The sequence below is a fragment of the Durio zibethinus genome, chromosome 17 (assembly GCF_047325235.1).
Source record: "Durio zibethinus cultivar Kanyao isolate XHJ-2024 chromosome 17, ASM4732523v1, whole genome shotgun sequence".
NCBI classification, from domain to species: domain Eukaryota; kingdom Viridiplantae; phylum Streptophyta; class Magnoliopsida; order Malvales; family Malvaceae; genus Durio; species Durio zibethinus.
The window spans coordinates 2,863,991-2,989,201 of NC_143178.1; the positions used below are offsets into that span (position 1 = coordinate 2,863,991).

A 125,211-nucleotide genomic window follows, 5' to 3' on the forward strand; every position below is an offset into this window, starting at 1 on the left:
ATGTTGGCAGTGGAAAATCCGTTTTCTACTAGATTATCTATGCAAATTTGACTTCCCAAAATCAGGTTAGCTTTGTGATAGAAAAAAAAAAATTGTTGAAAATTTGTATTCTAAAAGTCAATATTATATATAACACAGTGTGCTATATTGTTTATATGAACAACAACCATTATGTATAGAGTTTGAACCACTCCAACAAATGTAAAATAAATACAATTATTTGACTTTAGATTGTACTAAAATCCTCATCCAGTCATCATTGTTACGTGGAAAGGGTGAATAAATCAATATATACTTATCGTAAAATTAATTAAATTTAAATATCAATTTTAATGATATTCATTTAATATAAAATTTAATTAAATTTAAATATTAATTTTAATAAAATTCATTTAATATAATTTTTTGATCAAATTTTTTTTCAATTGTAATTATAATAATTTTTATAATAATTTTTAATTTTATTAAAATTAATCTTACCGTTAATTTATACGAAACCTTTAATCATCTTTGATTGATGAAGGTTGGAGTCAACCCTATTCGCCAATAATATAATACTCCATGCCATGCATAAAGAAAGAAGCTATGGGACAGAAAAAAAGGCAATGCCAACCTAAATATTCTGGCTATATGTTTCTGTGGCTGGGTGACTACATTTTAATCTAAACAAAGCCATTTCTTTGGCATGGACCGACAACAAAATCTTGCTTTCAGAATATATATATATATATATATTTATATTTATATTTATATTTATATGAAGATGCCTTGCTTTCCCAAGCAATCCCCTTGTCCTTCATGTTTGCAAAACAGGAGAATCGGGCGTGTTTTGCATGGGGATATGTTGCTTTAGACTTTCAGTTTGGAACAACAACCGGCAAACAAAAAAAAATTGAATAGTGAAAAGAACCCATTTGGCCATTTGGCTTGATAAAAAGAATCAAGAACTGTACTACCAAAACCATATTCTGAAACCACGTACAACCAGCTTTTATCATCCGTACACGTGGCATGATTTTGATAAAATATCTGTCTTGAGATGGAGGACCCCACGGCTAAAGGGTCCTGACAAATCTTAAGTCATTTTCATCCTGCAGTTGCGGTCGCCATCACTTCATCGATGAGTTGAACTTGAGTTCATAAAATTAATATTCTGTTTACCTGTTCAAGATTTGGAATTTGCGCATAAGATCGGTCCCTAAATACTTGTGGATTACAAAATCAGAATCAAATTTAATCATGTGCTCAATATGTATGGCCCACTCAAGCAGTCAACTGAGACAAGTGCCTTCAAGCTACTGGGCTAGACCACTTCTGCACCCAAATACCAGAACCATTTAAATGGCTCACAGCTATCCATCATTTTAGTTACTATCTTTTACAATTGGTTTGGGCCTAGACAGTGGACGGTAGACACATCCCACGCTTTACAATTAAAATATTTTTCTTTAGCCATCATGTTTAATGCTATTATTATTAGTAGTGATTAATTTGTTTTTTTTTTTTTTTTTGTTTAAATCTCATATTAAAAAAAAAACATTGAGGTGAGCGCAATGAAAGCAATCGGTCAGAGCAGAAAAAATATTATTGTTTCTCCTTCATCAAATCTAGCAACCATATCTCTTACATTTACATGTTATTATAATCACAAAATAAAATAACAGATTAGACCAGCCAAAATCTATTGATACCTTAGTTTACCCAATAAAAAAAAATCATGGGTTTAATATAAAATTCAATGAAACCGATGTTTACCTTGTTTATTTATATAATAAAATTAGATTAAACTATACCCCTCCAAAATGAAAAAAAAAAAAAAGAAAAAAAAAATGAGTAGAGTAAGCAAGCAAAGGTGTTCAATCAAACATGACCCATGTGACTTGATTAGTAGATATCCAATAACTAATAATTAAAAAAAAAAAGAGAACGATGCGTTACATGTTTGGTGTAATACAAGCAAGCAAAAACATAATTTTCTAACATAGGGAGACAAATTTAAAGTATTCAGCATCCAACCATGTTATTTGTAGCCTACATGATTGTTTCAAGAGAGTTTTGAGCAAAATATAGTTAATCTTAGGTGTCTGTGTTTATTGTCTTCCAAGGTTTCATTATAACAGGTCATCAGCTAATCAAAGGTTGTTTCTTGTTTAGGTGTCTTTTCTTACCAGGCTGTCCCAGCCTCCCAGGGAAAGATAGGGGAAGGAACCAAGAAGCCTCCATGGCGATGCTTGGGAAGCACTGACTTGATAAGGGTAAAACAGGCTATAAGGTTTAAACCTTTCCTAAAGCCTGAATGTTCACACCCTTCTCTAAATCAACTACCTCTTTAATCAAACTTTTAAGAATTGGAGAAATATCACTTTTCTACCAACTGATGATCAGGATAGATTTAAGCAAAGTGGGTAGCTCTGATAATATTGATTCTACAAATGATATATAAAGCACAGAATCTAGGGATGCCATTGTCTGATATTCTAAAGGACTAATTCCCCAATCTGAAGCACATCGACTTAAATAAACTAATTGAAAAGGGATTCAAAACAAGAGACATGCACTGTATTTTAGCAGTTTCATATGTGACTTATGGTAGGAAGGACTCAATTACTACACTGATAATGGAAACTAAATGCGAAACCGAAAGAACATCAGATACAACAATCGTGACTTACAGAATAAAGGACCGCCAATAGGGTCCCCTAAGGAAGATCTTTACTATTGAGTAATTCATCACAGGAGAGTGCATAAATCACATATAACTTGAAGGTAACCTGGCGATTTTAAACACGAAAAGAAAATGGGTTTCAGACCATAAGGATGGATAATATGACCTGTGACAAGCTAGGTAAAGTGAAGAAGCAAGCAGGAATGTGAATAATAAACTCTAGATAGATTTCAAGACATTGCCCAATCTTTAATCATTACCATAAATAACATTTCACTATTACCTTTTCTTGATAAGTGTGGGAATTTAGCGGATCGAACAGATATTTAACTGTTTTTTTGATACAGATATGATTAAGAACATCTACTTAAGCACCTAAAAGTTTAGAACAGGCAGCCTGTTGCTGGTGAAACACAGGAAAGATTTTCACATAAGTATTGCTTAATCAAGGAATCACTATGTCCCCACAAGAAATTTTCTTTTCATAAATATTTAAACACTAAGATGGTAAGGTATATTATCAGGGTAGTTAAACGCCAAGGCCAACCGACCTTGGACAGATTTTTTACTGATTCCTTGCTTGCTTTAGAACTTCTTACAGCTTATCAACTTTTCAACTAAATTTCAACCTTATCAACAGAAAACTCAACTGTAATTAGGCACAAGATGAACAAGTTCTAAACTGGGCACTCGTTCCAACCACACAAAGAAGCATACAAGTCTCATGTTAAAATATGCATTTTATCCACCATAATAGGAATGTTGGAATTAGGATTCCAATATCAATCTAACATACAGTTTGAGAACTTATCAACAGCACCCCTGAAACACAGAACTAAATTCTGGAAAGTTGTATTTGCAATTTTAGCTCTCATTTGTTGTCAAATATTCAACAAATCATCACCACCTTAAGCAGAACAAAATACAGCTTCTCACCAACAAAAATAGAAAAAAAAGACACCAGAATACCATAGCAGTGATTTCATTATGTCCATACAAAAAGCCCCTACTAGACTTTTCCAGTCATATGTTTTCTTGTACTGGAATAGTGTCTATACTAGATAAACAAACAGAGGATACCCACAAGCAGGACAATTCACAAGTATTAAGTCATAAAAGCAGCTAAGTTCAGTAATTATCGACTTAATTCATACTTCAGGATAGAGTTGATAGATTGTGAGTTACTGAAAAACCAACCTCCCCTGCCTGTCTGATGATGCTCTTCAGCACCTCCAAGCTGAAGTTGAGATAAGATCCCTACGCTGCCAGCAAAGCACAAGTGAAGCCAGGCGCTTCTCAACATGAAATCCCCTCACTTGAGCCCTCTTTACCACACATTCTGCCTGAGTTTCGGTGAAGTTACTGAACGTTACCGGGGAGAAACCAGTTGCGGAAAAAAGTGTCTTCCAAAGAGGCATTTTCTCAGGTGCATGCAGACGCCCGAACACAGTGCTTTCAATTCTTGGCACAAGAAGGAACCTCTCAATCTTGTTCACAGCATCAGAAGTCACATTAGCGGCATCAAGTGATTCTAATAGGTTTATATATGACTGAAAGGCATGGATTATATGTTGCGGGAATGGCAGATCATTTCTATCACACCCTCGGTCTAAAGATACCACAATTTTTGGCGAAAGCTGCTTTACAAAGCGCAGAAGATTGGGCAAAGCAGAGGGCTGATTCGAAGAAGACCAAACGGGGAAATTCACCGCAATTGCCTCATTTTCATTTGATCGAAACATAGGCAGAGAATAAGGGGTTTGATCTAAAGAATTAAAATTAAGCACCTCAAGCTCAAAACTTATACCAACCTCATTAGCAAATTGCATTAGATTTTCACGCATAAGCCCAAGCTCAATAGGATGATGCATTGAAGGTGAGGCAAATGCAGTAATTCTCAAAGAAGGAGCTCCTCTACTCCTCATGGGAAGCTCCTGCATAAAGGAAGCCCATTGAGCACCAAATCCAATATCAAAGTCCACAATGTGAATCCGATCAGCATCACCAAGAGCTTCAAGGAGGGCCTGGTTGCAGGTAAAATTTACGAATTGGATAAGCGGAGAGACTTCAGAGAAGACCTTGTAAGCCCCCATTTTGAAAATAACGTCAAAGGGGGTGGGGCTCCTCGGAGGTGGGGAAGAGACTGGGTTATTCATGAGGAGAATGAATTGCAAAGCCTCCTTGAAGTAGAAAGCAGCCCTTTGAAGGGGCTTACCTACTGGGGACAGCTGGTGATTGAGCCGCGCCAATATCCCTTGCGCGTGTGAAAAATTCCCAGTCCCAACCAACTCTGCAGCCTTGTAAAGCAGGTCGAACAATGTGGCTTCCTGTTGCTGGTGTAACTGGTACTGGTGTTGTTCCTGTTGTTGAAGCATCTCCTCTCCTGGACCCAACACTTTCTGTTTTGCCACCATCAGCGGCTTCTGTTGAGAAACAATCTGGACTCCCTGAGGAAACCCCATATCCTCTTGCTGCTGCTTTCTCATAAACAGCTCATGCCCGGCATCAGAAAATGGTAGTTTTGGGATCTGAGAAGAAAGTTCTAAGTTACCAGGATTAAGGCGCTTTGGTAAAGGCTGAAGAAGGTGCTGTTCTTGAGGTAATGGCAAGAAAAAGTTTGGACTTTGGGGATGCTGTTGCTGACCCATCAAAACTTGTTGGTTCAGAATCTGAGGTTTCTCTTCTTGGCTTCCAAGATATTGACCTTGCTGCTGCTGATAAAGCATAGGCAAAGAAACAGGAGGATCAATATTGTCAGTTGGAGAAGTGAACATTGGATTTTGAATGTTAGTATTCAACCCAACAGTAGCACCAAGAACCTTGTGATTGTTAACCACCCCAACTGAAGAACAACTGGGCATGACTGAGCCAATATTTCCATTCCCATTATTGTAGGCATTTGGCACAAACCCAGAACCAGGAAAACCACCCAAATTTGAAGCAGCACTCACATTACAAGAAACAGAACTAACAAGGCTACCAATTAGGTCAAACCCTGGACCTTGATCAACAATCCCCAACCCTGCATTGCCTTCAAAATCAAGACCCTGATTAGGACCAGTACTCCCACTCTGAAGCAACTGTTTGAGACCAAAAGACTGGTCATCGGCGTCACCAGCGATCCAGCGCAGAAGCGAGTGGTCTTGACTCGGTGACACCGCTGATTCAGACAGCATAGTGTCCCAATCTTCCAATCCGAGATTGCATCTTTGAGCACCTCCAGGCCCTGGAACAAGGTCTAGTTCACTCGGGATCGGTTGAAGGTCCGTGGCCCATTCTTCTTTGTTGTTGTTTGGAAGTGGAGTCTCTGGTGGTGCTATGGTGGCCGCCGTGGTGGTTGTGTTGTCGGTGGAATTGCCTCCACCGCCCGCACCGGCGGCTCCGCCGTTGAAAGAAGAAGAGATAGTGGATGCCGATGTGGGTGGGCTTTGGCTTCTTCTCATATGAAGAACAGAAGTCGGTTCTTGTTCGTTGTTGTAGTAGAAGCTGTTCGCAAAGCCAAAGCTATTAGCTTCCAGCTGCTTTATCCACTTGTCTTGTTGACAAATCGAAGCAAAACCCGCGAGTTCTACCGCCCCTTTAGCCTGTATCTGAAAGTGCATTTGTATTGTATAAAAACGAAAGGACAAACAAGCTGTTTTTTTGGAGGATCAGAGATACAGAAAGACAAGATTTTTCCCTACAAAGCAAGCGGATGATCCCATCTCTCTTCACATGACATGAAATCAATCTCCCAACTTCAATGAAAAAACACCCATTTCACCAAAATAGCTCCTTTTGCTGTCTTCATTCGGTTCTTTCTCTTTCTCTTAAGCTCCATCTTTCACTAATCTCCCTTAATCTTGCAACAACTCCATTTTTTCAGTTCCATCTCTCTCCTCCCACTCTGCAAAAACCAGTTGTTTTACAACTTTTTTACTATTATACCTCTTTCTGGCTTGAGCTTATGGCCTTATTGCTGATGTTGATGTTTCCAGTTGTTGTTTGCTCCTTACTTTGTAGTTTCACCTCTCTTTTTTTTTTCTCTTTTTGTCGCTCTTCTTCTTCTACCCCTGTGTCATAGCAGTACTCTGTACCCTTCTCTGTGGTGCCATGGATGCGTGCATCATAAAAAAGGTAATAAAGTGCTCTCCCTCTTCTCCATTTTTCTCGCTCTAGTCCCTCTCTTTCTCTCTCTATGCTTCTCCAATATATTTTTCTGCTTTTATCTATTTCAATGCACACATCTTTCCCTCTCTCCTCTCTCTACATTTCTGGGGTTACTATCACCCTCCATACAGTGGTAATTCTGTATTGTCTTTCCCTTATTTTAGAAGATAAATATTGTCCTTCAAGAAAAATACCACTACACCTACACTAAGAAACAAGGGTAACTGCTAATTGGCAAACTCCATCTGAGTGCTCCATTGTCATATGACCTTACGAACAACCACTGTAATTACACTACAGCCCCCTCCTTTTTTATTAATATGCTGGATTGAAATATTGGTACTTTTTTTGCTCTTTGGCAGACAGATGCATTTGCAGTAACTATTCCATTATTCTTTAGTTTATAGATCTTGTCACTGAACTGTTTTTGTAGTGGATCAAGAACATTTTATTTGATTAATGACTGACTTTTGTTTAAGTAAAATTAATACTGACTGCTAGTGAAATGAAAAGAAATGAAATCACCTGCCAGTGCCAGTGCCCGGCACAACTCTACAATGGACCTTTTCAGGATGCAACGTGGAGCTAAGGCCAGGGCGCCCAAATCAATGAAAGATTTACACTTACTTTTTTCACCAAGACAGACTGTGACCCCCGCTGTCATAAAAGCAAAAAAGAGCCAAAAAGTTAATGTTCTTACTGTCCTTGAATTGCCCACATGTTTTCTCTTTATTACTTACCAAATGTGTCATCTTGCCAAATTACTTCTCCCTCCATCTCAATTTTTTAGATATATTAAATTATATTTTTTTAATATTTAAAATCTTTATTTTATATAATTTAAATATTAAATTTTATAAAATTTTAATTTTATAAAAAATTAAATTTTAATATTAAAATTAATTTTTTTAATTTTATGAAATTTAATAACATTCAAATAATTTAAAATGGAGAAGATACTACTTTTTCTTGGTTTGCGTCAACATTGGCTACTCACTCTGCAAGCTGACGTTTTGCTGTGGTTAAAGGCTAATCATGCAACAAATTTGTCATTTAACATCGTAATAATTGGTATTGCAATCTTCAAAAGATTCCATTGATGAACAATTATTCTTGCTAAATTCGCCTTGGGAGGGAGGATTGAAAAAACCAAAGGGGTATCTTCTTTCAAGTTGGTAGAAACCACAAATGAATCCACTTGCTTATTATTATTATTTTTTTTTTTTGGCATTAATCTTCATATCATTCTACAATTAGTGTAGAAATAGCATGTAACAAACGAGTATGAATACTTTATGTTGTCTAGTTTACTTTTGAGAGGAAAATGATCTGTTTAATAATCAAAGAAATCAAAAAAAAAAAAAAAAATTTTAATTCTACGACATCGTTTTGTGAGAATTATAATAAATTTTATGTTTCGTATATTTATATAGTATAAAATATTATTAATTTATGTATTTATATTATATTTTATATAAAAATTATATTAATAATTTATATAAATATAAAAATATAAAATATATTTTTAGTTTCATTGAATTTATTTATATTTATTTATTAAAATTTTAAATTATATTATTTTTATAATTTTTATTTATATTATTTTTACATCTAATCGTTATATTATATTTTAAATCACCGGTATTATTAGATATTACTTGTCTTTGTAAGCAAAAAGAAAAGGTAAAAGCGAAAGTAGAAAATAATAAGCGGCCAAAAGAAACTTACAAAAATTATTAGGTACAAACAACGAGATAAAAATATGTGGTTCAGATCAAAAGTTAACTCTGAAAAGAAAGCTTGCGCCGCATGCTCAAAGCGATTTCACAACACGGTCCAATCATATTCATCTTTCAGGATTGTGGCCCAACTTTAATCTGGAGTTGCTCCACATGAGGCTAACAGCGCGTGGGCATACGCATTCATTGCTCGAGTCTTTATTTGTGTGAATGGCGGCGAGGTCACAGAGACTGAGGGGGCATTCTGGTTACTGTTGTTTGATTTTTTTTTTACTTTACTTTTTACCAGACTCCGGCAGGAAAGGCGGGTTAATAAAAAGCAGCGAGAGAGAGCTACTTTTTTTACTGTCCCTCATGGATCAATGGGACTTCCTTGTCATTTTGGGGTAAAAAGTTGGAGCTTTGTCTTTTTTTTTTTGCCCTTTTCCAAGGGTATTTTGGTCGGCAAAGTATTAAACTATGCTAAAGACAGGATCCGCTGTATTTAATTGAAATTGTTGTTAAAATATATTAGAGGTCCTTACATTTTACGAAAATTAAAAATTTAATATTTATATTATAATTCATAAAATTTTAATTTTTCAATTATTTTGATTTAATAATTTTATTTTAATAATTAATTTTAATAATTTTTTGTCATTAAAAATATTGATATAATCATTCACTTTATTAATGCGACATTGACTTATTAACATACCAATTGAAATTAATAAAATTAATTATTAAATTATATAAATAATCTTTATATTCATATAAAACTCAAAATTTAATCCTACACTTGTACAAATTTTGAAATTTAATCCATATACTCACTAAATTAAAAATTTAATCCATCTAATACAAAAAAATATTTTAAATATTTTATTTTTTAAAAATTTTAAATTTTAAAAATTATCACAATATTCTTTTATAGTATTTTATTACAATAATTTAAAAAACTATTACAATATTCTATCATAAAATTCATATATTATCACTAAATTTATCACGATTTTTTATCATTCATGCAAAATATTATTATTAATTATAGAGATAGCAACAAGTGAGATGCTCGTCCCGAATTCAATATAATTTTATACCTATAATATCCAAATTCAACTTGATTTTTTAAAAATATTTTATACAAAAATTCAACCCAACTCGATATTATATAAAATAGTACTTGACTTGATCTAAATTTAATAAAATATTTTTTAATATAAATATTATTTTAAATAAATATATAAATTTAAATTTAAATAATTAATTACAAATATTTTTTTATAAATATATATTAGGTTGGGGTAAGTTTGCCTAAAATACAACCTTAACTTGATCTAGGAATTTTTTTGTTGTTACACGATCCTATCCCGAAACTCGATTTAAAAAAAAATTCAATCTTAAGCAATCGGATTAGTTCGGGTCGAAACTTATCGGTCATGGGTGGATTTGCCATATTTAACTAATTTTGTCACTATTTCGTGTTACATTTTTTTGTAAAATATAAATTTATTACTAATTTTGTTACACGTTTCTCATAATTATAGTATATTGTGATCATATAAAAAATTATACCATCTATTAAAAATCTATCACAAATTTTTTAATATATAATACAAATTCGTCACTATTTGATTAAATATGATATTATTAATAAGTAATTATATATAATAAAAATTGATATATTTCAAAAAATATTTTTATATTAGACAAACTAAGATGTTTTTTTTAAATTTAATATTTTTAGAAACTAAAAAATTTAAAATATTTTTATATTATAATGAATAAATTTCAAATATTATATGAGTATAAAGATTAAATTTTATATTTTGTGTAAATATAAAAACTAAATTTTAAATTTCATATGAGTACATGAATCATTTATATATTTTAACAATTGATTTTATAAATTGAATTATCATATCAGTAAGTTAACATTATATCAACTAAGTTAACGGTCACATCAATATTTTTAATAATAATAAATTAATAAAATTTATGATTGGATTAAAATAATTAAAATAACTAAATTTTTATAAATTATAATACAATGACTAAATTTATAATTTTTGTAAGGTACAAGAACCTCTAACATATTTTAACCTAAAAATTAAAAAGAATTTTTATTCGTTATTATCCAATTAAAATTCCAAGTACTTATTATTTTTGGTAGAAATAGAATAGGGTAATTACGAATTTACAATAATTATATCAGTTTCTTGTATTTTACCCTTTTTCAAAATTATTATTCATTTGATTTGTATAATTTGAAATATTTTTAATTATAAATATAAAAAATTATAATCATAATCAAAGTATTTTATTTATATAAAAAGGTATTAAATCAAACAAATAAATTAATGAACTAATCAACATATAATTAAATAAATTTAATATAAAATTAGATTAACTCTCGCACCAATAAAACTTAAATTTTGATTTTAAAATTTCAAAACTTTTACTTTATTAATTAAACCAATATCTCATCGTCACTTTTTTTTAGGTGACAATTGGATATATTGTCATTGGATGATTTTGGATTGAAAAAAAAAAATAGATTAGTTTAATTTTGGATCATCTCACGTTTAACACTTAAATTATTAAAGTTTGAATAATTTTGAATTAAAATTATGACATTTAAAATCAAATAAATTTAAATTCAATTTGTTTTAAAATAAAATTTGAATTATTTAAATTTAAATTAAACAATTATTGACTTTTTTAATTAAAGGGAGTTTATGGATTTTTCATGTTCAAATAAACTTTGACGGTAAAATTTAAGGTTAAACATGACAAAGGAAACAAGGACGGAAGGTTCTGTTTTAAAATTTTGGATTATTTTTGCTAGTCCCTCCAAATACCTATCATGAGTATTGAAGTACCTTATTATAGCTCTCACGTGTAAATATTTACGAAAAGATCCCTATGATCAGGAGATAATATCAGAAGTTGCCACGAAAGCCGTACCAGCTTCAGCTTTTTATAGTAAGTACACAAAGTTTTTCAATGCGACAGAGTTTCGAGTTAAAGCAAAAACGATTATCATTTTGTCTGAACATTGTTTTTTTCCTCACCACTCATTTTTTCACCATATTTTTGTTCCATTCCAACTTTAGCCCTGGATATGAAAATGGGGTAATATCATATTTAGTCCCTGAAGTTTAGAAAATTTTATGTCGTACTTGTATTGAGAAAATATGTGATGTATTATAGACCAATCAAAACATGTCATTTGGTTAAAAATATTGCACATCATGTTTTAAATCGAATGTCTAAGTTATACACATGATAGACATGTCACACAATCTTATTCATTAAAAAAGATTTAAAAATTTAATTTTAAATGTTTTGAAAAAATCAAATAGAAACTTTTTTTTCTCAAATTTTGAAACTTTGTTATTTAAAACTAAAAGCTCAAAATTCTAAAAAAGTTTTTTTTTTTAAACAGTTTCACTACATTTGCCTTTAACAATACAGATGGAATTTAATGGGTTCCACTAATCCAATAATTGAAAATCTTGCTCAACTACTTAATTAGATAGATTATCACATTTTCTTCAGTGTTGCTATCACTTCTTTTCTTTTTTTATTACTTTAATTTGTTTCTCTCACTTGGTTGTCTTGGAATTGTGATTGGGGCAAATCCAAGAATCACAAACGCTTAATTTGCTATATAGTCATGTTTAAAGGTCTTTTTCGAGAGCTCATGTCTTGTAGTAGTTACAGTCTAAAAAAAGATTGAAACTTTAGCTTAAAATTTATAACACGCTAAAACAAATTACCCCAGTTTGACTGGTTTTGTCTTAAATGGATCATCTTTGTATCTTTTCCCTGTATCATTGTCTAGCTAGAGGCAGAAGAAGAAAACAATAACAGGAACTGCTCGATGGCAGTGTTAGAGGCATAGCCTAAAAGAGTACTTTTTCCCTTGTCTATTATACTCTTACTGTAGATATATATATATATATATGCATTAAACAAAATAAGATTTTAGGGCAATTTGTGTAGGGGAGGGGAGGAGAGGAGAAGGGACATGCTATCTTTAAATTGTTTGGGAAAAACATGATTTGGACATGTCAGGGTGAAGGAGTTTGTATTTATCTCCAGGCCCATGTGATGCCTTAACAGAACCTCTCCTTCCATTTTATGATCAAGTGGAAAGTGACCCAACTCTATGCCTATCTAGTTTTCTCTCTCTTTTCCTTTCCTCTCTCTCTTTTTTTTTTATTTTTTATTTATATTGGTTTTTTTCTCATTGTTTTCTTAGCAGCCCCTTTTATTTATTTATATTTTTCTCTCTTTGCTGGCTTTAGAAAAGCAATGAGCTGACAAGGAAAAATGATGAAAATGAAACAAACAGAAAGAGATCATGGAAATTGCATATAGCAAGATTGCATCTTCTGCTTGGCTGGTGCCTGGTGGGGTTGCCATATTTTGAAAGGAATTTTTTGGAAGCAGATTGGAAGATTTTGAATTGCATTAAACATGATTATAATGAGGACAAATTTTGTTCCCAGACATCCAATAAAATTTAAAAAAAAAAAAAAAAAAAACAGAGAGATTTCAATTCAAAACCTAACATGATTTATACGTGGCCACATGCAAAAAAAAAAAAAATGACAAAGATTCATACGATTCATGCAGCCGAAACATACACATTTTAGGACAAGATACATGCATGGGCCGACAACGATAATGTTGCTGTTGATATTGACCTTCAAAGTTCAAATGTAACAGACAATTTGTTTTATAGGCTAGAATTTAATTTGTTTGCTGCTCTAAACCATTTCTTGATGTTAATGGTCAAAAAAAAAAAAAAAAACCCAAGAAGTTGCCATCCAAGAGGCTTCCACAAATAATAACACTATTTGTCTTGGTTTGATTTCCACAGGGTGTTTGGGAACATGACAGTAAACATTATTATTGCCGAAAGGGATTCGATTGACTCAATAAAAACTTTCACAGCCAGACACAAAAATATATGTTGTCTTAAATGTAACATATCATGACACCCATTTTTGTTTTAATCGCTTTAATTTACACCATGAATGAAAATTTATCTTAAATAATAGATATAAACAAAGGCTTTTGGTTCGATATATTGTACAAGATTCTCCTCTCCTACATCCAATGAAATTCTTGTTGAAGTTATGAATTTACCGAGGATAAAAAATGAATCTAGTTTATAAAAATAATTAACTCGGCTAGGTTCTCTGGATAAAATTTATATAAAATTATTTCGATAAATTTTATAAAGTTCTTTTTAAAATAATTTAATAAAAAATTTAAATGAAAAAATAAATAGAATTTGATGTAGAGATTAACAATATATAAAAAAATTAAAAATTTTATTTATAATTCAAATTTAATCAATACATATTTAATAATAAAATTATATCAATATTTTTACTAAAAATATTTATCAAAATTTATTAAAAATTTTAAAATTTTGTATATTTAATTTATATAATAAAAATTTTTAATCGATCAATTTAATTTTTTTAAATTTTTATATAATTACTTTTAATAAAAAATTTCATAAATTTCATCTTAAAAATTACATAAAATTTTTCCGTTATTCTCCTTGTAAACTGTCAATGTGGGTCTCGGAGTTCAACAAATAGACAACATGGATCTCTAAGATTTTTTGTTTTTTTAAAAGAACTAATTTCAAGATCTTTTCAATATAATATAGTATGACGTATTTTGGATTTTTTCATTGGAATGCCTAGATCATTGTTACTGATCTTCTGTGGCCTTTCAAACTGTAAAGCTGTGGACTTTTTGTTTACAGTAATATTAATTCATGCAACTTTTGTCAGCTTTTAACCATTATGATAATGATATAATATCAGACCGACTTTAACCTAAATAATCATACCTTCCTCAACCTTTTCTTCACCCCAGACAAATCCCAATGTAGTTCCTTCAATCTTTCAAGGGGTGCACATGAAAAATGGTACATGGGTTCCACTTGGATGGGTCCAATGAGATTAAGGTTACATTTGGATCCATTGGACATGAGTTCCCATGAGATTAGTCTCAAATTTTGTTTAATTGAAACCTCAAAAGGCATTTGGATGCCTTACCACAATGTGATTGATACAAAATATTTGCATTGTGGGTAGAAAATCTCACTGGAAGGAAAGGGGTTCAGTGGGAATTTTTATTTTCACCGCAATCCTTTTTCTTCAAAAAGTTTTTTTTTTTTTTTTTCATTGAAACAATAAAGTATAAATCTATCGCTTTTTTTTTTTAATTATTTTTAATAAAATAATTATTATCTATCAATATAAATTTATTAATTTTTAATATAATATTTTTAATGATAATTTTTGTTTTCATTATATTTTATTTAATGTTATCGTTACGTTTATATCTAAACACATTTTATTATTAATTTTAATTTTGTTACTATCTCATCGAAACTAAGTTTAACGTTTATTCGAGTTGATTCAAAATTTTATTTTGGGAACCAATGTAATGTGATGCATAATGATAATGTACAAATTAAGCCTTAATTTCAAAAGGACAAAAGAATGCAATATATACCTAATTTCTAAATTTTTTTATTCTATATAAGTAAATTTTATTATATTTTCTTATATATCTAAAGTCATAATGATTTGCATTTCGATCATTGTCCAAAATTAAGGTACAATATTCTACTATCAGATTATCTCATTATTAATAAATTTTATTAGATTTAATGAATTCGTTGAGAGTATAATACTTCTTCATCAACTTGATTGGCGAACAATTTGGGTCGTACTTAGTACATAAGTAATATAACATATAATCAATCATTTTTCAATGAAAAACGAATCCTTATCATAGCTTAAATTACAGTTGTATATGTACATGTGTATATATATATATATAAAGCTAAGAATGACTACATTTGGGCCATCATAAGGAAAAACCTGATCTATTAACCAATTATTGCATATGAGTAAAAAGTGTTTGATTGACTTTAATAGATAATAGGGCATGATGAGTTGGGTGTCTGTTGGGGAGGGAAGGGGTGGCCCCAAGAAAAGGCATGAAAAATACAAGTCATTAGATCACCATCATCAGGTTAATAAACTCTTAAATAAAAGTGGCAACCAAAGGAGGAGACATGCTTTTTGGTAGCTTGTTGGTTTCGATCTAAATTTGGCTTTGCCCATTTTCTTTCTTCATATTTCTTCCGCATGCTAAATGATGGATGCATGCTATTTGTTCTCGGACGAAACTTTCATGAAGATTTTTAAGTGAAGTTTATAAAAATTATTTTTGAAAATAATTTAATAAAATTTTAATAAAAAATTTAAATTGATAAATTGATAAAGTTTAATATAGAGATCAATAATATATAAAAAAATATTATTTATAATTTAAATTTATTTGATAATTATTTAATAATAAAAATTATGTTAATATTTTCATCAAAAATATCTATCTAAAAATATATATAAAAAATTATTAAAATTTTTTCAAAATTTATATATTTAATTTATATAATGAGATTTTTTAATTTAATTTTTTTAATAAAAAATTTCACAAAATTTACTTAAAAATTTTTTTTTAGGTCTTTCCCTTCTCTTCCTTCCAAAATCATGAAAACTAACGTCAACAGGTTCTAGTTTGGGCACAAGTAGCCTGTATTGGGTAGGTTGGGCCGGGTATTTTGAGGGCAACTTGGCCCAGGCTGATTTTCTTAATTGAAATTAGAAAAGCCTAAAAAAGAAAGAACTTGGGCCTAAGTTGTGCTCATTGTTCTACATGCCTACTTGGGCTAAACCCACAGCAATCTGGTGGCGTCGAAATAATTTATTTTTTTAAGGAATAATTATGATTAAGATGAAGGTGACCATGACGAACACTGCTTAAGAATGATTCGCAATCCCTGTTTTACCCTTCCTCGGAAACCAAATGACAGTTCAATATAAAAAAGTCTAAGTGGGGTCAAAACAGTCAAAACAGACTGTTGTAGGGTCCAATTATAAAGCTGATTCACCGATAGACCCGGGCATATTCATATTATCCACTGTGATCTGCCCTAAAACCACCTGATTGTCCACTTCCCATGATTATCATACTCCTAGCCGTCGGATGCACATACTTTTCCACCGTTATCTGAAAACAGCGACAGATCAAAATGATCTGTCGTCTTACCGTAAGCAACCGGGATTAGTTAGATTGAACTCAATCCACGTGTACTCATACATATGAATTACAACATCTTAAGCTTTCGAAAAGAATGTAAATCTTTTCAGCAATCATTAATTGAAAAAAAAAAATTGAACTTGGGTGAGTAGAAAGCTTGAAGGCACAAGCCGCCTTACGTTATTTACTTTGTCTTTGGAAGCAAGCCACGAGCTTCAATCCTTGAAGAGTTCTGTTGATCAAGACAAAAGCTTCCTTTTTGGGTTCATCTTCACAAGGTTTTGCCTTCTGGGGTTTCCTTTATATTTGATCAGTTTCATGTTTATTTCTTTTCTTTTTCCGGATTCTGCTTTTTTTTTTTTTGTGTGGGTAATTAAAAAAGGATACTTTGAATTGAAATTTGGTGCTTTTTGTTATTTTTTTCTTCAAAAATTTGTGCAAAGAAACAACTTTTTGATCGGCGATAAGACTTGGGTGGTTTTGGATTTTATTTTGTATCTGTATCTTTGGTTAGAATTGTTTGTGCATGAATTGATGGTCATAATATATATTTTTTCGCACAATCATAGCTTTTTAAGACTTTGGAAATTCGTCAAGAATTAAAGAAGGAATTTTTCTTGAAAAAGCAAGTGTTTTGACTTAATTTTGATTGGTAATTTCAGGAGAAATGGCAAAGAGTTACTTCAAGCAAGAACATGATCTTGGTATGTACTGTGCTGGCATCCATTATTTTGTTGTGAATTTGGTTTAAAGAACCTTTTTTTTTTTTTTTTTAATTCTTTAAAGTCTGTTTTATTTATGGTAAATCAATGTGAATCATGGTATGTATGGGGAAATCAATTATTTATCGTTTTGAAGTTCATGATTTTATTGTTTGGTTCTGGCTTTAGAGAAGAGGAGGGCAGAGGCTGCTAGGATTAGGGATAAATACCCTGATAGAATCCCGGTAAGGATTGAACTTTACCTTCAATCGTGATAAATCTGTTCTTGCTTTGATCTCATATGTGCACTTTTATAGGCCCATATATTTATTGGTGATTATAAATGTTATAATATAGACATTGCTTGCATTTCCAAGCTTGACGATTTATTGTCCTGCTTTGCTTTATGTTTAAGGTGATTGTGGAGAAGGTGGAGAGAAGTGATATACCAAACATAGACAAGAAAAAGTAAGCATCACCATTATCTTATTTATGGCTCTAGATTTTATTCATTGATTGGCTTATTCTGTTAAAACAACTTCTGTTTTTTCGTTTATTTGAATTCTCTCTCTCTCTCTCTCTGTCTTGTTGCATCTCCATCTGCCACAATAGCTTTGACCATAGACATCCCTAGCTAGAAAGAAATATTATAAATGGTAAGGTGTAATTATTGATGATGTTAATAATGCTGATGATTCTACTATTTTTTTTTTTGTACCTTCATTTCCATGTTAATGTAGAAGCTATTCCCTATTTTTTTTATAGCAATTGGCTGCCTTGTACTTATGGAATCATTCAATTGCTTATTTATTTCCATTTCTTGATCTTTTCCACCTGCAATCATCATTTCATTCTTTAATGCTTTATCCTAGACTAAATAATGGCTGGATCATAGTAATTGGTTATATAGTCTTCGATAGAGAGCATGCCAATGTAATATGATTCTGAAATTTCAGGTACCTTGTCCCAGCTGACTTGACTGTTGGACAATTTGTTTATGTCATCCGTAAGAGGATCAAACTGAGTGCAGAAAAAGCAATATTCATATTTGTGGACAATGTCCTCCCACCGACTGGTAGTGCCATGCAAATTATATCCTTCGATGCTTGATGCTTTACCCTTTGCTAGCTGATTCAAAAACGGCCAATTCTTTTCTTGGTTTTTTAGGTGCCATTATGTGTGCCATATATGAGGAGAAGAAGGATGAAGATGGATTTCTTTATGTTACTTACAGTGGGGAGAACACATTTGGGCATCCGAGTTCTCAGTAGCCTTTGATAGATTCATTGGGACGTTTGCTTTTATCCTTTCCTCGTTCCACCATTCCATATATTATCTCTATAATCACCATTTCCATTGCCTTGTGCTGGTAATTGGGTTATTGCTAATATTTAAAGACCTGCTAATGATATAGTGTACAGTTGCATATTGTATATAACTTTCAAGATTTCCGCACAATGTTAAAAGTTCCTTTTAATCTTTTATCACTTTAAATCCTTTCTTTGTTGCGCGATGGTAGCATTCAATTTGTGAAGCAATTTTTATTTTGAGTCACCATACCGGGAGCTTTGGGCGATCTGTTTCTCTTTTGTCTTGGATCTTTCCCATTATATTCTCCGGTGTTTACGGAACATGGTGGGCTAGCGATCTGTTATCTAATATCTCAGTCACGTCCTCGCATCCTCAGGAAAAGTGAGGAAAATGAGAATGTTATAAGAAACCCATATTGTTCACATGTAAAATTCTGAACATTTTACTAAGATTAACACAGACGTCCTGTTTTTCAAGAAGACACATTGAACCGAAAACCTGGAAGAACATGTGATTCACATTGTGACTGGGAGATGAAACATTTGTATGTAATATTATCCTTTACTATCTGTCTCAACTATTGAGCAAACAGGTGCGTCACTTGTCTGAATCATATCTATCTTCGAATTAGTCTAATGTTTTACGTCTTAATCGCTTGAGAGATTGAAATCTAACCTTTGAAGGATATGGCATTGCCTAAATATTAGGATAAAATCAAATGAGATAACATGAATACGGACCATGTTTATTAGTTTTGTAATCATGGTCTAATTTGTTTATTTTGATGATAAAATTTTTAATCTCTAGTTTCTATGTTAAAATCTCGCCCCTCATAGCTAGCGAGTACCACACGAGTTTTAGCTTGGGGTTCCAACGGGAGACCGATTGCATGCAAAAGCCTATTGTATGCATCTACATCGCTGTGAGTTGGTCCGGACCATGTTTCTAGCCCCGTACACTGAGACAAGATGCCCAATTCACGCCCAATGGAGACTACGAGACAAAAACTTGAACCAAGAGACCATGGACAGGGACGCTTGCTGAGCTAGGGTCCACCCAATGGACGACCCAGTGACTGAAGTGGCGGCATAGGATATGTGATAGCACATGGAGTGAAAGCCACGTGGCATGCATACCCTGTACCGGCTGTAGGGGGGGAAACTTGACCCTCCATGTCCCTCAAGAGGAGATGCAAGTGGCGGTTTGGCCATGCAGCTTTGTTTTGAAACCACAGGCCCCTACCTCCCTCCATTCCCCTGTCGGACCCATGCAGTACTTTGCACCCCTCCCCCTCACTTTAATGATAAATGCTAGACGTTCCACATGATTTCTACATGCATGTTAATAATAAGCCTCATTTACAGGACTCCCTCACCTTATTAACGTACAATTAATATCACGACCATGACATAAAAATGTCAGCACGCTCCACCCCGGCCTTTGCCAAAGCATCTGGCAATCCATTTGCTTCATGAAAAATATTTGTCAATCTCACAACACCAATCTCTTAACAAGGAATCAATTCTGGAGAAGACATTCCATAGTCGCCATGGTCGGACTTGGACCTTTTTATACCAATTAGCAGCAATCTTGGAATCAAATTCAACTATTAATCCCACTTTATTCTTCCAATCAGTTTGCAAAACGACCTCCAAAGCAACTTTAATGGCTAATAGTTCAGCAACATTGGAATCTTGAACTCCTACCACACCAGACAATAGACCAGGATATTACTGTCAGTATTCCCCAGCACCCCGCCACAGCCAGCTGGCCCTGCTTTACCCTTAGTTAATCTATCTACATTAAACTTAAGTGAAACATATAACTCCTTTCCTCTTGGATGTCATAGAGTTTAATGAAAGCCTTTTTTGATGTTTTCAGCATACAAGAATTTTGGAAAAAAGCCTTTTTTTTTTTTTGGTTTCAAATAAAATGAAGCGAAACATGAGGCAGCTAGGAGCTAGGTAACTCAAGGTTGCTCAATAAGAGGAATGGTCCTAATCATCCTAATTAAACACAGCCAAGGAACCCAACCAAACCCAGACAAAGCTGTTTCTTGTTCATAGGTAAACCAAGACATAACAGATGCCATTATGGTGCTCTCATCTGAAAATCACTCCTTCAATTTTGTAGTTAGTTTTCTTTATTTCTTGAGGTTCAAATGAAAATATTCTTTTTTAATTTCTCTTCATTTCTGATGAACTGAATCCACAACTTCGAAGATGGAAATTATATGTGAAAATGATATGGTCAAAGAAAAACAAATAATCAAAGGCCATGCAGTAATAATTCTACCATAAAAATTAGGAGGCAAGGAGTGGACTTCTTCAGCACAAACACATGGGTGTAGGACATTGATTTACTATTGCTGCTTATAATTTTACTTCTTCACCCTGATTCCAAATCCTATGAATATCTGTCAATTATATTCTTTTTTCAATTATTCCTCTTAATTCTTTTAATTTGATCATATTTAATTCTCCTTTTTGCATGTTTTCATAATACTTAACATCACAAAACGTCATCACCTATCCTCAGACAGAAAAGGAATTTTTTCCTTTCAATTTTCCCTCATCAATTATGTTTGGAATTCCAACATAAATCTGATTGGCTTGAATTTATGTCTCAATTTACCATTGAAGTAACTTATTTAAGAAAAAAAAAAAAAAAACACCATTAATAATTTGTAAATTATACAATATATCATCTCCCTTGTTAATATCTTTGAGACCTTGCCCATTTCCCCTACATAATTGTTTCTTATAATTTCTTTGGGGATTGGGACCGCAAAGTTGATTAAAAAGTGAAGGGACAAATGTAGGCCCCTAATATCTTCAATTTCGTTTTCAAGATTCATCATCCGAACACCTGCATGTTCTCTTAAAGAATGATTTCCATTTCAATACAAAACTTGCATTTAATGCCCTTTGATGCTTCTATCAGTACAAATACTTGGAAAACCTACCACTGAACTAACACCCCAGACCACACATAGTTTTTCTTTTTTTTCGTTCTGTGTTTCTCAAAGCTGATAAACCTCTCATCAGAACTAAGCTCTTTCATTATCATGTCTTCCCATGCTATCTTCTTTCTCGTTTGTCTTTGTATGCATGCATGCAATGGTCGTCGTCTAGGTTTAGCTGCTGAAGAGACTGGCAATCATGTCCATTTTCTTGCCAGTAAGGTTAGTACAAAAATATATGTGATTTATTGTTTATATATTAAAATTTTGGTCTTAATTATATAATTCCTAAGCTATAAATAAATTTGATGCAGAATGTTAATAAGACAAAACCCCATGATCAGTTACAGATGAGGCCTTCAATCTCAATGAAACTACAAACACAGGAATTACAAGAAGTTGGGGTTCATGGAAGAAGAATAGAAGAGAACTTGGTTGGTGCAAATACTATGAAGCAAACACTTTTGAGCTATTTTCTTAAGGGAAAAGAAGCTGTTGCAAAAGCAATTTCAGGTTATATTCAAACTAATGAGTCTTTTTGTTTTTCGGATTCAACATGGAATTTGAAGGAAAATCCTTTTGACTTACAGTACTGATCACACGAAAGAAATTGAAACTGTTAGAAACCACTCCACCGTTTATTGTTATTTCAACTTATTAAAACTTGAACTGTTGATCAGGCTTTACTATAAGTTTTGTGCTGTTGTATAATGAATATGTACTAACGAATATCACAAAAAACATTATCTGTTTTAGTCGTAGATAGCACATATAAAATTTGTTGTGTATACATATATATGTGTGTGTGTGTGTGTGTGTGTGTGTATGTACAAATCCAGCTTTAGTCTTAGACCTTGTTTCATATTATTGATGCTGCTGGCAATTTTGCTGATATGTGCATGCAGGGTATGAACTTATCATTTCTTCTAGGGTTGATTTGCAAGGCAGGGAAAAAGTAGAGGTAAGTAAATATCTACAGAATCTAGATTTTGTATGTGTTTCAGGTTGTTAGAGTACTGGTTGTGGTAAAGACCAAGACTACTGATGGCCCATCTTCTTCAACATGTCAGAACGGAAGGCAGATGGTCTTCACGTGCATGCATGAATGTGTTTGCATGCACTTGGACTAAAATTTACTATTTACTTAAAAAAAAATTTAGAGGAAATTTGGTATTTTGGGCATCTTGACATGAAAATGCATGTAATGTAAGAAAAAAATGACAGATCATGGATCATATTTACATAACCAACCTTTTTACAATTAAAACAAATTCATAAACTTCAACTCCTGGTCAAAACTCCTTGTTTTCCAACGAATTCAATTTCAAAAATTCAATTGTGATTTGACTAACGAATTATCTAGGTTAAAGTTTTCAAGATCAACTACATCCTAAGATTGTTGTTGTTGCTTATATATATAGGGATTGAAGAGAGTAACAAGGTCCATGCTGGGAAATTCAGCTGGTGACACAGAGGAAGCAGTTGGTTCCAAAGAAAAGGAAAACGTGGTGGACATTGACGTAATGGATTATGCACAACCCCATCGGAAGCCACCTATTCATAATGAAAAAAACTAGACGCCTCCTTCAAATTAATCTTATCCAACATGTTATCCTCACCTTCTAGTTTCATTTAAAAGAGAAAAAAAATTATGGTTTCTCCTCAAAAACTATTATCTTTAGATTAAGCGGTAAAAGATTCGTATCCTTTACCCAGCATATCCTCTTTCCAAATCAATCTTTAAGGACGTTTTGTGTACGTTATTTGAGTACGTAATAATAGCAGTTTCAACTTCCTTTGAAATTAACCATGTTTTTCAACTATGTTACCGTGAAGACGGCTTGTAAGAACGTGGTGAATTGATGGATAATGGCCTGTTTGTATTGATGTCTATAAAGTAATATTACTTATTAATGAGGCTGTGAATAAAGAGGAGACACATAGGGAGTGATGATTTGCCATTTGCCAAATATTTTGTTGGTTGTTGTTCTTCATTAATGAAAAAGGGCACAGTTGCATGCACCCTTTCAGTTGAAATCATCAACTGCATACTCCTGCATGGAAACATCAAATCCAAACATTATGCAAACAGTCTTTTAACGATGTTGGTGTCGAGAAATCGAGGGTTTCTCAACTCTTGAAACAGCTGCTGCCTCCGTTTTCAGCCTAATAAACCTATCCAATATTAAAAGATTTCTATGGCTGAAATCAATGTGGGAGGATTTTAAACCCATAAAATGGAACCCACTCTGAATTGGCCGAAAGGACTGTCGCAGGGTAATTGAATTCCTGCAATGGCGTTCTGACCCTTCCTTGTATAGAATTCAATAGCCAAGATTTATGCAAAACGTGGCTATCTGTGTGCCGCCATTGCCAAGTAAATAGAATTCATAGAAAACAATTGAAAATGAGTCAAATGTACCATATTACTATGAAAGAACTAAACCTGAACTTTCGGGCTCTCTCCAAGAGATCAAAATTTCATTCCAATCAACAAATTTATCCAGCTAAATTATAAAGTGCATGGCTACCTATGTGGACTAAATTTTCCATTTGCCTTATTGACTTTCAATTTTTCGTATCTCGAAGAAACCAATAAAAAAAAATGCCAAAATTGTTAGCTTATTTATGAAGTTCGGTGGATATTTATTAAAGAAGAGATGTTTATCTATCCTTACCTGCTTTGGCTGATCGTCTGATTGGGTAACAGGTTGAATGTTTAGCTGATCTAACAGTAGCAAATATTTACTTTTTATTCTTTTATTCATCTTGAATATTTGTTAGATTTATAATTTTTCCATCTTTTGAATTAAAAAAATTTGGTGAAATTGTTCTTAGTTTGTTCCATTGTTTCTATTCTTCTTGTTGTAATAATAAAAATGGGTCATTTAGATCTTCCATTATAATTTTTCTAAAAGTTCGACTACCTAAAATTTCAGCTCTAAATTATTTCTATAATAAATTTTTTCATAAAAATTTTTTTATCAATTTTTATAATAGTAATATATGAAACTTGTGAATTTAATGAAATTTTATTTAACAATTCTTTTACTTTTTTCATTAAAGTAAGTCTAGCTGAAAATCATATACACTTATTCTATTAAATTGTAAAAGAGCAAATTTATATAATTTTCAAGCTGAATTTACTATGATAAAAAAAGTAAAAGAATTATTAAATAAAATTTTATCAAATTCACATGTTTCATTTATCATTACTAAAATAAATGATAAATGAATTTTTATGAAAAAATTTTATTATGAAAACAATCCAGAACCCAAATCTCATACGGTCGAACTTCTAAAATGATACACATGAATTACCTACTTTCTTTATTACTTTAAGAAGGATGAAAACAATGGAACAAATCAAGAATAATTTCATCAGTTTATTTTAATTTAAAAGATGAAAAAACTGTAAGTCTGACAAAAATTCAAGAAGGATAAGATGATAAAAAGTCAACATTTGTTGTTGATAGATCAGCTAGGCTACCAAACAATCATCCTGTCACCCGACTAGACAATCAGCCAAAAACAGATAAGGGTAGATAAATATCTATCTAATTTCATAAAAATTGTAGAATATTTACTAAGCTCATAAATATAATAGGACAAAATTGTTAGCTTATATATTGTATACTATGGATTTCCAAGGGAGTGGCATTTCTTGAATCAAAATGTCTTTGTTATTTAGTTTATGGATTCATCTGGCATAATCAGGTACCGCTGCAGCTGACAATGAAAGGTTTAACAAAGCTGATAAACTCACAGGTTCTGATTCCGAGCTTCAAATCAACATCTCCTCCACCCAACCATAAGAAATCAGGATCAAGCTTTACAATAGCTTCATCCAAAATTACCTGAAATCAGTTTCAACTTTATCCAGTTATTAGAAGCATAATGACCAACATGAACTCTTCTCTCTCTCTCTCTCGCGCTGCCTTTCAGTGTATATATATGCATGAGCATGTGTGACAGTCACTCATTTAGCCTATCATGATTGATCATACCTTCAAAGAGAAGCATTTAAATTGCTTTTCTGTTTCTTTCTGAAATTTTTTGCAATATAGTATCTCAAATTCTGATCGCTAATCACCCCTTGAATGTGCAGGGTCACTTTTGTATTATTAGAACTTTGCCAGTTTCAGGTAAGTTACATTGCTATGGCATATGCGAGAAGATAGAAATTTCATTCGAGCCACTATATTTAAAAAGCATCTTCAGCTTCAATCTTTACCGATTCACCTAAGATATCATATTATGTGTAAGGAATATGCAGACATACAGGCAAGAAAACAGAAAAGCACTAATAACAGCATTTGTCAATATGGCAGACTGGCAGAACATCATTAGAGCTGACATTAGGAACAGTGGACCAACACAAAAGCTGGCACATAGATTGAATTATTGAAATTCATGAACGAGGATTCCATCTGTTGCTATACTCAAATACATGTATCAGACGTAAAAACAACATGATCATATGCCTTTTCAACATCAAAATATCTGTGTGCATATAAAGCAGCCAAATTGATTCTAAGCATGATAAGGATGGATATCTACCCATGTGCTCTTCCTACGAAGGACAGACATTGAAAGGGGCACTGTCTAAAAGACAAGTATCAAGAACACGTTTACTCAATAAAAACCTCATCAAACCAATTAGAAGTCCAAAAGCAAATGAACCAACATTTTTGTTTGAAAGTTCTGTCCTTGTTTCCTTTCTATTGTTCATTATATTATATTACAACCTTAGATCAATTCTGTATTGAATAATTCTCAATGCATTTATACAACAATGATCGACCAAGCAGAAAAAAGAAGAAATACAAAATGTAAAAGTTATCATCATACGAACAAAATAAACAAAAATCAATGCATGTGAAAGGAGAAGAGGAAGAAAAAAGAAATGGAGAAACTATGAGGTGTCATGCAAAACTAGAATATAAAGGTTTGAATAAGAGCACTTACTGGAGTGTCAGTTTGCATACCAATGCAAGTAACAGAATTGTGCTCATAGCCAGTCAACTTTATTGACGTCTCCTCAGGAGCAAGCCTTAATGCATTATCTAAAACAAGTTAAAAATGGTTAACTAAATAAACTATTTGGAGATCTCAACCTTAACTAAAATCTACCAACCAAAAAGAGAAAGACAGAAGTCAAAATTGCTGGTTTCTTCAGCACATAAATAAAGAACCAAAAATGGATGAAAAAAAAATGGTAGTATTAAGAATAAAACATTGATCATCAACTTGACCATACAACGGAATAATCAAACACAGTACAAGCTGGGTTAAGGACACGTATCATATGTTCATAGCAGATTTAACAAAATACAAACAAATAGATATTACCATTTAATCAGAAAATATTTTCTGTGTGGGAATGTAAACATCTTCAGACTCACAATTCTTTATGATTGTATCTAGACTGACACAAAGTGCAGCCCAAATATAAGCAAACAAAATTCTTGTGAGGCAAAGGAAATAAGAATGCATTATAACCAATCAAAATTCATTAGCTTGTCAAAACTAAAATTAATGAAAAGGAAAGAGAAGATGGCAACAAAGACAAAAAGGAGGGTCTCTAATACTCTGACTAAGTCAATTTATAATATGATATATCGAGAGCAAATTATAAAATGACAAGATTTGCCAGAAAAGAAAGCAAAAATCAGGAATCCCTTGCTCTTTTTCACATAAAAAGCTTAATCAAGGCTTGAGCATGAACTCTTTAATGCATGAATGGATTGTGTATTGGCACCTACCTGCCAGCATATGATATTGAAACCAATTATAATCAGATATGCCTGGATCTTTACACTAGACCAAGTGTTAGCAATTGACTGTCACATATATGTGCTTTGGTTCATTACAGTCACATGTGTTGTGTTGGGTCTTTAGGCATAAATAAAACATTTCAGAATGGCTAGAGTAATCTAATAAAAAATTCAATGAAATACCTCTGAACTTTAAAGGTTTTTTCACTTTTTATTTTTTTATATTATCACAAAGACACTGCAAACAAATAAACTTACAGTTAAATTTCTTTGATAACTTGCCATCATTGAGTATAGAGAAAAATTTTGACAGTTTCCGCATTGAATCTAGCAGTTTATTGCAATATGAAAATGTTCAAATGTAAGATCATTTTTCTAGGGGCAGGCCAAATGGCATCTTGTTGATACACAAGGAATAGGAAGTTACCTGAACTACAACAACATAATACTTCGAATTGTTTTGATCACTACAATCAATTAAATTGAACTGCGCTTGAGTACTAATCTGAGCAAGCAAAGCAGATTTACACGCAGAGTTTGGCAGATTAAAAATGAGCAAACCATACTTACGGTCTTTTGCAGTAGAAAATGAAAGGTCACCACAAAATTGGAAGGAGTGAAGATAGGAAGGGGTAAAACTATGTTGAATAACAAGAACACTAGGTGATTGGTACATCAGCTTTCCAGTTTGAACAACGTATTTTTGAAGGTATGGCTGCCTATATCTATATTAGCCTCTCTGTCTCCACTCTCCTTTCATTCATGAATATGTCCTGGATGCTTTGGAGTTTAGTGTTTTAAAACTCCACTAACGTCCAATCCACCCATTAGATCATCTTCAACACTTCTTGAACCCCTCAACTACAGATAATTTCTATCTCAAACTTGGACCACCTAAGCAGAAGCTTTGGCCACTATAGACTACAAAGTCCAAACCTTGCCACCAAGCAAAAACCAAGAGAGGCGCTGACATATTCTTTATACTTCATGTGAATATGAAACTGCATAATATGAGGAATAATAAAATGTGCAAATTAAAAAAACTAGGACATAAAATGGCTATATTTCACTGCTCCAAATCAGAACTTTAAATATTTGATCATCCTAATAGCATATTTTTCTCAGAAACCATTAGATTTCTATGCATAAAAGGTATACGACAGCAAGTCAACTAAAAAATGCCCATCACAAGTTGGTGATGCAAACTCTACTTCACATTATGGCCATATCAAGACATATGACATGTCAAGACATGAGCTCCGTGGCTCCACAGTATCAAGCTACATCAGTATCAACCATTCTTACAAGGAAACAAATAGGCAATTTTCTTTCTCCTCCTTAAACTAACTTTTTGCACCTTCATTTATTTCTTGCATCGACATATTCTGATGCAACCACCCACAACATTCTCATATCAGCTACTGAATTACTTCAAATAATGTTTCTTCAGTTTTGTAGTTAGGCATTGTTATGCAATCTATTTCAATATTGTATTTAAAAAATGAAACGTCTTGCAACTTTAGATGAATTTAAAAAAATTTTAATTCTCCATGCACTCCTTGATAGCTTCTCCAATCTCAAATTTCTCGCTAACAAATTGAATCTAATGACAAAATTAAAACTAATGACGAGCGAATTCCGAGCAAGTAAACAAATTCATTTAATCAACTTTCTCATACTCGTAATCGAATTAGAAACCATACCTAATTAGAAGAAAAAGTACTGAAATTAGATTAAATTGATCAATTATCAATTTGAAGTAATATAGTAAAAATATATAGCAAAACGATGCTTTTGCAGAGATGATTAACAGAGGCGGCGCCAAGGACGTCGCGTTGGGACTCGAGAGGCCAAACGTAGTAATCGGATGGAACTCACTTGAAAGAGAAGTCGTTGACGCCGTTGGACCGGGGAATATTAGAGAGGCGAGCTTCGACGCCGACATTGGCATCGCCGTTAGTGAGAGGAGATGAGGAAGGGAGGATTTCAGCGTTTTGAGGCAGGTGAGAGAATTGTAGCTTCGATATTCGTTCGAGGATTTGAGTCTGGACTCGCTCGAGCTAATGCTAACACGGCCAACATTTTTGTCCTCCCTCCCCTCTGTTTGGCCTCCCGCCAGTAATAGGGATTGCCTGCGGTTTGTAGATGCAACAGGGAGGGGCCTCATGATCTAAAAATATGCCATCTGGCGTTTATTGGGTTATTTTTGTTAACAAGATTTCTTTAGGACCAGATGGCACGATGTGATTGGCTGTTTTACCGAAATTCCGTAGTCTTGGATTTACCGGTTTGTTTGCCCTAACTATTTTGACTAGATTTGGCAAAAAACAAAAAAAATTACCTAATCTAGTCAGAAATAAATCAATTTAACAAATATAGTATTCTTACCAATGAAAAGTTTTGTGGCCCGCGAACCCGATCCATTTGGTTTATACCATGCATTTGTCGGTCCAAAAAAATGGGCCATGGCCCATAGGCATGGGTGGTATCAAGACTCGATCGCTAAACACTACTAATGCATCAAATAGAAAACCACTGTTTGGTTATAGAGACAGTGAAGGAAAAAAAAAATGAAAAAGAAAAAATGGCAGGAAGATTGAGCAACGTAGCGTCAAGAATCATGGGCGGAAACGGCATCGTATCACGCTCTGTCGCCTCCTCTCTTCGCCTCCGTTCTGGCATGGGCCTCCCTGTGGGCAAACACATTGTTCCCGACAAGCCCGTAGGCTTAATCGCTTTATAATTTTTCAGATTTATTCCTCGATAATCTTTCAAATAATTAACCCAAACCCTAAAAAAAGTTAACAAGTTTACTTGTTTTTGATGCTTCAGCTTCCTTTAAATGATGAGCTAATTTGGGACAATGGAACTGCATTTCCACAACCTTGTATAGATCGAATCGCTGATACTGTCGGAAAGGTAAGAAATTTGTCGAACTTTGAAGTTCATTTTGTGATTATTGTGGAATTTTGTTTTGTTTAAAGAAATTGAGTTTCTTTTTTTCCCGTTATTTATTCTTATGTTTCCTTCTCTTTTTTTTTTTTATTTCTTATTTTGGTTTTTTAGAAATAGTATGAGGCATTGGCTTGGATGTGTGGAGGTTGACCTTCTTTGCATCGTTGGGATTATTAGCTTGGTGGAATGATAAAGCCTCTAAGATTCCATTTGTAAGTTCCTAAACTCTGACTTGATTATTTGATTTTGCCTTAATTCAGTTTAGTTTTCTTTGTAGTTCTTGAATTTCTTCATGTGATGGTAATTTGTAGCTTTGGTGGTGTTTTTGGATATGTTGGTAATTGGCAAAAAGTAGGATACTTATCAAATCCATAGTGTCACTCTGGTTGTCTGTTTAGAAAAATTGATCATGTTCAAGTGAGTGGTAATCCTAGAATAGGGGATCCATTATCTGAATCATACTAACTACCCATTTCCGAATGGAAGATAATTCTTTCTAGAGGACCTTAGCTTCTTTCTACAATATTTTACAGTTAAGAGCAAGAATTTCACAGAGTCTCATGAGTAATGATAGGAGGCTCATGTCTTTTGTTTTTCTTTGCTTCCTTCTCTATTGAACTTGGTAATGTAATCAGAAATGTCTTTTTCCATTTTAACATGTTGAATTATTGATACGAGCCCTTGCCTTGGAGGCAAGTTTGGCTGGCTGCCTCATTGTTCTGCCTGTTGCAGTTAGGGAAGGCAAAAAAATCCGGACCCGACGGGTTCCGGTCCGACCCGATTTTTTAGGGTCGGTTTTTTCTTTTGAAAATCGGGGGTCGGGTCGGGGTCGGGTCGGGTAGGATGAAGACAAAGTCGGGGTCGGGTCGGGGTCGGGTTTTAGGCAAACCCGACCCTACCCGACCCGATATATATATAAATAATTTTTTTAATTAATTTTTTAATTTTTTAATTATATATATTTATATAATGATATTTTTAAATATTTTATATTTAAAAATTAATATTTTATATTTAAAAAAATAATATTTTATTAATTTCGGTTCGGGTCGGGTACGGGTACGGGTTATATAAGGTCGGGTCGGGTCGGGTTCGGGTATGAAAAAACAAAAAAAATTTTCGGGTAGGGTCGGGTTCGGGTTTTTTAAGCATTATGTCGGGTCGGGTTCGGGGCAAGCAAAACCCGCCCCGAACCCGACCCGATGCCAACCCTAGTTGCAGTTTTATATTCATCTCATGTTCAGCAAAGTAGACAATGTATTTTGGGGTTTGCAAGAAGCCATTGTGGAATAGCTTCCATTCATCCCTGTGCTAAAGGGATGATAAAGCACTACAACATTACCTGCATAGATGCCTCAAATGTATTGTTTGATAATTTCTACATGTAGTAGTTGTGCTAAGGGTTTAAGGACAATGGGGATAAAACATTCAAATATGAGCTCTCTAGAGAGAAGTATATTTGATATGCATTTCATGAATTTGGCATAAAATTATTGTTGCTTGCAACAATTTAGTTTGTTTCACTCATAAAGTTATGTTACTTGCTTGTAGAATTGTTTGATTCTTCTCATGCTGATTGATATCATTTCATTATTGTTAACCAGACACCAAAAGTGTATCCATATGACAACCTGCAGGTGGAGCTTGGTGGAGAACTATGTAAAGATCTTTATGTGAGCAATTATAGAGTTATTGTTGTTTCACTTGTTTTCTCTTGTGTTTATCTGTTTACTTTTGGAACTCAAAAACAGTGAAATAATGGATTATGTGGGTTTGTTGCTGAAACAAACATTTTGAACAAATAGCCCAATGTGTTCTGATTCGGAACTCATTGAAAATCTTATTATAAGATTCATTGCCTCTTCTTTTTCAGTTTGGTGCCAAATTTTGGCAGAATCAGAATATGATGTGTGATTATAGTGTTACAGAATACAGATTATGATATTCATGAAGAACATCCTGATATCTGTATTTGCTTAAACAGGACATGAATTAGGACAGTTTGCCCATTTTATATTAAAGAATGAATGGCAAACAATTACTTAAGGCTGAACTTGCAATTTGTTTATGAGAAGAGCTTTAGGTAGTTGATTTAAATTCTAACCTTGATAATTTCTTATTTCAATAACTATCTATTCCAAAGCTGTTTCTAAATAGGTAAACATAAGCATTTGATGTGCTCTGTTTCAGAGATTTACTTCATGTGATTTTGGGGCTGGGGTCACCTTCTGATTGGTTAAGAGGATGTAGCATCGGTAACAAGGTAACTTCCTGACTGATAGATGCCATTGCTCTGAGACAATGTTCTATTATGGTGTAAATATATGTCACATTTGATAGAGATGGGCGCACATTCACAGCCCAAGTTTATCAACATTGGGCTCATCCCCAAATGTTCATGATTCATGTTTGTCAATGGTAACAACTTGTTTACTATCCGTTGGTATTGGACTGAAAATTTAAATCTGGAAGTTCACAACAGGGCCTTTGTCAATTAGAGCCGCATTAGATGATTAGATGGCTGAATGTCATTTCAGTTATGGGTTTTTTCACATGAATCACATCCCCCAGTTTTGCATTCAATTAGCAGGTGTAAACAAACAAAATTTTCACAGAATTGTTCGAAAATATATTCGATTTTTATTCGTTTATTAAGTTTAATAAATGATCTTAAATGACATTTTATGTTCGTTTATTAAACGAATTGGATACAAATAGAGGTTTGTTTAGTTCATTTATATCGTTGAACAAACTTATTTAAAGTTTATTTAAAATTCATTCGTTTATTATTTATTTGTTATTCGTTTATTGTTCATTTATAATAATATTAACAAAATTACATTTTTATCTTTTATCTTAATCTTATTTTAATATTCGTTTAGGTTCGTTTATGTTTATTTAAATATATTTAGTTATGATTTGTTTATTGTTCATGAATATGTTCGTTTATATATATTAATAAACATATTCATTTAATGTTTACAAACGAGCTCGTTTAACTTAATTAAACTGAACATGAATCGAATACAAATATTCTATCATTTAACCGAATTTAGTTTGAACAAACAAAGTAATTTTCTTATCGAATATGAATAAGTCCGAATATTTTTAAAAATAAACGAATAAATTATAAATATGCATTTGTTCATTCATATTTGATTTATTTATAACCTTATTTTTAATTAATTAAGGTATACCTAAAAATTGATCATTGCGAAATTGATTTAACATCCATCAAATCATCATTCCCTCTTCGTTTCACGAAGAAGGTTAAAGAGTATTGGAAATACAATTGTACTAGTAAGATTAGTGAACTTCTACCTTCTTTCCTAGAAAACAAAAATAAAATCCAAACCTTCTGTTTTAGGATTAAATTATTGGATTATCCTTTTGAAGAAATTCAATTTTCTTCAGATTGTAAATGAAAATAAGCTATATATTTGTGATTCGGATCTATACATATAAGCTAGTATATCTTTGTGACCAAGTTTGTAACAGTTCTTTCAATAAATTCATGTAGAAGTTGAAGATTGTTTGTGGTTGTGGGCTGCATCAAAGCAGTCAATGTGAATGGGTTCTGCTCTTGACAAACCAGATTTGGCAGGAATAGGTGGTGTAATGCTAATGGTCTAATCAAAGGTTTTGCTTTTTGGTGTCAGAGTCAACCTTTCCGGTGTTGCAAATCCTTTTCAAAGCAATCAAATTCTACGCTTGATCGAGCTGGTCTGCCGGAGGGTGGTCATAGAAAAAGATTTAGATTCCCCTGCTATATTTTCTTGGGTAAACGACAAATTTGCCTATAGGCTCCAAGGGAAAATATCTTTAAGATATGCTTCCTCGCTGGGAAAATGCAAAATCTTGTAAAGAAAAAAAAATGATGAAGATATGATGATTTGTTTATCGAATGAGCTCGGAAATTATGGGATTCACTGCCACCTGAAGGAATATTGGAATGGATCGAGAATGGAGTATGCTATATTTCTTAAATTATCATATTCATGCTAGAGGCTAGTGGGAGGAGTAAAGCGTTCAAGCTTCCTTGTTTTCTGGCACTTGACAGCAAATATGAGATTCTTCCATGGATATCACTTAGTGCATGTATTTCAAAATCTTCAATGTGAATTGGTTCTATGTTTTAGCACGAAATCTTGTTTGCTTGTTTCGACTGATCTCTTTTAGAATTCTCAGTTGAGTCTAGTGTTTGATCTGATTGTTGTGTTTTACCATTTATGGGTTGGTTTTTTTGTTCAAACTTGCTTGTCCATACCTTTTGTAGTTTTGTCACAACAGGCATTTTGCTTTTATATATGTTTCTTGGGGATCATTGTTATCGCTAGCAATGCGACGATTACGATGCATTGAGTCATCTTCTTACTTGTCAATTTTTGTTTTTTATGCTCAGTGTAATTTTTCCCTTTTGATGAAATTCATTGCTTGTTCAAACACGATCAAAGTAAAAGATGAGAAAAAATGAACATGGTGAAATGAGTAGGGCAAAGTCTTAGGTAGTGTTTGGTTTAGAAAATAGAATCATTTTTTGTTTTCATTTTTTAAGAAAATGAAAAATATAAGTGAAAACGTGTTTGATAATTAAAAATAAAAATAAGTTTTTGAAAAATAAAAATAAAAATGAGTTGAAATATAAAAACAAAAAAAATATTTGCAATTATGAAAATAAGGGATGGACATTCCTTTTTTAGATATATTTTATAAGTTATCATATTTGAACATTTCTTAATGTCATTAATTAATAAATATATAAAATATTTATTATTAAATGACATCAATAATAATATCATTGAATATTTTATTTATTTTTACATTTTTAGAAAATAATTTTTATTTTCACTTACCAAATATATTTTTTAGAAAATGATTTTTTATTTTTATTTTCTAAAAAATATATTTGATAAATGAAAATAAAAATTGTTTTTTAAAAAGCAAAAATCAGGAAATAAATAAAATATTCAATAATATTACTATTAATATCATTTATTTATAAATATAATATATATTTATTAACTAATGACATTAAAAAATATTTGAACATAGCAACTTGCAAAACGTAAAAAAAAAAGGAATGTATATATATTTTTTATTCTTACATTTTAATCCATTTTCATTTTTGTTTTTTAAAATTTTATTTTCATTTTCAATTATCAAAATCGTTTTCATTTATATTTTTTATTTTTTTAAAAAATAAAAACAAACAATAATTCTATTTTTTAAAATCAAATACTACCTTAGATTTTTATTTTCTCCATTCTCTTTGTCTGCAAACCGAGGTAAATCATTAATAAACCAAACCAAATCCCCGAAGAAAAAAACAGGACAAAAGGATTGTATTTTTATACATTTTTTAAGTTTTTATCCTGGTGGAAGTTTCATTGCATAAGAGTTTCCGTTGAAGTTTTCCAAGAAAAAACCACAAATCATAAGAAAAATAAAGGAAATTAATCCAAAAAACCCTAATAGTGCTTTCAACCTTCAAGAACAGTCGCTATAGACCTAACAATCAAAGTTAGTTCGCCCCATGTGCTTCCCATAGGATAATTACAACATCAAGTGCCAAGCTTTTCTTTTCCCACTTCTGCAAATTCTACCGGTCCAGTTTCCAGTTCACTTGAAAGCCAAGAGACAGTACAAACCTCATCAGCATTCACATGTGTAGCCATTTGGACCTGTCTATTCATTCTTGGTTCCACAATTATTTGTCGTATAATTTTGTAATTGAACTTTAATGGTAATTATATACAACAACAAGCTATGTAAATTAATATTAATTATAAACATTATAGTTGAAATATTGGTGTATAATCAGAAATCTTAGTCACGAGATCTTCCTCTTTGGTTCAACAGCCGCCAATTATTTTATGGAAAGCACACGTGATTTCTTGTAATAAATATGTGCTCATAGTAACTTCAGGCTTGTCAACTTATAACGTTATGCTTATTAAATGATATGTGCTTTTCAATTATAATCTGCAAATCTCACTTCTTCATTTTTTATGTAATGAAAAAATTATGAATTAATGAAATCTATAAAATTATACCGATATGATGAATTATTGATAAAATGTTAAACTCTTGATTTTAATTATCATATTTTAATATCCGATAAATTCAAATGCAAAAATAAATAAAATAAAAGTGTTGATAAATTATGATAAATCAATCAGATTATTTGCATGCATTCCGGCATTAATTCACCCTCAAGAAACAAAGTAAAAAAAAAAAATGCATCCTTCAGCTCGATCTCAAATCTATTCCTATTTTTATTATTGTTCATACCTATAATGCACGTATTATGCTCCAACAACTATATGAAAATTAACAAGAATATTTTGGATTTATAGCAGTGAGATATCATTCCATCTTTATCATTGTTACTAGTTTTTTTTTTTTTAAATTTGTGAAGGAGAATAATTGACAACTTAAATTGAATACAAATCCATATTGCAACAGGATTTGAAGCTTATCCCTGCATGTTGTAATCTGATAGGTTGTATCTCCTACCATCCAACCCAACGTGCCCACATGGGTTTCATTCCTGATGTTTAAACGAAAATCAGTTGGAATTCCCCTTCCCTGCCTAGTGCTTACCAGCTTCTTCGCCTATAAAAGCCTTTGCCTGCGTTACCTTTTTCATCACTTACATTTTCTGTAAAACTAAGCGTATAGTACAGTGCTATCTGTTCCCAATGATACAAATGGCTTCCAAGAATTTAGTATCAACTGCTCTTCTTCTTTCTCTCAACCTTCTCTTCTTCACTTTGGTCAGCTCTAACTATGTGCCTTGCCCACCACCACCAAAGAGCCCCAAGCCTCCCCACAAGAGCCCACCGGCACCCAAAAAACCGGCTTCTTGCCCTAAGGATACTCTAAAACTGGGTGTTTGTGCCGACTTGTTGAATACAGTAAACGTTATTGTTGGTACCCCAGCAAAGACCCCATGCTGCAGTCTCCTTGCTGGTTTGGCTGATGCTGAAGCTGCTGTTTGCCTTTGCACTGCCATCAAGGCCAGGGTCTTGGGAGCTAACCTTAATATTCCCTTTTCATTGTCCTTGCTGCTCAATTACTGTGGAAAGAAAGTCCCTGCAGGCTACCAGTGCGCTTAAACTCCTTTCTACTTAACTGTAGTCATCACTATCTCTTAATTTAGTAATGTTTGATCATATTTTTATCCTTTCATGGTGTGTTATTTGGACTTTTGGTATGCCATAATCATTCATTAAGTGCTACTATATTTGATTTGAACTAGGAAGGAAGGCTTCTCACCTTCTAATCCTTAATATATGTACCTTAATTGTAGTGAAATAAGAATGTACGTATATCATTCTATTTAATAAAACAAGAGGTTTATGAAAATAATACCAGATGTTGCTTTCTTTGCTTTTTATTTTCCTTTCAAACCCCTTTTCCATATGTATTTGAAAAGTAAATGATATGATTTGTCCACCTCCATGCCTCAAGTCTGAACCATTGCCATGCCATGCATGTATTGATTAATACATATTGCAGCCTTGTAATAGGCAAAAGCTTCTCAGTTTTAACCCAATCACCCCAGCCTCGATCCTCCCTCAAAATCACCCATGATTGGAAAGAAAAAAGAAAATATCAGATAACTTTTCCTGGGCAATAATTTTCCCGAAGGTTTTCTGGTGCTAGATGGAAATTAGCAATGAGGTATACAAGCTTAAAGCAAGCAATCGATTATAGAGATTAATCATTGTTTGAATTCACTAAATATTACAGATGTTGCACAAATTATTAGCAGCATGCATGGGACTACAACAGCTATCAACTTGCAAATTCAGAATAGCGACAGCACAATAATTATAGTATTGCTTCGTCTATTTCATGTCAGGGACTTGATAGTTGATAATTTAGACACAAAACAATTAAAACCTCAAGATTGTTCTACCAATATCACCTTTCTTGGCTATATGACAATAACATTTTTTTCGTAGACGTTCTGCGTGCCCGTTTGGACCACGTTCTTCAATTATTGTTCCATTTTGTCAAGCCAACTTGAAACGGAGTGGGGTTTTACAGAATCTTGGGTCCAAATCCAATGTCTGTGGATCCTGGAGCTCTAACAAAAAGCCACGAATGAAGCACACAATGACATAATTGCTTATTAATAAAAAGTTGGTCAGAAATCCAAATCTAAAAATGTAATTTTGCGAGGGTGGAGAGTACTGGAGACGCTGAATTGCCGTTAGAATAGATCAAAGCAATGACAACAGACAAATGCCCCGCCCTGTTTCAAGATGTGGCGTTTTTGTTTTGCCGACAAAGTTCCTGATTGCAAGTTGAAGAGAGAAGACTTGAAAAATTGTGTCATATCAACATCCATGAAGACTTGGCTTTATTCGTAGACTTTCCAAGAAGACAATCAGTTGCAAAGCTGATTTCGGATAATCAAATCCGCGTTCGGGGAAGACAAGTTCCCTTACATACAGGGAAACTATAGAAGTAAGAAAAGAAAGAGACTTAAATTTTAATGCATACAATGAAGTTAAAATATCTTAGAGGGTCATCAACTGTTTCATTGCACTTGTGGTTGAAATTTATTCGTATTTCCCCCATTTGACGAACCAAAAAAAAAAAAAAAACAAAAGAAAGAAAACCGAAAGTAAAGTACAGAAGAGTAAATGGAGAGTTGTAGTTCTGTTTTGGAATCATATGGTCCCCAACCTCACAAGCGCCAGGGCCCAAAGCCGGGGGTCAGCTAGGTGAGTCACTGAATTCCTAGTGAAGCAAAGAAATTAAGAACTAAACGTCACGCAATATTGGATTGAACATGCTGATTTAAGTTTCAACATTGTCCCCGATATACAGCTTTAGCCTAAAAATTAATTAAATATTGTTTTCTGTAATATATTTTTGTCTTGATAAATTCATGTTTTTATAGAGGCTAGAGCTGTTTTGTTTTTTTTTTGGGGGACATTTGATAATGTGACTTTTGGAAAGGAAAGTTATATTTAAATTTTATAATTATTGTTTTCTGTTGAATTTGTTAGATGAGTGCATATTAAATGAAAAAAATTTTTCCCCTAAGTGTTTTTCTTGCTTCTTTGAGTAAATAAAAGTTTTACTTATTTAAAAAGTTAGCATTTTCTCATCCAATAAATTTCAATTCTGGTTTTAAAGATTTGGATCTAAAATCTTTAAAATAAAGGCTCATATTCTGAAAAATAATACACCCCACAGCCAGCAAAGTGCAAACCTTACCCAGCTCAATCTGTTCTGCTGTGAGATATGAATCAGGCTACCACCTACTGATTTTACAACAAGCACAGCAGAAATAATAGAGGATGCTTGGCTGTAAAAATTCAGTTTCGAAAAATCATGGAAAATCATTGTTATAATTGTGTTAATTAAGATCAAGAAATCACAAAGAAAATGCATAAATAATAACCCAAGTAAATTAAAGCTAAAACCTAAAGATGTGCAGAAATAAGAAAGACAGAAAAGGAAACAAACAAAATGTACGCCATAGAAATCTGTGAAACTGAATTTGCTCAGATATCAAAGACAAACTCACGGATTGAATTGAGTGCAGCAGTCACGGATAGGCCATTGAAGTTTGCAATCAACTTATGCCACTTCAAAAAATTTCAATTTATTTTCATGTCTTGGAATTCCCCACGTTAGATCTCTTGGATACTCTCAGACACAATCACGGGTTACACTTAAAATTCAGCTATATATAATTTCCTTTGATTCCAACCCTATCAAACCTGAAGAAGAATATTAATCTTGGAACCCTAAGTCATGGGTTCTAAGTTTACAGCCATGTTTTTCATCTTTTTGATTTTCATGTTAGTATCGTTGCCACCAATTTATGCTTGTGCTCCTTGTACACAGCCACATCCACCGCCATACCACCGCCCAACCAACCCCACTCACCCTAAAGTTCCCCGCCCAAACCCGCCTAGCACTAAGCACCCACCACGCCATGGAGGTGCCCCAAAGGTAGAGCCACCATCCAAAAAGCCACCAATAATGCCACCAGTTATTGTTCCACCAATTATCATTACCCCACCAATAACAAATCCTCCCGTGATATCTCCTCCCATTACCAACCCTCCTGTTACAATCCCACCACCTTCTTCTCCATACCCACCTTACAGCGGAGGCCCACCTTCTGGGGGTGGGGGAGGTGGCGGCGGCGGCGGAGGTGGAGGCGGTGGTGGTGGTGGTGGAGGAGGTGGAGGTGGAGGTGGGGGTGGGGGTAGCTCTCCTGCTCCACCAGCTACCCAACCAACTTGCCCGGTTAATGCACTTAAGCTTGGACTCTGCGTGGATGTGCTTGGAGGATTGGTGCACATTGGGTTAGGAAACCCTGTTGAGAATGCTTGCTGCCCAGTGTTAGGAGGTTTACTAGAGCTTGAAGCAGCCGTTTGTCTCTGCACTGCTATAAGGCTTAAGCTCCTAAACCTTAATATATTCATTCCCCTTGCTCTTCAAGTTTTAATAACATGTGGAAAAAACCCTCCTCCGGGTTTCGTCTGTCCTCCTCTTTAAGTGCACTGCACATTCATTATTAACAAGGCGACGATTCTTCAATTTCTCTGGACGTACAAGATAGTCAGATAGAGCTCAGCTTCTAGGCGGGGTTGCCACCTCGGTCTCCCATGCTAACTGTTTCTTTAACTACCAAAAAAATTGATAAAACCTGAAAATAATGTGTTCTTTTCCATGCATGATTAAGTTTGAATTAAGGTCGTTTTCTGCTAGGATTTGACTATTGTTGTACTTTCACTTGATTAGAGTTTGTTTTTCTTTAATCTTCGGCGTATAACAACTTCCAGTTGCATTTCAAGTGTCAGTTAATGTTTAATTATTGACTATTAATGCTTGCTTGTTTTAATCTTTCTCAGACTACATTTATGGAGAGTTTTTAGATATGAGTTTTGTCCTTTAATCATGATTTAACTCAACAAAAATGAATTAATAATGTTGTAAAATTTTTTAACCCCACAATCAAAATTTCACTGTGAGATGTAATAATTTCTCTTATTATATATAATAGTCATAATTCATGTTTAGCATCATGCTAGATGATTCTATGGCCCAAACAAAGCCTTAAACCAACTATTTTTCAATTATTTAAGCACAGAGAAACTATTTCCGGAATACTCTTCTTTCATAATTGAAGTTAAAGGGAAAATAAAGTAGATATCGCTTTCATTGTTTCTTCTCCTTTCCGTTTTCTTTTCCCTTGTTTTTCAAATACTCGAAATGACGTTTTTATCGTTAATGTAGCTATCAATTCACCTAAAGTACAAGCTTTATAAAAAATAGAACTTCCTAATTCCGTTGTGCAAGTCATTTTCCTTTGAGAGAGAAGACGAAATAGCTCATAGTTTATCTTTAGCTAATCAAACTTCCATTGCATCAAAGTTCTTCTCTAAATCTTAAGTATAATAATAATTAGAGAAGTCGAGTTGGAGATCACAGCTCTCAAGAATTATGATCCATTGCATGGGGTTGGAGGGGCTGTTCTGTAAGGAATCTTGAAGCCAAGAAACTAAAGGTATTAATTAACGTAGTAATGATAGTGAACACAAGTTCGGTCTTATTCTTGGCAGACAATTAATAATCATGACTGGATTTTCCAAATACACTCTAATTGTCGTTCATGCTTTTTAATTATCAGTTAACTTTGAGCAATTTTGATCTGTAATTTAACCCTTCTAAGTAGTACATTATTTGATTCTAGGAGGCTGATATTTTATAGAAAGATTAAAACCCAAGAAACCGAAACCAGATACACTTTTATCACTTAATATCATATCGGGAAGTATATTCAACAAGTATATAAAAGAGAGCTTTAAACAAGAATATTAAACATCACCATCATTATCTTGAATGCTCAGCTGGATATATATTGCGGTTGGTGGAAATCAAAAGGTAAGGGAATCTTTGCCTTTTTCTGTGCAGTAGTGAGAGCTGTGGAAGTGAAATGGGCTTTCTTTGTTTTCCCATGTGAGAATGCGTACATCTTCCTCACCAAATTCTTAGTCACGGACTCAAAACTGTGCTTCGGTTGTTTCCAGTGACTCAAAAATATATGCCAAGGCCACTGGTTTATGACTCCAAGGAATACATGACATGAAAATTGTAAGAATGATAGAGACATCTTGCGATAATCCGACCTTTGTTTTCCCTTGTTGGGCCCTCTTGCATGCGCCAGCTGATTCTTGTCAATAATTTACAAAATCAAAACCAGCATTTACATGCCACCACGTTGTCCTTTCTTTTTCTTTATTTATATTTTCCATAGTACTTCATAATTCTTAGACTTTATGGATTTAAAATTTTATAATATTCCATGCAAACTCCTTTCTCATCAGGGTTTGGCAATAATTTAGCTGTAAGAGGCCTTAGAGTTCATATTAATTGACATAATAATAACAAGCTGGCTACATAGGACTTGTACTATTTTGTTAGGATTTGCAGTAAGGTATTGAGAAGTGATCAGAGGCGACTAGACCTGGTGATTTCAACATGTAGCTTTTAAGCAACAAAATAAACAAGATCAGAAAAGGATGATTTAACATGTAATATAGTGTCCTAGATGGCAAGATACAAATGTCTCTGCCATTAAGGTCATGGGACCAAAGACTATAGCTTGTGAACATTGAGAAATTAGACATGATTCCACTCCCTATGGATGGATTGTAGGTTTATTGAAATAAACAAGCTGAATAATATGTACTAGTCTTTCATTTCCCTTAAAGATACATAAAGCCAAAGAAAACGCTTGAAGAAAAGTATTTGACGCTTATTCAGTATCAATCCACAAACAAACACACTACAACAATGGAAACAAGCAGTTGCCAATTAAACACTGATCACCGCATGGTGGAAATTAGAATATCAAATCCACGCAAATCCAAGAAGAGAGAACTTAGAACAGTGATTAGGCACATTTGAAGCTAGAGGGAACTTTCTTTGAGCAGACATTGAGAAGCAAGCTGAGGGAAACTGGGATATTAAGGTTGATACCCAAGATGTTAGCTTTGATGGCTGTACAAAGGCAAACAGCAGCCTCAAGATCAGCAAGGCCTTGGATGAGGGAGCAGCAGGGCTGTACGGGGGGCTTACCAACGGTGACATTGAGCAAACCTGCAAGCAGATCAGCACATACACCTAATTTAAGGGCATCTCTGGGGCACTTTCCTCCTCCCGATGGAGATGGAGAGGGAGTGGGCTTTGGTTTGGGGGAAGGGCAGGAACCACAAGCACTGACTAGGGAAAAGAAGAGAATGTTGAGTGCTAAAAAAAGGGCTAGTGATGCTGATCTTTTTGAAGCCATCTCTCAAACCCTATTAGCTTTTTGCTTAATCAGGGCAAGTAGAAGTAATAGGAGAGGGTTCAGAGTAGTACTAGTGTGAGGATGGAGAATTTGGAGTAAAGGGAGGGGGGTTTTATAGTGTTTCAAGAGAACATGTCGGTTGTTTGTGACGTTAGCTTAAAAGAATTTAATTAATTGAAAATTTGCGATTTGAGCTGGCATTGAAAGAAGATATTTGGTGAGCTTTGGATGTTTGTGATTGTGAGGTGGGGATTAGCAAATTGCCATGTTACCACTGCTCCTGGCATCAATCTGTGCTATATCTAGCATAAATCATACGGTTTGCAACATTGTTCGATCTTGAGTAACAATCCAAAGCATCGGCAAGATTAAGATGTTTGCATCCTAACCTCTCATCATGGAAGAAGATGGGGACCCTGAAATAACTTAATCACTGCTGCATCATCCATCCTACTAGCATATTCAAGTTTTTTTTTTTTTTTTTTTGATAAAACTGATAAAATGTGATGCACAAACACTTTGTTAATAGTATTTACTTTGTTTACTTCTCCTTTACAAAAAATCTTCTCCGCTCAATGTTCTTCCTAGTTACAACCACTAAGTGCTGTAGACAAAATGGATACGGATTCAGAATAACATAATTCTGATCTCTTGAAGGCTAGCTTTCACACCTTCTTGCATGTTCATCTACGGCTACTTATTTTATTTTGTTTTGATTGCGCCATATTCCAATCTTTACTATACCCTCACATGGTAGGGAAAAATTTATATATTATTGATCTTCTCGTCGAACATTATCAATCTATTAATTTTAATTTTTTATAAAAATTTTTAGTAAAGAATTGCATAAATTTTACTTAAAAAATTTCATATAAGTTCTTTCAACATATTCTTTTTTTTGTCCTTTTTGCTTCTATTCTAAGATTTATCGAAAATCATTCACATTGAACTTGAATTTCAAGATCCCAATAGAAGTTGCAATAAGAAACTGACTGTAATGAACTAATGACTCCAATCCAAAATCAAGGAACGGTTTCTAGTCTGGCTTTTTTAAGGGAACTCTATTTTTTTTTCTCTAAAAAGCATCCTCGATCTTACTGAGATTCTGTTCCAAAATTTGGTATGGATCTGAAGCATGGCAATTGGCAAATCAACATTTAATCCAACCAGAGCAGCTTCATTTTGATTCTGCTATAGTCAAATCCTTTAATTCCCTTTATAATACTCTGAGATTATTGATATTTACCGCAAACAGACCATTTTTATTCCTATATTTTCTGGCATGAAGATGCAGAGTGTTCCATCTTGGCCTGTTGTCCATGAAAGATTTCTAGCTGGAAGAACGGGTTGAAGGAGTGTCACGGGTGAGCCTAGAACCCACCATGGGCTCCACCAGAGATTATTTGGAACTGTGCCAATCCACATATAAGATGACTGTCAATTGTCGACATGACCTGAAATTTTTTAAAAATTTCTTCCATTCACACCTTGAGTGGAGCCGTATTTTTCTTTCTACGACAGAAACTATGTACTGATACTTAATCAAGCCAACTTAAGATATGATCCAAAAAAGTTTATTTTATTTTCTAGGTACAAACCCATGATGAGCAATGAATTCAAACCCACTAAAAAAAAAAAAAGTTCTGGTGCCAGAGGTCGACAATATTGTCACCATTTGTATGCACTGAAAATTTTGAAGTTATATGCCTTGACACCTACTGGTAAACTTGAGCGAAAATCTTTAGCTTTATTCCCTTTTGGCAGAAATCAGTATATGAGATGACCAAAGCAATCGATTGCAACAACAAAAGGAATAATTACTTAACTGTAGTTTTATAACTGTCATGGGAGATATTCGTTCGGATCTTATTTTCAAACACGTTTATTGAATATACATGGAAACAACATTTCAAGATATAATTTGCTGAAGTTTCCAACTCTTAAATGATGAAAAAAAAGATAATCAACAATGGATTATCAAAGGACCACTTCATTTTTCTGTCTTCTTCTAAGAATGGGTAGCTTCCTGTGAAATGTCTTCTTCAGTTGGACTAAATTCTATAGTATACAAACAATTTTAGGATATGTGGTCCGGGCTAAACCAGGTACGAAACTGGATGAATGTGATATATAGCTATTTCATGATTGTGAAACAAATCTTTCTTTCACGTAAATATTTTATCCTTTTGTTTTCCATTTTCAACCAGTTTTAAAGCTTACTTATTCCCCAGAAAACGAAAGCAAATAAAATAGCTAAGCTAATCAAATAGTATAATTCTATCACTGCCTAGCTTGCTGGAATTGAAGGGATTGATGTACACGCTTGATTTTGAAAAAAAGATGCCAAAGAATTAATGTATTAATCAAGTATATATACAATCAGGTTTATATATGGATCAACTGCTGATAACTTCGTGCTAAAAAAAAAAAAACCATTGCCAACAAACCAAGCCTAATAGGGCTACCGTTGATAATTTATATATATATATACGTATATATATATATATATATATATTAATCTTCTTACATGCTTTTCGATTCTCTGTTAATTATATCTTTTTGTGCAAGGGTTGTGCTTATCGAATTGATAAAGTTACTTTGCCATTAGTTGATAAGAGTGTTGGGTGAGAAAATGGTTTCAGGACTCGCATCTAAATGAAGGGTCACGAACAAAACCATCAAGCTTTACATGAATGGAAACAAACTATGGTGTTCCATCAGTCACATGGTGAGATGCAGGTGGTTGATTATATAAAGAAAGCCTCAACCATTAATTCTTTTACATCATGTAGAAAATATTCTAGCTTAAAAATTTTGAGTTCCTTACAAAAATGTACAGCACATATATTGTATATGGAAGGAAAATATTCTTGCTCAAGTAAAGAGTTTTTTTGTGGATACCCATGACTTCAGCATAAAACAAAAAATCTTTGAAAATCACAGTCACAAAAATCTACAACTTAGTTTTACCCATGTTGGACTAATTGGCCGTATAAAGTTAGAAAAGAAATAATACTATTTGATCGAGATTGTTTATTATCTAAGTGTATGTGGTTTTTAAATGATTTCATGGGCTGAACATGAGTGGGCTTGAGCAAGTGACGTTTATTTGAAGATATACCATGCAATTTCAACATCACATCATCCAATTCATATCCCTTAATTTTTAGTCATTAATGGAAATATTTTAAATTTATTTCTTAAGTAGTATTTAGTATGCTATCTATGTATAGCTATTTTAAATTTGTGACGTCATAGATTCACTATTTTGATAATTGTTGTAATTCGTTTCACTTAAATATGATAAATCTGTTCTCTACTTCTTGATCTAATGATTAAAAGGGTTTTATGAAAGTATAAAAATTTTGATTTCTGAGTCAAAATCTCTTCTTCCCTTCAAAAAACAAAATAAAAAGGATAAACCAGAAATCTTCATGCTGCCTGTTCAGCCCTGGCATATTGGGTGTTTAACACATCAAATTGGAGAGGTAATTGTACCATTGAGGGCTAAGGATGATATTAGATGAGAATGGTCCCCGGAGATTCGTATTTGTGTTATAGCTTGATTGGTTGAGATCAACATGGTATTTCTGTCCCGGACATGCATATAATAGTACCATAAAACAGAAATGCCACATGGGTGTTATTCACAGGGTTGAATAACAAGCTGGGCCCAGAGGCGAATCTAGGGGTGCAGGCATGCACAATTGGCCCCTCCCAAAAAAATTTTGATAACCTTAAAATTATTGTTTTGGTACTATTATTTTCATTCTTCGCCCCCTTTCAATTTAAGTTATTATTGACTTAATACTTGGTTCCTTAATATCATGATGCTGACGATAAAAAACAGTTTATTAAAATAATATATATATATATATATATAGATAGATAAATGCTAATGCTTTTGATTTTAAATCTCTTGCATTAGCAGCTATATTCTAGCCAGCCATCCTTGCTAATTCACATGGCTAGTGTTAATTACCCATTATGTCTTGGAATTCATGCAACATACTTCACTAATTACTCTATATAAACCCACATTCCCCATCTGATCTCTATCACATTGGAGAAGTAAAACCTAGAAGTTGAAGTGGAAGTGTTTTTTTGAGATGGATGCCAAAAGATCTTCATCAGCCATTCTCCTTCTCGCTATTAATCTTCTCTTCTTCACCCTTGTGAGTGGATGCAACACTTGTGTTCAGCCTAGAGTACGAAACCCAAACCCTTCTTCTCCCACCAAAAAGAGTTGTCCTAGAGATGCTCTGAAGCTCGGGGTTTGTGCAAAGTTGCTGAATGGAACAATTGGTGGAGTGGTCGGGAACCCTCCAGATTGCTCCCTGCTGCTCGGTGCGATCAGGGCTTGTCGATCTCGAAGCCGCTGTGTGCCTTTGCGCAGCCATTAAAGCTAACGTTCTTGGCATTAACATTAATATCCCCATTTAATATCAACACTTGTGGGAAGCAGCTACCATCTGATTTCATTTGTGATTAACCAATATAGCTAGTTAACATGCAGTAACTTGCTGCATTGTTGCAGTGTATCTTTGCTTGTCTTTTTTTTGTCCCATTCAGTAACTTTCTATTTTTCCTAATTCTATGATTGTTCAAATAACTCTTACTCTGAGATTACAATATTTCTCTTTGTAATTCAAAGTGGCTATCTCTTTGAAACTGTCATACATACACCAGTATCTTAATTAATGCTATTTCAAACTAAAAATTTTGATGATTAGTTGCAATTATCCGTAAATTATAAATGCAAGTACCAATGAGAGGAACTCAAACAAGACCTCATAATCTAAAACATAACATAATAACACAACATGAACATAATACGTATAATGGACACGATTTAAAAATTTAGTAATAATTATATATACGTTTATAAAAATATATATATATTTTATATTTTCATATCGATATGAATTAGGACATATAATTTTTATATAAAATACGACATAAATATATGAATTTTAATATTTTATATAATATAAATATATGAATTTTCAAATTTAATCAAGACATCGAATAATAATATCCTTCGTTATCCAAATTTATTGGAGATTGAGAAGATTAAATTCTTTATTTTTTATATTTAAAGCTATTAGAATTAAATTATGATCATTGAAACCAATAATCTAACACTCTATTAAACCATGCATTTAAAACTCTTTAGCTATGCTAACGGGTAGAGATTAAAAAGCATGTATATTCTAGCATACTACCTAGTGTTTGATACGTTCTACAGCCTTGTTGTGACCCAACATGCATGCCACAGTTATCAACAATTGAAAACTATGACTTGCAAGAGTACTAGACACTAATTGTGTTATTCAATGCTTAATTTTAGCAACCGTGAAGATATGGTTTTGTTTTGTACCGATTAATTTCCATTTTATTTCGTTATGTGTGCTAATTAATCGGCGTTAATCACTCATTTCTTTTTCGACATTGGCTCCGTGACAAGATTCTTCGGTTTCTTTGAAAAAATTTTGATGTTTTAATGCAAGTTGCATCTCATGAAATCATTGTCTCAGATAGAAGTCAGCGGACAAGTATCTCTTTGCGAATATGGTTTACTTTATCGATCCTCCAAATGAGTTTATATATATAATATAATATATCTGCCAAAGGCCTTTATTGTAAATCTCCGAAAACCAATCTCACATGAAAGCCCCAATATAACACTACTTTTAAACTTTGAGGGCCCATTATTTAATTGAAACTGCATCCTTCAAACATTCCATTCCCGTATTAGGGCGCCATAATTGGGCCAACAGAGACTTTCGGATCCTTTTCCAATGCTAAATCAAATCTTGGCCCATCAGTCCCATTGTTGGACTTCGACGAGAATTGAATTTTTCACATCACAACAACACAGCCACAGTCACGCCATTAGTTTATTTACTATATCACCGCTCTTCTTTTTTGACATTGTCAATTTTGTTGAATCAAAAATCCCATTAATGACCTGTAGTTATTTATGAAGCCAAAACTTGAGATTTTTTTTTCTCCTTTTTAGTTTTTCATTCACATCCCAATCCCATTCGCGATGAAGCTAAAACTTGGGACTTTTGTTCTTTTTTGGTTTTTTAATTAATGTGCCCTCGTTAATATTCATGGTTGGAAAATGAAATCTCGAGCAGAGAAAAAAAAAAAAATCACGAAGCACAGATTTCATAATTTATGTATTTATATCATATTTTATATATAAATTATGTGTCAAATTTGTATTAATATAAAAATATAAAATATATTTTTTTATTTTATTAAATTTATTTATAATTTTTGTTAAAATTTTATTTCGTATTATTTTTATATTTTTTATTTGTGTATTATATTTGATATTGTCGTGCCTACAACAAAGTGATCATGATACTGAACAAACTGATCCAATATCACTCCATTACAGCGTTAAATTTAATCTCCATCATCTCATTTATGTCCGAAAACAATAGCATGAAACATTAATAGCTAGAAATCTACTGACTTAACCCTATATCAAGCTATAACATTGGTCTTGACCATCTAAAGGAGTTGCAAGTCATTCAAAATCAATCAAACAATGTACAAAGAACACGATAAGCATGTCGGTCCACATCAGAGAAGACATTGTGTTTGTTCCATAATTTCCTCTATTTAGCACTTCTGTGTCAAAGGCTTGAGAATTGTTAACATATTTTTGATAATCTCATTGTTTGACTTTAAACGAGTTTGTGCCGCCCATTGGTGGATTAAGCTATATCTGTAATTGAGGCACTTGTCATATCTCGTTGGCAAAAAAAATTTGCTTATCCAGCAATTGGGGATAAGCCGCCATAGAACCGACCAATGGGGTCTTTTCGTGGCTCATTTTTTTGGTCGTTTCCCTTTAATTTTTTTCTTTGTCAACCCCTAAGGCTCAATCGTTGGTTTATTGAGAAAGTTTTAGTGGCGGAAAATCGACCCCAAAAGCCCTTGTGGAATCTTTGGAATCTTACGTGTCAGCTGTTTGAACTATGGACCTGGATAGGGATCGTTCTTTAGCTACAACTGAATAAATGACCGTTGCAAAATCCAAAAACCACTAAAAAAAACACAAAAGAAAAATTACACAGAGACAAAAGCTTTTGTGTTATAACCGAAAATGTGTCTCTTGTTTAAATTAATGTCAATATCAATGTTACTCGTTAAATTTTAATTTAAAACTAATTAGTTATGCATATAAAAACTCGATTTGAATATAAAATTATAAGAAATTCAATATTTAATAAATATGATATAATTAAATATAATTGGTTATAAATATAAAAGCTCAATTTAAATATTAAATTATAAGAAACTCAATATTTATTGGATATAAAATAACATCAACACTTTAATGGATCTTTATTACGTGTAGGTGAAGGTAAAAGCTTATTACATAATAAATTTGAAAGACTTGAAAGGAGTAACTGATAGCAGTAACACGCGAGAATAATGAAATAAAATTCAAGTTTTAATATTATATTAAATATCTAATTTAAAATCAATTGATTATAAATAAAAAAATTTAACTTAAATATAAAATTATAAAAAATTAAATATTTAATAGATATCAAATAACATCACTTTTAACACTTCCTGTATATTAATAATTCATAAAAAAACCGATCACATTTCAACATGTAATTTGTCGTGGAACCGATCCTATCTAAGGTTAAATCCTTATCAAAGATGGGAAAGGTCAATTTTGTAGTTTCATTCGTAATGTCAAGTAGGTGGGAGAATATTCCCTTATCAAAGGGAGTTATCTATCCCTCTCATGCATTTAAAACCATGGACGCATGTTTGAACTAAAACACCTTATGTGGAAAGGTTCATTTGGACAGCTTTCTTCCTAAGGGAAGTATTCAATGGCAACATATCATATATAAGTTTTCTATTGTCACATTAATATAGGCACATTGTCAGTATAAATCATACATTTTCATTATTTTTAAAATACTATGTATATGTATATGTTTATATATATTTTTGGATAAGAAGAATCTCGCCATATGTGACAGATTTGAAATTAAATTTAATAAAAATCTATATTTCACCTAACGAGAACACAAGTTCATAATTAGCTATAGTAAAGTGATGTTGTAGTTAAACTGATAATATTTCCCTATAGTAAAATTTGAGATAAAAGTATTAAGGCAAATAACTTTTTTTTTTCTTACTATGCATTAATTTTCTCTGAAAAAATACCAAAATATGCATGATCTCACTCAAATGAGGTTAAACTTTTAAAAGATAGCTATGATAAGTGCCGAGTAATGTGAACAATATAAATATGATTCACAAATTTATTGATAATTTCAGTGATTTTTTAAAAATATATAGTATTAAAAACTTGTTGATATATCAAATCTAACGTAGGTATCAAACGAATTACCTATAGCTTAAAGCAATGCACGTCTGATGAGACTAAAACAACTGTAGAAAATCAATGGGATATAGGAAAAATAGGTGATAATATAGAAGAGAAGAATATAAAGCAATGAATTATGAAATGCGTAATGATGCGTTGGTAAGAAATCCCAGGGCGTTGGAAATGTTAGGGACTTGAGAGGGAGATTTTGGTCACCATTCTTTTGGTATTAATACAAAGCATGGGTCCCTATCATGTAAGATATACAGTAAACCCATGCCACCAGATGGCTAGAAAAAAAAAAAGATTTTGACCTTCAATTCACAAAAGAAGTAAGCTTTTTTTTTCCCAGCTGGTCAGGAAATTGGCTGGTGTTCATAGCATAAGAATTTTGAACCACAAGATTTTCTAATGGATCTTTTCTAGCATGATTTCTTGCAATTTGTGATGATTAACGTTTGGAAGAGAAGATAAACAATTTAACGTTGCTTTTTGAGTGACTACAACTAGTAATTATTAATGTAAAATCTGAAAATAAATTATACCCAAAGATCATTAAAATATAAGTTTGTTTAGGTAGAAAGATTACTAAATAAAGTTTATTATACAGCTAGTCATTTTAAAAATAATTGAAGACATTATATTGATGTAGAAACAATATTTCAAGGCCATCAAACTTTTTTGGGTGCCCCCGCCATGTTTGCACGTGAAAAGGTATACGATTGGGAATACCAATTGGAATATCATCGTTACAACCTGCCAAATAATTAAAAATAAAAGATTATATACAAAGTGAATTTATTAGTTTTGGTGTTTAAGAAGCAAAGAATTAGTAAAAAATTAGATATTACAAATTACCATTTTTTTCATGTATTAGGCAAAACATGAGTTTAATATTAAGAAATTCATATAAAAGTTACGTCAAAGTTCCAACTTAATTCCGAATGGAGAGGAACTGTTGTCCTATAATAATAACAATTAAATAATATCAATCTTAGTGTAGACATTAAATTTGTTCAAATTTTAATTGAGTCTTAATTTAAAATTTGTCTAGTATATTGAGTTTTTAGGCTGAGACCTGATTTCAATTTAACAGGACTTTAAGCACAAATTTAATTCAATCGGGCCCAAAGTTTAATTTTCAATCGGGCTTGAAGCTTATTTTACTCTTTAAGCCTGACCTACTTTTTATTTTATTTTATTTTTTTAAAATTAAAAAAAATACAAAAAAAAGAAAAAAAAGGACAAACAAAAAAATACAAGAAAAGGAAAAAAAAATGAGAGGGTGCCTAGTGCCATGCATGGCACCGCTGGCATCACCCACCTCTGTGGGGCCCTATACCACCTGTTTAGGCACAAGGCCAAGACTGGATAAAATAGAAGAAACAAGAGGGGGCAGAAAGGCTGGTGCTAAGGTGCCGTGTGCTAGGCAATGTGCCATTTGCCCAGGCATAGGGCCACGATGGGAGCTCTATAAATAGAGCTCTCACTGACCCCAAATGGAGAGGAAGAAAGGAGGAGAGACTCTACAAAAAAAAGTATTCTATAAAAAAAAAACAAAACAAAAAATCAACAAAAAAAACTCAATCCTCAAGGTAGAGGAACCCAGTGCCAGCATAAAAAAAAATTTTGATCGAAATTTTCAAGCTAGATCTGTGCCGTTTGAAGCTTTTTTTTTTTTTTTCATAAAATTAGACTCAAATCTAGACTCTAGAGGTTGTAATGAGCATTTTGGTTTTTTTTTACAAATTTTCGTCACCGGAGACGACGGTCGAAACTCGTCGATAGTGAAGAATAAAGCAATCGTCATGGCAGATGGCCATCGGCCCTAGGTCTGTCTAAAAAAAGGGGAAAGAATAGTGTTTTTTTTTTTTTGGATGGGGGAGATATGAAATAAAAAAATTGACTTTTATATAGAAAGCTAGCCCTAAAACGATGTCGTTTCATTTAAAAGACCAAAATGATGCCATTTTAAGCTCCAAGGATTCACGCGACAGTCCACGACTCGATCCGAGATTCACGTACCTGACCTGATAACTCGTTTCACCTTTTGATCTCTAATCGATCCAGTCGAATCGGCCTAGACCGAACCAGACTGGTGCAGAACTGCTAAACCAGCCCAGAGCCGTGTTAACCAAACTGTTGACCGATCCGATTTAGATACTTTTTTTGAATTTTTTTTTTGTTATTAATGTTTATGCACATTAAAATATTTATATTTGTTAGAATAAAATTTTGTTGTGATAAATAATTAATTAGTAAATAAAAATAAATGATGAAATATATAGTTAAAATTTTTATAATTTTGTTAATTTTAAAATAAACTTTAAAATAAAAATAAACCTTATAATAATAATATAAATTAAAAAAAATGTAATAAAAGATAATTTTTATCCAACAATGAGATTTAAAGGTACTCCGAGTAGTGATACTTATGAAATCTTTAGATGAAAAGATTTTTTTTTTAAATACTACCAGTGTATTTGAGTATTTACAAAAAATTTTCCTTTTTTTGTTATAAAATAGTAAATAAAAATTAACTAACTTTTTAAAAATAAGTAATAAAAAATGAGAAAAAAAATTTTATCTGATGATGAGATTCTAAAAGTATTTCGAGTAGAGATGCTTTAAAAAATGCTTAGGTGAGAAGATTTTTTAAAAATATTACTAGTATATTGAAATATTTATAGAAAATCTTCAATATAATAAAAATTCCTCTTTTCTTCAAAGTTTTAAATGAAAAAGATTAATAAAAATCAATAAAATTTCTAAATGAAAAAATAAAATGGGTGCATTAATATATTATCATTTGCATTGCATGCATGGCATAGTTTTTTTGTGAAAAATAAATTTGAATCCTTAAGGATGAGATTCTAAAGTATTACAAGAAGCGATGCCTAAGAAATCTTTAAGTGAGAAAGAGTTCGTTCAATGTTACCAATGTACTGAAACATTTTAAGAATTATTTCAATAAAAAAATTTTAATTTATTTTTCTCGAATAAAATTAGAATAATAAATTTTTTATTAAAAAAAACTAAATTCCAATAAATGAAAAATCAAAAACATTATTTTTAAACACCGAAAATAAGACTATTTTTATCAAAATTAATGGATAACACATAGTTAATTGGTATCGTTTTAAGTGAGCATTATGGAGGTACTAATCATTCCCTACGTGTAATCGACTATTGAACCTAGATTGTTTCTTAAACTCTAAAATTAGTTTTTTAATAAATCTTAATTAACTTTAAGATTTTATTAAAATGATAAATTTTATTAAGCGGCCAATCACACTTAGTCAAAAAAGATTGGTGGTGACTATGTTTTTTATTTTTATTTCCAAATTTGTCAAGCGGTTCCAAAATCGTTACGGTAGTTTGACGACTCTATTAGAAATGTCATTTGTTTTTGAAAGTTAAGCCAAAATTAACTATGTGTTACCCTTAAATTTTGACTTAAAATAATTCTAATCGATTTCTTAAATTTTTATTTTTCATTTTCAATAAAAAAAGCAAAAATAAAAAATAAACTGAAAACAAAAAGAAAAATTTCACACACGTTTCTTTTACTATGCCCCCTATGCTTTATTTTTCTATATATATATATTACTTTTGATAAATTAGGAAACATATACATACACAATGACATGATGCATCACATGCATGAGCTTTATACACGGGCTTTGTCCCTTATAGATGGAAGTAAAGTACTTATACCCTCGTAAGGTGATAACCTCTACAATGGCAAGCGAAATACTTTCACTCAAATTGAATATTTTTCGTTCGTAGCCTGTAATGGGTGAGGATTGTGGTGCTTTACTAGTCCAGCATAGACGACAGTAAGGAACAATTTGAAAATCTTTAGACATGTGTCAACCTGAACCAAACATGTAATAAGCCGTAGAAGCTAACCTTAGGTAGAGCCTTGCCTACCCTTTTGTAAGAAAATACCTAAGTCCAAAATATGTAGGAATAAAAGTTGTGTGTAAGAAAAAACACAAACACAAACAAAAACAAAACAAAAAATGTTAAAAAAATTTTTTAATCTCAAACCACAGTTTCACACTAACTCAATTTTGTTTTCCTTTTCTTTTTTCTTTTTACATTAATTATATCATTCAGTTCTGCATTAAAGTATTTTTTCTAGGACATTTTTCTTTCAAAAAATCTTCATAGATCCTATAAAACTATAGATTTGCTTATCTTCAGTCAATGTCTCATGTGACCCATATAATGAAGTATATGTTTGATCAAAAGAAGCCCACCAAAGGAGTGAAGATTGCTTGCCTATTAGCTATGTGTCTAACTTACCCGAGAAGGTGTATTTGGAACTCACACAGAATGATTTAAAAGATTTAGTCATCACCTGGGGTTAGTTAAATGAAGAGAGAAAAGAAAGCTTTTGCAAGAAGTACGAGCATATTATATCTTTTATTTCGATAGTGATATATGAATAGTTGATTGGGATAGCTATACAATTTTAGAATTTGTGCTATAGATGCTTCACTTTTAATTAGGAAGATTTGGTGTCAACTATTGAAGAGTACTCGATTTTGCTTGGGATCCGAATAAAATGTTTACTTAAAAGTCAAAATCAGATTATCGTAAAAAATTGGCCAAACTTATAGGGGTTAAAGTGGAAACCATTAATTCATTCGCGAAGCCTAAAGGTGAACATCTCAACATCCGTTGAAACTTTCTCTAAAACTTTATTCAATGGCATTTAAATGATGATCAAGGCATGGCTGTGTTTATTCTAGCATTGTATGGCTTGGTAATCTTTTCGAATACTTTAGGTTAAATTAAGATAATTGTAGTAGATTTTTTTGAGCAAATTAAAACCCAAGCAATTAATCTTGTGCCTGCAATCTTAGCAGAAATCATCCGATCATTAAATTTTTATCAACGAAATAGAAAGGGACAGTTCATAGAATGTGTGCCACTATTGTATGTATGAATCAAAAGTCATTTCAAGTGTGAAAAGAGTGCATTTTTAAAATCATATCTTCGAAACAAAGCATCAATCGAAGAGTTCTATAAAAGTTAATGGCTGACATTAAAGACTAATAAAGAGTAGGTTCTATTCCTGCGAAGACATGGATGGCGCCTTGGATGCCTCGGGTGCCTTTATTGTATCATAGAGGAAACAAGCCGTGGATACTGCTATTAGGGCTATGAGATGTTGTAAGTTATGCTCCGTTAATGTTGCTTAAGTAATTTAGTGTAAAGCATCTTGTTCCTGCCACTCATGGCTTGGTCCAAGTAGAATTCATTTATGGGGAACTAAATCCACTAAGAACTTTGGAGCAATTGATACAAGTGTGAAAGAAAACATGAAGAATAAGATTAGGGCCTCTTATCGATAAAATCACTCATGATTATCAGATTTAAAAAGTAAAGCGACTCAGAGACATAGTACTTTTTTCTTATAATAACTCACATCAATCAGCTAATCTTTGGGTAAAAGTACAATAATAAAAAATTAAGCTTATCAAGAAAGAATTGAACCTGAAAAAAAAATAAGAAGAAAAAATTTGAGACTTCATGAGAAGTTGAGACAATTGAAATATGAAGTAGAAATATAAGAGAGTAGATTGAAAAAAGTCATAAAAGAATGAGATGTGGCCAATAATAATTTGAAAGATTTGCACCAGGAAAATAAGAAGTTACGGCTCCAATTCAGAACCAAAAAAGTTACCAAGTTTTACCTTAGTCAGCAATGTGGATGGATGAGCTCCAAAAGAAAATGAACTGATGAAAGGGCAAAGCTCAAGAAAAATAAAAGGAGGCTACTAGAATTTTTCAAGAATGCCAAAATTAGAAAGGGTTATATGCTACAACTTCAGTAAGATTGGTGGAATATAAAAAAAAAAAAAAGGAAAGGTTGAAGGCCATAGTTGCAAAAGAGAAAAGAAAGCACCTAGAAGTACTGAACGAGAAAAAATCATTTCATCATGTGATCCAAAGGTTGGAGTTGCAACTGCAAGATCACAAGAGCCATATTTTAGCAATAATAGATAAGTGGCATAGAAGGAAAAAAGATTGAATCTTCACATGTGATTTGAAAATAAATGCTCACATGAGATGAAAAGTAGAAAGCTTAGGGAAGCAACAGTACATAGAGCACTTAACTAATCAAGTTTGTAAAGTAGTGAAGAAAGCATGAGAGATGGTTAAAAAGGTAAAGGTGTTAGGACCATAAGTCAACCCTGTAAGAGAATATGGATAGCGCCTAGTAAATATTTTAGATGAGCGAAAGACTATTATGAACAAGTCAAACCCTTTTATGGATATAATTCTAGGATGATAAATCTCATGTAATAAAAGTTGTATGGAATCAATGAAAATTTTTAGTGTTAAAATTTGTCTAAAAGAAATACCTCATGCTTGCATTCATGCATCATGTGCATCATTTTCATTTATGTTCAAAAAATCATAAAATAAATAAAAAATGAAATTATCAACACATGGTATTTTGATTTTTTTTAAAAAAATTATGATAATAAAAGTTCAATAATAGCTTATCCTTAAAAAATTTTGACTCAACCCACTCGTCATTCATACAACACCAGAGCTCAAATAAGAATTATGAAACAAGAACAGGTCAGTCAATTTGAAAGGATTGAGAAGGCTCAAAAAGGGCTAAAAGAGAATCTTAATAGGATAATGGACATGCTCAAGAATTTGGATAAAGAAAAAGTGATGGAAAGAAATCCTAGCCTCCAAGAGCAATCACTAGACATAGTAGATCCTATATACCTTCCAGGGTTTGAGTCACGACCAACTTAACCTTTTCAAGGAGTCAGAATTCAAATTCCTACCCCCGAAAGATATGCCTATCATTATCCAGGAATGACATCCACACCTGTTTCAAGACAATTCTAAAATTTTACTAATCGTGTCATAGTAGAAAAATCATCCGAGTCAATCTTGATTCCAAACTTGGATGACCTTAAGGAGAGAAAAAAGCTAGGAATAAAGACACTTAAGAAAGTAAAAGATATCAGTGCTCAACAAAAAGTAAAACTACTAGAAGAAAGACTTAGGCTGTAGAGGGAATAAATTTTTATGGCTCCATGGACACAACCGAGCTCTGTCTGGTCCCAAACGTAATCATTCCACCTAAATTCAAGACCTCTAAATTTAAAAAATATAATGAAACGAAATGTCCGATAACCCATATCATCATGTATTGTTGAAAGATGACAGTATATGCTCATGATGAGAAGCTATTAATGCATGTATTTCAGATAACATTATGGGTTCTGCAATCAATGGTGTATTCAATTAGATAAAACTCGTATTCATTCATGAAAAGATCTTACAAAAGCATTCTTTCCACAAAATCGATATGTCATAAATCTAGTTTCAAATCACTTATCTCTGTAGAGCATGGAAAAGAAGGCAACAAAAACTTTTAAAGAGTATGCATAAAGATGGAGAGATGTGGCTGCACAAGTCCAACCTCTTTTTACCAAAAAAAAATAATTGTCTTATTTGTGACCACTCTAAAAGTACCATATTACGAGAGATTGATAGGTAATACAATCAAAAATTTTATAGATATGGTGATATTAGGTGAAATTATTAAAAATATCATAAAGAATGGCAAGCTCGATGCATAAGAGATAAGTGGAGCAAAGAAAGATGAAGCTTTTAAAAAGGAAAAGAACAAAGCCTAAGCAGTGAACTGGTGGGTTAACATATTAGAGGCTTCACTTCATACCCCACATCAATCTACCAAACCTATTACCCTCTCATAAACAATGTTACATCCATCATTTAGCCTTATCAGCCATACCAACCTTTACAACAACCAATTTATCCATCTTAATTTCAGTCATCTTTTCGGATACCCATCTATTTTTACAACCATCCTACTACACCTACTAGACCAGAATGGAGACTCAATCCAAGTAGTGATTTGAGAGCTTTAAGAAATACCCAAAAAAAATTAACTTTTGATCCTATTCCCATAATATATACATATTTATACCTTCTGCTTGTTGAGAAACATTAACTAGCTCATATTATTGTTGAGCCTTTGAAACTTTTATTTTTCAAATGGTATGACCCTAATACACATTGTGATTATCATTATGGACACTCAGGCCATTCTACTAAGAACTGTACTACCTTAAAGTGCAAAGTGCAAGGATTAATCAATGAAGGGGTGTTAAATTTTGAAATCAACTAACAAAAAACTCCAAATGTTAATGGAAACTTTCAACTGAACCATACTAGACCATCAATAAATACTTTAATTGATGGGTAAGTAAGCTACGTGAAGAGAAGGATATAGGAAGTTAAAACTTTGATGGCTAAGATGTTCAAAGCCTTAGTCAAAATTGATATGTTAAAATCAATAGAGCCACAAAATTACTCCAGAATGGTTAATTCAATTGAGAGATGCAATTATCACGCTTTGGGGCACTCTATCGAGAGCTGTGACCAATTTAGTTAAAAGATACAGAAGATGATGGATATGGGTCAAACAGAGTTTTACGAAAAAAAAAATTTGGTGAAAGCTAAAGTGTCTACCATTAATTCAAAGAATAAGTTTATGCATAGATCAGTAATTATTTACTATGATAAAGAGCTGACCTCGAGGTTAGAAAAGCCCATTTCTCTACCAGTAGTGACAATTAAAGTTTTTAATCTTTTTTTATATCAAAATGATAAAATAGTACTATAAAAGTACGAATGTGATGTAGTAGTCAACTTAGATACTACGAACATAATGGGCGTAAGAGGTATGACCCGAAGTGAGAGGTGTTATATTCTAAAAGCTCTAGAAAAAGCTAAAATAGAGAAAGCAAAAGTGGGAAAAAAAAAGTAATCTTATTGTAACCCCAGATGAAGAATATCATAAGTCAGTCTCTGAGAGTGAAGCTTATGAATTTTTAAAGCTAATAAAACATAACGAGTATAATATGGTAGAACAGTTGAATAAAATGTCAGCTAAAATTTTACTATTGTCATTATTGCTTCATTTAAAGTCATATCGTAAGGCTTTGCTGAAAGTACTAAATCAAGTATATATATCTCACAATGTCTTTATTGAATACATGGAATAATTTGTTGGCAATCTAACAATTTCAAGCTATATCTCTTTCAGTGACAAAGAGATTCTTTCTGAAGGTTAAGGAAGTACCAAAGCTCTCTACATTACTATAAAATACAAAAGTCATATAATGGCTAAGGTTTTGATCGATAATGGCTCATCCATCAATATTATACCTATGACTACTTTAGCAAAATTATCTATTGATGGATCTTATATGAAGCCTACCTATATGATAGTTTGAACCTTTGATGAAACTCGAAGAAAGGTGCTGAAAGACATAAAAATACCATTGTAAATTGGCTCGTGCATTTTTAATGTAAAATTTTAGGTTATGGATATCTTTCTCTCATATAATTACTTATTGGGTATGACGTGAATTCATATGGCATATGTTGTTTCATCCTAATTGCATTAGAAAGACAAATTCATTGTTGAAAGAAAGCTAACATATGTGGCAGGAGAAAAAGATTTACTAGTAACTTAATCAGTAAATATTTTTTATGTGAAATTGACAGATAAAGTACTAAAGTGCTCTTATAAATCTTTCAAGATTGCCAATGCAATATATGTGACTGAAGAATCTAAATTATATTCGTCAAACTCGTCTACGATAACTAAAATGGTTGTCAAACAACTTATCAAGATAAGATGCTGACCTAAAGCTGGACTTTGAAAGAATCTATAAGAAATCATGAAGCCATCGGCCATTTATGAAAAGAAAGATAGATTTGGCTTGGGTTATATACTAGCAAGAGAGGAAAGAATGAAAATGGTGAATGAGAAGAAAAAAAAGAGAATGGCTAATCTCAAGGGATATGAGTCAGAGTTAGAGTCCATAGTTGTTACATACCTCTATAATTCTTTCTATTCGGGAGGATGCATCTACCCAGATTCTTTTGAAGCCCTGAGTGTAGAATTTATGGAAGAGTTTTCAAAGTTAGCCATTCAAATGGTGGATGATGGAGAAAAGAATAGTCAAATGAAGAGTTATTCATGCACCTTTATCCTTTAGAGTTTGAGCTAGACAATTGAAAAGTCATAGAGCTACCTATTGTCTTTAAAACTTCTAAAAAGTAATGTATTATAGAACTTTAAATCCCAAATTACTTTCTACAAGCGTTATGAGATCTTTTGGTGACATGTTTGTTGTTTTAATAAAAGATTTAAAAGATGCATCTGTATTGTTTTCTTCACTTTCACATTTATTTCTCTTTCCATTATGCCTTAATCATTTTCTTTTCATTCCATTTTTGTGTGCCAATATTCTCTTTATCTCATCCTTTGCAAGGTCTTAAACAATGAACACAAAGATAATCATGACAATAATCTCAGATTTGATTTTAACAACACAATTTATGTTGATGAACTTGATAATGAAAAAGATTCAGATAATTATACACTATCTTTCGATTTGTTAAAATTAATAGAACATAAAGATAAACCAATTGAACCCCACCAGAAAATTATCGAATTAGTGAATTTGGGGGATGATGAAAATAAAAAAGAGGTTAAAGTTGGTACATCTCTTTTACTAGCTAAAAGATAAAAATTAGAAGAGCTACTCTGAGAATATATTGATGTGTTCACGTGATCTCACCAAGATATACCAAAACTCAACACTGATATTGTAGAGCATAAGTTACCTTTGAAACTAGAATGCAAGCTAGTACAGTAAAAATTAAAGCACATAAGCCAGAGATGCTACTAAAAATTAAAGAAGAGGTGAAAAAGTAATTTGATGCAGGATTTTTAAAGGTGATAAAATATCTTGAATGGGCAGTCAACATAGTGCCAGTTCTCAATAAGGATAAAAAAATGAGAATGTGCGTCGATTATTAAAATCTGAATAGGGCGAATCCTAAAAATAATTTCTCTCTGCCTTATATCGATACTCTAACAGATAATACTACTAGGTATTTCATATTTTCTTTTATAGATGGCTTCTTAGGCTACAACCAAATCAAGATAGCTTGAGATGGTATGGAAAAGATCATATTTGTGACTATATAAGAGACATTCTGCTACAAAGTCATGCCTTTTAGGTTAAAAAATACTAGTGTTATTTTTCAAAGAGTAATAGTGACTCTCTTTCATAACATAATGCATAAAGAGATATAAGTATATGTGAATGATATGATTATAAAATCTCATGAATGAAAGGATCATATAGTCAATCTCAAAAAGCTAGTTGAGAAGGTTTCAATTAAAGTTGAATCCTATCAAATGTACATTTGATGCCAAATCAAAAAAATTATTAGGCTTTATGGTTAGCGAAAGAAGAATTAAGATAGACCCGGATAAGATACATGCCATTCAAAACTTATCTCTTTTTCATACCCTAAAAGCAGTGCGAGGCTTTTTAGAAAGATTGAACTATATTGCTCGTTTCATCTCTCAACTCATCTATAAGTGTGATCCTATTTTCAAGCTTCTTAGAAAATATAATCCAGAAGAATGGAATGATGAATGCCAAAAAGTTTTTGATAAAATCAAAGAGTATTTATCAAATCCACCCGTACTGGTGCCACTTGTTTCGGAAAAGCCTTTGATTTTATACTTAACAATACATGAAAAATCAATAGGATTTATGCTAGGGCAAAGAGATGAAACTAACAGAAAAAAATGAACAATTTACTACTTGAGTAAAAAATTCATTGATTATGAGTCCAAGTATTCATTATTAGAGAAGATATGTTATGTATTAACCTAGATAGCTCGAAGGCTTAGATAATACATGTTTTATCTAACTACTTGGCTCATAGCAAAGTTGAACCCCATTAAGTATATCTTTAAGAAGCCCTTATTGACAAGAAGAATAGCACGGTGGTAAGTTATGCTTTCAGAATATGATATTATTTATGTGACTTAAAAGACTATAAAAAAAGTGCAATAATCGAGTTCCTTATCAATCGTGCTATCGAAATTATGAACCAATGAACCTGAATTTTTTTTATGAATATGTGATGGCCATTAAAGAAAATGAATCTTTTGAAGGGTATTGGAGAATGTATTTTGATGGAGTCGTAAATGCTTTAGGCCATGGTGTTAAGAAAATTCTAATATCTCTCGATAGGCATTATTATCCCATCACGACCAAGTTGAATTTCAATTGCACAAATAAAATGGCTGAATACAAGGCCTGTGTTATGTGTTTACAAGCAGCAATTAAAAAGCAAATTAAAATATTGGATGTGTTTATAGATTCAGCTCTGGTTATCTATCAGTTAAGAAAAAAATAAGAAACAAGATATTTTAAATTGATTCAGTAGCATAAATACATCTCTGAATTAGTCAAACAATTTTAAAAAGTTTAATTTGAGCATCTACTTAGAGAAAAGAATTAAATGTTGATGCGTTGGCTACTTTAGCTGTAATGATTAAAATAGATGCAAATATCGAGATCCAACCCATCAAGCTAAATGTGAAGAATGAACCAGCACATTGCTTAAATGTCAAATAAGAAAGTCGATGAGAAGCCATGATATCATGACTTTATACAATACATCAAATGTCAACAATACCCAGAATATGCAACAAAAAATGATAAAAGAATTATAAGAAGGTTGGCTATGAATTTTTCCTTGGATGGAGATATCTTCTATAAAAGAAGTCGAGATCAAGTGCTCTTAAGGTGTATGAATGTAGCTGAAGCAAAGAAGATTATTGAAAAAGTATATGATGGGGTTTGTGGGGTAGATATAAATAGTCATATGATGATTAGACAAATTATGAGGGTTAATTACTATTGGTTGACAATGATAGTAATTGTATGATTATGCTAGAAGATGCCATAAGTGTCAGATCTATGCTGATAAGATTCATATTCTCAACATTACACGTTTTGGTTCCTCCATGACCATTCTCTATTTAGGGCATGGATGTCATTGGCTTATTACTCTAAAAGCTTCGAATGGGCATAGATTCATCTTTGTAATGATTAATTATTTCACGAAGTGGGTAAAAGCTACATTGTATGCTAGCGTGACCCGATCCGTGGTATGTAAGTTCATAAAAAAAGAGATAATATACATATATGAGCTTTCAAAGATTATTTTTTATACTGTTAAAAACTTGAACAGCAAAATGATGAATGAAGTATGCACTTAGTTTAGGATCCGTCATTGTAATTCGATATCATATCATCCAAAAATAAATAGGACAGTAAAGGTTGTAAACAAGAATATCAAAAGAATCTTTAAAAAAATGACTGATACTTACAAAGATTGGCATGGAAAGTTACCTTTTATTTTGCATGCTTATAGAACATCAATCCGAATATCTATTGGGGCCACCCTATTCTTTTTTATATATGAAATGAAAGCAATGTTGCTGATCGAAGCAAAAATTCTCTCGTTAAGAGTCCTGAGAGAGGTAGAGTTAGAGGAAGCATAATGGGTGTGGAATCGCTACAAACAGTTAAATCTCATTATAGAGATAAGACTTACAGCACTTTATTATGGTCAATTATATCAAAAGAGGATGATGAGAGCACATGATAAGAAAATTCACCCTCGTCACTTTAGGGAAGGAGACTTAGTGCTGAAAAGAATCCTTTCAAATCAATATGATAATCGAGAAAAAGGAATACCAAATTGGAAGGGCCTGTACGTGGTGGAAAAGACCTTTTTTAGTGGGACATTGATTTTGGCAGAAATTGATGAAAGTGATTTACCTACTCTAATAAATTTAGATACTGTAAAGAAATATTTTGCTTGAAAAAAATGATGACTTATCTAAGTTGAAAACCTAAAAAGGTAACTTGAAAGTGAATGAGAAGCATCATAGAAAGATGACCTTACAATACATGGGACAAATGTAGTTTGACGAACTCTGAAGAATCAAGAAAATAATCTGATTTAGTTTTAAAAAAAGAATATGAAAATATTTTGTTCATGATTATCTTGTGATCATTACTTGGGCACTTTTGTTTTGACTCAAACATTTTTGTTGACATGCACTTATTATTAGTCTAATAAAACATGCTAGCTTTTCTTTAGAAATAACACCTATCCATTCTTTTACCTCATTTGATATCTTTGTTCACCTTACAAATGAATGAGAGAAATGTGTGATTGCATTTTGCTTGTCTTAACCTTAAAATGATGAAAAAACAAAGATGAAATATCTCAGCATTACTTTTATTAAAGTTGACAAAAACAGATAAAAAAGGATGAAAAAAGCATGACAAGACATTAATGTTGCAGATTTCTAAAAAAAAAAATTTGAGAAACAATACAACAGTCAGACGTTAAAAACATATTGGTCATATAACGATTACTAAGAATTTTGATAAAAAAAAATAAGAAAAAGGCGAGAATTTTTGAGAATTTTTTTTCCACAATTAGAAATAAATAATTTTGTTTGCATCACATGCATTGTATCTAGAGCATTCAGTACACACATACATGAATGATTATAACAAAAACAAGAATTTTTCATTCCCTAATGAAAAAACAAAATTTTGGTCTTTGAATAAGGATAATGATAAAAAAAAATACTCAAAAAAAAAGAAAGAGAGAGAAATTTACTTTTTCAAAGATGACATCTCGATTTTAAGATAAAAATTTTAAAGTTGTCGAGTCTCTATTGAAATGAGCCTTTACCAATATATGACTTTTAAAGTTGTTGAGCTCCTGCTGAGATGAGTCTTTTTTAATATGATATTTTAAAGTTGTTGAGTCTCTACTTAGATGAGCCTTTTCAGATGAGATTTTTAAAGTTGTTGAGCCTCTGTTAAGAGGAGACTTTTTCAAGATAAGACTTTTAAAGTTATTGAACATCTGCTTAGAGAAGCTTTTTCAAGATAAAACTTTTAAAGTTGTTGAGCCTCTACTGAGAGAAGCCTTTTTCAAGATGAGATTTTAAAGTTGTTGAGCCTCTACTTAGAGAAGCATTTCATATGAGATTTTTAAATTTGTTGAGTTTCTACTGAGAAGAGCCTTTTTCAAATGAGATTTTAATGTTATTGAGCTTTTACTTAGAGGAACTTCTTTAGATGAGATTTTTAAAGTTATTGAGCCTCTACCAAGATGAGCCTTTCTTCAGATTTTAAATTTTTAAAAGTTGTTGAGCCTCGAAGAAGAGGAACATTTTGATTTAATGAGAAAAGCTTTCTAATTAGTTTAAAGTTAAAAACCAAAAAAAAAAAAAAAAAACTCTTTGGATTTCGAACAAAATTATTGTCGTTGTCTTTGCCGTATTCCTGATCCTCAGCAATGTGTAAAGAGAGGCAGCTATAAACACCAAATTTGTTTGGATTTTATTTGAGTCTTGCTTTAGAATTTGTCAGGTATATTGGGTTCTTGAGTCGAAGCCCAATTTCAATTCAACTTGGCTTCAGGCCCAATTTTAATTCAACCAGGCCTAAAGTTCAATTTCGATCGGACTCGAAACCCATTTTATTCTTTAGGCTTGACATGTGTTTTATTTTATTTATTTGTTAAATTAAACAAAATAGAAAAAAATGAATAAACAAAAGGACAAACAAAAAAAATAATAAAAAAAAAACAAAGGAAGCAAGGGGTGCCTTCACATCACCACTAGCACCACTCACCCTTACTAGGCCCTATGCCACTTGCTCAAGCATAAGGTCAAAATTGGACAAAATAAAAGAAACAAAAAGGCTAGAGCTGACGGAACCCCCTTCTGCGAGATCCTGTGCCACTTACCCAAACATAGGGCTACAGCAGGAGCTCTATAAATAAAGCTCCTGGCCGACCCCAAATGGAGAGGAAGAAATTAGAAAAAACCTTACAAAAAAAATATTTTGTAAAAAAAAAAATAAAACAAAAATTCAACAAAAAAAAACTCATCCCCCAAAGTAAAGAACCCGATGCAAGCATAAAAAAAAAAAACACAAACACAAAAAAAATTTTGACCAAAATTTTCAGGTCAGATCTGCGCTATTTAGAGCTTTTTTTTTCATAAAACCAATCTCAAATCTAGAGTCTTGAGGCTATGAGGAGCATTTTGGTTTTCTTTTAGAATTTTTTGACATTGATGACTGTAGTCAGAGCTCACCGACAATGAAAAACACGACAGTTATCATGGCAGACAGCCATCTGCCCTAGGTCTGTTTGAAAAAAAGGGGAAAGAAAAGTGTTTTTTTTTTTTTGGAGAGAGGGAGAAATGAAATAAAAAAATTAACTTTTATATAGAAGGCTAGCCCCAAAATGACGTCGTTTCATTTAAAAGACAAAAACGATGTAGTTTTGAGCTTCAAGGGTTCGCGGATCAGTCCATGACCTGACTCAAGATCTGCGCACCTAACTCGATGACTCATTCACCCTTTGACCTCTAACCGATCCAGTCAAACCTGTCCAGACCAAATCATACTGTGCAAAACTGCTGAATCGACCTAGACCCACATGACTGGAAAGTTAACCAGTCCGATTCAGGTATTTTTTTTTAAGTTTTTGTTTTGTTTGTTATTAATGTTTATGCATATTAAAATATTTATATTTGTTAGAATAAATTTTTGTTATGATAAATAATTAATTAGTAAACAAAAATAAATGATGAAATATGTAGTTAAAATTTTTATAACTTTGTTAATTTTAAAATAAACTTTAAAATAAAAATAAACTTCACAATAATAATATAAATTAATAAAAACAATGTAAGAAAAAAAAATTTGATCCGATGATGAGATTTAAAGGTATTTCAAGTAGTAATACCTATAAAATTTCTAGGTGAGAAAATTTTTTTAAATACTACCAGTATATTTGAGTATTTATAAAAAAATTTCAATACAATAAAAAAAAATTTTGTTATAAAATAGTAAATAAAAATTAACTAACTTGTTAAAAATAAGTAATAAAAAATGAAAAAAAAAGAAAATTTTATCTTGTGACAGGATTCTAAAAGTATTCCGAGTATAGATGCTTTGAAAAATCTCTAGAGGAGAATATTTTTTTTAAATATTATCAGTGTATTAGAATATTTATAGAAAATCTTCAATATAATAAAAATTCATTTTTTCTTCAAAGTTTTAAATGAAAAAGATTAATAAAAATCAATAAAATTTATAAATGAAAAAATAAAATGGGTGCATTAACGTATTATCATTTGTATTGCATGCATGGCATAGTTTTTTGCAAAAATTAAATTTGAGCCTTCGATAATGAGATTTTAAGGTATTCTAAGAAGAGATACCTAAAAAATCTCTAAGTGAGAAAGAATTCTTTCAATGTTACCAACGTACTTGAACATTTTAAGAATTATTTCAATAAAAAAGTTTTAATTTATTTTTCTCAAATAAAATTAGAATAATAAATTTTTTATTAAAAAAAAAAAAACTAAATTCCAATAAATGAAAAATCAAGAAAATTATTTTTAAACACCGAAAATAAGATTATTTTTATCAAAATAAATGGATAACATATAGTTAATTAGTATCATTTTAAACGAGCGTTATAGGGTATTAATCTTTCCTCACGCGTAATCGATTCTCGAACCTAAATTGTTTCGCAGATCATAAAATTATTTTTTTAATAAATCTTAATTAACTTTAATATTTTATTAAAAAGATAAATTTTAATAAATGGTCAATCATATCTAACAAAAAAAAAAAATCGATAAGACTTCGTTTTTCATTTTTATTTCCAAATTGGCTCCAAAACGGTTATGACACTTAAGGTACAAGTGTTACTCCAAAATGGACTTTATCTCACACCTGACCTCACAATAAAGCCTCCAGTATAAATAACCCCACCACCGGCCTTTGCTTCCATTGTGCCACCACTGCCCCTCATCACTTGCCAATGTTCTTTCTCTTTTCTCTTCTTCATTAGCATTATCAAAGCTTTCTGCAACCCTTGGTCACCTTATATCAAACAATGCCCGTCCCTGTAATACAAGGGGAAACCCTCCCCGATGCATGGGATTACAAGGGCTGCCCGGCTGAGCGGTCCAAGTCTGGTGGCTGGACCAGTACCGCCATGATTTTAGGTCTTTTATCCCCTCCTTCCTTACAATATTAATTCTTTGCTTTGTTTTAAATTCTGATGTAGGTTTGGTTTTGGCATAAACAGATGGGATTTTTTTTTGCTGTATCTCTCAGGTGTTGAGGCATGTGAAAGGCTAACAACGTTAGGTATCGCTGTTAATTTGGTAACGTATTTGACGGAAACCATGCATTTGGGCAACGCTACCTCAGCCACCACCGTCACTAACTTCCTTGGTACATCTTTCATGCTCTGTCTTCTCGGTGGTTTTATCGCAGACACTTTTCTTGGCAGGTCTGGCCTCTTCTCCAACTCTCATATAAAAAACTTTTCTAGTTTCCTATGCGCTACTCAGTTAAGTAACTAATTACATTTATCTTTTGCTCCTTGAATTCTCAGATATCTCACAATTGGAATCTTCGCTGCTGTTCAGGCAACTGTAAGATTCATTTCCTCTGATTGAACAATCATGTTTTCTTTACATACCCCAATTGAAGTAATTACAATATGCTAAGTGCAAAGTTGGTTTTGTTTCTTTTTTATTATGTTGGCGAGTAGGGCGTCACCATCTTGACAATCTCAACAGTAATCCCAAGCCTAAGCCCCCCCAAGTGCACCATGGACAACACCACAACTTGCATCCCAGCAAGCGGCATACAACTCATTATTCTCTACTTAGCCCTTTACCTGACAGCCCTTGGCACTGGCGGTCTCAAATCAAGCGTGTCAGGGTTTGGGTCAGATCAATTCGATGAGTCAGACGCTGAAGAGCGATCCCAGATGACAAAATTCTTCAACTGGTTCTTTTTCTTCATAAACATAGGTTCACTTAGTTCAGTATCCATTCTAGTGTACATCCAAGACAATTTAGGGCGTGAATGGGGCTACGGTATTTGTGCTTGTGCTATTGTGATAGGGTTGGCCGTGTTTCTATCGGGTACCAGGCGGTACCGTTTCAAGAAATTGGTGGGGAGCCCATTGACCCAAATTGCCGCAGTGTTTATAGTTGCTTGGAAGAAGAGGTCTTTGGAGTTGCCATCTGATTCATCGTTGCTTTTCAATATTGATGATGTAGCTGAGGGATTGAAGAAGAAGAAGAAGCAAAAGCTGCCCCACAGCAAGCAGTTCCGGTTAGTCTTCTATTTAAAAACCAATCATCTTCAACTCTATATAGTACGTTGACAACTATTTTTTACTTTCTTTGTTTTTGTAATAAAAATTCACTCACGAAAGAAAACAAAAACACTACTACTATATTAGGATATGGCCCACAAATTCTTAATTTGGTGGATTCATAATTCCTTAGCCGAACATATACGTTTCCTCACCATTTTAATGAGAATAGTAATAATGCACAGATTGACAAATTGAAATCTAACCCGAATGCCAAGAAACAATGACATTTCATGATTCCTTGTAAAGAAAAAAGAAGAGAAAAGTACACAATTTTCTAAACGTGTTTGGTTGGATGTGAAAGAATGATTAATTCCTGCTGGTAATCATTTAATTGGCTAATTTTTTTCATGTCTTCATTCAAATTGTGTATAGTTTCTTGGACAAGGCAGCGATCAAGGACGCATCTGTTCCAGAGGCAAACAAGTGGAACTTAGCTACCTTAACAGATGTTGAAGAAGTGAAATTGGTGCTAAGAATGTTACCCATTTGGGCAACCACTGTCATATTTTGGACCGTCTATGCCCAAATGACAACATTTTCAGTGTCTCAGGCGACTACCATGGACCGTCACATTGGCAATTTTCAAATCCCACCAGGATCACTCACGGTTTTCTTCGTTGGTAGCATTCTTTTGACTGTCCCAATTTACGACAGACTCATTGTTCCAATTGCAAGAAAAGTTCTCAAAAACCCACAGGGTTTAACCCCTTTGCAAAGTATCGCAGTTGGTTTAGTTTTATCCGTTGTTGCAATGGTAGCAGCAGCATTGACGGAAATAAAGCGATTGAGAGCCGCAAGGTCACGTGGTCTTACAAATAATCCGACGGCTCAAATCCCATTAAGCGTCTTCTGGCTGGTCCCTCAGTTTTTTTTTGTGGGGGCTGGGGAAGCTTTTACATATATAGGGCAGCTTGACTTTTTCTTAAGGGAGTGCCCAAAAGGGATGAAAACAATGAGTACAGGTTTATTTTTGAGTACCCTTTCATTAGGATTTTTCGTTAGTTCTTTGTTGGTTACTATAGTTCACAAGGTCACTGGAAACAAGAAGCCATGGCTACCAGACAATCTGAACCAAGGGAGGCTCTATAATTTCTACTGGCTTTTGGCAATTTTGAGTTGTTTGAACTTGGGAATTTACTTGGTTTTTGCTAAATGGTACGTGTACGAGGACAAGAGACTTGCTGATGAAGGGATTGAATTGGAAGAAGCAGAAACTACCTTCCATTAAATGAATATGGGAGTTTCTTGGACTGGACAAGTCACTTTCATTAAGATTTTTTGTTTGTAAATATGTATTATAAGTCCTTCGCTGGACTTTCAATAAGTTTGAAAACCCTTCACGTGTACGAAAAGAATGGTAAAGGATGATGAGAAAGAAGAATTTCAAGCAAAAATGATGAGTTCTTTTGTTTTAACTTGTTTCGAAAAAGAACTTCAAAATGAAAAGTATAGAAACTTAAACTCATTTCACATTGATTTGGGTGCAACTTAACGTTAACATGTCATGTAGTGACAAATTAAACCCCAATTGGTCGTTCTAGCAAGCTGATAATACATGTATGACCTGTTAGATTTGGCACTTACACCTTAGAAAAAGAATTCAAAAGTGTTCACCTACCTCGCAAAGGCTACCAAGCAAATGACAAAGTGAATGATAGAGGAGGAAGAAGATCGGGAAAAGGAACAAGAACCCGACGAATCCCTTTTCCTAAAAGTTACAACCAGCTGATGCGGGGTGGGGAATCAAGATATATTATTCAAACATTAATTCAATTATTGTTTAGAAATAAAGATTATGGTATTGTCTACCATATCCTTGCACCTTGCCGGATTCTCTCTCCCTCTCTCAATAGGCAGAATGGCAGCACAAAAATCCATGGCAAGGGCTGTTCCTCTCTTAAATCCATGTCAAAATTAATTAGAGCACAAAAATGCATATGATCAAAGTTTGGCACCATCGATATTTGCATGCAAGCAATCACGTGAAAACCTTTCCTCCACTTTTAAAAGCCATATGCATCTGGTGCCATTTCGGCCCGTTGGGCAAATGGGATCCTGTCCATTTGTTGCTCATGTCCCTAGCTTGGGACGCAATTAAAATTTTTGAGCAGTGAAAGGATCCTAGATGGTCAAAAATATCATACAGATAAGGCCAAAATCTCTCTCTCTCTCTCATAATTTTGTGGAACCATAATAATTTAAGGGGTGCTGTCATGTTCCTGCATTCACGAAATTAAGCCATAAAGGATTGGTGGGTTTTATTGGCCTGAAACCAAACTGATCTTTGTAAAGGGAAATACTTTTCATTGTTGCGAAGCTAAGCCCCCGATATAGCGGATAACTATGAACCATGAAGGATTACATGATGCCAGGTTCTAGTGCAAGATGTCAATTTCGACCGACACTCATATCATGAGGAAATGAACAAGTCATCGATCTGGATAATATATGTTTCCCACAATTTTTTTAACTGTAATATCCAAGTTTCAGTCATTCAATCTAAATTTGTAGAACTGAATACTTTATACACTTGGAATATTTTTAGCCACTAACCTCATAAAGCAATGACGTCGGTACAAAAACAGTAAGGTAGATTGAGGCCCACCCTACGTGCGAGAGATTTCTAGGAATTGAAGGGACATGGAAAACAATACAGCAATGAAAAGGGAACATGTGGTGCAAGTGGGAGGTACTGTAGATTTGTCCTCAATCTGGTAGATATGACCAGCGGGAATCATGTGCATTTCCGAGGATAAGGATTGTCGTACGCCTTGCTCCTCGTGTTTCTTTTCCCCTCTTATCATCTGCTTTGCAGGGATATGACATCCGTTGGTGGAAGCTTTACCCTACACACACCAAGTAGGGAAATGTATGACGGATCCTGGTGAAGATCTGGTTGGACCCAAATATAGGATAAAAATCCAAACGCCAGCACGTGTGTCAGATCATGTTTTTTCAATTAGATATAATCATTTCATATTTTTTGCTAGTGTGATTTTTGTTTTATTTTTTATTAAAAACAATTTCTCCAATACTAAGACAAATCATTAATTTAATTGAAATTTACGAATCTATTAAATTTTTATCTATAAATTTTTTAAATTTATATATAGTCGATCAACAAAAATTCGAGAGATTCGATTAGAAAGGATTTTAACATTTCCCATTTCATTATTGGAACATGGAGACCTATAATGCAATGTTTAGATCTGCACCAGCAAACACAATCAGACGCAAGGGTGATGCCAATAATACGCTTCTCTTTCTCTTTTCTTTTCATTTATTAATTCCTAGGAAGAAAATACAAATAGTTATGATATGAAATTTTCAGCCCATCGGCTCATTCAGTTGAGGGAGCTAGAATAAATGAACTATGGAGAGATTACATTACGCAAACAATTCCCACAATAGAGATTATATTACAGAAAAATTTAGGCTCTGACCTATCCATTATCTACTGACTAAAGATCAAACTCTTTTAACTTTGGATGTCCCTTGGGTCGACCATGTGAATATTGCTATGCAATCTTTCCAAACAGCTAGAATGGTAATCTGGAATCAAAGCTACTTTATGTGTTCAAGTCTAAATTTGCTCCATGATTAACCCCCGGATGTTTGCCCATTCTACATGATCAGCAAATTTACGCATGGTCAGGTCTAAATGACAAGCCAACCAATTGCAGCAAAAAATGGTAGCTAGATTATGGACATTCAAGTAACAATTATCAAGCTCTTTTTTTTTTTTTTCATTTTGCCTTTCAACTGAAACAAGATTACTAGAGAGGCATCCGCCATACACATGTAGTTTTGAAGTTAATGCATCTACTCACCTAAAATTGAAGTCAGGATCGTTCAGAGGAATCAACAAGTTCTTCATTGAATTCACCAAATATATTTGGACATCCATCCCATTTCCCCTGTTCCCTTGCTTCCCAATAACCGCCCACATAGCGGAAGGATCCATTTTCATCATCTTTCTGGAACCATCTAGGCGTCCACCCATTCTCTTGTAATTTTCTTGACTGTTCAAGACCAGAGGCAATGTGAAGATCAGCATTAAAAGCAATAATCTAAATTGGACCCCGCCTAGAAAGAGAAATAGAAATTGTTGCCAATATGTCTTAATCGACTATACAATCTAGCAATTTTCTACCACAGCAATATGAATCATGTCAACAGTTAGAGCATTCATTTCTCATTGCAGTAAGAGTTGCTTCTTGCAACAAAATGGTTTCCAAACCAGTATTAATAAGTTCTAAATGTATGTTGATATAATTGGTGTACAAGTGTGAGATAGCTATTGATTAGGATATGAGATCACCTTGAATAGAATTTTGTTTAGGTAAAAATCCTCAGATATTAATAAAGGGAGATGAATTTTACCGATCACTTAACTGTCCATATCAAATATCCTCCTCATCATGCAAGTGCTCTAGAACTGATGAAACCACATGATGACACGACAAGTTGACCATTATATCGTGCTACAATCAATTTCTCATTTATCATGCTAATTATCAATTGGAATGAGGTGCCATTGTTTTATGGTGAACATTGACACAATATTCACATCTCCATTGTGCTTTGTACAAAATCATTCAATTGCTATTGCCGACATATCCAGATAATTTAAGGTCCCGGAAAATTAATAGGATTTTCTTAACAACTTTTTACCAACAAATAACTACTAAGCAATTATGTGTTTGAATCTGCAGCACTGAAATTGACATCTCACTATTGTTAAATTTTCTAGCCTAACAGATCTTCTGAGATATATGGCCAAAAAAAAAGATATTCTGGGAAACACTCACATCTTAGTTTTAATGAGGGACTTTTTATGTGTTTGTGTATGCAAACATGGACAAAAAGACATAGGCCAAAACGGCCACCTCATGTCATCACTTATATCATAAGCTCCAATAAAAAAGCAAGGAATCAAGACCAACTTTTACTTCCTAGACTTGAAAATCATGGCATTCTGCAGTTAAATTTGAATTGAATTAAAATTTGATATCACTGATTTTTCTCACACATGTTTATCAACCCCCAAAGCAAATTCAGTCCACTTAAGAAACAAACAATTCATTCATAACCAGATTTAAAATATAGGCAAGGTGTAGAAGCCATGATGCATAAAACATACCATTGACAGTGTCCGTTCAAACACCATTTGTCAGCAAAGCGTAAGCATATATAAATATATATGAAAACAGAAAAGGTGGAAACATACCATTCTCTGCCTCCTTTCCAACCGTTGTTTCTCTGCATTTGCTCTATCATACTCCCCATTCTCCAAATGACGTTGGTCTGGTCTAAGCCTAGAATCCGTAGGGGGTAGCTTCTCCTTAATCCGTGATCAAATACCCAGGATCAGAAAAAGCTATAGAAAACAATTAGATATGCATAAGAGAAAAATGAAAATGCTTATGAGAAAGTGATGCAACACATCATCTCTACCTGCAGTCCTGGTGTTAGCTCATTTAGTGTGATTGCAAATGATGTTAAGTTGTAGCGAGTCAGATTAGGAGGTGGCTTGTCCCTCTTCCATAGCAAGGAGGCATTTGATGAAGGACTGTAGTCCTTTGGCTTGCCACTCCCGTCAGCATTGATATAATACATGCTGTCATCCCATTTTCCAATTAATGTTCCAACCTTTTTACCCGTAAGGTCTTCAACAAACCCATGGACCTAAGTAATGTAGGACAGGATAAACAATTTACTACAGAAAATAACTCTTTTTAAGACACAGAAGGTAGACTAATATTAACATGAAGTAATAAAGCCAGGATAAAACAATTGCATAGATAATCCATTTTCTGGATTCTGAGAAAAATAACTGAATTCGCTACTAGAAAGAAACTTAAGAAACAATTAGATTGACAACTAAACCTGGTGAGGGTTCCGGTCAAGAATAGACTGCTCTTTGAATTTGAGTTTGCATGAATGTTGGCGATTCCCGTGAATGTGCATCAACCCATGGTGATTGCAATACACTTTACCAAGGATAAGATTATAAATAGTGGTTGTTACCTGCAGAGAATGAAGTTCAAATAATTCATACCATGCAAATAGAAATGGAAGCTAGAATATGGAAACACCAAAGCAGCACATCCAGTATATATACAGCCCAGTAGTGCACACCTTGCTCCACTGAAATATTTCACCATCATCAAACTCTAGGGTCAGAATTCCAACAGGGTCAAGCTGAATTGACCGCCCCCAAAACTTTGTGCGGAGGTTACTATCGCCCCAGAATTTCCACCCTTTACCTTCACAATGACAGGCAATAAGGGTTGGGTGATGACTAACCTGTTTCAACTTGAAAGGTAAGTCATATATGCTATGAAAATTCAATACAAATATTTGAACATTTACATTCAGATAAATAAAAGCAACTATTTGGGAAGGAAAGTCCACCGAGGACCTACAAAACTAGAGTAATTCAAGTTTGCTCTTTAAGTTCTCAAAAAACACTTTTGTAATGTTCCTATTCACTGTTTTGAGAACCTCAAACCAATAATTGTTTGAAGATGAAACATTCCTTCCAAGAACTGTCCAGGGAATTTTCATTTTCCAGATAAATGGTTCAAAACATTATTCTCAATAATTTCCAACATCTTGGTTATCCATAATAAAGAAGAAGATGATGGAAGTCCTTCGCTCTTTCTTTCTTCTTTTTTTTTCTTTTTTTTTTAATAACAAAATCCTTGGTTTTGTTGCTTAAAAGCATCTACAATACTTCAAGACATGTCATTTTCTTCTCAAGGCTGTGTTATTTCATTTATCAAAGGGTATGCAAAAGTAAAACATCAAGTTGACTTTCTCCTCACTGACAAAAAGTCAGAAGCCCTAGATTTAATCAAAATAAAAAAATTTTCTAATTTGTCAATTTAAGTTCAATATAAGGCAGTACGTTTCTTCATAAGAAGTAAACTCTATTAGATCTTGAAGACTGACCTTCTCAGAGAAGAAACGAACTCCTTTGTCAGGATAGTCTGCTTCATAAGTTTCTCCTAGTAAAGGATTGAAGGGCTTACAGTGTCGGCCCTCAGAAGACGCATACCCAGAAACAGCAAATGCAGCAACATTAAGAATCCGCTGGAGACCGTTCCCCTGAGAATATAGCAGAAAATCTAAATAGAGCATAAAATCAGATTGCACAGATATAATGCAATAGCATCTGCTGATGTTCACAAAACCTTTAATAAGCATTGCAATAAGTCCAAATTGTGGGGATAGCAGAAGTGGAGGTTAATATAACAACCAAAGCACACAAACCTAAGGGGTACACTCAGAAGTTGAACTAACAACATCATCCTCAAGAAAGGAACAAGGAACAACTTGCTACAAAGGCTAAAAGAGCATTTCCATTAAGTTGTTTATACAGTGTGAAAATATGTTTTAACTTGCAAAACCTTAGTCCAATCATAAATAAATCAATAAATTAGCTCCAAATATTATATCCCGACTAGAAAAATATATATGTGAAAGGTATAGAACTGCATCCATCTACAAACCAGAAGACCAGCTAGAAATTCAACCCAACATATGGCAAGGGACAAAAGGGATGACCAGCCTTATCATAATGAGTTAACTTAGTTACACCCTTCTTCACTTGTAACCATTTTCTTCACGCTCCTACCCCTCTCAACCAGAATGATATAAGATCTATCGTTCAGAGAGTGGCAAGTGGACATCCTACAGTTTGACAGATTATTCATCATTACTCTAGACAACATCAGTTAAAGAGCGAACAGCAGCTTTCAAACTCTAAAACTCCCTCATGTTGCAAATTGTTTGAAACCTTGATAAAATTTTGATATACCCAGAAAAAAATAGTGCACATATCAAGAGAAGCACGGAATATTAAAGGTGGAATGTATGAATAACATACTTCTTTTCCATACTCGTAAGCTTGATCCAAAAGATAAGAATATTCTAGGTCTTCAAAGCATTTCTGAAGGGATGATATTGGTTCATTGAAGTAAACAGGTAGACAAACTCTTGTTAGATCCTTTCCCACATTGTCTTTAATCATAGACCAAAGGCTAACCCCTTTCTCTTTTTCAACTGGATCAGGAAGCTTTTTTCGTCTTTCAATTTGAGGGTATCTGGACTCACAATCTTCTTTATCAGCATGCATCTTTTCCACATTATCAAATTGATTTTCAGTTTCTTTCTGATTATCTGCATTATCGGCTGCCCCTCTTACAGATCCACAACTAACAATGGGTTCGGTAAAATACTCTTTTGTGTCATAGAAAGTGGTTTCATCTTTGTCAGACACTTCCTCAAGCTCTTGTTTCTCAATATCATCGGATGATTCAGTTGTGCTGCATTCTGAGAACCCAAACAAGATGTCAGGCTATAAAAAACAGGGCAAGAAATTAGTAAAAGGTAACAGAGCTTAGTACTAAGATAATTTACTCACTGCAACATTTCCACCATTTAAGTTAAATAAAATGAGAATGATGATAATGAATAAGGAGAAGACAGGAAATTGCCATTGAAACTTAGATAATCAGAATGTATTTCTTACTAAACAAAGCATATCTCAAACTATATGACATCAGTTTATCCACGAAGTGCTACAATGAATAAGACTATAGGTCTGTACAAAATGACAAAGACTACCTTCCTTGGCTAACACAATTTAATTACAACAAGCAAACAAGCTGTTGACATTGATGCATTAAGAAAGATGGAGCCAAAGTTACAGATAGGGTATGTACCACTATATTTTCCACGCCCTATCCCGGAATATTCATGCTTCGTCAACTGGTAGTCTCCATCATGAATTCCAGAGGTTTCAGCTTCAATATTAGCTGCCTGCACATGCCAAAAAACAAAACCAACAACAACCACCTCCTTAGTATCTCATAAACAAAAAGCTTAGCACAATAATCCATATGATGAATCACAAAGAAATGTCGCATTATGTAATTCATAAAAGAATCAACAGTTTAAAAGATGAGGTAACTAAAATCAACAATTATAAAGACAACATTTTAAAAGATGAGATAATTAAAACACACTGTTTAAAAATGCCCCCAATGTGATTATTAGGATTTAGTTGATCAACTTGGGATTCCATTTATAATTTGGATTTAAGGGAACTTCCCATAATCCTATCTACTAAGAGGATTAAAATTGCAATAGAAATACTTGTTATTATAATGTTACAAAATGCAATAAACCAATCATACCAGTACAAAGAATACCTGTAATTAGGTTGTTCGACAATAAAGACAATCATTGCACGCCACAAGAACAACTGGCTTTCCCCTCAAGAACTGAGGAATATGGACAACTTCTCAAGTCTAAGTCCTAACTCCTAAACATATTATTTGCACTTTTGGAAATATAGACTAGTAAGTGTTAGCTTCTGCCCACGCGCTATACCTCAAACCAATTGCAGGTATACAATTATGATAATGTCTCAGTGTAGATTGACAATGCAAGGTCCGAAAGCCCAAAAATTTTCTTATAGATTTTGATCAACTTTTCAAAAACATTTGCTAAGGCAAAGTTTACAGCTTTGAGGGTGGTCAGGAATCAGATATTGTGTGGACGGAAATACATAAAGAACCTCAATTCCAATTCCCTGATAACTGATGAGAGGTTGGAGAGGTGATGTCTGGACCACATGAGAAACAATATTGATATGAAAAGTTGGAAAGCTAAAGATAAAATTTATGACCACAAAAAATTCAATAAATTATACTACAAAAGTTTTAATCAAATATACAACAATGAGAAACAAATTGCAAAAGCAGAACCAGTTTCAATTGGTCACTAATTAACCTCCATTATCTTGTCACTTGTATAGCCTGGAGAAAACCCATCAGCTCTAATGCATCAAATAACAGAATATTTTTCTTTTACTATTGAGCAAGATCATCACCATTCATTTCCGCTGGTCATAAACACAATCACATGATAGTTTCCATCTTGTTATATATGAAGATTAATGATACTATTTTTATTTGGTATCCATACTAACGTTCGAGAACAATAGCTGCTCATCCAATGATTCACTTTAAATGCAAGGCTCCATTCGTTGGGCTAATTAACAACTTGAGCCTCTCTGAGACCTGCCACTCTCCTTGTACAAAACACCATAATGAAAATAAAATGCTCTTTATTATTTAATTTCATTAGGTTGAACTTGATGTTGGTCCAAGTCTCACTAAATTGATCTTAACTTAACTCAAAAGAAAGAAACTTATATCAATTTCCTAAATTATTTAAGTTTAAAAATTTTATTATAAAAAACTGAATAACGAAAGATCAAGCACGTTCATTCAAAAGTCACATAGTATTTACTAAGTTCATATTACCTCCAACTGCCTTAATGTGTCAAGCAAATTAGATCTTTCTTCACAAAGAACTTTAAGTTGCCCTTGTACCTCCGAGAACTCTGAAAGCATAATCTGCTCGCAATCCTTCACAAGGCTATCACTGACTCCCTCCTCAAGCAACCGTCTCTTGAGCCTATCAGTTGATATGGACAAATCATGGGGGACAAGGGAGAGGTTATTGTTTAGCGGTCTCAGAGGGAAAAGGCTCCTGGTTGATACCAAAGCTTGTATCCAAGCAACCCGATCTCTCTTTGAATCAGTTCTCAAATGAAGGGTCTTTGTAGCAGTGAAAATGTAAAATCGTCTGTCATCAGATTTGCTCTCCCGGAATGATGAGATCTGCTACAAGAATTCAATTAACAGCCCCATGAGTTATGAGAGAGCTCCATTACATTGGTATAATCACATTATTAACCATGAATTTATATGCTTTCATTTCATGATCACAAAATAAATTCACAGAATAAATGCATGAGTGAAACATATATAAAAAGTCCATTTCCAAAAATAAAAAGGAGTAAATGCTATCAATTCAAGATAATACAAGCTGAAAAGCTCAAAATTAAAACCTTGCGTCCCTCGCCGAAAGCATTATTGGTGAAAATTTTCTAGAATCGCTGGAAGAAAAATAAATATCTGTAACTCAGTCCACCGACTCCGACCTTTAGGCTAACAATGCCAAACCTCAGCAGGAGCTAAATCCATTTACACAAGATTTTCAAACAAAATAACCAGACTTTTTAAGTTTTCAACGAGAGAAAATTGTTTTAGCAACAACTAAGTAAGTCTCAGCTGTAAGAAAACCAAACCCAAAATTATCACCCAAGCCGATGCTACCTTTTGAGGATTAGAACTGTCAAGGGATAAAACAAAGACGAAGAATCACCATTTGGATCTACTCGTGCATAGGAGAATATACTTAAAACCACTCAAAAAGAAATACTATTATATATCCTTTCAGTTATCCCGTTTCTAAACAGGGTTAACAATTGGCTAGAAAAGAAAACAGTGTTCAACAAAAAACTCTATACAAACTTAAACCAGTAAAATCCCACCAACTAGACTCAACTCCCCACGCTTTCTTTTTCTTTTTTTTTTTTGTTTATTTCACCAAAAGAATCAAACCAATGCCTAAAAACTAGAAAAGAAGACTATATAAAAATATTAAAAATTAGCAAGAAATTACCTCTAGATTACGAGACAAATACTACAAAACCCAAAAAGGACGGCAACAAACAAAAACCCACTTCGACATTTCAGAGAAATACTCCATCCTCATCACCGCTAAATTTCTACCTCGTTTCATCATTTCTTTTCCTTTAAAAAAAGGAACCCTCTTCAGTCATCACCTTGAGTGAAAAAAACAGTACCTTGATTCTTGAGAAACAAAACTACGGCGGCTAGGAATTTAGGCAATAAATAAGTTGAAGAGAAAGGAGAGAATCTGATAAAGCGTAGAAGCGAGAAAAAGGCCAAAAGATCAAAAGCAAAAGAAGAAAAAGAAAGGATCGACGTTTCAAGTTGTTGAATCATCGTTGATGGCTTTAAAAACTTCAACAACCATCTATAAAATACCGATTAAACGATGATGTGACCACAGCTTAATACCTAGACCTACAGGATACCCCCTCACAACCCTCCAAGCCCACCTGCTGATGTGACCCACTCTACATAAACAACCAGTTAAAACTGTAAAAATATATATTAAAAAAATAATTCGATGAAAATTGAAAATCACAAAACAAAATAGAAAAAAAGAGAGAGAAAAATAAAGTCCACAGAAGAGATTTTTCGGGGCCTTTTTACAGATCACACAGTAAACTACATGCCGAACAATGCAAGAAACCTGCGGTTCTTGCTCTTCAATTCCCCCCTCGCCCTTTTCTTTTCTTTTTATTTTCTTAGCTCAGATATCAATGCCTCTTTTTTCTTTGACAATTTCATCTTTTGAGATGCAAATTTTCAGGGGCACTACAATTGGTATAAAATTACATAAATTGGTAAAACTTCAGTTAAATTTTTCTAATAACTTTTTATATTACCGCCAAAACGGATCATCCTGAGGCCCGATCATCTATTTCTCCTTTTTCTTTTCTTTTGGAATTTTTTAAATTTGATTTTCTTTTTATGAAATATACCTTTAAATGAACAATGCCAACGGTTTTCTGGTGTTTCCGTCTACCGCTACAACTGTCCATTCTCGAAAGCCGATTGGTTGAGATATCACCGATCAATCTGACGTCATCGGTGGGAGAGAGGAGGTTTAGAGTCTCCGGCCGGCGAATCTTCGAGTAAGACAACACTCCATTACGAAGCAAAAACCACCTGGATCTCCATCCTTTGCCGTAATTAGTCCACTTGTAGAGAATGCCGGCGACAGTGCCTTCGGATCCTCCCGTCATCGCATTACCCGTTTCAGATCCAGATAAAGCCCCCGCCAGCATGCTCCTAGCTCGAGTCAACGAAGCCTCCGGTGACTGGTCGCCGACCCCCGGACTCTCCAAGGATATACAACACAGCGGATGCATTTCCTTCACCCGCATTTTCTCTCCGATCTCAATCACAACCAAAAGTCCTCAAAATATAAATAACCATTCAACTGTTCACTTTTTCATCGACAAAAAAATCGAATCAACAGCTGCAACAAACAAAAACAGGTATAACAACAAATCAGCATACATGTTATTCACTTGAAAACGAAAAGAACAACTTATAAAAAATAAATAAATAAAATACCGTAAAATTTGCTTTAGGGTACACAGAAAAGAAATTTTTTTTTTTTGGAAGTGGTGGCAACTGAGTTAAGAGGTGAACTTTGTTTTGAAACTCTGAAACGGATAGATTCGTAATGGAATTACCAAAATAAGGAACCTATTTATGTAATTTTATTAAGATCGCAAAGTTAATAAAATACTTTTTAATTTTTCGAAAAAAGAAAAGAAAATAAAAAAGGGTTTGGTTTTTCTTTTTATAGCGTAATTAAGGTTGTGGCAGAGTTGTAATTAAGTGAAGAGTTTTTATCGGGACGGGAGATATCGGTGTGAAAAAATGTATAATATTATTGGTAAAACTATATATCTTTTAGGGAAGGATTGTTGAATAAAATGACTGTGAGTTGATGACGATTGACGACAGGAAGCTGAGAGCATGAGAGGAATTTACTGCGTAATCATGAATTTTTTACATAGTTTTTTTTTTTTAACCTTTTTTACTTTTAACTTTTGTCATCATGGTATTTTTGGTTGTTTGAATCTAAAGTTTTGACCTGACACCAAAACCTATGAAAGCAAGAGATCCTCCTTTATTGACAAAATACTGCTACTCAAAATCAATTGCCATTTAAGGGAAAGCCTTCGGAAATATAATAAATGCTTTTTTTTTTTTGGATAAGTAGGAAGTAAATACTTTTCGTCTTTTAAGTTACATCAACAATATATAACAAAAGATAATATAAATACTATTGTTGTTGCATTTAGAACTTAACTGTGTAGCTTACTATGCGTTTTATTGCCATTAATAGTTGTTTGTAAGGTTAGTTGGCAGGGGTGAAGTTGGAGGTAGGTGGAGATTATAATGATTTGGATGAGAATGAATTCGCTTTAATTTTTTTAATTATTATATAATATTATAAAATTTTAAATTTTGAATTAAATTAAATTTTATTGATTAATTTAGTTTGATTTATCAATTTTTAAATTTTTTATATTATTTTAATATATTTAAATAGATGTTAATATAAAATTATTATTTTTATTTTATAAAAATAATTAAAATATATATAATACGATTAAGTTTAATTTTTTTATTTTTTATTTTTTGATTCAAAAATTAATCTGAATTTAATATATATTTAATATTTAAATTTAATTTTAATAAAATAAAAAAATAAATTTAAATTAAATCGAATATTATAATTTTAAATTTTTTTATTTTTTATTTTTTTTTCACCCTAAAGGTAGATAAAAGTTGCACTCCTTCAAAAAAAATTTATCTTCTTTATATTACAATGTTGGAATTCATCAAAATATTATCTTAAATCTCTTCTTTTTCTTTGAAATTACTTGATGGTTCCATTATTACCCAATTCTTGCCTTTACCTCTGTTGGTTGGTCTGATATATACTTTATTTTATCAAAATCCTAGATTAACCTTGAATTAGCTATATAGGATGATTAAAATCTTTCTCCAAAGTCAATCTTTAGTTTGAAGCTGAATCACAGTACTTCATATACACAATTGACAGGTTTATCTAACAAAAGTAAGATGCATTTAAGAGTAAGTTTTTTTCTAGTTAAAACAATGGAATTTTGGTTTGCATTATTGAGCTCACGAGCTGTGTGGCCCAGCAAGGGCGAGGAGGGGACCTCTGCAATTGGCGGTGGTCATGCATTTTTCTGCTCAACACAGTGCTGCCACCGTCTTTAGAAATCCCACAAGTTGGGCTACGCTACCATCTCTTTTTGACTTTTCAATGGAGTTTCGAGTGATTCAGGATATGAACGTTTGGGTTTTTTTTTTTTTTTTCGAAGAATAAATGGGAAAAGAAAAACTTTCTAGTCGTCCTTTTTTTTTTGCTTGATTTGTAATAAGTAATGACAGTGATGCAACAAAGATTATTAGCGATGATACAAGAAACGAAGGGAAAAGTTAAAGAGTAGGAGCAGAGAGGAGCATGGATGATGAACTCTGCAGGTCCGGACCATACGAAAGAGTGGACCGCCGGGTCAGGTAGTGTGGGACGGATCTGGGACCTGATGGTGGCTCGTCCAGCCTTCTGAGACACGTGTCTCCAGCAACAAGAGTAATTATCTCCCCCTCCCTCCATTCTGCACGCTTCCCTTAATTTCTTCCACGTATTATCTCTTTTCTAGAGCAACCCTTTACTGTTACTCTCGCTGTTTAATTAAATTTAGTGATTGGTGTATTTATTTTAAAATATTAAAATTTATATATTTATATTATAATTTATATAAAATTATGTATAATAATTTATATAAATATAAAATATAAAATATAAAATATTTTTTATTTTATTAAAATTATATATAATTATTATTAAAATTTTAAATTATATTATTTTTATATCTAGTATTTTTATTTTTATTTTTATTTTTATATTATATTTATATCATATTATTACCTCATATTTTATATTATTAGATCTACGTTCAACCAAATAATTTTGTCATTTTGAGGAAAAAAAATGATAAGAGATGGAGAAAGGTTTGAATTTAATTAGTGTTGGGGTTGTATTTTAAAAAATAATAATAATTTAGTTATCTTTTTGACCCTTTTGTTTACTTCGTTCAGATATGGGATAATTTGTCACTGCTGACTGACGAGGAAAGTAGAACTGAGCCAATTCGAGTCAAGCATTCAGGCGAGCCTGACTCACCATCTGTTGCAGTAGTCTAGAAATTCAGATTGCCCTAATTAAACTAGAGGCTAGAGTAAAAACTCAAAAGACATAAAAACAGGCTATAAGCGAATACTAGCTAGGTGATTGAGATTGAATTATTGACCAGAAAAGGAGGATAAGAGGTGAAAATTTAAACCAAGAATAGCCCACTAAACATAAATTTCTTGCCTCAATGTTGTGAGGGGAATTTAAATTCAATTAAATTATAAATTGTTGTATACTAAACATAATCTCAAATTCATGTATTAATTATTTAATTATGAGTTCGGTTTAACCTTTAAATCATAATACTTGTAATTTATTTTTATCCTCAAATCATGATTTTTTTATATAAAAAAAATCATCAATTGGATCAAATGGGTCATAATATTTTTTTTAAATACTAACATATATAATTATTAAGATTTCAAATAGGAGACATATAGATTATAGAAGCGAAGAATCAAATCCCAGCAATAGTTGAATAAGTAGTATGAAAGATGGGAGCTGGGGAAAACAAATCAAATCACAAACACTCAACCCAAAAATAATGGTGTCAACTCTTTGTGAGACCAAAACTATCTATGTTATCTCCAACCCATGTGTCTGTATTAAGGGTGTGTTAATACCCCAATTGTTATGGCCCCATGTCAAGAGACCTTAACATTGTCCCAATCACAAGTCGCTTCTGTGCATCAATCTTAAGTAGGCAAAGAAGCTTAGCTTTAAGCCCTTGAAAATGCCACTTTATTAATCAAGGGAACATTACAAAATCGTAACCCCACCATTACAACTAGTTTGGATTATGAAAGTGTAGAGCTTTTTTATCCTATCCTTTTGTTTATATGTATGCACTTATGAAAGAGATGTGGTTTGGTGTTTTAGCTTTTTAATTTCCTTTCCTTTTTGAATGGGCATAGCTTCAAGCTTGCACTGATTGAAATGGGTATATGTGTTTGTTTTATGCAAATATAAAGAGATACGTGAAGAGATTTTAAGTTTAAAATAACAATGAGGGCTTTGCTTGGGATGGGATCCACATGCATCGACATGTGGTCAGGGAGAGGACGACGCCTTGACGCTAGGGTTTCTGATGATGTAATTAAAGTCTTAACATTTATGCCATGATATTAATATTTATTCTTTTTTTTTAATAATTCGTATATTTGTATTATATAAATTATTAAAAATTTATATATTTATATAATATTTTATGTAAAAATTACGTGTTATAATTTGTGTCCACATAAAAAATATAAAATATTTTTTATTTTACTAAATCTATTTATAATTTTTATTAAAAATTTAAATAATATTATATTCATATTTTTTATTTATATTATTTTCATATCATATTACTATATAATATTTGAAATAACCATATCTAAATGCTAATAGCCTAATAGTTTAAAAAACCAGTTTTCAATTTTGTCATTTACTTATTCTTTTTATTCAAATCAAATAAATTAATTAAATTAATTAATGTAATCATTTTCAAAATGTAACATTCAATAAATTTAATATTTAAATTTTAAAATCAGCAACTTATTTTTCTATCATCAAATTATCTTTTATAAAAAAAAAAATTCCATGAATGTTAAACTTTTGTTTCAAAGTTTTGGATTTGAATATTCGATAAGTATATTATTAGCGAGTAGTTGTGTTTAACCTACCATGTGATATATAATGCCTAGCTATATAAATAACTTAAAAAAAAAGGAGCTTAAAAAGGTATAAACAAGAATTGTGGCTTTTGGGTTAGATTTGTTATTAAATGGCCTTTTGAATTAATTAGAAAATGTTGATTAATTCTTGGTATATATATATTGGTTTATGCGAGCATCTTGGTAGCAACTAATTGGTATAACCCAATTTTGTTCGTACATCTTGCGGGCAAAAAGCGAGGATCATCATTTCCAAGTTGTATGGGATAGTGTACTCCAATAAATTATAAATATATTTCTGCATGGTTGCAAGAGATTAAGCTTTTTATGCAAGAACTGTGTTGTTGGCTGTCTGATGATGCTAGCAGGTGATGATTCAAAGCTGCTGCAGGGAGACAAGAAATTGCTTCAAAAGAAATGGAGAAAAAAAAATTATTATAACCAGGAGCCATGTGATGGAGTCCTATTTTTGTCCAAACCAAGTGTGATTTTTCCAGTGTAATTGCATTTGCTATGATTTTTTTTTTTTTTGCAATAAAAAAATATTTCTGTTATTGATCGAATCAAAAATTATTTAATAGATTTGATAATTTAAAATACGATAGGATGATATAATAATAAATAATAAATAAATAATATAATTTAAAATTTTAATAATAATTACATATAAATTTAATAAAATAAAAAAATATATTTTATATTTTTATATCAATACAAAATTTTGATATATAATTTTTATATAAAACATAAAATAAATATATAAATTTTAATATTTTATATTAATACAAATACATAAAATCATTAAATCTAATCTTCATGAGATGAGTGGGTGATGATCATAAAAAAGTAAAGAGAAAAGCTAACATGATTTTATGTAGCAAACTAGATAAATGTAAGTAAACTGTAGGGAGATATTTAAAGATCAAAACAAGAGGCAACAACTGAGATTTTTTTTTCCTTTATTTATCCTGGTGGGACTTCTTCTAAAAGCCTGCAGCTTCGCCCTTTACTACATAATTTTGATGGGAAATTTGAATCCAACACCCCCGAAAAGCAATGGCCATGTCAAAAGAAGAAAAAACAATGATAATACTGAAATTATGGGATTCCATTGAAGGAAAAGGTGGGTTGAAAATGCAAAGAAAGCAACAACGTTCAATCAAATCCATGTTTCTCAAGTACTAAACAATGAACAGTTTTCTTCAATGGATATAACCTAACCTCCAGGTGGGAAACAACTCATCGGAGCACTAACAACCGGCCCCCCCTCGGCTGCTGATGTTTTGTATGCATGGACCAACACTTCGATGCTTCCTCTGTCATCTTATTTTTTTATCATATCAAGCATTAAAATGTGCCTCACCAGCACAACATGTGCCTGCCCATAACGTATCTTCAACATGAAGCAAATTTTTGAATCAGATAGACTCTGTGGTGTCCTCCACAGGTCACAGGGAATCAGATTTTCATGTTTCTGATGATATGGCTTGCAATTAATTCCTTCCAAGTTTGATGGATTCACGACAATATATAATAGAGAAATCATCTGAATGGATTCACACTTTATAAAAAAGTATATATGAATGAAAAAAAAAAAAAAACACTTTTCAAACTAAATTTTAGATTTTCAACTTAATTAAAAATGAATTTTGTGAATTTTATTCGAGCGATTATAGTATGTATAATTGTAACATGCAGGTCAAATATATGAGACGTTCAATCTTAAAATTTATAGTTTCTTCAATGTATCATTTTCTATTGTATCATTGATGAAAGGACGTAATTAGTACAGCAAGTGAAACAAGTCCCCACAAAGCAGAATTATTGCGTCATTGATCTGTGTTTGGTTTGGGAAAGCATGCGAGGTGTAGTACTATGGTAGCATGGAGGGGGGTTGTAACTGCAATAATGTTGATGCACAACTAACAAATTAATCGTACTACATTGGGAAACATACAGGCTTTTATAAACACTTTTAGGAGGGAAAAAAACTTAAATAAAGTTCCTTAAATAGAATTTGTAAAGTTTTTTATTAAAAATGAATAAATTAAAATTAAAATTAATATATTAAAAAATTTTGTCATATAAATCAAGTGAATAAAATTTAAAAAAATTTTGATATATATTTTTAATTAAAATATTGATAAAATTTTTATCATTAAATACATATCAATCATATTTAAATTATAAATAATATTTTTTATATTTTTTTTATATATCATTGATCTTTATATTAAACTTTATCAATTGATTGATTTTGATTTTTTATTAAAATTTTTAATAAATTATAAAAAAAATTTCATATAAAATTTGTCATGTGAGTGGACCCAAAAATTTGTTCAGCACGGTGTACGTTTACTTAAATTTGGTCCTTTGACCTAACTTTTAGCCCTTCCTTGATTTTTGTTATTTTGGTATTTTGAGCGTTTAAAGACTAGGGAAAAATGGCTGGTTTGATTTTTTGTTAGTAAAGCGAAAGTTGATCAAATTAAATATACTCGTAATTGTCACCTAAAAATTAATAGACTTTGACAAATCAAATTTAAATTAGATTAAATTTAAAATTAAATTTAGATGATTTATATAATTATTTTTAAAAAATAATATTTAGTATATTTAAAATTCAAAACTTAACATTTATAATTTTTTTATATTTTTAAATTGTGACTTTTTATATAAAAAATAAATTAACTTACTTGAAACTAAAATTTTAAAATTTCAAAACTTTCTCATTGCTGTAGAGGCATCAATGACTATCAAATTGCACTGAATGGAATTATTATAGCAACCACACTGAAATTTCAGCGCAAAAAGGCAATAGCTGGTTTTGAGTACAAAACCAAAATTCCAGTTTAAGGTAGACAAGGCATGAACGTGTTCAAAAGACATGGCATGTGCTTAAGGAGCAGGCGAGGTTGATTGAAAAGCCAGTACCACCAATTCAACTGCATTGAAATATAACCAAAAAAGTGTGCATGCCTCCCAGTTGTCGTCGATAGAATTTGGAGTTGAAACATGGCGCATGAGCCCCTTACCGAATATCCTGTCTGGTAAAGGATGACGTTTAACCAACCTGTACCCTGGACGAGCTATCAACATGGTTTCCAATGAATGCCTGGTAAATTTCTTTTACAGACAATTATTAATGATGACGGGAAATATACATTTGGTCAAAATCTAAGAACAGTATCTAATAAAAAATGTACCAATGGGAGTTTCTGCAGTCAGCTCTTGTATACGGGAAAATTCGTGAAAATGTTTTGTTGCTGGCTGGTTCTCAAAAGTAAACTTAGACCGACTGATCATCAATTACACAAAAGGGTGAAAATTTGGTGCTAACTTCATGATGACTCGTGGGGCAAAGAGGACAGGGATTCCAAATGATGCATTGCCTTCATATCCCTGGAAACTTTTTTCCAATGGTTTTTCTCTCCCAAACCGTGTCAGTCCTTTTTTTTATTTATCTCTTTGGGTTCTGAATCTGCCCAGGTCTTCTGTTGGTGGCAGTGATGGAGATGATGAAGAATTGAGTACCTTAAGTAAAATCCAACAGACATGTAAGTCCACAGCTTCACCTTACTCAGATCTCCAAATCCAATTTGACTCAGTGGTCCAAATCTGAGGCTCACGAGAATGTGTCCAAACTCTTATTTTTAAGGTGGCCACCAAGAAAATATTGGGTACAAAAACATTTTTTTTTTTTGCCAGTGGTACAAAACAAGTTTAGCCATCGCTTTTTCTTGAGCTGCACTCACAAGCAGCTGCTCCAGAAGGTATATGACAATGAGCTTAGCACCAAGCTGGCCTCACTCAACTCAGACCTTTTCCTAAGTTGGGTCACAATCATCAGGCTTTGACTGGTCTACCCTTTTCAGAAGCTGAGAGATTCCGTGCTATCTCCATATTCAGCAGAAGAAACATCAAGTGACCGAGTCAATACCATCTCCTTCATTTTGGATACATTTATACAGAATCAGATGTTACCACTTGCTTAATTTTGGATACATTTTTACAGAATCAGATGTTTTCTCTAAACAAGTGTGGAGCATGTGTTTGTCTTCCAAGAAAATCTAGACGGGGAAAAAATTGCTTTTGCCATTCAACATTTAAAAAAAAAAGGAACCATATCTTCATGAACGTAGAATTTTCCACTCTGGATTTACATTACCGATTTAATTCTTAGTAACAATATCAATAACGAGTAGGATATGCTCTAACAGGCAGTGAGTTGAGTAAACTACACTAAATCTCTTTTCAGGTTATGTTCTCTTTCAATTTCTCTCAACCGCCCAATCTATCACAGCCACATGCTCTATTTGTTTGCGCTAGAAATGATTGAGGTTCTCCGCTTGGTACAAAAACAGCTTCAGCTAGTTTTCCACAAAAGACAGGCTTTTGAAGGATCAAGTTAAGATAATGAAAACTATGGGAAAAAGCACACATGCAGATAAGCCAGACTATCATTCAACAGAAACCTCTCCTATCTCCAGTCAACAACACATCTGCAAACTGGCCATCAATTCAAGCCTAAATGCAGACAGTTGTAACAACACAGCCCATGTAATCAACAAGCTTGATTTCCATGGTAGGACCCCCGAGGACGTGGATTTGAGGCTGTAAAGTAGAAAAAATAGATAACTGCATACTAAGGACAGACTGTATCTAGGATTCTGCATAAAAGAACAATGTGATTGCAATTTCATTGCACAGTAAAGCATAATCAGAACATCACATGCATCACTTTTCCAGCTACAACTATTAGAAATGGACATGGAAACAATAATGATAAGAGTCACGTTAGGGCACACCAATCCAATGTTTACTTTGAGCTTCAATCAATCATCTGTCTGCCCCACATCGACTCTATAAATCAAAAAGAGGCACTAACCTGTTTCTATCTAGGTAAGTTACATACATTCGATCATCATCTAGAGACAGAAGCAATGATGCAAATAACAACTTCCACAACAAAAGTCAGCATTACACCAGGAAGTCTATGATATTACAATTAGTCAGTCAAACAACGGCACACCACCCTATAAGATACGGCTATTCAAAAGTAAAGAAGATCTTTGATGAATGATTGAGCTAACCAGTTTCGAGTTCTATTTCTGCTCTCTAAGGTCCGGGGAAGCAACTTTTCAACATGGAAGCACCAAAAAAGATATGGTAATCCATAAAGCCAATGTAAAAGAGAGGGAAATCAATGAAGCATGAAGAAATAATAGTAAACTTGTATCATGTGCAATAAACCTTTTCCTTGATTGACCAAATCATTCAATACTTTTTCACCTTTCCTTTATTTGTCTTTGTTCTTTCCTTTTTGACTAAGCAATCGTAAAATTTATCTCCATAACAAACTACAGACCTTTTAAACACCAGTGAAATAGCCTTCCAGACATCTTTACTCCATGCCATAATAATATAATAGCTATGATGAGCCCCTGAGCTGCACACCTGCGAACATGTCCCATCTAACCTTAATAGCCAATTATGCACTTGCTTCTGTACGAGTAGCCTTCTAAATATCTGCAAGAGACAATTCTAGACTTCCCTATGGATATATCCAAACATTTCCATGGGGCATATAAAAAGATAATCAATCCCATCTGCTAAAAAGATGGGCAACCAGTAGGAGATAGAACAAATAAGCTGCATTGCCTTTACATCAATACCACATAGAAAAGCAAATAAAATGCAGAGTAGAGTCAAACATGTAATTGCAAAAACTCCGGCTGGTCCAACCAGAAACCATCCCATGTTTGATTGGAATAAGAAGGTAAGAACCGCGAGGAAACTGTTTCCATTTGGACTTAGCATCCACTATTTAGAAGTAGAATCTAAGTATTACCATTTGAAAGGTAAACCACAGTCTTAGATAACTTTCAACATAAAAATGCATTGTACAAATTAAAACAAAGCAGTTAGCCCATCAAACTTTAATATTTCAATATTCAGTTTCTTCGATGATAGGGGCGCCAATCATGCCAACATTTTCTAGGCATCAAATGCCAGAGATGATGATGCATTCAAGATGTATCAGATTCTTTTTGGCATGTGAATAGTTGTAAACTTTTACCTCCCCCCCCCCCAAAAAAAAAAAAAAATCTTCGAGAGAGGTATCTCCTAGAAATCACACTTAATTTCAACTAAAGCAATTTTCTAAAATAGTGACTGTCTTATGAATTCTTACTTTTTCAATTACAGATCTCTGAGCATCATAATATGAGAAGTTTACCATCTGTGAAGGAAACGTTAACTAATACCAATATGACAAAACCTTAGGGAGACAGAAAGAGAAGGTTAAAGTCCCTGCTGTTTATACTAAGCCTGCGTACTCAAACATATTTATATCAGACACATCATACCATAGAAGAGAGAGCATTATTGAATGATCCAATGATTTATTAACAAAACTTTCTTGAAATTTCTTCAGCTGATTTATTTACAAGAATTGACAAAAACATGGCATAATCACATCAGAGCAATGTAATTCAGCCTATGTAAATCGAAAATGCCACAAACATTGAACAATATGTAGGCAGACTAATTAAAGAAAGGAATATGTGGCAAAAGAGGACAGCAATCTCCATCACTTTGTCACTCCAGAACCAAGAAACTATGCTGAAGGCATCTGATATCGTGAGATCAATATAAAGTTTATTCTCCAATACTAAGTATGGGCTAGCAAGAAAGAAACCTAGCATTTGAAAAGATGGGCTAAGCAATGGATGGATTGAAATGTTTGGCTTAATTGAACTTAAGAAAGAACCTTTATAATTTGCCCTTAAAGTTGACTATCGCCTGCATTAGCATCGGTCCAATGATAGCCCAATATAAAAGTGATTCTTTGCAAGGAAATGGCACCGAATTCTCTTGAAAAAGAATACTTTACCAAGTTTCTCAGGCCCATGAGTAACTTTTACATGTCTATTTGCACAAATGAGCTGAAATAGGATTACTAGAAAATAGTTAAAGAAAAATATAAAAAAAAATTTTCCAATCTACCATGGATGATTTTCACTACCTGTTAGTCCAGTTAGACCAAAGAAACAATTCTATCAAATACTCATCAGTAAAATAGCCAGACAATTGCTATATTTATCAAATCTGGTATCCACCAGTCACCTTGGATCACACAAAGAGGATTAAAATTATTGAAAGAACAGGCACAAGTAAGGTGGGACTAGGAAAAAAGAACAGTAAATTTCATTTGACACTCCCATCCAAATATATCTATCATTAAACTCTCCAGAGACAAATCTTTTGCTGACAAAGTTGTTTACACGGTTCACAAAAGAGACGTGCCAAATTAGGCAGATTAAATAAAAGAAAATAAATTAAAACTTGGCATCTTTCATGACTCCGTTAAATGAAAGAAATGAGGAAATTCAAGTAATCGGTTTTAAATAATTTTCAACAAATAAAAAATGGAGTCGTAAACGTACACTTCATTGCTGAAATGATGGTCATCCAGTTTATGTCAAAAATGCCACTACATTTTTTTTTTTTGGTCCTTAGGAAGGCATAGCCCTTAGGGGAAAGGGGGAGGTCCTGACTCGAAACCAGGACTCGGTGTCCTCTCAGAGCCTACTTGGCCAAGAGGTGGAGGACAAAACGCCACTACATTGGCCAAATCAATGAAGCAACTGAAATATAGATCAAATACCTTCCAGCATGCATATATCATTGGCTTTAAAAAATGATCTTAGAGGGACAATAATCATGTTTAACTAAGTCTCTAGTTACCAAGAGCAGATACCAATTACTCTATAAAAATATATTTGCCTTGTTAACCAAAGTATTGGAGTAAAAAATACTAGTTCAAACTGATTTAACTCCTTACAACCAAATCCTTCATGTCACAAAAAAATATGAATAACATGCACACTTATAACTAGAATCGTGATTTCTAATGGTTGATAACTTAATGCAAAAGCTTCTCTATCAAAAGAAGGTCACTGATTTTATAGGAATAATCAAACTCCAACTCTCTGAACTCAAATAAAATGCAGGATCATGAACAGCTTGATACACATGAAGAATTTGGCAATCAAACTTCATTCAGTTAACAACAAGCAACGTTCTGTTTATAGATAGAACTACCTTCCCCATTCAATCACTATAAATACCATAAAGCGTGACATTGGTTAGAAAATATGCCAACAAAGACATGCTAAAACTCATTCATAAAGCTGACTGATGAATGTAGCCACTCACTCAATGCAATGCTAAATGACAGCAATAGAAAAATTATTGCACAAACATTTCTCAAGCTTCTAAGTTGTACATCAAAACAAAGTTTTGAAATCAATCCATAATGTGATTATCATAAAATGCATTGTTTGATATTGAATCATCAACAACTTTCACATCAAATATTACAAAGAAAAACAATTCCCCGTTTAAAAGAAGTACAAATTTTTGCAACAATACTTAACCTCTTACCTTTGAGAACGCTGCCTAAAACTTCAAAAACCGAAAGGCAACAATCCCTTCAAGCACCCCAACGAACGCCCCAGCCAAAACGTCAAAAAGGAAATGCCTTCCAAGCAAAACCCTTGAAGTAGCAGTCATTGTAGCCCAAACCCATATACCAAAAAGAACAAAACCGGGTTCAAATTTAAACCATCGTTGAATAAAATCCGAAACAAGTCCCATGTCATTTCGGAGAATAAGGTGGAAGAGAGTAGCTAAAAATAGAACACGTGAAGCGTGGCCACTTGGGAAGGAGAAGTTGTCGGCGTGAACAGCGGGGGACATGCTGGGATTGTAATGAGGACGGGCATGGCGGAAGGTTAGTTTGATGAGGCCGATCAAAGCAAGGTCGAGGAGGAGGCCGAGGACGAGATGGACGGAGAAAGAGGAAAAGAAAGGGGAAGCGAGGAAGAGAGAGAGGGAAAGAGGGAACGAAAAGCGGAAATCGGCGGACTATTCGAGTAGGAGGAGGAGGAAAGTTGGAAGAATGGGTTTGAATAGTGTGTGGAGGAAGTAAGAGACGGTGGAGTCTAGGGTTATTAGGGGATGGAGGAATGGTGGCGATGATAGGGTGGCTGTTTTCGATGGTGAACCCATTGGTGGTGGGGGTCCGCCGCGGTAGCGGATGCCGAGGTGGTTGGAGGCTTGTGATGGGGCCAACTCAGAAACGACAGTTTACAGTTAAAGTTTACAGTTAAAGGGAATGTTTGATATGATTACTTGGTTGATCTGATTGGATGAGAAGGCTGAGTCAGTAAATCGAAACGGTGCCGCTTAACTAATGTGAGCCATTAATATGGGCCGTATACATAAACGTGCCTCATAAGCTGACATGGGCCAAATTAGGCCTCTAGTGTTTTATTTTGGGCCTAATTTATATTGACCAGCCCAATGTGGTCCAAAGAACATAGTTGGGCTCCAGCTCATATGTCCAAAAGGCTGCCTTAAGGGTAATGCTGAATTAGTGATACAACAATTAACAAAATAACATAGAAGGGTACAGTCCAATCGTAAAAATTTGAAATTTTATATGGAAAGTTTCGGATTTGAATTTTTCTTAATAAGACAAACGAAGTGAAATGAAATTTCTAATGTAAAAAAAAAAAAAGACCAAACAAAAATAATAGAGAGATGAGCAAGGGGAGGGACTTGATTCTTGAGTCATTTCCATATTGTTACTTACCTGACCTTTGGGTACAAAAATCAGATCAAATCCTCGTCATAAAAGATTCAAGACTTTTTTTTTATTAAGATTTTGTTATTCTTATTAACTCACGTCAAAATTTCGTGATAATCCCCACGAATCCATGCGTTCATTCCTGGAAAAATGTGGCATCTGCTCAGTCGACGGTCGTGATAGAAAATAAGACTTGTTAGATTACGTTCGAGAGTCGAAATTAATAATAATAAAAGATAATGTGATTTGTTCGTAAAATATTAAAATTTTAATTTTGATAAAAATAAGTAATAATTGAAGAAATAAACGATATTCAAATCTTAACGCTGTCCCCTCCCTTCGTAAGTAAGAGCCATTATCCCATGGGCAGCACCAAACTTTCTGAAGTAGAGAGACTCGCTGCCAAAAAAAAAAAGGAAAAGCGTAAAGGAGAAAAAAAGTTGTCGTTTTGTAAGTTTAAATTACAATGCTTTTTCAACCTGCTTTGTCTCTGCCAGTTCCATTGTCTTTCTATTCTTTTCTATTCTTTTCTATTCCAGTCTGTTTTCTCTGCAAATTCAGACTCCTATAAAAAGAATCCCTCCCTATATATCCTGGAATTAAGGTGGGAAATTAATAATTTAGGGTTTGGTATGTAATTCCTGAAGTGCCCTAAGTATTGGGTGCGTCAATTGGCCAGTGGCAAAGTCCAAATTGGGATCATTGGGAAATTTTGATAAAATATAATGCAAGACAAAAATAAGAGCTTAATTCTTCAAAGAGAGATCTGAACTATGAATGTCAATGGTTAAGTTATGAACAGGATAAAATATTTTTATTCTCATTTTTAAATTTTTATTATATTTATTTTCGAACTCATATTTAACAAATATTTTAAATTTATTTTTATTTTCATTTATACGAATATTTAATGAGTATAAATAATTCACATATTTGTAGCTTTTGAAAAAAATAAAAATAAAAATTTATTTTTTAACTTTTTTTTTAGTTTTTGTTTTGTATATTTTGCTAATTTTTTATAAATATATATTAATATATTTTTTTAATAAAAATATATTAATTTTAATTAATCTAAAATAATAATTTATATTATTTAATAAAAAAAACTATTTATTATATATATAAATATATATAGGATACGAATACAGAGCGGATACTATGTAACATATTTTTATCTTTATATTTAATAAAAATTTAAAATCATACACATATATATCTTCATACCCATAATATAATATTTATTTTTATCTCTATTTAAATAAAAAATTAATTTTTTTATTAAATATGAATAAAACTAACATCTCTAATATAAAGCTATCGATCATCTTTTATATGAATTGATATATTATTAAAATTGATACTTAAAAATTATAGGATCAAAAAAGCTTATAAATATAATATTTTGTTAAGAAAGATAAATAATAAGATACGGGAGTTAAAAGGGTAAACTAAGAATTTCAAAAAGAAAATCCGTATGAAGTTTTTTTAGTTCCAATTTACAGCTGCTGTTAAGGAAAAACATTGGTTGGGTAATTAGAAATATTATTGTCATAAAGAAATGAGCATAGGAAAGATGGTTGGAGAGGAAACCCGGTAGGTTAGAAGTCAAGTAACAGTGGGACAGAGTACTTACTAATATCACTCCATGTGTCAAACTTACAGTCAGAGAATAGAAGTGAAAGCCAAGGTCCACTGGCTTTCAGTTCCATTGAAACCTCAAGCTCACCAAGAACACTGTGTACAAAAGTTAATGTTTCTTGATTTGAAGAAGCAACTTAAAGTCAAGAAAGCCTATTGGAAGCAAGGCATTCATTAGAAAATAACTCGACTTTATACGTTTGATGGAATTAAGTGCTGAACTGGTGCCCAACTCTCTCTCTCTCTCTATTTTTTTTAAATTATAAAAATTTATATTTTAATCCGTTAAATACTATTTTTTAAAAATAATTATATAAAATAATTAAATTAAACTTCGAATTTTCTCTCTAATTAAGTTACTATTATAAATTACTTTAAAAAACATGAAAACCATTGTAAATGAACCATGTCTCTGGTTTTTGGAAACTGCAACGTGACAGGAACACCAAACTATGGATCTTGAATCTTAACTCTAGTTGACCCCATGAAAAAGTGTGGCAAGTGAAAGTCATGGCAACATTATATGCTGAAAAAAAAATGCAACCTTACTCACCATTCCCTTTCAACAAAAATTGCTGTTTATTCATTCAGTAGTCATTGAAAAGCTATAGGACATAGACAGCAAAATCCTGCATGCTTTTCATTTATTACCCTTTATGATGGATAAAGAATAAGAATAGAGGTAGCTAGTAAATTTTAAATGTCAAGACAGTTTTCTTTTTTTAATTTTTATTAAGAAAGTTAAGGGAATTTCATTGGTTTGCAAGGTTAATGAGGTCATATTACCTACATTAAATATTCTTAAAGCGCAAAATAAACCCATTTAATTAATTTTAATACCATTTTAAAAAAAAACTGTTTTACAATGAAAAATATTTTTCATAAAATCCTATATCCCAATCTTACCTTTAAAAAAATATCAAATTTCCGTTGTCATGTTGCTTTTCCTCATTAATGAATCTTTGTTTTTCCAACGAAGCGAAAACTTCCTAAGAATCCACGTGGTAGTGATAATAAAGAGCATTAGACTCTCTACGTAGTTTCATAAGGTCATTTTCGTCATTCCAAATACACAAATCCTCGTTTTATTATTCCGCCATGTTCCCTCTTTCCCATTCTTTCCCTCTTTACCTCGACCCAAAACCCCTCCGAGACACACAAATAAAAATGAAGGCTTCAAACCAAACAAAACTGAAAACAATGTTTTAGAAAGATATAAAAAGAAAAAGAGATCGATATTTGCTAGATTCTTTGGCTAAAAAGGGATCCGAGTATGGCAAGCGGGTGGGTCAAATCATTGCAATGCAAATCGAGAGCATTCGAAGATGTTTATCACCCGAGCCCGAAGTATTTCATACCCAGTTCCAGTTGTAGACGAGGTTCTCAGAGCATCAAAGACGTCATCGAAACGACCAAAAAACAGTCCAAGAAATCCAACCCGAAACTGCTTCCGACGTCCAGCAGTAAACCCGCCCCCGATTTGAATTATCCTCCGCCTCGGCATCGCCGGAGTTGTTCTGCCCCTGCACTTCCCGTTCGGAACCCTGACCCTGTCCTGCCAGCGCTGACCGAGCTGCCCGAGGGTCACCCTTCGAGGAATGTCGTGGAGATTATTTTTCATACGAGTTGGGGCCCCAAGGCTTTCACGGGTCTTATCGAGATGATTTTTAAAGTTCAAAATGGGCCGAGGACAGTGACTCGGTTCGAGGAGTATCGAGAGACTGTCAAGACTCGGTCTGGGTCGGGTGGTCCTGCTTCTGCTGACGAAGAAAACGCGAGGTGCGTCGCGGACGGGAACGAGGTCATGCGGTTCCATTGTTTGGGTCCCACTTCAGGGAACTGCGGGATGAACGACACGTGGCTATTATCCGGGCGGAAAGGTGCGGCCATATGCACGTATTCCGGGAGCGGTGGAGCTCACGTGAATGCGGGTGGTGGGTGGGGGAGGAGGGCGATGTTGGTTTGCAGGGTTATCGCGGGTCGAGTCTCAAAACGGGTGGGATTCGTATACGAGTCGTTGCAGGATGGGCGAGTTGGGTATGACTCAGTGAGTGGGAACAGCGGCGAGTTGCTCGTGTTTGATCCACGTGCTGTGTTGCCTTGCTTTCTTGTCATCTACAAATTATAAAAATATTTAAAAAACACTTTTTTTCTGCTTTTTTTTTTAAAGGGTGCATCGTCTTTGCTGCATTTACCAACACAATTTTTGTTTCTTTCTTTTTGGGGTTTTATTTTTTTAATTTTCCTGTGATTATTATTAGTAAAAATAATTGGGTTGATAAATGCTAATTGATCAAGTTTGAACTTAAACAACCGTTTGCTTTTCTCTTGTACTTAAATTGTTGTTAACTCATTAACTCACCCAAATATACGGTTTGGCGTTTGCTCTTTCTCGTGTAATGGGATTTTGAATTAAAGTGCTGTTCACTACTTAGACCATTTTGTCGTTTGGTGGGATTTTCTAACTTGTTGATCTTAAGGATGAAGAAAATTGATTAATTAACGGACTTGATTTGGATGCCAATTAGGTGCTAACCACGGTGGTTGTGGAAGTTTGGAATAGAATTTTCAGCTTGGTTCAACCAGCCATTGTTAGGCCAACAGGTACTCACCAATAGTTCTGGTGTGTTGATAATGCTTGAAAATTCTTGATCAAGAAAAAAAAAAGCATTCAATCTTTTAATGATGATTAGGACCCGAGAATTTATGGGGATCTATAATTGGATGCCGATTATTCTGAACGTGACAAAATGGATTTTTTTGTGATATTTAAAAGATTAGATGTGTTTTTTATTCAAGTTAATTACAGAATCATATTAAGTAACATATTTATAATTTTAATATCATATTAAAAATTTATTTTTACTTTACTTCAGGAACAATTGCACGAATACCCTTTTCGATTTTGTTAAATTACCCTGGATTTTGTTGTTAATCTGTACTGGTTTATGTTTTTATCTGATTCTGAAAGCCAGAAGCAGTATAATCAGAGAATGATTAACAAGTCGAACAGAGATCTCTACTAATATTTGCAGAGGTATCAGAGTCTATCATGGATATCGCCAGGTCGAAGAATAGTCGCTCAGTTTGGCTGCTGATTTCGACCAGAAACGTTATACATTGAAACAGAGAAACCCAGAATAAAATCCCCCAACATGCAACATTCAATGCTGGCATTTTCAGGAATGAAACTGACAAAAACTAACCGCAAGTCCCACCTACTTTGTTCTTCATGCATTTACTTCCCTTGGGGGAGAAAATGAAAGGTTGATGATAGGTGGTAAACAGTCCACCATTTCCTCTGTTTGGTAGAAGGAAAGCATATCATTATATCAACAGCTAAGGTGACAGTATCAGTAGTTGAATCCTGGTAAAGACACGCAACCTAAGCATGTCCTTAGATCTGATAAATCCAGCATTGTTTGGCATCCAATGCAGGTTTCGTCCATCACATTTATTCTTTTACTAGTCGGTTTCATCCATGATCAACGCAAGATGTAAGTTGAAGTAACCATCCATCATGACAAACAATATATTCACAGAAAGGCAGAATGGATTTATATAATTCATTTCTTAAATTGAAAAAAAGAAAGAAAAATCTTACAAGCATTCGCATAAATTCATTGATTCTGTGCTGCTAGTTGAAACAAAGGTCTCAATCCCAAGGCCTATCAAAATTTACTAATGTATGAAGAGAGTTCAGGTAAAAAACCAGAAGTAGATTCCAGACGAAAGGTAGCGATCGATGGTGTACTCTAATGTACATCTCGTTATGCTAGCACCGTTTCGAGCAAACTGTATCATCAGCAAGGATCAATGGGACTCCACAAGCACATATAATGGCTTGCCATTCAAGCGTTCTCGACCCTGCAAAATTTGCCAAATTTAAAGATGTTTACTTAAAAGGGTTCACCGATTGAGTGCCAAAACTAAAAAAGCAACTAACAGATCATAAGTAGAGAGATATCCCGACCCAACATATATGGATTAGCCCAAGGTATAATTATGCCGATCAAGAAGCTATACAGTTAAACATATTCTCTATCCTTATAGACTCTCACTCATGAACAACATTTTGACATTTGGCTACTTGGCAAAGTAGTCAACTAGTCTGAATAAAAAGACAGGATCCAAATGTATATGCCATAATTTAAGGAGTGATTTAACTCTTCTGCAGCTAAGGTTCCACCTATACTTCAATATTCAAGGGCTACGTTGCTAACCGATTGCATGCCTTCTAACAATACTAATGTTAATATTTGCACATTCACAGGTTCATTATGTAATCTGGATCATCACTTTGGATGTACTGCAAAGTTATTTAGAAACCTATAACAATAGAAAAATTAGTAAAGGCAGTTCAAACATTCAAAACCAGGGGGTACATTCTGGAAAATTCCTTCTACTTCTGATCGTCAATCAATTGTTGAATGTATTTGTGCTTCACACTTCACAAAATCCATGCAGTTGTGTGTTTTCTTGTATGCACTTTATGCATTTGTGTAGGCGAAGCTATGTGCAGGAGTACAGGAATTAGCTAAGATTGGTAATAAAATATATACCTTTAAATCAGGTAACTCGATTACACAAGCACATTCAACTACATCTGCTCCAACCCGTTCTGAAAACATACAATTTTTGTGAATGATTCAGTAATAAGAAAGAGACATGCTATCTACAATTCAAGAATGCCCAATAAAAAAATGTAGAAAACTAGAGTGAAGACCCATGCAATAGATCAGAGATCATATATCATCTTTCTTACCTTGGACATGAAAATTAGCGTAATTTGCCAATAGAATACTACTGAAAACACAAAGATAACACAAAATAAAATTACCCAGTAATTTCATAGCAGCACAAAGAGTGCCTCCAGTTGCTATCAGGTCATCAACAACCAAGGCCCGCTCACCAGGTTCAACAGCTCCAACATGCATCTCAAGACAATCCCTTCCATATTCCAGTACATACTCTTCTGAGATAACTTTACCTGACACCATTGCCAATATTTGGAAAAAAAAAAAACAAATAAAATATAAGTTTTAGCCTTAATAACCTCAGGATTTGATATTTTTAGGAAGCATGAATATAAGTAATAAATATAAGAGTCAACATCTTTTAGAACATCCTCAAATGATATGGCATTATAATGAATGTAATCAGAAAATTACAAAAATACAAAAGAACAAGAAATAAACAAAGCTATAATACAAATAGAATAATAGACAATAGATTATGTCATCATGTTAGAGAGAGACAACTCTGGCAAACATGCACAAATGATCTCCCTGACTTCATCAGCAATTTTAGTCCATCAAATATCAACCGGGTTGCATTTTTGTCACTGAGCATGAACTCTCTATTATAACAATAAAATACAAACAACACATCAAGCAACAATAACAGCAGACTTTGCAACATTACCAATAAGGTAGGCAATTAACAAGCATGCCATATATACAAATACATGTGTGTGTGTGTGTGTGTGTGTGTATATATATTATATATAACAGAATTATGAAATTTTCTTGTGCATGACTGCAAACTGAGAAAATAGTACAGAATGATGAGAATTACCAGGCAACTTCTTTGGTTTTCTTAAAGGTACAAACTTTGCTCCAATTTCCAATGCAATGGGAGGACCAAAAATAAAACCCCGAGCTTCTATACCTGAGATACAAGCTTTTTCATATATAAATCCAAGATACAGGAATATACAAAATGGGTAAGTAAAAGTGAATGAACATAACAAGAGACAAATCTAGTAACAGAAGACTAAAGATAATATCAAAGCAATAGATAACTGCTCCAGATGTCTGCACCTGCTTAAAAGAATTCATAAACAGCCTTACCCAGCCAGTCAAAGAAAAAATTCTAAATGACACAAGAAGCATATTGGAGGTCCATTTAAGCAGCATACAAAGCTCAAGCATTGCTCCAAATTCATCCCCCTTTTCCCCTCAGCTCACATGAAATAAAATGAACGAACGCATTCTAACCAATGGCTAGTTTGTCCTCCTCAACCTCTAACCAAATCTAAAACATTTACAACCCAAACGAAAAGCCATACAGTAGACAACTAAAAGCCTGTCATCAACTGAAAAATATAAGAATTAAGATTAGAGAAGGTCATTTCTGTCATAGTCTAGGATGAACTTACTGCCACATGACATGACCTTCCAGCTCAAGTAGATAAAAGGTAAAACCAACTAATAGCAAAACTAAGTATAAACATGGTCAGCCCCCACTTGACAGACTTTGTTGTTGAGTTTCAGTCCATGCACAAGCATATGAATCTTGAAATAAACAGTTTCAGTAAAGAGAGCCTCAACCTTTTTTTTTTTTTGTATTGAACACGAGAATAGTATTAGTTGGACATAGTTTATAGCAAAGTTTTTCAGACATAGATTCCAAATCAGATTTTAAATGACACCATCTTCAGTCAATTGGGAAGGGGTTTAAATTCCAAGGCAATCAAATACAACATTCTCCCTCGTATTTGCATGACAAAAAAAATTAGAAACCTAGGAATTTGACCTAACCAACTGGATAATATTAACAAGAATAGTGATAAGATGTTATCCTTATCTGCTGAGGTAGACGCCGCAACTTTCCATTCGAGAACACAAAAACATCCACAAAAGCATCCATAAAGTTTCCATAAAAAACAAGAAGACAACCTAAGTCCACATTAGCACACAAAGAGACAAATTCTAATACACAAGTAATAAGACAAAGCACATAAATTATAAATGCTTAAACAAGTTTTCTCATTTTAATAAACAATGACCAAGGCCCCAAGTTCGTCGGAGTGACAGTTGGTATTTTTGGAGTTTTGCCACAAGGCATGAGAAAAACACAGCAACATTATCATTTCATTCAGCAATATAGGCAGTTGAGACAAATGCTACAGGAATATAAATTGCTTCGATTACCATAACCGAGTTCTGATATCCATCAATCTGTCCCACATCTCATTCAACAATTCCACAACTTCAGGCAACTACATCAGCAAACGGCGATAGAAGGAAAACAACATTCCATAAAAGGGAAAATGGACAAAAAACTGTTCCAATTACTTAATTATTTAACTTAAGGGGTCCAATTTCCAGGATTGATTATATACAAGGAAAACAACGAATGCATCCCAAACAAATGGCATCAAGCCATCCAACAGTAACAGAGCAGATATCCACATTACGGTTCTATACAAAAATAACGAAAAAAAAGGAGGGAGGCACCAATCACAATTTACATCATCCGGGTCCACCTATCCATCACCAACCACCATCCAGCCAAAACAGACCCAACCCAAGCACATGCCAACAAGAAGAATGTGATAAGGAGAACAAAAGAGAGCCGCTCAAAGGGGGAAAAGAAAAGAAGCTAAAGAGAGAGAGGAGCAATCAATGGCACAACCCACTAGCAAAGGTTGATAGTCAAACGAGAAATGAATTCTAAAAGAAAAAAACAGACTCACTTCCATTCATAATCCAAAAAAGAGCATTCCTAAAGACAACCAGAAACTTATGCAACTTGAAGGGCCATATCCTTTTTACTCCAGCTTCCACAGAAGCTACTTTCTCGTAGGCATGGACCCCACCCCCCTTGATGGTAATCAAAGAGTGATAAAAAGGTTCTTACAAAGTTTTGGATCAAATCTTTAGCACATCAAGAACCATAATAGTTACAAAATAAAAAATACTACCATTTAAAAAATATATTATCTTTATCCTTCTTAAATTTCTTTTCACCTGCAACAACTGAAATATCCTTCCCTTTGTATCTCTCTACGAACAAATCCACTGTGTCCTTGAATGCTTTAGGATCCAGTAACAGCGTAGTTATGTCCTGAAACATTATACCTGCCATTTCCACCATTAATAAAACCATATTTACAATCTTACATAACAAACAAAGATAACATGGAACTAATCTGATGAATCGTAGAACTTTCTTTCAAAATGACAAATACCCCAGTTTGAATTGTTAGATAAGTCATATCAAGATCAATAAAGTTTCAGTCTCTATGTTTGTTTCTATGATTCCAAGCACTGGAAAATTTCTGGGTTTCAAACCTTTTATTCATTTATTCATTTATTCACATTTTTATAGCAACATGGAGAGTAAACCCCCCCAACGAAAACAGAGTTCATGACAGAACACAAAGAGACCAAGAAACCTTTTTTATGAACAACACGAATATGGAAATAAGAAACAGAGGAACCTGGTTTGGGGAAATTGGGGACAACACGAATCTTGGATTGAATGCCATGGATACGGGGATCTGTGTCTCTGTGAGCCGACATTGTCTATTGTTTTTATGTATAATCTATCTACCTATCTATTTCTATATCTAGTCAATCTTATTCCTCCCTCTCTTTATACCTCGTAAGTAAAGAGAAAGATACAGCACCACCAGGCAAGCAAAACAAATCCCTTTCTCTTGTCTCCCTCGCTCCCTATGTTTCTTTGATATTTCTCACCTCCCAAACACAAACACACCCTTAAAATGAAGAAAAGATAGAGAAAAAAAGCGGGTATTTATAAGAAGAGGATATTTAATTTGTTGGTGAGGTAAAAAACAGGGAGAGAGGAGGGGGCTCTCTGCACAAAAAATACGGAGAGAGAAAGAGTGGGGGAGGGGAGAAATCTTTGCTTATACAAGCAAGAGAGACTGAGAGATTGGTTGTGTAAAAAAGGGGTAAAGAACAAAAAGTAGAACCACGAGGCCCCCTTCTCTTTTCCCCTTTCCTTTATTTGCAGGTTTTTTTTTTTTATTCACTTCTTTTTCTCTGACTGATTTCCCTGTCTATCCATGTAAAAATCCTGTCTTGTTCATTTGCCATTGTTTTTGGGTTTTAGCTTTCAAGTGTTAAAAGTTGTGGCCGCGGCTTGCCGTTGGATGTGTTTGGCGCTCTTCTCGACTGGGGTAAATTACGTTTATTTCTCTACCTTTCCTCGTATCTGCAATCTTGTCCTCCTTTGTACTTATTTATATATTGGCTAATGTTTTATTTTGTCGCTTAATTAAAATCCTTTAACTTGGCATCTTATGTTAATTATTCACCAATAGATACAATTATTTGATAATTATAAAACTTTTATTCGATCTGTTAATTTAAAAAATAATATAATAATATGATATAAATATAATATAAATAAAAAATATAAAAAAATGACATTATTTAAAATTTTAATAATATATACACAAGTTTAATAAGATCCAAAAAATATGTTTTATATTTTTGTGTCGATAAAAATTATAACATGTGATTTTCATATAAAATATTATATAAATATATAAATTTTAATAATTTAAATAACACAAATATACGAATCGTCAAATTTAATTTTTATTTTTTGATAAAAATATTTGATATCAATTGATTCTTATAATGATTTTAAAAAGATAATATTTAATATATTTAAAATTAAAATTTTACTATTTATAATTTATTTTTTATTTTCAGACTATTTTTTATATGGGAAATATAATAATGTGCGTTTATTTAAGAAAAAAATCCTCCTTACCAAAAAAAAAAAAGATAGAAATCATTGTTACGAGGGAAAGAAATTTATGTATGAATGTTGACTAGAATATATGGAAATACAACTCTATATTGCCTTCCTTACCAAACCTGATAGCCTTCTTACCTTTGACACAATACCATAGAAGTGACATGATATACTATATATGCACATATAACTTGAACTCAAATCACTTAAACCAAAAACATTGGTGATACTATTATTTCGTAGAATATAACTTTATAATTAGTTCTCCTGTCCCATGCAAAAATTAAGCCAATACTCACTTTCCCACCCTAGAATTTAGCTTTGACTCCTACTAAATAAGTCTCTATCATTCGTCAACACGAGATTGATTCAATTAACAGGATCATTTTTATCGAGATAATTGATTTTGAATTTGAATATAATTAATAATTTTTTATTAAAATCATCTCAAATATTCAAATTATATATAGTATTTTTTAGATTATTAGTTAGATGTATCTTATCTTGACTCAAAAAATTAAACGATATATTTATCTTTAATTTTTTCGTGAAAAATAAAAGTCTCTATCATTCTTTTTTCTTTTCTTTTGAAATTTTTATGCGTATCTACCATTTCTTCCAAGCTAATAACAAATGTAATCCAAGTCTGTTCACCGTATAAATGCCTAAAAAGCTATTGATCAATGAAATTCAAGAAAAGTAAGGAGAGGGACAGAAAGAGACTGATAACCAGCTGTTGAATCTTGAAGATGCATACAATTTCTTGACCCAAAGGAAAAAAAAAATTTTGTAAGACTTAAAAACTTTTGGGCACTTGTTTGTCATACCTTATACGCCAGATCTTTTTTGACATATAGTTTGTTAAGTGGACCAGCTCAGTTAAGTGAATAATGAAAATTTCAACATCTGCTGTTGTGGGGAGACAATTGCTTTTCTGAACTTTTTGTCTATCAACTACATCTACCATTTAATCTATAATCTGATTTTTTTTTTCCACATTTAATTTGACAGCTATTTGAGAGAAGATTTATAAGGTATGTATTGTAAGTAGTTATAGAATGAGTTAAAAGACAGATGATTTTAGAGTTGACAACGGATCAGATAATGACAAATTTTTATTTGTTCTGAATCTTATTCGATTTGATATTCATCAAACTCAAACCTGATTCAATTTTTTTTTTCATACTTGAACTTACCTTGATTTGATATTATATAAACTGTATATGATTCGATTAGATTCGAAATTAATAAAATATTATTTTTAAATATATAATTAAAAAAAAAATTTATATAATATCAGATCGTGTAAGATTAGATTTGCCTGAAACCCAAACCTAATTCGATCCCGATTTTTTTAATTATCTTTATCCAATCCGACTCGAAATTTGATTTAAAAAAAAAAAAAAATCATATGATGTCGAGTTGAGTCGGAACCCGCCGAAGATGGATTGGGTTACCGACCTTAGATGATTTTGTTTGTGTGGTGTTCAAAGCTACCTTATGAAACAATAATCTTCAATTATCGAAATAAAAATTAAAAATTTTGATTTAACTCAATTTATTTATATATTATTTTAAAAAGGTGATATATAATAATTTTAAAATTTAAATTTTAACACTTATAATAGTTTTCTTTACCTTATATTGCAATATTTTTGTAAAAAAAAAAAAAAAGGCTAAAGACCAAGTTTGATTAATGTTGTAATTATAATGTCATTTTTTTTAATCTTAATTAGGTAATCCTTATATCAATGTATTCCAAGAACTTTGGTATTTTGTGATTAATATTTAAACATTGTTTAATATTATCCATATAATCTATAAATGTTGAGAATATGTTCATTAGTAGGTTTATTGGGTCCAAGCTAATCAAAATGATTTGAGAATTGCCTTGCAAGTCAAGAGTTGAAAAGAGAAATTAACCAAGTAATTAAGGGGCCACATGCAGCTATTGATTAATCCTTGTTATCTATAACTCAAAATTACTTACGAAGGCTAATAAGAGTGGCTTATAAGAGTTGACATAAGAAATTAAAGTTTAAGATTTGAATCTAAAGTATCTAGATTCAAATCTTTTGATTTTTTTATTGATAAACAATATGTAAATTTTAAAAATTTTTGTTAATTAATAATTTATCATAATCTTACATTGAAAATGAAATAATCTACATTTAAAAAAAAAAAAAAGAAAATTACTGATGAAAACATTAAAAATCTTTGCCCTTAGCCCAACATGCTCCCAGTCACTATTTTCACTATTTTGTACCTATCAATAGTTATGGTCTGGAAATGGGCACGAAGGCAAGGAGACAGAAAAAATAAAATGAAGGGGGGGTGGGCTTTGGGTTGCAGATAACATTAACAGCTCTCTGACAAGCTGCCATATCTCTCCATCTCTGTCACTGTTTAATTATCAAGGGTTCCTTTCAAATCTGCATGGCAATATTCTGTGGGCAGCTCTCATCCCCTTCACGTTAATCAAAATATCCCTTTCTCAATTACATGCGAAATCTAAGTAATAGCAACACATCACCTGCCTCTACTACAATCCTTTGTTAATTAAAGCAGACCAAGCAAACCAATGTCAAATTTCTATTACATATAACTATATATTTACAATGGATTTGTATTTCCTGCATATACCTTCAATTGAGGACAGTGACTTAGGGCTTTTGGCATCATCTCCCCCCCCCCCCACCCTTCTTATCAACTAAACGAGAGCCACCACCCTTATATAAGAAAATATATCTTTCGTATATGGGTAAAAGTTGAATTGTCTCTCTCAAAATATTAATAGGGAAATATGAAGTCAAATCAAGAAGCGTGAGGTGCACTGACGAGAGGATTGACAGAAATGGTAAAAAACAAATGTTCAATATTAATACATTTAGATTTAAATTTTTTTACGCTATAAGGCAACGAAATCTACATCAAATATAGAATATCCCATTCCCTCCGCAAATTTGCATGTAGATCCAAGGATTATTTGCCTATTTTGCATTTCATTTTCTTTGTCAGCAAAATCTTCTTGCAAGATTGTGTTTGCTATTTACGGCAATGCTTTGTCAACGATTAACCAATAATTTTAAGTACGTACCGCATAGGTTGTTAAAAATTGATTGACATAATGGCAAATTTCTTTGTAGAAAATTTTCCTCATATGAGCTTTTGACGATCATCAGGTCCCTCATCTATATTCTAAAATATAGTTAATTTTTCTTACCCCAAGACTTTGCTCTTAATTTCTTAAATATGATGCTTATACTTTATGTATTTTTATTGGAGCCATGTTCGAGGGTTAAAAGTTTAAGCCTAGAAAACAACAAAGAATTGAAGAACACAACATCAAATTTCAATTAGAAACAAACAATTTCAGACCCACTATTTAATAAAATCCGAACCACATATATATATATATATATATATTCGTTCCTTGAAACCAAAACAAGAACCATTTAAAAAAAAAAAAGAGAAATAATTGTGGAATACAAATAAAGCTTAATTAAGTGGCTTAAATAAAAACCCTATATATACAGAGCACAAAGAATCGTTGTCGAGACAGCCTCATCTAGGCAACGCAATTTATCTTAAGCGGCGGCAGAATTGCTGTTTTGCTGTCGTTTTATTAGTTTATGCATTCAATAATGGAAGTGGCTTTGTTTCAACCTGGATCAATATTTTATTTCGGTTGTCAAGACCTTTTTTTTTTTTTTTTTTTCTGTTGATTACCCATCTCTCCAAACGAACATGTGTTTATGTTGTTGTTATTGTTTTTATTTTCACTCTTATCACATGAAATAATATTATCATATCTTCAATACCACAACTTGCATGATTAAATATTCCAAAGTAAACATATCTTAGATGTTAATTAAAGGCATGCTATGTCTCTGAAAAGCCACTCAATTTCTACTATGTTTCAATTAATTAAATTGATTACTTAAGGTGCAAACATTAAGAATCTTAGTTACTGCATCAGCATGAGCAATCCTTCAATCCTGCCAAATGGTAGTAATTTCATGATTTAGCAGGGGCAGGATGGGCACCAGAAATGCTGGGAGAGTTATTATAGGGAATTGAAACTCTACGAAGGAGAGCGCTGTAGGGCACTATGTAACAGTAAAAGAGTTAGGGTAGGTTACCCTACAAAGCTAAATAAAATGTGTTTGGTAGGTACATGTGGGGATATCTCTTTGGCGGACAGCCCAGAGATCTTGTTGTCCCCACTTTCCCCATCCAATCCCAACCCCCCCTTCCCCCCACACACACACACATCAATGCAATCTAATGGGCAGCAGCAAATACGCCTTTAGCTATGTTTTTTTCGGAACAATATTTCTACTAGCATAGGGTTATACGCACGAACAAATAATTTTTCGACGAAAAAATTTTATATTTGAATTTTGTTGATGATTATTTATTAAAATAATTTTAAATATATAATTTATAATTATTTATTTTAAATTATTAAATGTAATATATTTTATTTTAATTTAAAAAATTAAAAAATTTATCTATTTTAAATTTAAAAAAAAAAGGTTATACGCTGTTGGCTGTGCCACTAAAATTAAACTATTGGATTTATGGCTGAACAGTTCATTGGATTATCAATTAAATTTAAATATTAATTTTAATAAAATTTATTTAATATAAATTTTTTATTATAATTATAATAATTTTTATAATTATTTTCAATTTAATTGAAATCAATCTCCTTGCTTGCTGCGTCAAACTCTCCATTGGCCCTTTCGGACACCGGATTTTCCATCTAGGGTTGTCTTGTTTTGATTCTTCGAAAACTGGGGACAGCTAGTTTGATCTACATTTACGTTTCTCTCTCTTTCAGTCATGTTTGAAGACGACAGCATTTGAGATTTTGTACAGAGTTTTGACATAGATTTTTATTGGTTTGGAGTCACAATCACATTTAAGTCTATTAATTACTGAGAAGCATTTCCAAATGATCTTGCAAGAAAGAAGCTTTTCACCAGCCAATGAAAAATTGGGCTGTCTCCACTCTCTTCCAGCAATTGTGAGACCTAAGATTCTCGCCTGGTTTTATTAGCCTGTTTCGGTGTGGTTTTATGGTGCTGAAGACTTCCGTAATTCGACGGCTAAATAAAGCAGACGTTGAAAAGGCTTCGGAAACTACCAAAATAAGTCAAACTGAGCAGTGGCCGACTCTGTCATTGAATTAGATTGAATTGAATGGAATTTTTTTTAGGTATTATATAATATTATAAATTTTTAATTTTTAATTTAAATATAAATTAAATTAAATTATATTTTATTGATTTTATTTTATTTTTATATATCATTTTTATTTTATAAAATTTTAAAATATATATAAAAACTAATATATATATAATATTAAATTCAATTTAATTTTTTTATTTTTATCCAAAATTCAATTCAAATTTAATATAAATATATATTTATTTGTTATTTAAATTTAATTCAAATCAAATAAAAAAATTCAATCCAAAGAAAATCAAATATATATATTTTTTCATCCCTTACCAAGTCTAACTTGCAAGGCAAATGCCATGCTCAGGACGAACAGAGATTCAGTTTCCCTTCCTGACCTGCCTGCCTTGAGCAGGCTTACTCGCACGACTGCAGAACCCAAACTTTCTCTCGTCTTCACGTAGTTGTCTCAGATCTTCCAATCACGAGGAAATAAATATTTTATCATGGATGGAACTCTAATTTGTTTTAATCTAACAGCTGTTATCACTATATAAGTATGGAAAAATTAATTGCCATTAATCAGATTCTTAAAAATTTAGTTGTTTATAAACTATACTTACTATTAATTTGTTCCCTTAAAACTGAGATGCAGTGGTTCAATCAAATGTGGATAATACCTCTGAAAGGAGTACATAGAAATTATCATTAATAAGTCTAGTAAAGCTTTTGGACGGTGCATGACAGATTAACCACTTAATTTATGTTGTTTTGGACACATATACCACCATAATTAATTGATTATTCTCTTGGATTTGACTTGGTATATATATCTTTTTTTTTTAATTTTTAATATAAAATTTACCTCTAAATTTTTATTTATTTAACTTTTTTTTTAAATATTTCTCAAATTTGTAATTTTAAAAAAATTATTCAATATGCATACCATATGAATTAATACTCAATTAATCTTGGCTTGTGCATGATAAGAAAATGGACTCAAATGCATCTTACCCAAAATTTTTACTTCTGTTAAATTTTAAACTTGGATGGAGAGCTTTGATTTGAATCTTAGTAAAAAAATTTTCTACTGCCAAATAATTTATCATATGTTCATGGGGATATGATTGTTACTATGAAAATAGTACCAGTTGATATTCCAGAAATTAATTGGGGTTGATTAGTTTTCTGACATTAAATTATTAACCGGTCGAGAAATGTTGCCTCCACTGACAACAAATTCTTTTCTGAAACCGACTTTGAAGAAATTTATCAAGGTAATATGATTAGAAAAGGTAAAAATACTTGAAACAAACGGTTTTGATTCGATCCGATATTTTAGGATCGATTTTTTTATTTTAAAAATCGGATATCAAGTCGGATAAAATTAAATAACGTAAAAAAATTTGAGTTCGGATCGGGATCGGGTTTTATACAAATCCGATCTAATATATATAAAAAATTTATTTTTTAATTATATATTTAATTTTATATATTTATATATAATTTTATATTTATATTTAAAATAATATTTTATTAATTTCGAGTAGGATCGGATTGGATTTGATTTTATATAATGTCGGATCAGATCGAGTGAGATTCTAATATTAAAAATAAAAAAATTTATCGGATCTAATATGAATACGAATTTTATATGTTTAAAGTCAGATTGAATTTGGGACGAGCAAAATTTATCCGATCCATTGCCATCATTAAATATGATCATATCAATGTTCTTAAAAAAAAAAAAGGAGAAATTTTTTTTTTTATCTAATGGTATTTGATATACAAGCAGAGAAAATTGTCACCAAAGACATGGAAAGCAACAAAATAAAGTTGAGATTTGAAAGAGAGATCTCAACTCCTTGTTGAAATTAATTTTACGCATTCAAAAGTTATTTTTGATTCAAATGTAATATTAAATAATAAATTTTTTTTAATTTTTTCGTTTTAAATTTTGCTTTTTCTGCTCAATTAAAAAATTTTCTCAAAAGAAAGTGGTTTTACGGTGAAAGAATCCATTTAAATAAAAAATTATCTTATTATCCTTATATTTTTAACATTTTATTATTTTATACATATCTTTTAAAATATTTCAATTATTCATAATAATATCAAATACTTAAAATTTTTAATTACGCTTTTTAAATGTACATTTTACAACTCAATTTTTTTTTTCAGTCACAACAATAATGTTAAACTAAACAGAGACAGATTAATCAAATAATTTTTTCTTTCGACTGGTTGCTTTGCATACAATTTGCTTTAATTTCTATCTTAAGCAAGACTAATCAACTATGTTCTCTCCCATAATCACTAGTGTTTTTGATGATTAGTCATGAAGAAAAAGATGTAGTTTCAAAAGATAATCATATGATTCTAGTTACAGTTTTTGTCTACAATTTTCTGGCTTGGAAAAAATTTTTCTTGCCATAAAAAGATCAAAGACTAAGATTTTTTGGGCCCACCACCCAAGGAAGCTAGGCATCACTAGTGGCTGAGAAGAAACAACAGATTGTAGTGCCTAACTTTACATAACACCTCTGCTTGTTCTGCTCATATTCCACTCATGCATCAAATATTATGGATTTATTATCTGATATGGTCATCCCACACTTGGCAAATCATGGTTGCTTAAAGGACCTTCATGATTCCAAGTAGAATTTTTTGCTCAGAGGATCTTGAACAATTCAATTGAAGATTTTTAATTCATAGATTTTCTTCAAACAAAAGAAGCTGTGAGGAAAAGAAAAGAAAGAAAAACCCCACATTATGGAAGGGAAACTATTGCTCTTTCTCCAAGTGAAATGTTTGTGTAGAAAGAAAACCCATGTCAGAAATGTTTCAGTTGAAATAAAGTTGTTTAGAAATGGTAATGGTCGGGCATTGGTCCTTTTATGTGAGAGCCCTCAGCCCTGGTTTCTTGAAATAGGGTTGGACTTTTGGAGCCCACTTGGGAGCTTTGGTCTTGATATGGGAAAGGCCATTGCATTTCCATGTAACAGAACACTTGTCACTTGCCCTCTATACGCCTCTGCAGCTGACTAACTGGAAGAAGAGATTGTTATTCTCTCTTACCATTGCAAGCTTGCAACCTGGAAAGACTGGAGTACAAATCTGGGTCAGAGCAGATTAGAAGCTTCTGCTTTCAACTTCATAGGAATAAAGGGAATATTCAAGGGCATTTATCATAACACTTGATAAAATCCATCAGAGTTTAAATTTGTAGAATTAACACTCCGGACTACATCCTATAAACACTCTTCAGACCAAAATTCCAGGACTCCTGCCCAAGATATTAACATGAATGGATCTGTTTAATGCTCAGAGTTTCATTTTAATCTAACCGAGTATCTGTAAAATACATGGTCATATAACATTTGCCTCACTAGTAAGACTTCTTCATGCACTATCCTGCACATAGAGCTGTGTGCCGAAATGAAAAACACAGGTCTCTTTTCAAACAAAATTTCCATGGTCAACATTTTAAGTCTGGTTATATCTTCCTAGAATCATATTTAAGAACATAGCTTAAATAACTCTAAAGAAAAGGTAAAACTTAGGAGGGCCAAATCATATATCAGAACATGGTTAAATATCTTTAGATCAATGAATGAGTTTAAAGATTATTTGCAGTTAAAATAGATTGGATTACACAACACATTTATGCTAAAATCTGATTAAGTTTGAACTTCAAATTGAATATATTCTAAAAGTTTTTCTTCCTACATAATTGAGTCTTGACCGTCTGCTTCTCACTGGTGTACACCAACTCTCTCCATTAACCATCTTAGCTCTCATTTTCCTGTACTCCGTTGATCTTAAAACTCCCTCAAGAATGTTTATATCTTCACGGATTTCATGTCTAGAAAGTGATGCAAGACCTGGAAGTATGTCCCTTTGAAAATCCTTCAGTCTCCTTCCCCTTCTTAGCTTGATACTCAAATCTTTTCTCTCTGCATCACTTACAACTGGCTTTGATGATGGAGAATAGTCATCAGCACTGCTTTCTGTCAGTTTCAGAGTTATTAACTCAAAAGAATCAGATGAACACTGTGTCTGCTCCTTGTCCTCGTTCTCTAACTCATTGGACCCTGTCCTGGTTGAAGATTCCTGATAGCACGCCAAATTCTCCAAGGAGATATGGACAAGGGATTCAGCGGCTATTTTGATCAAATCATCCACTTCAGCTGATTCTTCCCTGTTCTTGTAACATTCATATTTTACTTCATTACCGTCAGAAGATCTTTGATCCTGCTCACCTGATAAAGTTTCTGCAACCTGAGATCTCCCATGGGTTCCTGAAAACTGATCAGAAGCAGGAAGATTTGAATTACTGGGTTCAATTCCACGTTGCATAGTCCTTACGGGGCTAGAATCAAGATCTGAAATGCAGCTTGACTTCCCCGAAGCAGGAGACTCATCAGGATTTTCATCTTCAATTGTAATTTGGATTTTACCAGAACATAACAACACACTGTCCCCTTCTTCAGTCTTCTCACAACCCACTTCTCTAGCAATTACACATGCAGGGTTGGGACCATAAGCAGGACCATTTTGTCGTTTCAGCATCAGGTCATCCGTTCCATTCTTGGTGTTTCCACTGTGGCTGCCAAGGTCTTTGGAAAGGCTTATTTGGGGCCTGGATACTGATGCAGGACCAATAAGGCTTGTTTTGCATTCATTCCTTCCACTTAGTTCAGCATTTCCGACTTGAATTTCGGTTCTTTTGTCTTTGTTATTGGAATTCATCAAAGCAAGTTTTGCACCATCATCTTGTTGAAGCATCTCAAAAGTGCCAATTGAGAACTCCTTAATTTCTTTTCTCCAAAATGCAGTTGGACACAAGGATTCCTGACTCCTGCTAACCAGTCCACTAAAACCACCAGATGAGCTAGTTGTCAAAGGATGGGCCACCATGGCATCATTTGAGTGACAAGACAAATCATCAAGCAGAACTTCATTAAGGTCCACATGTCCCACTCCATATGAAAGGAGCTGCGGCTTTCTAGCCAAAAAGTTTTTGTGTGGCATATCTTCATGGCGTTTTAATCCTGTAGATATGACAAATAAACAAAAGCTAAATTATGATACTTAAAACATATGCTTGAACTGAACAAGAACCGAAGCCAACATTGTTCCTATGAAAATGCTGCTTCTGATGTGAAGAAATCTCCTGTACCTTGATCAGAATAGCTCCAGTCTTGGCAGCATTTGCTGTCCCCAACAAAGGAGCTACTCTCTGCAATCTCATGAGATAGATCTTTCTTCATGTTTCTTGAAGTGATTGGATCAGATGTTATAGTAACTTCCGAACCATGCTTACCTCCAGAATATGTAGCTTTAGCGGCAAAATCGGAAGGCGGATATTTTGCATCCTCATCTGAGGTCCTCTCAGTAGATTTTTTGGAATCAATGACAATTCCATAGCAGGTATTAGTTTTCCTGTCATACCAACTTCTCTGTTTATCTTCCTTTTTCACCTCGGCCACTCCAAGGCTTAGAGAAAGCCTCAACTCCAGTGGATCTGTGAAATCACCACCATGGAGAGAATTTACATCCATGGTTTCTTTTAAGTGATCCCCAACCTGTCCCTTATTTGGAAGATTATTATCACCAAGACTGATATACTGATCAGGTAGAAGTTGAAGATCAGAAGGTTTTTGCTGAAATTTGCCCGTCCACCCTTCTAAAACCTTCTGACTTGAAGATACTCTTGAGCCCAACTGAACAACATTTCAAAGAGAAAAGGTATTAGATCAGTTAACGCATCCTGTACAAAGAGCACAGACACTTTCCAAAAGATGAAAAGTCATGATAATGCATGCAAAGGCAAAGAACTCTCAACCAGATTTCACTTATGATAATAAAACTTTTTATTAGATCTTCTTGATTAAACCACATCATATTCCTAACCTTCAAAAGTTTTAAATTTATGGCATTTTATTTACTAATGAATCAAAAACCACTCAAGCATCCTTGGAGGTCAGCTTTCTAACATTTCAAAAGACAGTAGCTTCAAGTACCATGGGAATTGAATTTCTGGGGACTCTGGTTTCTTTGGGAAATGATTGTGCATATGCCTTCCATGAATTGTGCTTTTCAAGCTCCAGGGGGAAATGATCCATCATTAGAGTCTTCTGAACACTATATAAATGATGGAGCTCATGGACCTGAAAAAACCGACAACAAGAACATAAGCATCTAAAGTGGGGGAGCGTCATGATTCTTATTCCATGTCTGGCCTCATGATCCACCATTACGGTAAAAGCAATATATTGAAGTATAACTCTAAATCATGTTAATTCATCTAGTTTGAGAGCAATAAAATTGACAAGAACCCAAATTTCAAGCCAAAACTTTTCACACAAAGATGGCCAAGGCTCGACCCATCGAAGGGAAATTATTTACATGCATCAGATTATGCGCCAGCCCCTATGCCAATTCTGAACAGAAAATGTAGCAAATTAACATGTAATGAGCCACAAAGATATCCTTGTACCTGCTTTCTGAATATAATCTCCTGATCGAGCATGGTCTGCTTGAAAATATCAGTGTATCGTTGAATTGAATTCAAATCAAAATCTTCTAGCATCAACATTTTTTCCTCATAAGAATCAAACAAATACGTCAATTGATATCAGATCTTGCATCCTCAAATAATTGAGTGTTAAAATGATATTTCACACGGTCCTTTGCTCTCCATCTCTGCACAGTTTCCACAGAGAAATGACGGTTATAAGATACTGCAGTATCTCTAATAATCATAAGGCTGCTAATCTGGGAAACTGCCAATAGCCAATAAGGCAGCCAACTTTGAAAGATATTAGTCTTTCCATGTGATAAATGTGTCTAGAAAAATCCTGGTTAAACAACTATCAGATAAACTTTGAAAAAGTTCATCAATTTCATTATAAAAACATAGCATTTAACTAGGACAAGTCCATACTGACAAATATTGCCATTTAAACAACAACAAATTCAAACAGAGACACCAAAATGATCATGGTCATTGCTAGATTTTTGCTGGAGTTCTATCTACTGACACTCTTTGTTATAGAACAATTTAATGTTATAAATATTTCCAACCACATAAACTTGTTGAGTCAATATAAGTTGTAGATTGTAAATGGCAAATTTAGGTTTATTACTAAACAAGCCAAGTCTAAGCAGCCAATAGTACATAGGCCGTAGGTAGGGTTATGATAAAAAACTTAGATAATTCAGCTGTACGAAAAAGAAACTGTGAAGGCATGGTGAAAGATCAATGTATATAAAATGAAAGAATAAATGACTAACTTTAGCAGTACATATCAAGATTACATTTTCTTAGCTGTTTGCCTGTGTCCCATTGAACAATGCTGTTTGTAGGATATGTTATCTCATAATATGGTATAAAGGCATCCCCAAGAATTACAGATTCAATTCATACATTTAACAACATTATCGAAATAATGCATTCTAAAATATAAGTAAAAGGTTCAACTAAGCTTCGTCCATAAGATACTTTTCCCTGGGAAAAAAAAAAAGAAGAAAACCATCCAATAATAACAAGTTGGGGAGAAAAATAGCGGGAAGAAACACACACGGCACCATGAGAATGTTGACAATGTGCAGACGTAGGTGATTGAAGTCACTTCTTACTATCACATACAACACTCTGACGAATCAAACATGGACGACTCAGTCGAATGTAAAAGAAAGTTGCCACGGGAATTCAATATGGGATTACAGAAGACGCCATTCGACTCAGCTCTTACATAGGATTTGCAGGGTTTTCCTTATCTGGTGCATGATTAAACCATGCAGATTAATCTTGGTATAATTAATGGGAAAATTTGACGTATAACAGAAGCCATGTAAACCACATTCTGTTTAGATGTTATATGCATTAAAAAAAAACACTTGATTATGAAAACATAGAAACAAAGTCAACCCAGAGAAACAGGACTTCATGTTAAATTCCAATAATTGTTAATTACAACAACATTTATTAAAAAAAAATCCACCTCATAAAAAGCAAGCCATTAAGCATTAAATAAAGAGGCAGAAAAACTAACAAGACATGAACACATAAAAAGTAAAGAAACGAAGCTTAAAATTTATCCACAGAATCCAAGAAAAGGGAGAAAGAACTCAACAGGATAAAAGCAACCCAAAATAGCATTCCTGAGATTAAAAAAAAAAATTCCACTTGTTTCTCCTCAGAGACATATAACTCAACTGCCTTAACCAGATTACAATGAAGATATTTAAAAAAAAAAACAAAACAAAAACAATTGCCGAGAATCCTAACAACTAAAAACTTAATGCAGATAGATGTAACAGAAGCTATGTTAAAGAAAAGAGATGAAAAGGAATCAGATCACTATGGGTTTGGGACAAAAAATATTGAAAGAGAAAGAAGGGCAACGTCATGTAATGAAACTATGAAAGAGGAGAGAAGATAATACATTTCCGAGGAAAGAGAGATACTCTGGTATTTATATTCACTTTCTGTCATTCTCTCTCTTGCATAATCTTAGCGATTCTGTTGGCCCTTTTTCATTATTATTTTAAGATATCTGTCTTCTGTTGGAGGACCAGTCAGGAGCGATAGGACAGTTTGAAGTGAAAAAGCAAAGATCAGACCATTTACAGTGTTAAGTTCTTTTATTGCTTATTTTTGCCTTTATCTCCCTCCATTAATATCTCCATTTTCCCATTTTTCAACATCCAATCTGCCCGATTTATATATATATTTTTTGTTGAAACATGCTAACAAAATTTTTTATTATTAATTATTTTTATGCTTCATATAAATATGAATGTGTAAGATTTGTACTTGAAAAGTCACAGGTTGAAGGGGAGAGTTGATTATAGATAATTAGAGGGACCAAATGTGTGTCTTTTATCAATGTTCACAATTAGACACGATGATTCATATATTTGCGTGAAATAAAATATTAAAATTTATATATTTTTATTATATTTTATATAAAAAATATATATTATAATTTATATTAATATAAAAATATATAATATATTTTTATTAAATTTATATAATTATAACCAAAATTTTAATTTATATTTTTATATTATATTATATCATATTTGAATTATCACCTCTCCTCACAAGAGCTTTAACAAGTTGTTATCAGTTACTGGTATTTCTGACCGCTCTGATTCTGGTTGATTAGTATTCATGCCTTTTTCATTTTTTTTTTTTCCACATTTTAGCTACCCTCCTCATTCCCAGCTTTTATAGCATATGGAAAGCCTGCAGAAGTTCATTTCTGGCCATAGGATTATATTCTATAAATTTAATTTTTAAAAAATTTAATTAAATTAATTGATATAATTATTTTTTTAAAAAATAATATTTGATAATTTTAAACTTTAAAATCTAATAATTATAACCTTTTTTAATTAGTCACGATTTTTTTATAAAAAATAAAATAAATGATACCCAAATAAAATTTTGATGTGAATGAGACGAAAACATGGGAATTGTCACCAAACGGTATCAACCATGATAACGACATGTGCAGAAGAAAATCAAACACAATGAGGACAATAATTTTATGTCCTATTGAAATTTACTTATTAAATTATACAAAATAAACTGTTTTCACAAATTTTTTAAAAGATTAAAGGTATAAATATTTTTTAATTGTAATTAAAAAAAATCATTGAAAATTTTTTTTGTTACAATCAATTTACTTTTTCAGCATTTATTTGTATCTAATTAAATTTTTATTTGGATGAAGAAAGTTAATACTATTTAAATTTTTTGTTAATTATGATAAAATTTGATGTCATATAAATAAAATAGATGATAATTTATCATATCACATAATTATATATAAAAATTAAATAAAATAATTTTTTTCTTTATTGTCTTTCTCATTTCTTTTTAAAATTTCTTTAAGAGTTCAATTAATTATAATTCAAATATTGATTAATTTAAATCAATATTTTTTTTATTTTTGATGAACAAAATCTCGAAATAAAAAGAAAATTTCATCTTACAATGTAGTGACAGACTCGAATTTACTTTCACATTCACTTAATTTTACAAAAACTATGACTTTCTTAATGTTCCATTCATCCTTATCTTTGATCACTATGTATAGTATAACAATTTTTTTTTTTTAAATTCAACATTGATAGATAGAATAAAAAATTTGGGATATGCTAAAAGAAGTGAATATTATTGGAAATAGAATTGACATTAAGAATCTTGTAATGCATAAATTATAATTAAAAGAGAGCATCATTACGAATAATCATGATTACTATGTGTAAATCTCACTTTCAATTAATTTGATTAAATTCAAATTAAATTATCAAAATTGAACTAATTAAATTATGTTATTTTATGTTTATTAATCGAATTAAATCTATTAATTTTAAAATTTTATCTAACCAAATTTTATTTAATCAAAACGCGAACATTGGATTAAAATCAAAATAGAAACACTACTATGAAAGACTACTATTTTAACCTAAGTTCTATACCACCAACC

The 125,211-nt window shown here is 32.8% G+C and overlaps 12 protein-coding genes and 3 pseudogenes across 23 annotated transcripts; 8 read left to right on the plus strand and 7 right to left on the minus strand.

The window, feature by feature from the left end:
• Positions 1-2,391: 2,391 nt before the first annotated feature.
• On the minus strand, positions 2,392-6,943 carry LOC111277203 (uncharacterized). The gene is made up of 2 exons (XM_089746078.1): positions 3,863-6,943; positions 2,392-2,771 (listed from the first exon to the last, which is right to left on the minus strand). The coding sequence occupies exon 1, from the start codon at positions 6,265-6,267 to the stop codon at positions 3,889-3,891; it is 2,379 nt and encodes a 792-aa protein (XP_089602204.1). The 5' UTR covers positions 6,268-6,943; the 3' UTR covers positions 2,392-2,771; positions 3,863-3,888.
• A 9,829-nt stretch (positions 6,944-16,772) lies between these two features.
• On the plus strand, positions 16,773-18,875 carry LOC111277210 (autophagy-related protein 8f-like). The gene is made up of 6 exons (XM_022863472.2): positions 16,773-16,958; positions 17,343-17,384; positions 17,571-17,626; positions 17,797-17,849; positions 18,338-18,456; positions 18,549-18,875. Exons 2-6 carry the CDS (start codon positions 17,348-17,350, stop codon positions 18,650-18,652), a joined length of 369 nt encoding a protein of 122 aa, XP_022719207.1. The 5' UTR covers positions 16,773-16,958; positions 17,343-17,347; the 3' UTR covers positions 18,653-18,875.
• A 2,775-nt stretch (positions 18,876-21,650) lies between these two features.
• Positions 21,651-23,379, plus strand: LOC111286669 (uncharacterized). The gene is made up of 4 exons (XM_022876777.2): positions 21,651-21,876; positions 21,969-22,167; positions 22,560-22,615; positions 23,076-23,379. Exons 1-4 carry the CDS (start codon positions 21,760-21,762, stop codon positions 23,229-23,231), a joined length of 528 nt encoding a protein of 175 aa, XP_022732512.1. The 5' UTR covers positions 21,651-21,759; the 3' UTR covers positions 23,232-23,379.
• Positions 23,380-25,196: 1,817 nt separating this feature from the next.
• Positions 25,197-29,613, minus strand: LOC111277216 (uncharacterized). Its single transcript, XM_022863486.2, has 3 exons — positions 29,310-29,613; positions 26,623-26,720; positions 25,197-25,511 (listed from the first exon to the last, which is right to left on the minus strand). Exons 1-3 carry the CDS (start codon positions 29,596-29,598, stop codon positions 25,368-25,370), a joined length of 531 nt encoding a protein of 176 aa, XP_022719221.2. The 5' UTR covers positions 29,599-29,613; the 3' UTR covers positions 25,197-25,367.
• A 332-nt stretch (positions 29,614-29,945) lies between these two features.
• Positions 29,946-34,708, plus strand: LOC111277222 (uncharacterized). 4 transcript variants are annotated; one of them, XM_089746080.1, is made up of 7 exons: positions 29,946-30,153; positions 30,264-30,350; positions 30,498-30,598; positions 31,991-32,059; positions 32,371-32,469; positions 32,577-32,649; positions 34,046-34,708. In XM_089746080.1, exons 5-7 carry the CDS (start codon positions 32,414-32,416, stop codon positions 34,187-34,189), a joined length of 273 nt encoding a protein of 90 aa, XP_089602206.1. In that variant the 5' UTR covers positions 29,946-30,153; positions 30,264-30,350; positions 30,498-30,598; positions 31,991-32,059; positions 32,371-32,413; the 3' UTR covers positions 34,190-34,708. The 4 variants fall into 4 exon arrangements, with proteins under 4 accessions (XP_089602206.1, XP_089602207.1, XP_022719237.1 ...); XM_089746081.1 differs by lacking the exon at positions 32,371-32,469 and having other exon boundaries at positions 29,949-30,153; positions 33,907-34,708; XM_022863502.2 differs by lacking the exon at positions 32,371-32,469 and having other exon boundaries at positions 29,949-30,153.
• Positions 34,709-37,020: 2,312 nt separating this feature from the next.
• LOC111286673 (14 kDa proline-rich protein DC2.15 pseudogene) lies at positions 37,021-37,785 on the plus strand (annotated as a pseudogene). The gene has a single exon (XR_016329054.1). The product of XR_016329054.1 is annotated as a 14 kDa proline-rich protein DC2.15 pseudogene (transcript).
• Positions 37,786-39,706: 1,921 nt separating this feature from the next.
• On the plus strand, positions 39,707-41,131 carry LOC111286679 (uncharacterized). Its single transcript, XM_089746082.1, has one exon. The coding sequence runs from the start codon at positions 40,167-40,169 to the stop codon at positions 40,917-40,919; it is 753 nt and encodes a 250-aa protein (XP_089602208.1). The 5' UTR covers positions 39,707-40,166; the 3' UTR covers positions 40,920-41,131.
• Positions 41,132-43,102: 1,971 nt separating this feature from the next.
• Positions 43,103-43,806, minus strand: ELP (extensin-like protein). The gene has a single exon (XM_022863537.2). It carries the CDS (start codon positions 43,714-43,716, stop codon positions 43,321-43,323), a length of 396 nt encoding a protein of 131 aa, XP_022719272.1. The 5' UTR covers positions 43,717-43,806; the 3' UTR covers positions 43,103-43,320.
• Positions 43,807-47,673: 3,867 nt separating this feature from the next.
• LOC111286687 (14 kDa proline-rich protein DC2.15 pseudogene) lies at positions 47,674-48,208 on the plus strand (annotated as a pseudogene).
• A 21,674-nt stretch (positions 48,209-69,882) lies between these two features.
• On the plus strand, positions 69,883-72,670 carry LOC111286696 (protein NRT1/ PTR FAMILY 6.3-like). Of its 2 annotated transcripts, none has more exons than XM_022876826.2 (5): positions 69,883-70,109; positions 70,222-70,399; positions 70,505-70,544; positions 70,664-71,235; positions 71,654-72,670. In XM_022876826.2, exons 1-5 carry the CDS (start codon positions 69,998-70,000, stop codon positions 72,507-72,509), a joined length of 1,758 nt encoding a protein of 585 aa, XP_022732561.2. In that variant the 5' UTR covers positions 69,883-69,997; the 3' UTR covers positions 72,510-72,670. The 2 variants fall into 2 exon arrangements, with proteins under 2 accessions (XP_022732561.2, XP_089602209.1); XM_089746083.1 differs by having other exon boundaries at positions 69,988-70,109; positions 70,193-70,399; positions 71,654-72,643.
• A 1,851-nt stretch (positions 72,671-74,521) lies between these two features.
• LOC111277244 (oxysterol-binding protein-related protein 2A-like) lies at positions 74,522-84,505 on the minus strand. 6 transcript variants are annotated; one of them, XM_022863567.2, is made up of 12 exons: positions 84,379-84,505; positions 83,781-84,280; positions 81,622-81,981; positions 80,014-80,110; positions 79,176-79,621; positions 78,239-78,394; positions 77,423-77,590; positions 77,171-77,311; positions 76,739-76,969; positions 76,512-76,622; positions 75,112-75,303; positions 74,522-74,905 (listed from the first exon to the last, which is right to left on the minus strand). In XM_022863567.2, exons 2-11 carry the CDS (start codon positions 84,183-84,185, stop codon positions 75,124-75,126), a joined length of 2,295 nt encoding a protein of 764 aa, XP_022719302.2. In that variant the 5' UTR covers positions 84,186-84,280; positions 84,379-84,505; the 3' UTR covers positions 74,522-74,905; positions 75,112-75,123. The 6 variants fall into 6 exon arrangements, with proteins under 6 accessions (XP_022719302.2, XP_022719286.2, XP_089602211.1 ...); XM_022863551.2 differs by having other exon boundaries at positions 76,512-76,625; XM_089746085.1 differs by lacking the exons at positions 83,781-84,280; positions 84,379-84,505 and adding an exon at positions 82,829-83,218 and having other exon boundaries at positions 76,512-76,625.
• Positions 84,506-97,006: 12,501 nt separating this feature from the next.
• On the minus strand, positions 97,007-97,894 carry LOC111286702 (putative lipid phosphate phosphatase beta pseudogene; annotated as a pseudogene).
• Positions 97,895-101,086: 3,192 nt separating this feature from the next.
• On the plus strand, positions 101,087-102,570 carry LOC111286707 (uncharacterized). Its single transcript, XM_022876851.2, has one exon. It carries the CDS (start codon positions 101,271-101,273, stop codon positions 102,123-102,125), a length of 855 nt encoding a protein of 284 aa, XP_022732586.2. The 5' UTR covers positions 101,087-101,270; the 3' UTR covers positions 102,126-102,570.
• A 972-nt stretch (positions 102,571-103,542) lies between these two features.
• LOC111286716 (adenine phosphoribosyltransferase 3-like) lies at positions 103,543-108,831 on the minus strand. 2 transcript variants are annotated; one of them, XM_022876860.2, is made up of 6 exons: positions 108,386-108,831; positions 107,752-107,862; positions 105,575-105,667; positions 104,838-104,987; positions 104,560-104,618; positions 103,543-103,864 (listed from the first exon to the last, which is right to left on the minus strand). In XM_022876860.2, exons 2-6 carry the CDS (start codon positions 107,855-107,857, stop codon positions 103,811-103,813), a joined length of 462 nt encoding a protein of 153 aa, XP_022732595.1. In that variant the 5' UTR covers positions 107,858-107,862; positions 108,386-108,831; the 3' UTR covers positions 103,543-103,810. The 2 variants fall into 2 exon arrangements, with proteins under 2 accessions (XP_022732595.1, XP_022732605.1); XM_022876870.2 differs by having other exon boundaries at positions 108,225-108,830.
• A 9,363-nt stretch (positions 108,832-118,194) lies between these two features.
• LOC111286724 (uncharacterized) lies at positions 118,195-121,325 on the minus strand. Its single transcript, XM_022876884.2, has 4 exons — positions 121,206-121,325; positions 120,730-120,876; positions 119,886-120,429; positions 118,195-119,757 (listed from the first exon to the last, which is right to left on the minus strand). Exons 1-4 carry the CDS (start codon positions 121,302-121,304, stop codon positions 118,397-118,399), a joined length of 2,151 nt encoding a protein of 716 aa, XP_022732619.2. The 5' UTR covers positions 121,305-121,325; the 3' UTR covers positions 118,195-118,396.
• Positions 121,326-125,211: the final 3,886 nt, after the last annotated feature.

Coding starts and splice junctions, on each gene's coding strand:
- LOC111277203 (XM_089746078.1), bottom strand. CDS start 6,267: ATGCACTTTCAGATACAGGCTAAAGGGGCGGTAGAACTCGCGGGTTTT.
- LOC111277210 (XM_022863472.2), top strand. CDS start 17,348: ATGGCAAAGAGTTACTTCAAGCAAGAACATGATCTTG. Junction 17,627..17,796: donor AATACCCTGATAGAATCCCG/GTAAGGATTGAA, acceptor TTTATGTTTAAG/GTGATTGTGGAGAAGGTGGA. Junction 18,457..18,548: donor CAATGTCCTCCCACCGACTG/GTAGTGCCATGC, acceptor TTGGTTTTTTAG/GTGCCATTATGTGTGCCATA.
- LOC111286669 (XM_022876777.2), top strand. CDS start 21,760: ATGTCTTCCCATGCTATCTTCTTTCTCGTTTGTCTTTGTATGCATGCA. Junction 21,877..21,968: donor TCCATTTTCTTGCCAGTAAG/GTTAGTACAAAA, acceptor AATTTGATGCAG/AATGTTAATAAGACAAAACC. Junction 22,168..22,559: donor TGTTGCAAAAGCAATTTCAG/GTTATATTCAAA, acceptor ATGTGCATGCAG/GGTATGAACTTATCATTTCT.
- LOC111277216 (XM_022863486.2), bottom strand. CDS start 29,598: ATGAGGCCCCTCCCTGTTGCATCTACAAACCGCAGGCAATCCCTATTA. Junction 26,721..29,309: donor GTCAACGACTTCTCTTTCAA/GTGAGTTCCATC, acceptor AACTTGTTTTAG/ATAATGCATTAAGGCTTGCT. Junction 25,512..26,622: donor GTATGCAAACTGACACTCCA/GTAAGTGCTCTT, acceptor AACTGATTTCAG/GTAATTTTGGATGAAGCTAT.
- LOC111277222 (XM_022863502.2), top strand. CDS start 30,573: ATGATAAAGCCTCTAAGATTCCATTT. Junction 32,060..32,576: donor AACTATGTAAAGATCTTTAT/GTGAGCAATTAT, acceptor GCTCTGTTTCAG/AGATTTACTTCATGTGATTT. Junction 32,650..34,045: donor GATGTAGCATCGGTAACAAG/GTAACTTCCTGA, acceptor TTTTGGTGTCAG/AGTCAACCTTTCCGGTGTTG.
- LOC111286679 (XM_089746082.1), top strand. CDS start 40,167: ATGGGTTCTAAGTTTACAGCCATGTTTTTCATCTTTTTGATTTTCATG.
- ELP (XM_022863537.2), bottom strand. CDS start 43,716: ATGGCTTCAAAAAGATCAGCATCACTAGCCCTTTTTTTAGCACTCAAC.
- LOC111286696 (XM_022876826.2), top strand. CDS start 69,998: ATGCCCGTCCCTGTAATACAAGGGGAAACCCTCCCCGATGCATGGGAT. Junction 70,545..70,663: donor TCGCTGCTGTTCAGGCAACT/GTAAGATTCATT, acceptor GTTGGCGAGTAG/GGCGTCACCATCTTGACAAT. Junction 71,236..71,653: donor CCCCACAGCAAGCAGTTCCG/GTTAGTCTTCTA, acceptor AATTGTGTATAG/TTTCTTGGACAAGGCAGCGA.
- LOC111277244 (XM_022863551.2), bottom strand. CDS start 84,185: ATGCGGGTGAAGGAAATGCATCCGCTGTGTTGTATATCCTTGGAGAGT. Junction 79,622..80,013: donor AGGGCGTGGAAAATATAGTG/GTACATACCCTA, acceptor TTGGGTTCTCAG/AATGCAGCACAACTGAATCA. Junction 75,304..76,511: donor TGGAAAGGAGGCAGAGAATG/GTATGTTTCCAC, acceptor GGTCTTGAACAG/TCAAGAAAATTACAAGAGAA.
- LOC111286707 (XM_022876851.2), top strand. CDS start 101,271: ATGGCAAGCGGGTGGGTCAAATCATTGCAATGCAAATCGAGAGCATTC.
- LOC111286716 (XM_022876870.2), bottom strand. CDS start 108,306: ATGTCGGCTCACAGAGACACAGATCCCCGTATCCATGGCATTCAATCC. Junction 107,863..108,224: donor CCCCAATTTCCCCAAACCAG/GTTCCTCTGTTT, acceptor TGGAAATGGCAG/GTATAATGTTTCAGGACATA. Junction 104,988..105,574: donor AAAACCAAAGAAGTTGCCTG/GTAATTCTCATC, acceptor CAATGGTGTCAG/GTAAAGTTATCTCAGAAGAG.
- LOC111286724 (XM_022876884.2), bottom strand. CDS start 121,304: ATGTTGATGCTAGAAGATTTTGATTTGAATTCAATTCAACGATACACT. Junction 120,877..121,205: donor AGATTATATTCAGAAAGCAG/GTACAAGGATAT, acceptor CGGTTTTTTCAG/GTCCATGAGCTCCATCATTT. Junction 119,758..119,885: donor CTGGAGCTATTCTGATCAAG/GTACAGGAGATT, acceptor TCATATCTACAG/GATTAAAACGCCATGAAGAT.